Source organism: Bos grunniens, chromosome 14, assembly GCF_055505025.1.
Source record: "Bos grunniens cultivar Pamir isolate PY7600 chromosome 14, Bosgru_T2T1.0, whole genome shotgun sequence".
NCBI classification, from domain to species: domain Eukaryota; kingdom Metazoa; phylum Chordata; class Mammalia; order Artiodactyla; family Bovidae; genus Bos; species Bos grunniens.
The window spans coordinates 82,593,395-82,722,557 of NC_141178.1; the positions used below are offsets into that span (position 1 = coordinate 82,593,395).

General features: G+C 49.7%; 3 protein-coding genes and 2 long non-coding RNA genes across 9 annotated transcripts; 3 read left to right on the forward strand and 2 right to left on the reverse strand.

The window, feature by feature from the left end:
• Positions 1-1,332: 1,332 nt before the first annotated feature.
• On the reverse strand, positions 1,333-54,714 carry LOC147359793 (uncharacterized). The gene is made up of 2 exons (XR_015141220.1): positions 54,602-54,714; positions 1,333-1,857 (listed from the first exon to the last, which is right to left on the reverse strand). It is a non-coding gene; the product is annotated as an uncharacterized LOC147359793 (long non-coding RNA).
• Positions 53,283-57,825, forward strand: LY6E (lymphocyte antigen 6 family member E). 3 transcript variants are annotated; one of them, XM_086337591.1, is made up of 5 exons: positions 53,951-54,042; positions 55,638-55,739; positions 56,342-56,510; positions 56,786-56,905; positions 56,990-57,825. In XM_086337591.1, exons 3-5 carry the CDS (start codon positions 56,459-56,461, stop codon positions 57,208-57,210), a joined length of 393 nt encoding a protein of 130 aa, XP_086193717.1. In that variant the 5' UTR covers positions 53,951-54,042; positions 55,638-55,739; positions 56,342-56,458; the 3' UTR covers positions 57,211-57,825. The 3 variants fall into 3 exon arrangements, 2 of the variants coding, with proteins under 2 accessions (XP_086193717.1, XP_086193716.1); XR_015141219.1 differs by lacking the exon at positions 55,638-55,739 and having other exon boundaries at positions 53,283-54,042; XM_086337590.1 differs by lacking the exon at positions 55,638-55,739.
• A 3,317-nt stretch (positions 57,826-61,142) lies between these two features.
• On the forward strand, positions 61,143-70,848 carry LOC147359795 (uncharacterized). 2 transcript variants are annotated; one of them, XR_015140389.1, is made up of 5 exons: positions 61,143-61,232; positions 62,470-62,571; positions 62,727-65,212; positions 65,490-68,660; positions 69,329-70,848. It is a non-coding gene; the product is annotated as an uncharacterized LOC147359795 (long non-coding RNA). The 2 variants fall into 2 exon arrangements; XR_015140390.1 differs by having other exon boundaries at positions 62,727-64,196.
• A 10,669-nt stretch (positions 70,849-81,517) lies between these two features.
• On the forward strand, positions 81,518-89,324 carry LY6L (lymphocyte antigen 6 family member L). The gene is made up of 4 exons (XM_086335643.1): positions 81,518-83,893; positions 85,782-87,398; positions 87,519-87,635; positions 88,680-89,324. Exons 2-4 carry the CDS (start codon positions 87,326-87,328, stop codon positions 88,904-88,906), a joined length of 417 nt encoding a protein of 138 aa, XP_086191769.1. The 5' UTR covers positions 81,518-83,893; positions 85,782-87,325; the 3' UTR covers positions 88,907-89,324.
• Positions 89,325-116,059: 26,735 nt separating this feature from the next.
• Positions 116,060-119,911, reverse strand: LY6H (lymphocyte antigen 6 family member H). 2 transcript variants are annotated; one of them, XM_086337592.1, is made up of 4 exons: positions 119,545-119,911; positions 118,937-119,064; positions 118,091-118,210; positions 116,060-117,794 (listed from the first exon to the last, which is right to left on the reverse strand). In XM_086337592.1, the coding sequence occupies exons 2-4, from the start codon at positions 119,001-119,003 to the stop codon at positions 117,559-117,561; spliced, it is 423 nt and encodes a 140-aa protein (XP_086193718.1). In that variant the 5' UTR covers positions 119,004-119,064; positions 119,545-119,911; the 3' UTR covers positions 116,060-117,558. The 2 variants fall into 2 exon arrangements, with proteins under 2 accessions (XP_086193718.1, XP_086193719.1); XM_086337593.1 differs by having other exon boundaries at positions 119,593-119,895.
• Between the last annotated feature and the right edge of the window lie 9,252 nt (positions 119,912-129,163).

The following is a 129,163-nucleotide window of genomic DNA, read 5'->3' on the forward strand; positions in this document are numbered from 1 at the left end:
AAATAAACCCATCCATCCTTATTAGCCAGCTTTGACTATGCAACGTAAGATTTCTTTTGTTCTACACAGATAACTGTGCATAGCATTCTGTTTTGTAGCAGTCGGTTCAAATTTACTTACGGTTAAAAGAAAAATTAAATCTATCTAGATAGCATATTCAAAAGCAGAGACATTACTTTGCCAACAAAGGTCCGTCTAGTCAAGGCTATGGTTTTTCCTGTGGTCATGTATGGATGTGAGAGTTGGACTGTGAAGAAGGCTGAGCACCAAATAATTGATGCTTCTGAACTGTGGTGTTGGAGAAAACTCTTGAGAGTCCCTTGGACTGCAAGATCCAACCAGTCCATTCTGAAGGAGATCAGCCCTGGGATTTCTTTGGAAGGAATGATGCTAAAGCTGAAACTCCAGTACTTTGGCCACCTCATGCGAAGAGTTGACTCATTGGAAAAGACTCTGATGCTGGGAGGGATTGGGGGCAGGCAGAGAAGGGGACAACAGAGGATGAGATGGCTGGATGGCATCACTGACTCGATGGACGTGAGTCTGCATGAACTCCGGGAGTTGGTGATGGACAGGGAGGCCTGGCGTGCTGTGATTCATGGGGTCGCAAAGAGTCAGACGCGACTGAGTGACTGAACTGACTGATATTTACGTCTATACAATTCCTTTTCTACAAACCTGACATGTTCGGCACTCATCCAGGTTTTGTCTTACATTTTCCTCCTCTGTCTGGAACAATTAGACTTTTACTGTGGAGCAAGTTGCTTTTTACTTCTCTTAAAGCATCTTACTTTCCTTGTATACTTTTCCTTCTCAAAGTCCATCCTACTTTCCATGCATACATTGTATAAGAAATTAATTCCTTTCATCCTTATTGTTTCTAATAGTTTCATTTATATATATTGACCATTATTTTTAACCTCATAACTTTTATTGTACAGAGAAAATTAGGGAGTAGACAATTGTGAACTGGCCATCATACACTAGCCTTCTGTAGCCGGCTAGCAAATTTCATGACCATACATACTATCTCACAAATTTTATAGGTCTATGCTTCTTCACAGTGCAATTAATTATTCAATGAAGCAAAAATTATTTATTAACAATAATATATATATATAACTTCTGTAGTATTTAAAAGCAAGAAGTCAAAGTATAGCAAACATATGCTTAGACCTTAATATTTCAGCAGTTTCTACTTAAAAATAATCTGAGTATGTAATGAATATCTATTACTTAATTCAGCATGAGTCTAAAATTCCAAAGTGCCAAAAAGATTTTGGAAACTTTTTAAAGCAGACATTCTATAAAACATAATAATTGTTGAAAAAGTTAATTCATAAAATTTTATTTTATTTACATCAACTTAATACATGTGGTATTGACAAATATAATTGGATTAATCATGAAAATATCATAAGATATTAAACTAAGCTCACCATCAATTCAATTTATTTTTCTGTTAACCATTTTTTACAGCATATACCTGTTAGACAAGTACCTCCAAAGTCTCCAAAACAGAAAAAAGTTAAATGTAAAATATATATTTTTTGTTTTACTGCTTCATTTGATATACATGAACTAATGGACATCAAGAAATTCATTTTTAAAAACTAATTTTATTTAGTTTTGGCCGTGCTGGGTCTTTGTTGCTGCGTGGGCTTTTCCCTAGTGGGCGCTCCTCTAGTTGCAGTGTGCAGGCTTCTCAGGCCGGTGGCTTCTTTCGTGTGGAGCAGAGGCTCTAGGCATATGGACTGCAGTAGTTTTTGCTCCAATGGGCTCAATAGGTGCGGCTCACAGGCTTAGTTGCTCCATGGTGTGTGGGATCTCCCCAGACCAGGAATCGAACCCATGTTCCTGCATTGGCGAGCAGAGTCTTTACCACTGAGCCACCAGGGAAGCCCAAGTAATTCATTTTTAGTACATCTTTACTTTGTACATTTGTTGAATTTATAATTTTTATAATCTTAAACATCTAGTAGGTACAACACTGGCTTGTGCTGTGCTGTGCTTAGTCGCTCAATTGTGTCCAGCTTTTTGCAACCCCATGGACTTTAGCCGGCCAGGCTCCTCTGTCCGTGGGGATTCTCCAGGCAAGACTACTGGAATGTGTTGCCATGCCTTCCTCAACATTAGCTTATTTGACTAGTAAATCTAAATAGAATAAAAATGTATGCTCATGTGAACCTTAATTCTGATAACTCAGATGACACAGCTATTTTTTCTTTTTCAGCTAAACCAACAATATCAAACTTGTCTTATTTACCAAAGATTTATTCAAATTACATGAATTCAAACGGCATTTGGGTTAGTTTCTATATTTATGAGATTTAGGAATATTTCATTTATGTAAGTATTGACTGGATCTTCCCTGTATCTCAGACGGTAAAGAATCTGCCTGCAATGCAGGAGACCCGGGTTCAATTCCTGGGTCGGAAAGATCCTCTGGAGAAGGGAATGGCAATCCATTCCAGTATTCTTGCCTGGAGAATCCCATGGACAGAGGAGCCTGGCGGGCCACAGTCCATGGGGTTGCAAAGAGTCGGACACAATTGAGCAACTAACACACTACTACTACTACTGAATATTGATATTTATTTATGTCTAAGTCAATTGTACTAAAGCAAGCTTCTTTGTGGAGTTTTGTAAATTAATTAATAAAGTAATTTAATAAATAATATCATCTGGAAGTAGGGAAATAACATGTATACCCAGGGATCAAACCGCGGTCTCCTGCACTGCAGGCAGGTTCTTTACTGTCTGAGCCACCAGGGAAGTCTCTATACGTAGCATACTATGTACCAAAGCATACAGGAAGATATAAATAGAATCTCTGTGCTTTTATTCTGAAGTCCTAGCTATGAATCAGGCATAAACACAGGGATGCAGACTTCACTGGCTATAAAAAGCATTGGCTCTTGTCACCACTTTCTATTTTTTACATGAATTGTGTTTGTGGCAGATGAGACCATCTGAGGTGAGATCACCTGCTTCCCATGAGGGTTAGAGCTTCCCACCAATGCTTGTGGAAGAGACTTTCAAGATTTTCTTCTGCGTGACATGTAGTCTTAAGGGGCTATGGGCCACATTTTGGTCAGGTTGCTGAGGGAGATCCCAGGCAGCTTCCAGATGTCCCCAGAGCCCCTCCGAGGGGATAAAGCACTCAGTCTGTTTCACCTCCTCAGCTGCAGGGGGTTGCTTTTAGGGCCCCTGGTTTCTTGAGAGCCCCCACTGGAGACAGGCAGCCTAAAATTTGAGCGACTGTAAGGAACTAAGGGCTGGAGTGGGAAGGGAAAGATCCAACAGGCAAAGAAACGGATAAAGGGCGTTAGGGTTTGAAGAGGGATGTATCAGAGGTTTCAAGGAGCCTGAGGGAAGGGAAAGGAGGTAATGGGAAGGGAGAAGACTTGGAGGAGCTCCGTGGGAGACCTTGTGTTTCCCGATGAGAACACTGAGGTTTCAAACCATTCTTAGTAAAAGTTAAGGTTTTTACTAATGAAGGATTTGCTAACAGGAGTGCAGTAGGCTGATTTGGCACCGTAGGGGCCAACCATGTAGCCAGTGCGAGTCTGCAGAGGAAGACAAAAGAGTGAGAATTTCCATGGAGAATGGAGGTATCAAAGTACAGCACCAGGGAAGACAATTCCAGCAACTTGTCTACAAACAAAGAACAACCTAAATAACAAAGAACTGAATCAAACCAAATGAGACCCCAGTGAGGATTTCCCATGGTCCAACCAATGGTGCCCTCAATTCATATGTGGAAACCCTAACCTCCAGTACCTCATAATGTGACTATGTGGACAGAGGGTTCTTAAAGAAGTATTCAAGGTTAAATGAGGTCATATGGATGGGTCCTAATCGAATCAGAATAATGTCCTCCTAAGAAGGGGCAGTGTGGAAGGACATAGAGACACCAGAGGTGGTTGGGCACAGAAGTATGACCACATGAACAGCATGGCCATCTGCTGGCCAAGGAGAGAAGCATCAGCAGAAAATAACCTGCTAATGCCTTGATCTTGGACTTCTAGGCTCCAGGACGATAAGAAAATAAATTTCTGTTATTTAAGCCACCCAGCCCGGGTGTGGTATTTTATTATGGTGTCCCTAGGAAATAATGCCATACCTTTCAAAGAAAACCTTGGGATCTATCCCAGCCTCAAGAGAATCCTGAGAATCAGACTTTGTCTCCACCCAGTTTTGATAGCCCCTCATCCAGAACACCAACTCTCCATCTATATGGACTCACTGTTGGCCCCCTCCCACCCCCATCAGCCAGCCAGGAGTGAGGCAAAGGCTCCCCAGGGGCATGGGGTCCAATGATGCAGTGGATTCTTTCAAGTCATGGCACCAGACTGTTACAGACAAAGTAGTCTGACAGCTGTTTAACTGACAAGATAGACTATTCAAGAGCTAGACCTCAACTCCTAATATAGTAGAGATGGATGGGGATTTATATCCAACTATAGGGTGAGGGGTCAGAGGATGGAAGCTTCCTGAGTGGAAACATCAAGGGTGGGGATGTTCTTGCCAATGGCAGACTGAGGACTTAGACGTGGAAAGTGGAACTTGATCAGATGTCAAGAGTGGGAGGAGTCTCACTAAACTGATGCTGTGGATTCTTTGCTAAAATGAGGTGACAGAGACTGAAGACAGGACTGGGGTCAATGTCAAGGCCCAGTTGAGAAGCGGCTCAGAGGAGCCTGGTTTGAGTTTGGGCCAGGAGGGAGTCTTTGTCAGGTGTAAACTGAAAAGAAGGGGATTGAGGCTGGCACATTACCAGAGTACTGCTCAGTTACGGAGTGATTAAATTTGTTTTTGGAACTGTCCCTGGGAAAAGATGGGTGTGGCTACCTCCAGATTTTTTTTTTTTTCTTTTTTCAATTAGGCCAACAGCTTTATTGAAAGACAAGAGCAGACGCCTCCAACCCCCAGGGTCCTGGCAGCACTGGCTTCAGGCTCTGAGCATTAAGGTGTCCTGTAGCCTGAGAGCTGCCTCCAGTTTTCACATGTGAAAACCAGCTCACCAACAGCACAAGAGGGCTCCCTTTTCTCCATACCCTCTCCAGCATTTATCGTTTGTGGATTTTTGGATGATGATCATTCTGACCAGTGTGAGGTGATATCATTATAGTTTTGATTTGTATTTCTCTAATAATGAGCAACGCTGAGCATCTTTTCATATGTGTATTAGCCACCTGTATGTCTTTAGAGAAATGTCTGTTTCGGTCTTTTTCTCACTTTTTTATTGGGTTGTTCTTCTGGTATTCAGTTTTATGAGCTGCTTGTATATTTTGCAATGTTGGTGGGAATGTTAATTGATATAGCCACTGTGGAAGACAGTATGGAGATTCCTCAAAAAACTGGGAGGTAGAATTATCATATGACCCAGCAATTCCACTACTTGTCATAGACCCTGAGGAAACCAAGATTGTAAAAGGCGCATGTACCCCAAAGTTCACCACAGCACTATTTACAATAGCTAGGCCATGGAAGCAACCTAGATGTTCATCATCAGATGAACAGATAAAGACACTGGTACACATATATAATGGAATAGTACTCGCCATGAAAAGGAACACATTGGAGTCAGTTCTAATGAGAAGGATGAACCTGGAGCCTATTATACTGTGTAAAGTAAGCCAGAAAGAGAAAAACAAATATCGTATATTAACATATATGGAATCTAGAAAGATAGTACTGAAGTGCCTATTTACAAGGCAACAATGGAGACACAGTCATGGAACAGACTTGTGGACGCAAGGCGGGCAGGGACCAATGGAGAGACTAACAGGGAAGCATAGACAGTCCCAGGTGTAAATAGGTAACCAATGGGAATTTGCCATATGACTCAGAAAACTCAAACTGGGGCTCTGTAACAACTCAGTGGGGTGGGAATGGCTGGGAGGTGGGAGGAAGGTAAGAAAGGGAGGGGACACATGTATACCTATGGCTAACTCACTTTGATGTATGGTAGAGGCCAGCACAATATTGTGAAGCAATTTTCCTTCAGTTAAAAATAAACAGGTTTGAAACAAAAACAGCTCAGAGGGTTGAAGCCACTACCCTTCTGCGTCTGTGACCCCGCAAAGACCAGCATTTCCTCTGCTCGGAGTTTGAGGGCAGAGTCCCTTGAAGACCGGGTTCGGAGGCAGCTGGACCTGCTGGGGGCGGCTGGCGGTCCTTTCGGCTCCTACCCCGTGTTGGAGGAGGCTAGTACTCTTGCCTGGAAAATTCCATGGATGGAGGGGCCTGGTGGGCTGCAATCCATGGGGTCGCTAGGAGTCGGACACGACTAAGCGACTTCACTTTATTTTTTCACTTTCATGCATTGGAGAGCGAAATGGCACCCCACTCCAGTGTTCTTTCCTGGAGAATCCTAGGGACGGCGGAGCCTGGTGGGCTGCCGTCTATGGGGTCGCACAGAGTCGGACACAACTGAAGCGACTTAGCAGCAGCAGCAGCAGCAGGAGGCCCAAACTCTGCAGGAGCGGAGGGAGGCTGCGTGGGGCTGGGCGGGGGAGGGGCGGGAGGAGGAGCCCAGGGCTCTGAGTTTCCATTTCCCGAGAGAAGGCAGGTGGGGAGGGGAGGGGCAGGGGAGCCCCAGGAGCGGAAGGGGAGGGGAGGGGAAAGGGGGGGCATCTCTCGGGCTCTGCTCAGAACTAACCGCCCCCCCCCCACCCCGCATCTGCCCAGGCACAGCGCTGTCCAGTCCAGGCACACTCTGTACGGGGATCCAGACTCCCCAGTCTCAGCGCCCAGGAACCCGTGTGACGCCTGCGTTTCCCTGCAGCCAAACTCAGCTCGGTCCGGTCCGGCCCCGCCCCCTCGCCTGCCCCTCCCAGGGAGCCCTGAACCCGCTAGGTGCAGGGATGCGGACAGTCCTACCCAGCGTCTGGCCTCCTCTTGTTACAGGACAAGGGGACACAAGAGGATGGTTATATGCCAGGTCTTAGGTGGGTCCCTGGCTCGGGGCCCTGAGTGAGGGCCCTTGGCTTCACACAGGAAAGAATTTAAGAGTGAGCTGAAGTGGACTGGAAGCAGATTTACTCACAGAGAACACGGAGTGTGGGCTATCTCAGAAAGTGAGAGTGGGCCCACGGTTGTGGGGGTGGTTAGTTCTTAAGGGGCTGGGTAATTTCATAGGCTAGTTAGTGGGAGGAGTATCCCTGCTACTTTGGGGAAGGGGTGAGTATTTCCAATATCTGGGCCGCCACCCACTTTTTGGCCTTAATGGTCAGCCTTGAAACTGTCTGGCGCCTGTAGGTGTGTCAACTAGCTGATGTACGACGACGGAGCTTTAAATGAGGCTCAAGTCCACTGGAGGCTGAATCTTCCACCATCTTGGGCCTAGTAGGTTCTGACCAGTTTTTGTTGTATCCTCAAGGGTTCTGTCGTTTTTTTTAGCGGTTGTGACCTGCCCCCTTCCTTCCCATCTTACTCCCAGGGCACTTCTGAGTGCCTGCGGCCCAGGCTAGGGGGCTCTGTGCCCCCTTCTTCTCAGCTCTCAGCGTCACCCACGTTGCTGGAAGAGGGGCCCCTTCTAGGGCCCAAGAACAAGCTCTTGTCAAACACTCAGAAATGAATCGTCTAAAGAGTCACGTGCTGACAGAGCAGGAGAGTTTACTGGAAAGGGACGCCAGGGAGGGAGGGCAGCAGTCTCAGGGAACCCAGGGGTGCTGCTCTGCCACATGGCTCGCTGTCCAATGGAGTTAGTTCCTGAGCTGTTTCTGGCCCGCAGCCTGCTTGGCCCATACTTGGTGTGACCAGGACCCTTCCTGGTGGCACGTGTGTCTCTCAGCCAAGGTGGACTCCAGGACGAAGAACTCTGGGAGGTTGGCCGTCTCCCCTGTTTTGGCCCCTCCTGAATTCTCCTGGTTAGTGTTTGGTGACAGCACCTTGCTCCTCATCAGGACCTCTCATTGTGGCACAGCTCGTGTAAGTGGCTGTCCTAGTGCCTGAGACAAGGTGAGCAGTTTTTGTCCGTAGTTCCCTATCTGCCCTCCTGTGACTCCAGGCCCCCAGCCTGCTGGCCCAGGCCTGCATGGGATGGAGGACACCTCTTGATAAGTGGTGAGGAGAGGGCAGAGCTGGGATGGGGGCAAGGAAGAGCCAGGAACACGACACGGCAGCTTCTTCATGGCTCAGCCCTGCAAAAACCTAACTGCTCTGCTAATCACTGGTGGCATAGCACAGGGCCATGGACCCTGAGGGGTCAGGCCAGCAGGTCAGCTATGAGTGGAGTGGCTCTGCTTACAGCTGCAGTGTTCAGATGGCTCATGTGGAAAGAGCCTGTCCAACATCCTAGTGATGGCTAAAACAAATGTAACAGGATCAAATAAAAGGGGTGTTAAATGGGATCTTGCCAGGGATAGAGAGACAGGTGGCATAATATTTTTCAATCTTTAAAAATAATTTCTACCCTGACCCAGAATAAAAAGACTATATTTTGCATGGCAACCCAGAGCACTCATGTACACAGACTGTGAATACATCTCTATGTAACTGAAACGAGGACTCCACAAAGCAGTAATTCCCCTTATTCATGAAATGAGCTGTGATGTTTTCTTTTCTATTGTATCTGAGGAAGTGTAGGCTATGTCTCACTTGTTTGAATTTGCAACCTTGTTTTTTTTTTTTGGCCATGTATGGTGGCATTTGGAATCTTAGTTCCCTGACCAGGGATCCAACCCATGCCTCCAACATTGGAAGCATGGAGTCTTAACTGCCGGACTGCCAGGGAAGTCCTGGAATTCACAAGCTTCTAATGCACGCAGTCTGCAGTCTAAGAATGTACAAGTGGGTCATTTCCTATTGTGTCTTTGCCTGCCAGAAAGTATTTCTCCTCCCGAATGCTTGGAATGCTTGGACATCCGTTTGGGAGAATCAGCCTTCCTTGCTGGTGCAATTCAGCCGCCTGCCCTCCTGAGTAGGAAGCAGAGGGGTCTGTAAAAATCTGTTGTAACTTCTCTGTTCGGCACCCCAGCTGAGCCTCCACAATAGAAAGAGTGAAAAATGTGGAAAAGAGGGTGAGAAATATGCCAAGCAGCAAAGCAGATACCCAGATACTTGTGAGACGCCCAGTATTTGTGAGCACAAATACTGAATTGATAATAGTTTGGACATCTTCAGGACTGATAAAATATATCCTATCCAAGATCAAGCAGCCCCATAGATTACAAGCAGGATAAATAAATGAATCTCCACACAGACTCATGAGAATGTAGAAAACTGCAGACAAAAAGGAATTCTTGTCATTGGCTAGAGAAAGACAGGCCACCTTCTAAGGAGTGACTCTGGGAATGACACCTGACCTGACTTCTTGACAGCAGCTGTGGAAGCCAGAAGGAAAAAAATGACACAACCTTAGAATCTACATGCAGCAAAAATATCATTTAGGAATGAAGGTGAAAGGAAGACAAGGGAAAGCAAGAGTTGATCATCAGCAACTTGCACAAAAAGATGTCGAGGAAGTATTCTTCAGCCAGAAGGAAAGGGATCCCACGTGGAAGGTCAGTTATCTCAGAACATGCCAGCGCCACCATTTCCTGAACGTATGTCCCATGAAGAAGCCTGGAATGTAGTTGCTTCTGGGTCGAATGATCTCACCTTTGTCTTATTGTCATTCACCTTCCCCTGAGTTCTGCAAACCTCTGTAGTAAAGAATATGCCTGTTAATGCAGGAGACCCAATTTTAATCCCTGGAATAGGAAGATCCTCTGGAGAGGGGAACTGCAAACCACTGCCACATTGCTGCCTGGTGAAGGTAAAGAGTCCTCTCAAGGTGGGACTTTCAGCAGTTTTTATATCCTTCCTTAAACCACATTATTTCTAACCAATTAATTTAAAGGTCAAGATACTTAACATCTTTATGGCTTCTCTTGATCCTTGGAATAAGTCACCACCCTTTTTCATGCCCTCTGGCCATTTTACCATGGACCAGATTGCATGGGCTTAAGATTAAAGATCACTACTTGTTTTTCCTTCAAGCATATGGAACAGACTAATTACTGCCCTTCCCTGGATCTGAGTGCTGAGAATTTATCAGACTAAAGGGCAATGGTTTCTGCTGCTTAACCTGGCAAATGGCAGAGTAGAAGGATGTGCACTCATGTTCTCCTGTGAGAACTCCAAAACTACAACTTGCTGCTGAACAACCGTCGAGTAGAGAATGTTGGATCCCACCAAAAAAAGGTACCCCACATCCTAGGGCAAAGGACAAGCCCCAGCAAGATGGTAGGAGAGGTGAAATCTCATTTAGAATCAAACCCCTTACCAGCCAGAGATGCTCAGAGCGCTCAAACAAACCTTGTGAGCAGCAGGACCCAGAGACCCCCACAGACACAGAGACAGAGCTGTACTTGACTGTCTCTTGCAAAGGTACAGGTCAGTGGTGGCCTGCCACAGGGGCAGGGACTCTGGGTGCAGCAGACCCAGGTATGGCATAAGCCCTCTAGTAGGAGGTCGCCATTAACCCCACCAGAGAGCTGCCAGAACTTACACTGGACTGGGGAAACAGACTCTTGGAAGGCACAAACAGACCCTTGGGCACACCAGGACCCAAGAGAAAGGAGCAGTGACCCCACAAGAGACTGATCCAAACTGCCCGTGAGTGTCCAGGAGGCTCTGGCAGAGGCATGGGTCAGTGGTGGCCTGCTGCAGGGTCGGGGGCACTGAGTGCTGCAGTGCATCATGGGAGCTTTTGAAGGAGGTCCCATTGTCTTCATTACTTCCACTATAGTTTGGCCTCAGGTTAAACAACAGGAAGGGAACACAGCCCCACCAATGAACAGAAAATTGGATTAAAGATTTACTGAGCATGGCTCCACCCATCAGAACAAGACCCAGTTTTCCCCTCAGTCAGTCTCTCCCATCAGAAAGCTTCCATAAGCCTCTTATCCTTATCCATCAGAAGGCAGACAGAATGAAAACCAATCTCAGAAAACTAACCAAACTGATCACATGGATCACAGCCTTGTCTAACTCAATAAAACTATGAGCCATGCTATGTAGGGCCACCCAAGATGGACAGATCATGGTGGAAAGTTCTGACAAAACATGGCCCACCGGAGAAGGGAATGGCAAAACACTTCAGTTTTCTTACCTTGAGAACCCCATGAACAACATGTAAAGGCAAAAAGATATGATACTGAAAGATGAACCCCCCAGGTTGGTAGGTGCCCAATATGCTACTGGAGATCAGTGGAGAAATAACTGCAGAAAGAATGAAGAGACGGAGCCAAAGCAAAAACAACACCCAGTTGTGGATGTGACTGGTGATGGAAGTAATGTCTGATGCTGTAAAGAACAATATTGCATAGGAACCTGGAATGTTAGGTCCATGAATCAATGCAAATTGGAAGTGGTCAAACAGGAGACAGCAAGAGTGAACATCAACATCTTAGGAATCAGTGAACTAAAATGGACTGGAATGGGTGAATTTAACTCAGATGACCATTATATCTACTACTGTGGGCAAGAAGCCCTTAGAAGAAATGGAGTAGCCATCATAGTGAAAAAAAAAAAAAAAGAGTCCGAAAGGCAGTACTTCGATGTAATCTCAAAAACCACAGAATGTTCTCTGTTTGTTTCCAAGGCAAACCATTCAATATCATCACAGTAATCCAAGTCTATGCCCCAACCACTAATGCTGAAGAAGCTGAAGTTGAATAGTTCTATGAAGGTCTACAGGACCTTCTAGAACTAACACCTCAAAAAGATGTCCTTTTCATTATAAGGGACAGGAATGCAAACGTAGGAAGTCAAGAGATACTTGGAGTAACAGACAAATTTGGCCTTGGAGTACAAAAAGAAGCAGGTCAAAGGCTAATAGAGTTTTGCCAAGAGAACGCACTGGTCATAAAAAATACCCTCTTCCAACAACACAAGAGAAGACTCTACACATGGACATCACCAGATGGTCAATACCAAAATCAGATTGATTATATTCTTTGCAGCCAAAGAAGAAGAAGCTCTATATAGTCAGCAAAAAACAAGACCAGGAGCTGACTGTGGCTCAGATCATGAACTCCTTATTGCCAAATTCAGACTTAAATTGAAGAAGGTGGGGAAAACCACTAGACCATTCAGGTATGACCTAAATCAAATCCTTTATGATTATACCACGGACATGACAAATAGATTCAAGGGATTAGATCTGATAGACAGAGTGCCTGAAGAGCTATGCATGGAGGTTCATGACATTGTACAGGAGGAGGTGATTAAAACCATCCCCAAGAGAAAGACTTGTAAAAAGGCAAAATGGTTGTGTGAGGAGACCTTACAAATAGCTGTGAAAAGAAGAGAAATGAAAGGCAAGGGAGAAAAGGAAAGATATACCCATCGAATGCACAATTCCAAAGAATAGCAAGGAGAGATAAGAAAGCCTTCCTCAGTGATCAATGCGAAGAAATAGAGGAAAACAATAGAATGGGAAAGACTAGAGGTCTCTTCAAGAAAATTAGAGATACCAAGGGAATATTTCATGCAAAGATGGGCTTGATAAAGGACAGAAATGGTATGGACCTAACAGAAGCAGAAGATATTAAGAAGAGGTGGCAAGAATACACAGAAGAACTGTACAAAAAAGATATTCATAACCCAGATAACCACAGTGGTGTGATCACTCACTAGAGTCACATCCTGGAATATGAAGTCAAGTGGGCCTTAGGAAGCATCACTATGAACAAAGCTAGTGGAGGTGATGAAATTCCAGTGGAGCTATTTCAAATCCTAAAAGATGATGCTGTGAAAGTGCTGCACTAAATATGCCAGCAAATTTGGAAAACTCAGCAGTGGCCACAGGACTGGAAAAAGTCAGTTTTCATTCCAATCCCAAAGGAAGGCAATGCCAAAGAATGCTCAAACTACTGCACAATTTCACTCATCTCACATGCTAGCAAAGAATACTCAAAGTTCTCCAAGCCAGGCTTCAACAGTACGTGAACCCTGAACTTCCAGAGGTTCAAGCTGGATTTAGAAAAGGCAGAGGAATCAGAGATCAAATTGCCAACATCTGTTGGATCATGGCAAAAGCAAGAGAGTTCCAGAAAAACATCTACTTCTGCTTTATTGACCGTGCCAAAGCCTTTAACTGTGTGGATCACAACAAACTGTGGAAAATTCTGAAAGAGATGGGAATACCAGACCATCTGACCTGCCTCCTGAGAAATCTGTATGCAGATCAAGAAGCAACAGTTAGAACTGGACATGGAACAACAGACTGGTTCCAAATCGGGAAAGGAGTATGTGAAGGGTGTATATTGTCACCCTGCTTATTTAACTTCTATGCAGAGTACATCAAGCGAAATGCCAGGCTGGATGAAGCACAAGCTGGAATCAAGATTGCCAGGAGAAATATCAATAACCCCAGATGTACAGATGATATGACCCTTATGGCAGAAAGTGAAAAAGAACTAAAGAGCCTCTTGATGAGAGTGAAAGAGGAGAGTGAAAAAGCTGGCTTAAAACTCAACATTCAAAAAATGAAGATCATGGCATCCAGTCCCATCACTTCATGGCAAATAGATGGGGAAACAATGGAAACAGTGAGAGACTTTATTTGGGGGTGGGCGGGGGGCTCCAAAATCACTGCAGGTGGTGACTGCAGCCATGAAATTAAAAAATGCTTGCTCCTTGGAAGAAAAGCTATGACCAACCTAGACAGCATATTCATATTAAAAAGCAGAGATATTACTTTGCCAACCAAGGTCCATCTAGTCAAAGTTATGGTTTTTCCAGTAGTCGTGTATGGATGTGAGAGTTGGACTATAAGGAAAGCTGAGCGCCAAAGAATTGATACTTTTTATCTGTGGTGTTGAAGACTCTTGACAGTCCCTTGGACTGTAAGGAGATCTAACCAGTCAATCCTAAAGGAAATCAGTCCTGACTATTCATTGGAAGGACTGATGCTGAAGCTAAAGCTCCAATACTTTGGCACCTGATGCGAAGAACTGACTCACTGGAAAAGATCCTGATGCTGGCAAAGATAGAAGGCAGGAGGAGAAGGGGGTGACACAGGAAGAGATGGTTCAATCACTGACTGAATGGACGTGAGTTAGAGAAAACTCCGAGAGTTGGTGATGGACAGGGAGGCCTGGCGTGCTGCAGTCCATGGTGTCACAAAGAGTCGAACACAAATGAGCAACTGAACTGAACTGATCTATCTCCTCCTGTTGGCTGTTCCTGAGTTGTATCCTTGTAATAAAACAGTAGTCTAAGTACAGAGCTTTTGGTGATTTCTTTCACTTGTTCTATGAAATCATTAAAACTAAAATGGGGATGGGGGTCAGGGGACATCCCAAATTTGTAGCCAAGTAGGATAGAGATCCAATACTCCACTTGTAATAAGGCTGTCTTGCTGGGGACTTTACCTTTAAGCTGTGGGACCTGTGCCAGCTCCAGACAGTTAGTTCAGGAATTGAAATGTAGGACACCCGGCTGAGTGCTGAGAACTGAGCAGAGAATGGCAGAGAACTGAAATGCAGTAATAAATAGATTGAAAATAAATGAATGAGAAAAGATATAAATGCAAACTATAAGCATAAGGAAGCTGTCACTGTACTTATACTCCAAAGCAAAGAGTATAACTAAAGTCAGATATTTCATAATGATAAGGTAGCAATTTATCAGTAAGACACAGCAGCCCTTAGCATGTATGTCCTGTCAACTAAAACACATAAACAGCTTAAAGCTGAGAATAATGTTTTATTTATTTCACTTTCTGAGGACTTCAGAAAAGTTGAAAAGACAGCTTCACAGCGAGCTGTGAGAGACTGCTCTGAAGAGAAGCCAGGATATACAGGAGTCTTTGCAACAAAGATCAGGTAGTCAGAGTATCAAGATATTATTGTTCATTAAGGAAAACTTGATATCAGGAAAACCTGATAAATTAATGAATTTAGCTCTTTTCTCTATACCAAAAGATACAAAAGTCTGGGCTCACTGAAATCATTCCTTTGAATATGCACCTCAAATTCTAGGGCCAGTATCCTGTGCTTTCTCGTTCTGAGTCTCCTCAGGGTGCACCTTTGTGGGAAAGGAACTGCATCAGCTGAGGGCTGGGCAACTGGCAGCCCATTTGCCTCCATCCTGAGTTTCCTCGTGGCTCACCTTCCAGAGTGGCTACAGTGGTTGAGGGTGGCAACATCCTTTGTTTACTGATATGGCAGGCAGCATTTTTTATTCACAGCGTCTAATAACAAAATTTCAAAATACCAGAAACAAAAATAAATAGACATAAAGGGAGACACATACAAATACACAAGACCTCTTTCTCAAAGACTGATAGAAAAAGAGGATTTTTAAACAGATTTCAGTAAGAATATGAAAGATGTGAACAATACTATTAGCCAACTTGACCTGATTGACATTTACAAGACATGATGTCAAATAACCACAAAACAAGCAATCTCTTCAGGTACATATCAAATATATTCAAGACAGACATATCCTGGTCCATAAGAAACCTGTCAATCTCAAAAGATGAGCTTCTTACAGAGCAAGATCAAAGTCAATAACACAAAGATATTTAGAACTGTCTAATAAAAATAGAATGGAAGTCACAAATGCAGTTTTAAACTTCCTGGTAGGTGCACTGAAAGGTTAAAAGAAATTTGAAATTAACCTTAGTAATAGGGACTTCCCTGGTGGTCCAGTGGCTAAGACCCTGACCAATTAATGCAGGATCCCGGGTTCAATCCCTGGTTAGTGAAATAGAGCCCACATGCTGCAACTAAGACAAGTACAGCCAAATAAATAATATATTTGTTAAATATATCAGTACTTTATTTAAGCCAATATATCCAAAATACAACATTAATGATATTTCCAAATGTGAGATATTTCATGTTCCTTTTTTAAAAAAAATTGTCTTTAAAAAATCTAGGGAGGGGGGAGCTGTCCTAAGATGGCAGAGGAATAGGACTGGGAAACCACCTTCTCCCCCACAAATTCATCAAAAGACGGTTTGAACGCTGAGCAAATTCCACAAAACAACTTCCGAATGCTGGCAGAGGACACCAGGCACCCAGAAAGTCAGCCCATTGTCTTCGAAAGGAGGTAGGACAAAATATAAAAGATAAAAAGAGAGACAAAAGAGTTAGGCACGGGAGACCCGTCACGGGGAGGGAGTCGTGAAAGAGGAGAAGTTTCCAAGCACCCTCTCACTGGCAGGTCTGTGGGGAGTTTTGGAATCTCAGGGGACAACATAACCAGGAAGAAAAATAAACAAATAAATAAATAAAACCCACAGATTACGTGCCTAATGGCAACTCCCGGAGGAGAAGTAGCCCAGACGCTGCAATCTGCCACCAACAAGCAGGGGGGTGAACAGGGAGGTGCGGGCTGCATTGCTTAGAGTAGCATCTGGGCCTGAATGCCCTGAGTACAATCTTAGGGAGCTAATGCAAGATAGCAGCCCAAACTGTGGGGTAGCCAGAGAGAGAAAGAAGAGAGAGAGAGAGAGAACTTTCCCGCGAAAAGCTCTAACCTAAGGCACTGCCAGGCCGCTCACAGGATAAAGGAGTGAGCGAATACTGGAGGAGAGCTAGCCAGCAGCGGATCGGCCCATCCCCCACCGGAGGCAGAGAGCCAGGCAGGCGACAGCCCGAGCTGGAAAGGGGCAATCTCTGCCCCAGAGAGGCATTCTCTACCAAACTGCGAGCAGGCTCCCAGTTGCTAACCAAGTCTTCCTGGGATCCTGGACAGTTGACATCTGCCAGGAGGGTCGCGGCCAGAGATCAGCTCCCCAGAGGAGACACACGGCACACCTGAGACGGCGCTCCTGCTGCGCACCCAGGAAAATGAGCAGCTAGGACCGGGGAAGTGATAAGGCGCACCACCCCACCTGGGGAGAGTGCGCTCACTAAGCACCCGGTCGCCTGAGCTGCTCAGACCTGGGAAGCGCACAAAACGCTGGCCCAACCGAGTCTGTGCCTTTGTGGGGGTACCCAAGAACCTGAACCTGAGCAGCTTAGACCTGGGAAGTGCACGCAACCCAGGGCCTGCTTTAGACAGTTCCCCTGCAGAGCAACCTGGAGCCTAAGCAGTGTAGACCTGGAAAACACACATGCCGTGAGCAGGGACAAACCCAGTGTGGCCCAGACACCGCGCACTCCCCACACTCGCCAGTGGTATTTGTTCGCAATGTTCCTCCCTCCGCACAGCACGACTGAACAAGTGTGCCTAAATAAGTGACCACCTTCGCCCCCTTGTGTCAGGGCAGAAATTAGACACTGAAGAGACTTGTAAACAGAAGAAGCCAAAAGAAACAGAGGGAACCGCTTTGAAAGTGACAGGTGCAACTGATTAAAACCCTGTAGTTAGCACCAACTACATTGGAAAGGGCCTATAGACCTTGAGACATGTAAGCTGGAACAAGGAACTATCTGAAACTGAACAGACCCCCCACTGCCCAAAACAGCTCCGAGAAATTCCTAGATATATTTTTACTATTAGCATTTAAACAATTAAAAAAATTTTTTTTATTTTTAAGTCCTTTATTACCCTCTTTAAGTTTCATTTTTATAACCTACTATTACCATGTTTTTTAAAAAAGACCCTATTTTTAAAGCAAATTTCATATATATATTTTTTATAATTTTTGTGATTTTGTTTTGTTTTGTTTTTAATATTGTATTTTTGAGAGTCTAACCTCTATTCTAGATTTTTAATCTTTGCTTTTTGGTATTTGTTATCAATTTTGTACCTTTAAGAATCCAGTCTTCAGTACCCATTTTTACTTAAGAGTGTTATTACAGGCTTGATTGCCCTCTCCCCATTTTGACTCTCCTTTTTCTCCCTAGGTCACCTCTATCTTCTCCCTCCACCTTCTCTTCTCTACCAAACTCTGTAAATCTTTTTGGGTGTTCAGGACTGTGGAGAACACTTAGGGAACTGATTACTGGCTAAATCTGTCTCTCTCTTTTTTACTCCCCCTCTTCTCCTCCTGGTCACCTCTACCTCCTTCCTCCCTCTTCTCTTCTCTGTGTAATTCCATGAACCTCACTGGGTGTTCCAGGCTGTGGAGAGCACATAGGGATTTGATTACTGGCTAGATTGCTCTCTCCCCTTTTGAATCCCTCTCTTCTCCTCCTGATCACCTTTATCTCCCTCCTCCCTCTTCTCTTCTCCATGTAACTCAGCAAAACTTTCTGGGTCTCCCGCACTGTAGAGAATCTTTTCTCCATTAACCTAGATGTTTTATCATTGCTGCTGTATGGATAGAGAAGTCTTGAGACGACTGTAAGAATAAGACTGAAAACCGGAGGCAGGAGGCTTAAATCCAAAACCTGAGAACATCAGAAAACTCCTGACTCCAGGGAACATTAATCGATAAGAGCTCATCCAAAAGCCTCCATACCTACACTGAAACCAAGCTCCACCCAAGAGCCAACAAGTTCCAGAGCAAGACATACCATGCAAATTTTCCAGCAACATAGGAACATAGCCCTGAACTTTAATATACAGGCTACCCAAAGTCACACCAAACCCACAGACACCTCAAAACTCACTAGATACTTCATTGCAACCCAGAGAGAAGAAATCCAGCTCCACCCACCAGAACACCAAAGCAAGCTTCCCTAACCAGGAAACCTTGAGAACCACTCGTCCAACCTCACCCACAGCGAGGAACCTCCACAATAAAGAAGAACCACAAACTACCAGAATACAGAAAGGCCACCCCAAACACAGCAATCTAAACAAGATGAAAAGGCAGAGAAATACTCAGCAGGTAAAGGGACGTGATAAATGCACACCACACCAAACAAAACAGGAGATAGGGAATCTACCTGAAAAAGAATTCAGAATAATGATAGTAAAAATGATCCAAAATCTTGAAAATAAAATGGAGTTACAGATAAATAGCCTGGAGACAAGGATTAAGAAGATACAAGAAATGTTTAACAAGGACCTAGAAGAAATAAATTCAATCAACAATGAATAATGCAATAACTGAGATCAAAAACATGCTGGAGGGAACCAACAATAGAATAACTGAGGCAGAAGATAGGATAAGTGAGGTGAAAGATAGAATGGTGGAAATAAATGAAGCAGAGAGGAAAAAAGAAAAAAGAATTAAAAGAAATGAAGACAACCTCAGAGACCTCTGGGACAATGTCAAATGCCCCAATATTCGAATCATAGGAGTCACAGATGCTATGCTATGCTAAGTTGCTTCAGTCGTGTCCGACTCTGTGCGACCCCATATACGGCAGCCCATCAGGCTCCGCCATCCCTGGGATTCTCCAGGCAAGAATACTGGAGTGGGTTGCCATTTCCTTCTCCAATGCATGAAAGAGAAAAGTGAAAGTGAAGTCGCTCAGTCGTGTCCGACTTTTAGCGACCCCGTGGACTGCAGCCTACCAGGCTCCTCCGTCCATGGGATTTTCCAGGCAAGAGTACTGGAGTGGGGTGCCATTGCCTTCTCCAAGGAGTCCCAGAAGAAGAAGACAAAAAGAAAGGCCATGAAAAAATACTTGAGGAGATAACAGTTGAAAAGTTCCCTAAAATGGGGAAAGAAATAGCCAGCCAAGTCCAAGAAACTCAGAGAGTCCCAAACAGGAGAAACCCAAGACAAAACACCCCAAGACACATATTAATTAAATTAACAAAGATCAAACCAAAGAACAAATATTAAAAGCAGCAAGGGAAAACAACAAATAACACACAAGGGGATTCCCATAAGGATAACAGCTGATCTTTCAATAGAAACTCTTCAGGCCAGAAGGAAATGGCAGGACATACTTAAAGTGATGAAAGAGAAAAACCTACAACCCAGATTACCGTACCCAGCAAGGATCCCATTCAAATATGAAAGAGAAATCAAAAGCTTTACAGACAAGCAAAAGCTGAGAGAGTTAGGCGCCACCAAACCAGCTCTTCAACAAATGATAAAGGATCTTCTCTAGACAGGAAACACAGAAAGGGTGTATAAACTTGAACCCAAAACAATAAAGTAAATGGCAATGGGATCATACTTATCAATAATTACCTTAAATGTTAATGGGTTGAATGCCCCAACCAAAAGACAAAGACTGGCTGAATGGGTACAAAAACAAGACCCCTATATATGTTGTCTACAAGAGACCCACCTCAAAACAGGGGACACATACAGACTGAAAGTGAAGGGCTGGAAAAAGATATTCCATGCAAATAGAGACCAAAGGAAAGCAGGAGTAGCAATACTCATATCAGATAAAATAGACTTTGAAATAAAGGTTGTGAAAAGAGACAAAGAAGGACACTACATAATGATCAAAGGATCAATCCAAGAAGAAGAGATAACAATTATAAATATATATGCACCCAACATAGGAGCACTGCAATATGTAAGGCAAATGCTAACAAGTATGAAAGGGGAAATTAACAATAACACAATAATAGAGGGAGACTTTAATACCCCACTCATACCTAGGGATAGATCAACTAAACAGAAAATTAACAAGGAAACACAAACTTTAAATGATACAATGGACCAGTTAGACCTAATTGACACCTATAGGACATTTCACCCCAAAACAATGAATTTTATCTTTTTCTCAAGTGCACACAGAACCTTCTCCAGGATAGATCACATCCTGGGCCATAAATCTAGCCTTGGTAAATTTTTAAAAATTGAAATCATTCCAAGCATCTTTTCTGATCACAATGCAGTAAGAATAGATGTCAACTACAGGAAAAAAACTATTAAAAATACCAACATATGGAGGCTAAACAACACACTTCTGAATAACCAACAAATCACAGAAGAAATCAAAATATGCAAAGAAATGAATGAAAATGAAAACACAACAACCCAAAACCTATGGGACTCAGTAAAAGCAGTGCTAAGGGGAAGGCTCATAGCAATACAAGCTTACCTCAAGAAATAAGAGAAAAGTCAAATAAATAACCTAACTCTACACCTAAAACAACTAGAAAAGGAAGAAATGAAGAACCCCAGGGTTAGTAGAAGGAAGTCTGTTCAGTTCAGTTAGTCAGCCAGTTCAGTCACTCAGTCGTGTCCGACTCTTTGGGACCCCATGAATCGCAGCACGCCAGGCCTCCCTGTCCATCAACAACTCCCGAACCCTACCCAAACTCATGTGCATCGAGTCGGTGATGCCATCCAGCCATCTCATCCTCTGTTGTCCCCTTCTCCTCCTGCCCCCAATCTCTCCCAGCATCAGGGTCTTTTCCAATGAGTCAACTCTTCGCATGAGGTGGCCAAAGTATTGGAGTTTCAGCTTCAGTATCAGTCCTTCCAATGAACACCCAAGACTGATCTCCTTTAGGAGGGACTGGTTGGATTTCCTTGCAGTCCAAGGGACTCTCAAGAGTCTTCTCCAACACCACAGTTCAAAAGCATCAATTCTTCGATGCTCAGCTTTCTTCACAGTCCAACTCTCACATCCATACATGACCACTGGAAAAACCACAGCATTGACTAGATGGACCTTTGTTGGCAAAGAAATGTCTCTGCTGTTTTAATATGCTATCTAGGTTGGTCATAACATTCCTTCCAAGGAGTAAGCGTCTTTTAATTTTATGGAGGCAGTCACCATCTACAGTGATTTTGGAGCCCAAAAAAATAAAGTCTGACACTGTTTCGACTGTTTCCCCATCTATTTCCCATGAAGTGATGGGAACAGATGCCATGATCTTAGTTTTCTGAATGTTGAGCTTTAACTCAACTTTTTCACTCTCCTCTTTCACTTTCATCAAGAGGCTTTTTAGTTCCTCTTCACTTTCTGCCATAAGGGTGGTGTCATCTACGTATCTGAGGTTATTGAAATTTCTCCCGGCAATCTTGATTCCAGCTTGTGTTTCTTCCAGTCCAGCGTTTCTCATGATGTACTCTGCATATAAGTTAAATAAGCAGGGTGACAATATACAGCCTTGACGTACTCCTTTTCCTATTTGGAACCAGTCTGTTGTTCCATGTCCAGTTCTAACTGCTGCTTCCTGACCTGCATATAGGTTTCTCAAGAGGCAGGTCAGGTGGTCTGGTATTCACATCTCTGTCAGAATTTTCCACAGTTTATTGTGATCCACACAGTCAAAGGCTTTGGCATAGTCAATAAAGCAGAAATAGATGTTTTTCTGGAACTCTTTTGCTTTTTCCATGATCCAGTGGATATATTGGCAATTTGATCTCTGATTCCTCTGCCTTTTGTAAAACCAGCCTGAACATCTGGAAGCTCACAGTTCATGTATTACTGAAGCCTGGCTTGGAAAATTTTGAGCATTACTTTACTAGTGTGTGAGATGAGTGCCATTGTGTGGTAGTGTGAGCATTCTTTGGCATTGCCTTCCTTTGGGATTGGAATGAAAACTGACCTTTTCCAGTCCTGTGACCACTGCTGAGTTTTCCAAATTTGCTGGCATATTGAGTGCAGCACTTTCACAGCATCATCTTTCAGGATTTGAAATAGCTCCACTGGAATTCCATCACCTCCACTAGCTTTGTTCATAGTGATGCTTCCTAAGGCCCACTTGACTTCACATTCCAAGATGTCTGGTTCTAGGTGAGTGATCACATCATCATGATTATCTGGGTCGTGAAGTTCTTTTTTGTACAGTTCTTCTGTGTATTCTTGCCACCTCTTCTTAATATCTTCTGCTTCTGTTAGGTCCATACCATTTTTGTCCTTTATCGAGCCCATCTTTGCATGAAAATCTCTGATTTTCTTGAAGAGATCTCTAGTCTTTCCCATTCTATTGTTTTCCTCTATTTCTTTGCATTGATCACTGAGGAAGGTTTTCTTATCTCTCCTTGCTATTCTTTGGAACTCTGCATTCAGATGCTTATATCTTTTCTTTTGTCCTTTGCTTTTCTCTTCTCTTCTTTTCACAGCTATTTGTAAGGCCTCCTCAGACAGCCATTTTGCTTTTTTGATGGAAAAAAATGCTAAAAATTAGGGCAGAAATAAATGCAAAATAAACAAATGAGACCATAGCAAAAATCAACAAAGCTAAAAGCTGGTTCTTTGAGAAGATAAATAAAATAGATAAACCATTAGCCAGACACATCAAGAGACAAAGGGAGAAGAATGAAATCAACAAATTTAGAAATGAAAATGGAGAAACCACAACAGACAACATAGTAATACAAAGGATCATAAGAGACTACTATGCAACTATATGCCAATATAATGGACAACTTGGAAGAAACGGACAAATTCTTATAAAAGTATAACTTTCCAAAACTGAACCAAGAAGAAATAGAAAATCTTAACAGACCCATCACTAGCATGGAAATCGAAACTGTAATCAGAAATCTTCCAGCAAACAAAAGCCCAGGACCAGATGGCTTCACAGCTGAATTCTACCAAAAATCTAGAGAAGAGCTAACATCTATCCTACTCAAACTCTTCCAGAAAATTGCAGAGAAAGGTAAACTTCCAGACTCATTCTATGAGGCCACCATCACCCTAATACCAAAACCTGACTAAGATGCCACAAAAAAAGAAAACTACAGGCCAATATCACTGATGAACATAGAAGCAAATATCCTTAACAAAATTCTAGCAAACAAAATCCAGCAACATAATAAACAGATCATACATCATGACCAAGTGGGCTTTATCCCAGGATGCAAGGATTCTTTAATATCTGCAAATCAATCAATGTGATACACCACATTACCAAATTGAAAGATATAAACCGTATGATTATCTTAATGGATGCAGAGAAAGCCTTTGACAAAATTCAACATCCAGTTATGATAAAAACCCTCCAGAAAACATGAATAGAAGCAACATATCTCAACATAAGAAAAGCTATATATGATAAACCCACAGCAAACATTATTCTCAATGGTGAGAAATTGAAAGCATTTCCCCTAAAGTCAGGAACAGGACAAGGGTGCCCGCTCTCACCACTACTATTCAACATAGTTTTGGCCACAGAAGTAAGAGCAGAAAAAGAAATAAAAGGAATCCAGATTGGAAAAGAAGTAAAACTCTCACTGTTTGCAGATGACATGATCCTCTACATAGAAAACCCTAAAGACTCCACCAGAAAATTACTAGAGCTAATCAATGAATACAGTAAAGTTGCAGGATATAAAATCAACACACAGAAATCCCTTACATTCCTATATACTAACAATGAGAAAACAGAAAGAGAAATTAAGGAAACAATTCCATCCATCACTGCAACGAAAAGAAAAAAATACTTAGGAATAAATCTACCTAAAGAAACAAAAGACCTATATATAGAAAACTATAAAACACTGATGAAAGAAATAAAAGATGACTCAAATAGATGGAGAAATATACCATGTTCATGGATTGGGAAGAATCAATATAGTGATTCTTATTGAATCAATCTATAGATTCAATGCAATCCCTATCAAGCTACCAATAGTATTTTTCAGAGAATTAGAACAAATAATTTCACAATTTGTATGGAAATACAAAAAGCCTCGAATAGCCAAAGCAATCTTGAGAAAGAAGAATGAAACTGGAGAAATCAACCTGCCTGACTTCAGGCTTCACTACAAGGCTACAGTCATCAAGACAGTATGGCACTGGCACAAAGACAGAAATATAGATCAATGGAACAAAATAGGAAGCCCAGAGATAAATCCACGCATCTATGGACACCTTATCTTTGACAAGGGACACAAGAATATACAATGGAGAAAAGACAATCTCTTTAACAAGTGGTGCTGGGAAAACTGGTCAACCACTCGTAAAAGAATGAAACTAGAACACTTTCTAACACCATACACAAAAATAAACTCAAAATGGATTAAAGATCTAAACGTAAGACCAGAAACTATAAAACTCCTAGAGGAAAACATGGCCAAAACACTTCCTGACATAAATCACAGCAAGATCCTCTATGACCCACCTCCCAGAGTAATGGAAATAAAAGCAAAAATAAACAAATGGGACCTAATTAAACTTAAAAGCTTAAAGAAGGAAGCTATAAGCAAGGTGAAAAGACAGCTTTCAGAATGGGAGAAAATAATAGCAGATGAAGCAATGGACAAAAAATTAATCTCAAAAATATACAAGCACTCATGCAGCTCAATTCCAGAAAAATAAATGACCCAATCAAAAAATGGGCCAAAGAACTAAACAAACATTTCTCCAAAGAAGACATACAGATGGCTAACAAACACATGAAAAGATGCTCAACATCAGTCATTATCAGAGAAATGCAAATCAAAACCACAGTGAAGTACCATCTCACACCAGTCAGAATGGTTGCTATCAAAAAATCTATAAACAATACATGCTGGAGAAGGTGAGGAGAAAAGGGAACCCTCTTACACTGTTGGTGGGAATGCAGACTAGTACAGCCACTATGGAGAACAGTGTGGTGATTCCTTTAAAAACTGGAAATAGAACTGCCATACGACCCAGCAATCCCACTGCTGGGCATACACACCAAGGAAACCAGAGTTGAAAGAGACACATGTACCCCAATGTCCATTGCAGCACTGTTTACAATAGCCAGGACATGGAAGCAACCTAGATGTCCATTGGCAGACAAATGGATAAGAAAACAGTGGTACATATACACAGTAGAATATTACTCAGCCATTTTAAAAAATGCATTTGAATCAGTTCTAATGAGGTGGATGAAACTGGAGCCTATTATACAGGGTGAAGTAAGCCAGAAAGAAAAATACCAATACAGTATACTAATGCAGAGTTGGTGGTGGACAGGGAGGCCTGGTGTGCTGCAATTCATGGGGTCGCAAAGAGTCAGACACGACTGAGCGACTGAACTGAACTGAATGCATATATATGGAATTTAGAAAGATGGTAACGATGACCCTATATTCGAGACAGCAAAAGAGACACAGATGTATAGAACAGTCTTTTGGACTCTGTGGGAGAAGGCAAGGGTGGGATGATTTGAAAGAATAGCATTGAAACGTGTATATAATCATATGTGAAACAGATCGCCAGCACAGGTTCGATGCCTGAGACAGGGTGCTCAGGGCTGGTGCACTGGGATGACCCTGAGAGATGGGATGGGGAGGGAGGCGGGAGGGGGTTCAGGATGGGGAACACATGTACACCCATGGCTGATTCATGTCAGTGTATGGCAGAAACCACTACAATATTGTAATTAGCTTCCAATTAAAAGAAATTATTATTTTTTTAAATCCTGAAGGTGTTTTACACTTTAAAAGCACCTGAATTTCCGTTAGCTACGTGTTGTGTGCTCAGTAGCAACGAATGGCTAGAGGCTCCCATTTTAGACATTTCAGATCTCGAAAATCCCCAAGTATTTTTAAACTAAATATCACACTCCTAACATTCCAGTGGTTCAAAAATAGACAAGGAAAAGTAGAAAATATTTTAAACTGAGTGGTAATGAAATCACAATGTATCAAAATGTATGGGAAGTATCAAAAGCAGACCTTAGAGGGAAATAAACAGTTTCGGGTCACTCAGTCATGTCAGTGGACAATTCCATGAGCAAAAATGGAGCACAGGGCAGTCAGCACCTTCTCTGGTTTAGCACCTTTCTGATTAAAGATGTCAATGTTGCTATCACGTTTGGCCTGTTGTTTAAGTCTCCTGCTCCAAATCAGAGCATCTCAGGCATCTCTTCAGCTGAGCTGAGCGCCTGACACTCTTAAACAACCTGATGTCATGGTTCCAACAACTTAAATGGAATGAATATTTTAAAAAAACACAATTTATGAAAACAGAAAGAAAGAAAATCTGAATAACTATCTTAAAGAAAAATAAAAATGGCTGTCAAAACATCAGGCTCAGGTAATTTTATTGATGGGTTTTATCACATGTTTCATGAAGAAATTACACCAGATTTAAGCAAGATTTTCATCAAGTAAAAGAGAAGAGCTTTATCTGCTTTTAAAGCCTGATAAAAGCTTTAAAAATACAGGATATTATCTGGTGTTCTGTGACAACCTAGAGGGGTAGCATGCGGTCAAAGGTGGGAGGGAGGTTCAAGAGGGAGGGGACATATGTATACCTATTACTGATTCATGTTGATGTGTGGCAGAAATCAGCATAATGGTTGTTTAGTCGCTAAGTCGTGTCCAACTCTTGCGATCCCACGGACTGTAGCCTGCCAGGCTCCTCTGTCCATGGAATTATTCAGGCAGGAATACTGGAGCTGGTTGCCATTTCCTTCTCCAGGGGCTCTTCCTGACACAGAAAGGGAACCCAGTTCTCCTGCATTGCAAGCAGATTCTTTACCAACTGAGCTACAAGGGAAGCCCAATCAATACAATATTGTAAAGTAATTATTCTCCTATTAAAAATTATAAAAAATACAGGATTTGAACAATGCTAATCAACCCTGAATATTCATTGGAAGGACCAATGTTGAAGCTGAAGCTCCAATACTTTGGCCACCGGATGCAAAGACCCAACTCATTGAAAAAGATCCTGATGCTGGGAAAGATGAAGGCAGGAGGAGAAGGGGACAACAGAGGGTGAGATGGTTGGATGGCATCACCAACCCAATGGACAAGAGTTTGAGCAAACTCCAGGAGATGGTGAAGGACAGGGAAGCCGGGCATGCTTCATTCCATGGGGTCGCAAAGAGTCAGACTGAGCAGCTGAACAACAACAATCAGGTCACTGGGATCTAACAGATGTAGAAAATTTGCTTCAGCCAACAATAAAAAACATATATTCTTATCAAGAGGACATGAATATCCTCCAGGATAAACTATATGTGAGGTTACAAAACAAGTCTCCACAAATATTAAAAGGTTGAAATCATAAAATATCTTTTTGATCACAATGGAATGAAACTAGAAATCATAATCAGAGGGACAGCTGGAGAATCTACAAATATGTGGCAATTAAACAATGCACTGTTAGATAACCAATGGGTCAAAGAAGAAATCAGGAGGGAAAGTTGAAAATACATTGAGAAAAGGACCCCAAATAGCCGAAACAATTTTGAAAAAGAAAAACAAAGTTGGAGGTCTCACACTTCCTGTCTGCAAAACTTATTACAAAGGTACAGAAATCAAACCAATGTGGCACTAGCATAAAGACAGAATATAGAGCAATGGAGTAAAACAGAGAGTCAAAAAATAAACCCTTACGTAAGTGGTCAAATGATTTTAAACAAAGATGCCAAGATCATTCAATGGAGAAAAGTGGTCTCTTTAATAAGTTGTGTTGGGTAAACTGGGCATCCACATACGATATAATGAAGCTGTACTCTTACCTTACACCATAAACAAAAAATAACTCAATATGGATCACAGGCCGAAAACCAAAACTGTTAGAAAATACAGGGGAACCAATTAATAACACTGCATTTGGCAATGATTTCTTGGCTGACACCAAAATCAAAAGCACCAAAAGGAAAAATAGATAAACTGGACTCCATCAAAATTTTAAAACTTTTATACAGGAAAGGGCACAATTAGCATAGTGAAAAGGCAGCTTATGGAATAGAGAAAATATTTGCAAATCATAAATCTGATAAGGTGCTAAAATCCAGAATACATTAAAAAAAAAAACACTCTTGCAGTTCAACATCAGCAGCAGCAGCATCAAAGGACTTGGCATAAACTGTTCTTCAAAGGAGAAATGCAAATGACCAAAAGCACTTGAAGAGATGCTCAACATCAGTAATCATTGAGGAAATGCAAATACAGCCCCAGGGAGATGTCACTTTGCATTGATTGGGATGACTGCTATCTAAAATAACACTAGAATTAATAAAAATGTGGAGAAATTAGAACTGTTATGCCCTGCTTGTGAGAATGTAAACCGAGTCTACTGCTATGAAAAACACTATGGTGGTTTCACAAAAAAATTAAACATAGAATTACCATATGATCCAGCAATTCCACTTTTAGGTATCAGAACCCAAAGAAAAACAGGTTCTCAAACAGACATTTGTAGCTGTTCATAATGATATTATTCACAGTAACTAAAATATGGAAACACCTCAAATGCCTGTTGAGTTTTTGATAGGGATTGCAATGAGTCTGTAGATTGCTTTGGGTAGTATAATGATGCCATAACAATACTGTCTCCCAGTCCATGAAAAAATAAACACCATGTGGTCCATCTATTCACAAAATATTATTCAACCTTAAAAGGAATAGAATGCTGACACATGATGCAACGCAGATGAGTTGATCTTGAAGACATGTTAATGGAAATAAACCAGTCACAAAAGGAGAGACGTTGTATGGTTCTATATATGATATCCCTAGAGTAGTTAAATTCAGAAACAGAAAATAGAATGATGGTTTCCAGAGACTGAGGGGAGAGGATAGGGAGTTAGCATTTAGTGGATGTAGAGTTTCAGTTTGGGAAGCTGAAAAGATTCTGGGGATGGATCTTAGTGATGGCTGCACAGTAATATGTATATACTTAATTCTACAGAACTTTATACTTAAAATGGCTAAAATAGCAAATTTTATATAATGTGCATTTTATCACAATAAAGATTTATGAAACACACATATAAATCCACTCCAGTGTTTCTGTTCCAACACTGGGTTACATGGGGTACACTGTGCCAAGCTGGTGAAAAAACTTCAGAACACTGTACACGTTCTGATCTGCAATGTGGCTCAAAGCTGTTATAGGTGCCTGCCATGATGCACAGAAACCAGCATCTAGCTTCTGTGGCCTCAGCCTGGCTCCAGGCTGGCCTTGGTCATGGCTTCATCCTCAACTGTTACTTGTTGGTGCTGCCCTTCATTTGTGGCCGAGCCATGAATGTACTTGTCTTTGGGTTTCACTTGTTGCTACTGTTAAGTTGCTAAGTTGTGCCTGACACTTTTGTGACCCCACAGACTGGAGCCCACAAGGCTCCTCTGTCCATGGGATTTCCGAGGCAAGAGTGATGAAGTGGGTTGTCATTTCCTTCTCCAGGGAATTTTCCCAACCCAGTGATCAAGCCCAAGTCTCCTGCATTGGCAGGCAGGTTCTTTACCACCAAGCTACCAGGGAAGTTGAGTTTCACTTGACTCTCCATCTTCTTCTTGGCACTCAGACTACTTTTTACTCCAGTATAGGTTACTGGTGGCCTTGGACTCTATCCTTCCCCTGGCCTTAGAGAGGAGGGAGATGGAGAGAAAGAGGGAATATGGGAAAGACGAAAGGAAGGAAGAAGAGACAGAGTCAGAGATAGAGAAGGAGCAGTGTGTTAAAAAAAAATCCTCTATTTTGCTAAAGAAATCAATTCAAGAAGAAGATAACACAATTGTAAGTACGTATGCACCCAATATAGAAGCACCTAAATATATAAAGCAGACATTAACATACATAAAAGGAGAAACTGCCATTAACACAATAACAGTAGGGGACTCTAACACCCACTTACATCAATGAACTGATGATCCAGACAGAAAATCAATAAGGAAACATTAGCCGTAAATGGTACGTTGGATCAGAAGTATTTAATAGATATATAGAGACCATTGCATCCAAAAGCAGTAGAATATATATTCTAATCAAGCACACAGGGGGCATCCTCCGGGGTAGATCACAGGCTAAACCACAACACAAGCGTTGCTAAACTTAAGAAGACTGAAGTCATAGCAAGCATCATTTCCAATCATAATGCTACGAGACTAAAAACCCACTACCAAAAAAAAAAAAGAACACACACACACAAATAAAAACATGTAGATGCTAAACAATATACTATAAAAACAACCAACGGGTCGCTGAAGAAATCAAAAGCAAATCAAAAACACCTGGAGATGAAAGAAAACAAAACCACAATAATCCAAAATCTGTGGGATGCAGCAAAAGCAGCTATAAAAGGGACATTTATACCATACAAACCTACCTTAGAAAATAAGAAAAATCTAATATAAACAACTTAAAAAAAGAGAAAAAGAAAAAACAAAACCAGACTTAGTAGAAATTAAGAAATCCTAAAGGTCAGAGCAGAAATAAATGAAACAGAGACTAAAACAATAGAAAAGATCAGTGAAACTAAGAGCTAGTCCTTTGAAAGTTAAAAAAAAGAGAGATAAATCTTTAAGTAAACTCACTAAGAAAAAAAAGAGAGAGGGCCCAAAACAATACAATCAGAAGTGAAAAGGAACTTACAACTGACACCAGAGAAATACAAAGGATCACAAGAGGTTACTATGAACAAGTATAAGTCAATAAAATGGATAATCTAGAAGAAATGGACACATTGCTAGAGTGTACAATTCCCTAAGACTCAGTCAGAAAGAAATAGAAAACATAAACAGACCAATCACCAGTAATGAAATTGAATCAGTAATTTGAAAATTCCCAACAAAAAAGCCCCAAGACCAGGTGGCTTCGCATGTGACTTCTACCAAACATTTAAGGAAGAGGTGACATCTATCCTTCTCAAACTATTCCCAAACATTGCAGAGGAAAGAACATTTCTGAACTCATTCCCCAAGGTTAGCATGACCCTTATACCAAACCAGACGAAGATATCACACAAAAAAAGAAAATTATAGGTCAATATCGCTGATGAACATAGGTGCAAAAATCCTCAAGAAAATATTAGCAAACTGAATACAACAATACATTAAAGGATCATAAACCACAATCAAGGGGGATTTTTCCCAGGGATTCAAGGACGGTTCAATATCCACAAATCAATCAATGCAGTATACCACATTAGTGACCTGAAGAATAAAAAACATATAATCTCTCAATAGATGCAGAAATAATGCTGACGAAGTCAACATATTTTATGATAAAAATAAACTCTCAACAATGTGGGTATACCTCAGCATGATAAAAGTCATGTGTGACAAGCTCAGCTGGCTTCCCAGATGGCTCAGTGGTAAAGAATTTGCTTGCCAGTGCAGGAGACATGGATTCGATTCCTGGATCAGGAAGATCCCTTAGAGGAGGAAATGGAAACCCACTCCAGTATGCTAGCCTGGGAAATTCCATAGGTAGAGGAGCCTGGTGGGCTACAGTCCATGGGTTGCATAGAGTCAGACACAACTGACTGACTGAGCATGCACCCATGACAAGCTCACAGTTCACATCAGACTCAACAGTGAAAAGCTGAAAGCATTTCCTCTAAGATCAGGAATAAGACAAGGACGCCCACATTCAACACTTTTATTCAACATAGCATTGGAAGTCCTAGCCACAACAAGTAGACAAGAAAAAAATTTTTAAGGACTCCAAGCTGGAAAGGAAGAAGCAAAACTGTCACTATTTGCAGATGGCATGATACTACATACAGCAATTCCCAAGTTCAGTTCAGTTCAGTTGCTCAGTCGTGTCCGAGTCTTTGCGACCCCATGAATCGCAGCACACCAGGCCTCCCTGTCCATCACCAACTCCCGGAGTTCACTCAGACTCAGGTCCATCGAGTCAGTGATGCCATCCAGCCATCTCCTCTGTCGTCCCCTTCTCCTCCTGCCCCCAATCCTTCCCAGCATCAGAGTCTTTTCCAATGAGTCAACTCTTCACAAGAGGTGGCCAAATTACTAAAGCTCATAAATGAATTTCATAAAGTTGCAGGATATAAAAATAGTATACATAAATCTTTTATATTTCTATGCATTAAAAATAAACTATCCAGAGATAAATTAAGAATACATTTACACTCACATCAAAAAGAATAAAATACCTGGGAATAAATCTAACAGGAGGGAAAAGACCTATACTTGGAAAACTAGAAGATATTGATGAAAGAAACTGAAGAAGACACAAACAGATGGAAAGATACTGTACTCATGGATTGAAGAATTAATATCGCTAAAATAATCATACTCCCCAAGGCTATCTACTGATTCAGTGCAATCCCTATCAAAACACCAATGGCATTTTCACAGAATTAGAATAAATAATTATAAAATCATTATGAAAACACAGAAGACCTTGGATAGTCAAAACAATCTTGAGAGAGAGAAAAAAAATAGCATTTCCTGATTTCATCCTATACTACAAAGCTGCAGCAATCAAAACAGTATAGTACTGTCACAAAAATAGACGAATAGATCAACGTAGCAGAATAGAAAGCATAGAAATGAATCCACACTTCTATGGGTCAAAATCTATAATAAAGAAGGCAAAAATATTCACGGAGGAAAAGACAGTCTCTTCTATAAATGGTGTTGGAAAAACTGCACAGCTACAGAGAATTATTTGTAGTAATATCAACTTTCTCAATATCATTTATCAAAATAATCAAGATGGACTATTTCTCAAAGACTATTTCTCAATGGACTATTTCAAACGAAGGCTCTTGAGAGTCCCTTGGACTGCAAGGAGATCCAACCAGTTAATCCTCAAGGAAATCAGTCCTGAATATTCATTGGAAGGACTGATGCTGAAGCTGAAACTCCAAAACTTTGGCCACCTGATGCAGAGAACTGACTCACTGGAAAACATCCTGATGCTGGGAAAGATTGAAGGCGGGGGGAAAAGGGGACGACAGTGGATGAGATGGTTGGATGGCATCACCGACTCAATGGACATGAGTCTGAGTAAGCTTCAGGAGCTGGTAATGGACAGGAAGCCTGGCGTGCTGCAGTCCGTGGGGTCACAAAGAGTCGGACAGGACTGAGCGACTGAACTAACTAATACAAAAATTAGTTCAAAATGGATTAAATACTTAGATATAAGACTTGGAACCATAAAACTCCTAGAAGAAAACATAGATTACTCTTTGATCTTGGTCTTAACAATATTAATTTGGATCTGTCTCCTCAAACAAGGGAAACAGAAGCAAAAATAAAGGAGAACAAATCAAACTTAAAGGCTTTCACATGGCAGAGGAAACCATCAACAAAATGAAAAGGGCACTTACTGAATAATAGAGGATATTTGTAAAGATATATCTAACAAGGGGTTAATATCCAAAATATGCAAAGAACTCATACAAATAAACATCAAAAAATAAACAACAAGATTAAAAATGGACATAGGGCCTTAATATACATTTTTTCAAAGGATACATACAGATGGCCAACAGTCACATGAAAAGATGCTTATCACCATTCATCAGGGAAATGCAAATCAAAACCACAGTGAGATAACAGCTCACACCTGTCACAAAGGCTATCCTCGAAAAGACAACAAATAACAAGTGTTGGTGAGGGTGTGGAGAAAGGGGAATCCTCATGCACTATTCATGAGAATGTTAATTGGTGTAACCAGTATGGAAAACAGCATGAAGATTCATCAAAATACTAAAAATAGGACTGCCATATGATCCAGGAATTACACTCCGGGATATCTACCCAAAGAAAAGGAAAACACTGATTAGATGTTCGTTGCAGCATTAATCACAATAAGCAAGTTATAGAAGCAACCTTAATCATTCATCAATAGATGAGTGGAGAAGGAAGATGTTAGTCATAAAAAAGAATGAAATCTTGCCATTTGTAGCAATATGAATGGACCTAGAGGGTATTCTGCTAAGTGAAATGTCACTCAAAGACAAATAGTGTATGATTCACTTGTATGTGGAATCTGAAAAACAAAACAAATGAACAAACATGCACAGGTGACTGTCAGGGAGTAGGAGGAAAGAAATAGATGAGGGAGATTAAGATGGACAAACTGCCAGTCATACAATGAATAAGTCACGTGGATGGAATGTACACCGTGGAGAATGGAGTCAGTAACTATGCAGCTTCTCTGTGTGGTGACAGATGGTGACTGGAGGTGCTATGCCGATCATTTTGAAACCTACGGCGATATCAAATCACTGTGTCATACAATGGGGACTGACATAGTACTGTACGTAAATTACACTTCACAAACAAATAAACTCATGGAAAAAGAGAACAGGTTTGTGGCTACTAGAGACATGTGGGGAGGGGAGATTGGATGAAGGTTATCAAATGGTACAAACTTCCAGTTGAAAGATAAAGAAGTACTAGGAGTGTAATGTATGACACGATTAACATAATTACCACCATCGCATGTTATCTATGAAAGTTAAGAAAGCAAAGTCGTTCATCACAAGAAAAAAAATTTCTCTCTCTTAATTTGTTACCTGTGTGACTGAATGTCACTAAATGTCTTGTGCATCATTGCACGATGCACGTAAGTTAAATCATACTGCACACCGCAAACTTATCCAGTGTATCCAGTATTGTCATAACAGAGCTGAAAGGGAAGGCATCTTCCATTTTGAGTTCTTGCTCCAGCACTCAACTAGCATCTTCCTGTCCTAATCTGAACTCACACTCAAAACCAGCTGAAACTGGATGACCAGGTCAGCCCCTGGGCTTGGAACAAAGTAACCCCTGAGCCCTGGAAAGACTCTGCTCTCAGGTCCTGTCTCTCTCTACCTGTATCGTGGGGGACCTTTCTGGCTGTGCTCCTCTGTGGTCCACACGCACACCATAACCCCCTCTCTGAGACCGCAGTATGAAACACTTCTTCCTCCCAAGTCTTTCTTCGCCCAGCCAACATCTCTCTTAGACAGCACCAGGATGGACAGGCAGGCTCGGCCCCACAGAGATCTCTGGAAGTGGAGCCTGAGAGGGCACAGCTAACTCAGGAGGGGGGTGGACACACACTGCCTCCCACGTGTGCCTGGAGCAGCCCTCGACAGCATCCTCTTTGTCCCACAGAAGGGCAGGATCCTCCTGGTCCATGTCCCTCATCAGGTGAGCACAACAGTGGGCTTTCTGACAGCAGAGCTGCCATGAAGGGGCTCACTGGGCAGACAGCGAGTGCTCAGGGAACTTGAGGACAAGGGTACCCAGGGGGGGCTCCCCACAGCCATGTGGGGAATGTACAGAGGACAGCGGGCAGCCTGGGGACTGGGGGCTTGGGCCCCAGAGGAGGAAGGGGCCGGGAGATGGACAGTCCTGAGAGGTCTCAGTTTTGCAGCTCTGAGGACTGGGGAGCTGCCCAGGTTCCCTCCTCCTAGGATCTCCCCAAACGAGGGCTGGTAAGGTAGAGAGAAGCTGGACGTCTGCCCACAGGACACCCCTCCTGCTGGTCTGGGCCTAGGTGTGGTCTGACAGGTGGATGAGGGCGGAGACAGGGGAGCCCCACCCCGCATTCCTATGGGTGGGGCTCACGGGTTCTGGGGGTTATAGCAGTGGGCCACCAGGGAAGGGGCACCAGATGCTGGCTCGCCAGAAGGAGTCTGAAGCCACTGGTGAGTAGACGTGGGAGGGAGGTGGGCTGGGGGCCAGCCAGGGAGGGCTAGTCTTGCGGAGGGGAGGCAAGAGCCTGAAACAGAGGCGCCCCAATGGGCCCATGGGCCTGTGTCGTCTCTACGAATCATGAAAGGCCCCGTTTTTGTCCTTCTGATCCTCGTGCTGTGCGCAGAGCTCAGTGAGTGCCAGGGCAGCTGAAAGACCTGGCCCACACAGCATGGGTGGCAATGCCCTGCAAGAGGCTGTGGTGGTGAGCATGGGAGGGGTCTGCCCTTTGGGAGCCAAGAGGGTGGGAAGGGGCCCCAGTTCCTACAGAGGGCGTGGAGGCAGTCACCCAGAGGGACGCTCCCACACAGCTCTGTCCTGCTATGTGGGAGTCTGCAGCTGGCTTTGGGCCCGTGTCCCTGCCTGACCCCAGCTCAGAGCCTGTGTTGCTACTCCTGTGGCAACCTCGGCAAATTTAGCAATCTCAACCATTGCCCAACAAGCAAATGCAGCTCAAATTCCACTGTCTGCTACACGGGCAACCTGACCAAGACCATAGAAAACGGTGAGTCCCTGGCATCCGGAGTGGGAGGATTGACGGAGGGGGTTTCTCAGAGAAGCAAGGGGCCAATGGCAGTGTCCCCTGGGCCAGAGCCCTGCCCTGCACCAGCCTTCCTCCACGTCTCTATCAGTACAGAGACGGGCTAGCTCCAGCAGCCACCTGTGTTGGGGGGAGGTGGTGCTTGGGATGGGAATTTCAGCAGGGAAACAGGGGGCCCAGCACATCAGGGGAGAGAGTTAGGATGGTCAACCCCAGGAGGGTCAGAGGGGACGCCACCGCAGACGCCTCATTTTATGCCCACAGACACGATTGAATTGGATATCAGGGGCTGTGTCTCTTCCTGCCAGACACCTACAGAGTTCATTGAGAGATTGATAGCCACATCTAAACCTCAATCTGAAGAGTGAAAAGTGACCTGCTGTGAAAAGGACCTGTGTAACGGGTGGTCCGAGTGAAGCCCAGCCCCTGAGCCTTGACCAGAGGGCCCCTTCCCAGTCTGGGCCCCACCCTCCTCTGGCCCTGTGAGGAGCCCCGGGGCTCAGACTCAGAAGGGAAGGGGCGTCATTCACCAGCACGGCGCCAACCCAGCATGACCTCACGCACCCACACACACACACACGCACTCAAAGGCTGTCCTGGGATGTGTGCCCACCACAGGGCCCGGTCCTGGGACCACCCGCTGCCCACTCCACTGGCCAGCACAGCCCCAGGCGGCCTGTGGTCCACCTCAGCAAAAATAAACACCTTCCACATCATCCTGTCGTCCGCATCTATGCCTGTGGCCCTAGGAGCTCAACTTGCCCAGGATTGAAACAGATCCTCCCTTCAAGCAGGCGACAGGGACCCCCACCACTTCTGACTGGACTGAACAGATACAAACGACATTCAGTCCAGCAGGGGTCAGCTCTCACAGCAGTCAGGGGTACCCACTCCTCCACCTGAAGCATTTCCTCTTCCGCAGCAGAGTGGGAGCGGACCAAACTTCTCTGCCTTCTTCACCCCTTCAGCTGAGAAGAAGGGAGACTCAACCACAACCTGTGAACACAAGCGGCCCTCACAGACCTGTGGGGCAGAGGAGGGAGCCTTCCCACACTGGGAGGGGCCGGGAGCAGGGAAGAGCAGGGTCTCGGAGGCCTGGAAGTCCAGAAGTGTCTCCCTCAGCACCTGGCCTTCCAGCGTCTCCCCAGCCCCAACTGGACCCCAAGCTTGAGGGGCCGGGACACCACATAGGGCAGCAGGATTGGGGGGGAGGTGTCCAGGGGTGGGATGGTGGAGTAGGAGCTGCTTCTCTCAGTGTGGGGTCCCCATACGTGCTGGCCTCCGCAAGCCTGCCCCAGCGCCCAGCCTGGTGGGCCAGTCTCCCTCCCCTGACCTCACCCTGCTGTCCCCTGTGGCCTCCCTGGATACCCCAGTGCTGGGGTTCCCAGGGCCCTCCAGTGTAAGGGTGTTGGAGGAGGGGCTTCAGAGAGTGGTGTGATAATGTGGACAGTCCCACCTGTGGAGGAAGTACCTGGGCTGTGGAGATCTTGCTGGGCTCCTGCGAGCCCTGAGCAGAGGCAGCTGAGTCTGGAGGACATCCCAAGCAGGAAACGCCTTCTCCACAGGGAGCTTCCGGTCAGCCCCTGACACTTTTAAGAAAGATGTTTCCAAAAATCTCCCACGGGCCAAGTAGTGGGTCCCCAGAACCCCAGCAGCAGCCCTTGCTGAGAGACACACCTGTGAGACAGCTGGGCCTCGGAGGACCTCGCCCCATCCCCTCCAGAGCTGCACCTCATGAGAACGTGGGGCCGCTGAGAGCACCAGCCCCCGAGTCAGTCACACCTAAGGCACCAGAAACTTCTGCAGGCGCTCAGGGTGAGGCCCAGGGTCCTTCCGGTCACCGGCACCCTGTTGGCCGGGCACTTTGCTTTATGGGAACACTGCTGCTGCTGCTGCTAAGTCGCTTCAGTCGCGTCCAACTCTGTGCGACCCCATAGACGGCAGCCCACCAGGCTCCCCCGTCCCTGGGATTCTCCAGGCAAGAACACTGGAGTGGGTTGCCATTTCCTTCTCCAATGCATGAAAGTGAGAAGTGAAAGTGAAGTCGCACAGTTGTGTCCGACTCTTAGCGACCCCATGGACTGCAGCCCACCAGGCTCCTCCATCCATGGCATTCTCCAGGCAAGAGTACTGGAGTGGGATGCCATTGCCTTCTCCGTATGGGAATACAGTGCCCCATATTTGTGACTCTTCGAAAATTGATGCTGCAGGGGAAATCTTGGTCAGCATTTTTGCCATACGTAATGAAAACATTGGTAAACAGCTTTGATACCATTTGTGGGAATTAAAACCTGAATTGGCCATTTGCCCTCGATTTAGGACAGAAAGCAGACTGACACATGCTTCCAAACCCAAAGGTGACTTCTTAAAACAGTTTTCAAAAGGGACGAGCAGTTTTTTCAAATTATCAAGAGATTTTTTTCAGTGATTCAAAAGAGTGTAGTGATAGGTAAAGTCAGATAATCAAATCGTTAGCCGGAAATCCCACCAGGGGATCATAAATAGAGAAGGAAACTTAGGGGCTTTGAGACACAACAGTAAGTTAATGATCACTCGAGACAGAAGTGGGAGGGACTTCCCTGGTGATCCACTGGCTGCGACTCCATGTTCCCAATGCAGGGGGTCTGGGTGCGATCCTTGTTCAGGGAACTCGATCCCACATGCTGCAATCTTGAGTTCACCAAGTGCACCTAAAGACCCCACGTGCTGCAATGAAGATTAAAGATCCCGTGTGCTGTACTAAGACCTGATGCAGCCAGATATACGAGTGATTTAAAAAAAGAAAAAAGCAATGGGGAAATCCTGGAATAATGCGGGCCTGCTTGGCTCATAAAGCAGAGCAAGGCCCTTACCATCAAATCAAACAGGCTTGCCGACAACAAATCCACCTGCTTGCTCAGCAACGGAAGCCTGCAATGGAGGCACAAGCCACGCCTCAAGGACATTCACAGCAGTGGGAAAGTAAGGCCTGCATCCTGCCCAGTGATGGCAACGGGCTAATGGCCCCTAGCACCCAATTTCTGTGCCCACGAAAACAGTAGTTTAGGGAAAGGTGGCAGTTCAAAATGAAAGACCCTCATTGTACTGAGACCGGAAATAATTTTTCCACAGTGACTCAACAGTTCCGGGTGCACAATTTGAGTCAAAAACTCCCCTGCCTGACATGTGGGAGGAGTGGATGATGGAAGACTTGAGGAAGCAGGAAGAGGTCTTCCCCCCTCCCCTCTTTCCTTCCGTTCAGTTCAGTCGCTCAGTCGTGTCTGACTCTTTGCAACCCCATGAATCGCAGCACGCCAGGCCTCCCTGTCCATCACCAACTCCCGGAGTTCACTCAGACTCACGTCCATTGAGTCAGTGATGCCATCCAGCCATCTCATCCTCTGTCGTCCCCTTCTCTGCCTGCCCCCAATCCCTCCCAGCATCAGAGTCTTTTCCAATGAGTCAACTCTTCGCATGAGGTGGCCAAAGTACTGGAGTTTCAGCTTTAGCATCATTCCTTCCAAAGAAATCCCAGGGCTGATCTCCTTCAGAATGGACTGGTTGGATCTCCTTGCAGTCCAAGGGACTCTCAAGAGTCTTCTCCAACACCACAGTTCAAAGGCATCAATTCTTCAGCACTCAGCTTTCTTCACAGTCCAACTCTCACATCCATACATGATCACTGGAAAAACCATAGCCTTACACAACCCATAAATGTTCAGGGCAGTGCAATGCTCGCTGCCTGCTTGAAAGTGTGACAAGCATCCTATTCTGATAGCTCACTTCTCGGTCACTTTGCCTCTCGCTGAATTCTTTGTGCACTGAGACTTAAAGAACTGGAGCTCTCAGAGCCTCCTGAGACACTGTCTAGCAGTTTCTGTAGGTCTGTAATTTCAAGACTAAGAATGTCCATCATAGACCCTGTACCACAGTGAGTGGTTTTCTCTGTTATATTTCTGTGTTGTCAGTTATCTTTCTTAGAGGACCTGGGTTCTGTCTGATCAACCACCAGATACAAAATTGTTCTTCTACACGGAATGAGACACACCAGTAGAAACCAGCCGTGTGCTTCCCAGGTCAGAGCACTACCCCCCATGCATGAAGGTTGGGCAAGTTACATACAGAGGTGTCCTTTGTAGATCACCATGACAACAGATGTGGCGTCTAGTTTTTCCAGATTAGGCTCCTATGGTGTGTGTTTCTAGGACCATCAATAGGAGGTAGGCCACTAGTCTGAGAGGTCTCAGGCACACAGAGGACAGGCAGTGATGGGTGTCCCCCAGGACCACCCCCCCAGCATATCTACCTGTTGTTTTTCAGGGTGTGACAAGCTCAGGCACCGAATTTCACCTCCCTGCTCCTGGTGCACCCAGATCTGGTCCGAAGGGGTAGAATTGGGCATGATTGAGTAAATCATAAACAGAAGGAGGTCCTAAGACCCCTCCTCAGGAAGCCTCTGGGAGTCACCTCCTCTCTGGACACTGAATACTTTACAGGAGGGTGGGGGAGTCCAGGCACCAGCTGTTGGCCACCCAGGGAGGTAGAGGCACCTGTCACCTGAGGACCCAGGTCTCCAGTGCCAAGCTCTGCCCACCAGAGCAGGAGGGATTGAGCCTTCCTCTGAGCCCTGCCTTGGAAACGGGCTTTTAAGCACTTCTTCCCCTATACACACACACAGACACACACGCACACACCTGTAAGCAGCTTTTGACAGGAAGGTGTTCTCTGCAGGAAGTCCCTTTGGTCTTGTCATTAACCTTAAACCCCCTCTACTCATCTCTGGTATGAGACTATCTTTCAGATTTATTGATCACACAGCACCTTGTCTAACCTACTGATTCTTTCTGTAATCAAAAGTATTGTTGTAGCCACGCGTTCTGGGAAACAAACTCACTCAGAAGGACAATGCAGATAGTGGAGGGCAGTTTATTACACCAGCGGGCCCAAGGCAGAGTCTCCTCTTAGCCAAGGACCCTGACCAGTTTTTCTGAAAACCTTATATACCCTAAGTGTATGTGCCCAAACCCACCTCCCCGAATTTCCTGAAACTAGTCTGAACAAAGGAAAAGAGAGATACAATCAAAGTTAATCTGTGATTCATATGCCTTAAGCCTAGGTAGTTAACAGTGGACAATTATCAATATCCCTATAAGCATAATAGAATTTATGATTCTATTCAGTTACACAGATAATTAGAGTATTCTTTTAGGCAACAGAGAATCTAGGTACGCGCCCTGGGGCTCTTCCATCCAGGGGGCCTGGTTTTCCAGTTGGTATGTTGTTTCCGTAGAAACTGGGCATAGGGCTCAAAGTCCACAGTCCAGCTCACGATGGAGTCCTGCTTTCAAGATGGAGCCTGTTCTGTCTGTTTCCTCCTTCAGTATCAGTAAAATGAAGAAAGTAACTGATGACCAGATCTCTTCCCTGGCTTCCCATCAGTAATCTCTGGGACAAACTGAACAAGATGACATCTAAAGAGAGACGACAAGAAGTGGACAGGTCTACAGCAGCGGGGGATAGCCACAACCTGACCCCCAGCGCGAGGATTCACTGAGATTACCTCCCTTCTTTGCCGGGAGCCAGCATATTGCATATTGAGTGCATATTGCATATTGAGTGCAGCACTTTCCACAGCATCATCTTTCAGGATCTGGAATAGCTCAACTGGAATTCTATCACTGCCAGGAGCCAGCGTGAGGAACTCCGCCCATGACAAAGGTCACGAGGAAGGAGGCTTGGCATACGCAAAGGCGGGATCGAGCTTCAGGAGTCCCCCCTGGAAATTCTCGAGCATATACCCCCAAAACCAGAGTCTGCCTACTTTCTGCTTTGTGCTTTCACCTACACCTCTGACTTTACGGGGGGCTGTCCCCCACTACCTCTCTCTGAAAAAAGAGTTAGCTTACAGCTCCAGTTAATAATTCCTGGGTGTGACAGTGTTTAACCTACAAACTCCTTTGGAAATCCTCTAGCCTGCCTGAATAGGTTTTTCTGGCCACATGTGATTGTTCAGAGCCTCCCAACTGTGAGAGGCACGAGATGTTCTAAACTGTCTAAACACATATTCTTTTGAGTAGTTAAAAGATTGATTAGAAATTGTATTGGTGAAGGGATTTTCACTTGTTGGGCCAATGTTTGCTGCTAAGTTTCCATATCCCTTACCTGCTGTGTCCCTGGCAGTGTATTGATTGATATAATTGGTGTAAGTAGTAGCTTCAATGTTTGTAACCTGGGACCCTTGAGTTAATTCTTTTTCTTGTTATAGCCCACCACACCTTTGCTCTGTAGGAATGCAACTTTATCTAATGCTTTTGGAGGGTGGCTCCTGACCAATCACCTTTAGAGAAAAATAAGTTTTCTGAAGAAAGGGTCTTAAAATGTTAACAGGCCTCCGGGCCAGAAGATGATGCAAATCACCTAAGCTTTTGCAGGAAGAAAGCCTGGCTTGCTGCATGACTACCCCTTCCCCCATTATCCTCTATGCATAACTTAAGGTATAAAAACTACTTTGGAAAATAAAGTGCGGGCCTTGTTCACCGAAACTTGGTCTCACCATGTCGTTCTTTCTCTTACCTTCTGGCTGAATTATTCAGCCTCTTTTCTCCACTGAATTTCCTCACTGAGCTATCCTCATTCTATTACTCTTCATATCTTTGATAAATATTTAAATAAATAGGTCGCCTATGCCGTCTCTCCTTCGAATACCCTGGATCAGCCGGGGCTGGACCCCGGCACTTCTTCCCTTTAAAAACCTCGTGGTGGAGCAGTATCTTTGGAGGTGGTTTGTGGGGAATGTGGAGTCCACCATCATCCAACTTGCCAGCATTCTGAGCACGAGCAACTTTCCTTTCCATTAACAACTGCTTGTTGGGCATTGATTCTGGAGCAGCAAGCAGCCGGACCTGAGTTTGGTAACACACATGCGCACACACAGCACACACACATCTCTCCAGATGCCCATATACAAACACATGCACACATACACACACTCAGAGATTCACACATTTACCCACACACAGACACACCACACAAGGTGCACCTACGAGCAATCACTGACCCCTGCTGGCGTTGGTCTCCTGGGATGTTTATAAGCCTTGCTTTCTGAGTACAGGGCTACCCCTCCCTCCTAGCCACCTCCTGACAGCACACTGCCCGGACAGCAGATGGCAGCTGGGGCTGTTTCAGCTATGTAAAATGTTTTTAACTTTTCATCTTTAAATCAGTTCGTATTGACAACGACATTTCAAAAATAATAGTTTCTAGAATCATTTCCCTCATCTTCCACAAATGTTAACTTCTTCTGTTAACATAACCACAGCACCATGACCAAAACAGGAACTCCACACCGGTGCCAGACCCTCAGGCCCGGCTGGAATCCCCCGCTGTCCCTCAGTCCTTCCCTTGGGTCTTGCACGGCACCCCCATCCTGTCCCCTGGTCTTCTCACCTGAGACACCCTCCCCCCAGCCCACTGCCATCCCAGAGGTTCCCGCTACTCCCAGCCTCCCAATGCCCATAGCTTACACTCCAGAGCTGTCTCTCCACCTTGTGCTGAGACCCTCAGATAATCACAACCTTCCCTGTTTGCCCTCCAGGTACCACCCACACTGAGGTCCCAGGTCCCACCCCTTCACCCCCCACTGGACAGCACACCCTGGGAATGTCCGATTCTGCTGGGCCCTGGGACTCAGGCCTGCATGGTGGCCACCTTGGGGCAGCTGGCTGACTCGAGTCTGTCTATCCTGATGGACCCGCTGCCCAGACAGGAACAAGAGCCCACAGCCCTCTGCGCCCATTCTGTCTGGGGCTGACTTCATCACATCTCTCCATGGCCTGGATTCTGGTCACCCATGGAGAGAGCCTCCCAGCATACAGGGCACTACAGGGAGCTGCGTGCATGTGCTGTGTGTGCCTGTGTGTGCTGTGTGTGTCTCTGTGCCTGTGTGTGCTGTGTGCCTGTGCGTGCCTGTGTGTGCTGTGTGCCTGTGTGTGCTGTGTGTGTCTCTGTGCCTGTGTGTGCTGTGTGCCTGTGTGTGCTGTGTGTGTCTCTGTGCCTATGTGTGCTGTGTGCCTGTGTGTGCCTGTGTGTGCTGTGTGCCTGTGTGTGCTGTGTGTGTGCTGTATGTGCCTGTGTGTGCTGTGTGTGCTGTGTGCCTGTATGTGCCTGTGTGTGCTGTGTGCCTGTGTGTGCTGTGTGCCTGTGTGTGCCTGTGTGTGCTGTGTGCCTGTGTGTGCTGTGTGTGCCTGTGTGCCTGTGTGTGCTGTGTGCCTGTGTGTGCTGTGTGTGCTGTGTGCCTGTGTGTGCTGTGTGCCTGTGTGTGCTGTGTGTGCCTGTGTGCCTGTGTGTGCTGTGTGTGCTGTGTGCCTGTGTGTGCCTGTGTGTGCCTGTGTGTGCTGTGTGCCTGTGTGTGCCTGTGTGTGCCTGTGTGTGCTGTGTGTGCTGTGTGCCTGTGTGTGCCTGTGTGTGCCTGTGTGTGCTGTGTGCCTGTGTGTGCTGTGTGTGCCTGTGTGTGCTGTGTGTGCTGTGTGCCTGTGTGTGCCTGTGTGTGCTGTGTGCCTGTGTGTGCCTGTGTGTGCTGTGTGCCTGTGTGTGCCTGTGTGTGCTGTGTGTGCTGTGTGCTGTGTGCCTGTGTGTGCTGTGTGTGCCTGTGTCCTGTGTGTGCCTGTGTGCTGTGTGTGCTGTGTGTGCCTGTGTCCTGTGTGTGCCTGTGTGCTGTGTGTGCTGTGTGGACACGTGTACTCTGTGTGTGGTGTTGGTGTCCTGTGCACAGGGTTGCTGGCCTCATGTGTGCATGCTGTGTGCTCAGTGGAGCCATAGCACCGGCATGCATGAGGGCATGGCCAGAGCAGCCCTCCAGCTTCCTTTTCCCCCGTATGTTGCCCCACCCTGGGCCTGGCCCAGCCTGGGCAACAGTGGAGAGGGAGGGCCACCAAGACGTGTGGGCGGCTCCTTTGGCCCCAAGGAAGCGAGCTATGGGCTGGGGACCCCGTGGGGGAGGAGCCACCCCTGCCCACCCGAAACAGGAAGATCTGGGCAGATTCCCCACCCACCTTCCTAGCCCCTCCTTCAGGCGGGGGCGGGGGCGTCCTCCAAGGGAGGAGGAGGCAACACCGGTGCCGTGCAGGGAGAGCCAATTCCTAGGGCTGCCCTCAGGGTCCCAGGGCCTGGTCTCTGCTGGCCCCTCCACAGCCTGCCCTCCCTTGGAGGGTGGTGGCAGACATGAAAACCCACTGGGAGCCGGCAACACTCACCTAGGATCCCTCGATCTCTGGTGAAGGGAGGGGAACCAGGGACTCCGCTGTGACTGCAGTGAGGCTGAGCGGCCAGCCTCCCCCAGAAAGGGGCTGCCAAGCTCAGCCAGGACAGGGTTGTAGGGGAGGGAACTGGGCAGTGTAGAGGTGGGACACATTTGAAGGCCGGGACCCCCAGGAACTGAAGTTGGTGCCCTAACCACGCTGGTGATAACAGCTGAGTTGGGAAGTAGAATTAAAAGCACAGTCTCCTGCAAACTCAGAACACCTCCGTGTGTGGATCGTGTTGTTGAATCAGCATTCACCAGAGTGCAGTGTACACCACAGGCTGTCTGCTAAGCTGAGAGACAGCAAAACTAGACAGGTCCTCTGCTCACACGGCTTCTTCAGATCCACCGTACCTGGCCTCGCACTTGACCTGAAGCGCTGACACTAGGTGACCCCAAATTCACCTTGTAAAGGATTCAACGCCATCCCAAGTTAGCTCAGTTCTCAAGAGAGAATTCACCATGACCAGTTTTCTAAAGTGATTGTTTCAAGAAATGAGAGACAAGAAAGTTCTTTCCTTTCTTGCTCCAGGAAGAACAGGTTTTTGCCTTGTTTTAATGTGTGCCCCTTACGTGCAGGGAGCAAGGACTCTCTGCCTTCCTCTGTGCTTGCCCTACTGCTCAGGGCCGCTCAAAGAAGGCAGGGTCACTCTCCCAACTAATCAAATCAAGCACATTTCCACTTGACATGCTATTCCTTTTTGCAACTCAGTGCTTTCATTACCTAAATAACTCTCCTTCCTATAGAGAGTTCTATTAATAATAAACCATCTGAAAAATAAATGCCATGAACTGGGTGAGGCTTTGGCCCTAAAGCGGAAACGGATAGAATCAAAAATATCAAATACCTGCCACACAGCAAGAATTTATATGTGTTGGTCATAATGAAACCAACTGATGTCATTCTGCTGCTGCTGCTGCTGCTGCTAAGTCGCTTCAGTCGTGTCCGACTCTGTGCGACCCCAGAGACAGCAGCCCACGAGGCTCCCCCGTCCCTGGGATTCTCCAGGCAAGAACACAGGAGTGGGTTGCCATTTCCTTCTCCAATGCATGAAAGTGAAAAGTGAAGGTGAAGTCGCGCAGTCGTGTCCGACTCAGGGCTCCAAAGCACTCCAGCACCATAGTCCTTGATGTCTCAGCACAGAAAAGAACTCAGCAAGAGGCCAAGTAATAGATATAAAGTGATTTATTAGAACAGGACACTTGTGAGGTTTATAAGGGGGTGGATGAGAGAAGCAGCACCCTGAGAACTTACTGAGCTACAGTTCTATAATCAAAAGAAAAATATGGATGGGGTGGGGATGGCAGTGGGGGAGGGGAGATGGGAAGACCCCATTTCTCTTGAGCAGACATGCGTCCATCATCAGCTCCTCCTCCTGGTTAGGCAGGACAGTTTTCTTGTCCCTACATGGTCAAGCTAGGTCCACAAATTCGTTTTTTCTGTGTGCAGAGAGCATGGCCTAGAGGTCATTAATGTGCTGACGTCACAGGGCAGGACGTGAGACTCATGCCACCATTATTTCCTTGTTTGGGGGGCATGTCTTGTGCTTCTTTCTGTTGCATGGTTTTGTCGTTAAGCAAGCCTGCTTGGTTAAGCAAACCTGCTTTCTTGAGTAATCATTACTTACAGGGGCCTCCTATCGAGAAAATAATCCCCTAGTAGGATTAACTATGTAATCATCTACTTATGGCACCCCACTCTGGTACTCTTGCTTGGAAAATCCCATGGACGGAGGAGCCTGTTAGGCTGCAATCCATGGGGTTGCTAAGAGTCGGACACGACTGAGCGACTTCACTTTCACTTTTCACTTTCATGCATTGGAGAAGGAAATGGAAACCCACTCCACTGTTCTTGCCTGGAGAATCCCAGGGACGGGGGAGCCTGGTGGGCTGCCGTCTATGGGGTCGCACAGAGTCGGACACGACTAAAGTGACTTAGCATAGCATAGCATAGCATCTACTTATCCCTTTACTGTAGCCCTAAGAAACTGCCCCCTGGACTTGAAGTCCTAACATTCCCACCAAATAAAATAACTCTCTACTTTCATGTTGTGACTATTTTTTAGTCAACAGTTTTGGTGACAACAAAGGGACCCAGAGCAGACTCCTCTCCTCCGCCTGAACTCCAAGAGGAGCTGGAGCCTTGGGGGCAGCAGAGGCCCCCTGTGCCCATCGGCCTCCTCAAGGTCCAGACAGATGGACAGAGTCTCTCCTGGTTCTCAGACCTCCCGTACTGATTGATGATCCTGAGTTTTGTTTGGTGGGCTACAGCAATTACCTGCCCTGCTCTGTTGAGTTTACCGAGGAATATAAAGGGCTCTGTTGAAAGAAACCGAGTTTGCTCCATTGTAGGAGGCTGAACAGTCTATGCTGAGTAGTTGGGCCTGATCTGATGCTTTTCCTCAATTCATCTGCCTTAACAGAATTTGTTGGGATAAAAGTAAAGATATTCCATGACAGCTTTGCTCTGAAGAAAAGGGACAACACTCTTCCCCTGCCGGTTGAGGTTTTCCCAGGTGACTGAGAAATTTATGGGGGTGAAGACTGAGCCCTCAAAACATGCAGTGGTCACACAGGCAAAGCCACTCATTAATTCGCCCTGGGGCTGCAAATAAGAACTGTCCATTCATTCAGCAATTTGAGCAACCATGGCAGTCTTAGACTGCCAGAGATAGACTCTGAGACACGTAAGATGAGCTACAAGGCCTCTGGGGTGACTCCTGGAAGAATCAAGCTCACAAGCAGCACACAGGCCCATAATCTCACAAGTAATTTTATCCCTGACAAATTCAACATGAAATGTGAAACAGAGTCTCTCAAAAACAAAACAAGAGGCAGCAGAAAATCAACCTCTGACTAATCAACATCTCAGCCAGAGTAATGTACAATATATATGGAGCTCATACTTGCAAGTACCTAGTTGGTGGTGGTGGTGGTGTTCAGTCGCTAAGTCACATCTGACTCTTTGCAACCCCATGAACTACAGCACGTCAAGCTTCCCTGTCCTTCACTAACTCCCAGACTTTTAAACTCATGTCTATTGAGTCAGTGATACCACCCAACCATCTCATCCTCTGTTGTTCCCTTCTCCTGCCCTCAATCTTTCCCAGCACCAGGGTCTTTTCCAATGAGTCGGCTCTTGGCATAGGTGGCCAAAGTATTGGAGCTTCAGCTTCAGCATCAGACCTTCCAGTGAAATTTCAGGGTTGATTTCCTTTAGGATTGACTGGTTTGATCTCCTTGCAGTCCAAGGGACTCTCAAGAGTCTTCTCCAGTATCAAAGTTCAAAAGCATCAATTCTTCAGCTAAGCCTTCTTTATGGTCCAACTCTCACATCCATAGATGACTACTGGAAAAACTAGCTTGACCGTATGGCCCTTTGTTGGCAAAGTGATGTCTCTGCTTTTTAATACGCTGTCTAGGTATTTAATATGCTGTGCTGTCAAAGCTTTCCTTCCAAGGAGCAAGCATTTTTAAATGTCATGGCGTCACCATCTGCAGTGATTTTGGAGCCCAAGAAAATAAAGTCTGTCATTACTTCTACTTTTTCCATGAAGTGATGGAACTAGATACCAAGATTTTAGTTTTTTAATTTTGAGTTTTAAGCCAGCTTTCTCACTCTCCTCTTTCCCCTTCATCAACAGGCTCTTTAGTTCTTCTTACTTTCTGCCATTAGGTTGATATCATCTGCATATCTGGCTCAGTCTCTTGTGGGGGTCAGTGCTTCATTTCCTGGGTCCTGGTGCACACAAGGTTTTGTTTGTGCCCTCCAAGAGTTTCTGGTGGGCAAAAAAGGTCTTAATGACCCAGATAACCATGATGATGTGGTCACTCGTTAGAGCCAGACATACTGGAGTGGGAAGTCAAGTGGGCCTTAGGAACCATTACTACAAACAAAGCTAGTGGAAGTAATGGAATTCCAACTGAGCTATTTAAAATCCTAAAAGATGATGCTGTGGAAGTGCTGCACTTAATATGCCAGCGAATTTAGAAAACTCAACAGAGGCCACAGGACTGGAAAAGGTCAGTTTTCATTCCAATCCCAAAGAAGGGTAATGCCAAAGAATGTTCAAACTACGAAACAATTGCACTCATTTCACACGCCAGCAAGATAATGCTCAAAATCCTTCAAACTAGGCTTCAGCAGTACCTGAACTGAGAAATTCCAGATATACAAGCTGGATTTAGAAAAGGCAGAAGAACCAGATATCAAATTGCCAACATCCACTGGATCATAGAGAAAGCAAGAAAATTACAGAAAAATATTTACTTCTGCTTCACTGACTGTGCTAAAGCCTGTGATTGTGTGGATGACAACAAACTGTGGGAAATTCTTCAAGAGATGGGAATACCAGACCACCTTACCTACCTCCTGAGAAACGTGTATGCAGGTCAAGAAGCAACAATCAGAACCAAATATGGAACAATGGACTGGTTCAAAATTGGGAAGAGTACATCATGGCACATAAGCAGGGTACATATTGTCACCCTGCTTATTTAATTCCTATGCAGATTATATCATGCAAAATGCTGGGCTGGATGAATCACAAGCTGGAATCAAAACTTCCAGGAGAAATATCAACAACCTTAGATATGCAGATAACACCACCCAAAGGGTAGAAAGTGAAGAAGAACTAAAGAACCTCTTGAGGAGGGTGAAAAAGGAGAATGAAAAAGCTGGCTTAAAACTGAACATTAGAAAACTAGGATCATGGCATCCAGTCCCATCATTTCATGGTAAATTTTGTTGCTCAGTCACTCAGTCGTGTTTGACTCTTTGCAACCCCATGGACTGCAGCATGTCAGGCTTCATTCACCTTCACCATCTCACAGAACCTGCTCAAACTCATGTCCACTGAGTCTGTGATGCCATCCAACCATCTCATCCTCTGTCATCCGTTTCTCCTCCTGCCTTCAATCTTTCCCAGGATTAGGGTCTTTTCTAATGAGTCGGCTCTTCGAACCAGGTGGCCCAAGTACTGGAGCTTCAGCTTCAGCATCAGTCCTTCCAATGAAAATTCAGGACTGATTTCTTTTAGAATTGACTAGTTTGATCTCTTTGCAGTCCAAAGGACTCTCAAGAGTCTTCTCCAACACCACAGTTCAAAAGCATCAATTCTTCAGTGCTCAGACTTCTTTATGGTCCAATTCTCACATCCATACATGACTACTAGAAAAACCAGAGCTTTGACTAGACGTACCTTTGTCAGCAAACAATGTCTCTGCTTATTAATACGCTGTCTAGGTTTGTCATAGCTTTTTTTCTAAGGAGCAAGTTCTTTTAATTTCATGGCTGCAGTCACCATCTGGCAAATAGAAGGGGGGAAAATGGAAAACACTGGCTGATTTTATTTTCTTGGACTCCAAAATCACTGTGGACAGTGACTGCAGCCATGAAATTAAAAGACGCTTGCTCCTTGCAGGGAAAACTATGACAAACAGACACCATATTAAAAAGCAGAGACATCCACTTTGCCGACAAAGGTCTGTATAGTCAAAGCTATGGTTTTCCCAGTAGTCATGCACAGATGTGAGAGCTGGACCATAAAGAAGGCTGAGCACCTAGAACTGATGGTTTCAAGCTGCGACGCTGAAGAAGACTCTTGAGAGTCCCTTGGACTGAAAGGAGATCAAACCAGTCAATTCTACAGGAAATCAACCCTGAATATTCATTGGAAGGACTGATACTGAAGCTGAAGCTCTAGTACTTTGGCCACCTGATGCGAAGAGCCAACTCATTGGAAAAGACCCTGATGCTGGGAAAGATTGAAGGCAGGAGGAGAAGGGGATGACAAAGGATGAGATGGTTGGATGGCATCACCGACTCAATGGACGTGAGTCTGAGCAAACTCCGGGAGACAGTGAAGGACAGGAAAGTCTGGCATACTGCAGTCCATGGGGTCACAGAGTCAGACACACCTAGCAACTGAACAATAACAACTACATACATAGAAAAGAGCTAAATTCCTTAACTTGGAATATCTGCTTTTCTTTAATTAAAAATAATCTTTTGAAGTTCAGACTACCTGCCCTTTGTTGCAAATTTCTATATAACATGGCACACACCCCTCGCCACCTTGGTGGAGTTCTCTCAGGGTTACTTGAGATGCAGACACCCAGGCTTCCTGCCAAATAAAACAGAATTCTCAACTTTCAGGTTGTGAATATCCTTTAAGTCCACAGGAGGGAGGGGAGAGGGGAAGCAGAGAGAAAGGAGGATGTATCCTCAGAATGTCTAGAAGCAGAAGCGGGAAACACACACCCGGCCACTCCAGCAGGTGTCAGGTGGGCAAGCAGCAAGTCCCCAGAGCAAGAGGTTGAAAGAGGGAGCCTGAGTCACCCCCACCCACCCTCCCAGGGGTGGGTGAGCCTTTAGGAAAGCCCCCTGGCATAAGTTTGGTTGATGAGCCTGGCTATACCAAGCCTATGGATACCGGGCCTGGATATAGACCCAGAACTGCCATGGGTTCAAGGGCATGGCCTTCTGAGTGCAGCAGGCTAATTAGGCCACCCCACCCCCACCCTATCAGACAAGTCCGACTGGAGTGTAGGCTGAAACCAAGCGTCAAGCTCAAGGGAACCAGCTGGCCTCTTGGCCTCAGTTTTCAGGTTATGTTGAGTGTGGCCAGAGCTGGTGCAGTCCCTGCTCCCCAGACCTGAGGCCCAGAAGGAAACTAACCAAGAGCCACGGCCTACAGCATGTCCCTGGGCCCCAGCACTGTGTAGTTCCCAAGGATGGCATCACACCTGAACTGTGACATCTCAGGACACACAGCGCCTCACCTTCAGCGTCTAAGGAAAAAGCCCCAGAAGCCTCTCCAAGTTGATCCGTCCCACTCTCCTGTCACCTGGACATCACAGAAGACCACAGAAGAAGCGGATCCCCGGCAGAACTCTGCACACAGAGCCCACTCACCAGACAATCACATACACTCACATCCACGCATAATCACATGGTGCCCAGGGTACCCCGGCCCTGCCCAGAGGACTGGGCTGCTCTTACAGGGTCCCTCTTCCCACCCTGCCCCATCCTGACCACCCTGCCATCCTGCCTCAGCCCCTCCCTCTTGCCATCTCTCTCCGCGGGTGTATGGTTAAGAAGACACTTCTCCTGTGCCCTACCCCCACCCCCCAACCCCGTCACCACAAACGTCACCCAGAAAGGGTGCAAGGAAAAAAAAAAAAAACAGCTCCAACAGGAAATGTGCTGCGAAAGTAAGAAGTATGACTCCTGGGGGGGCTCCACCTGGCAGCCCCAGTGCAGGCAGGCAGGCGGTTCGGGTCTCCATCCCCACCAGGGACAAGCAGGAGCAGGGCGGGGGCAACGGCAGAAGCTGGCCTGGCTCACAGGCCCGGGAGGCGTCAGGCCAGGCCAGAGCCGCACACCGGGGATGCTCCATGAACGGTTGTTGAAGGAAAGGCAGTTAATGGCACCGGAGACCGAACACCAGAAAGGCAGTGACGCCAAACCCAGGAGAGCCCGCTTCACTAAGGATGGCCGGGGGCCTCTGGGCTCCGCTGGGAGGGTCAGGTTTGGCTGGCTTTGGGACCCAACCCACCCCAGCCGGCTGCAGCGGAGCACCCAGGAGGCTCATGAGTCCTCCTGGGCGGAGGGTTTAGACGCCGGTGCGGCCGGGATCTCCAGCCGGTCCGCACTGTGGTGCACAACCACCGCCCCGAAACCCCCTCCTCCACCCCTGGATCCTCATCCTGTCACCTCCCCCCACCATGGGACGGCTGACGGCCGGCGCGGGGAAGGCCTCCTATCAGCCTCCTGGCCGCCCGCACCCGACTCTGAAAAAGGGGTTCTGGGCACCGCCGCCGCGGCCTCCTTGGCCGCCTCCCCTCCCCCGTGTTCCACCGGAAAAGTGTCGGGCCACCTGTGGGCCTCCCCCACCCCTGCCCGGGCTGCCGGGAGTGCGCGCAACGCCCCCGCCCCCTCCCCGGGGGACCAGACTGAACCGCGGCGGCTGGCGCTGCGCTGGGGAGCGGGGCCGGCGGGCGGGGCCTGGGCCGCAAGCCGCGCCTCTCGCGCTCGAGCGCCGCCTCTCCGGCCGGGACTGAGGGCTGCTGCGGGCTCCCGCTCCGGGGCAGTTTGGGCTGCGCCGCCAGGCCGGGGACCTGCGTCCGCTGGCGGTAAGTCAGGGCCCGGCCGACCCCGGCGGGCGTGGGCGCGGGTATGGGGCCCTCCCCGGCGCGGAGGGGGAGCGGGCGAGTGGGGCGCTGGGCAGGCGGGAGGAACCTGCGGGAGGGAGGCTGGGGGTCGGGGTTGCGAGCAGCCCGGCCCCAGGGCTCGCCTGCCCGCCTGGCCTCCCCGCTCCCCGGCCCTCCCCAATATTTCCGACGGACGAAGGCGGGAGAGCACGGAGACTGCAGCGGGCGCCCTCCGGGGCTGGGTAGTCCAGGGTTGCGCAGGCGCCGGGGGCCCATCGCCCAACTCTAGGTTCCCCCACGACCCCTCACGTGGAAACTGGGGAGAGTCAGCCTTCCAGACTTGAGAGAGCTGGGATCTTGGCGGCTGGCAGAAAGGAGAGAGTTAATAGCCCCGGAGGGTGACCACGGGACGGGAGCCTGCCACTGGAAGAGGTGAAAGCACCTTGCTTGGCATAAATTATGCAAGCACTGGAGATGCCTAGGAGCCCACTCCCTGCGCTGGGCCGCCCTTCCTTCCCTGGGGCCCAGGACCAGCTCCTACCTCTCTTGCCGGCTCAGAGTGCCAGGCTTCGCCAGAGGTCAGCCCGGTCCGTGCGCCTGGCAGAGAAGTGCACAGTCCGCGATTGGCCGAACCCCACCCCCCCCAAACCCACTGGCTCCTCTCAGGGCTCCCTTCCGCTTGACCCCACTAGTGTGGATGCGTTAGTGTCCAATGCCTGGACTCAGCCTGCTTGCGGGGAGGAGGAACCTGGCAGCAGTCAGTGATGATGCTGGCCGTGCCAGCCGGGGCCGGCGGCTGTGGGCACCAGAACTTCCTTCAGGACCGCTCGGAGCTCCTCCGGCGGGATTCTCACTTTATGGAGGAGGAGACCGAGACTCCTTCCTCCCTGAACTGCCTGCATCCGGGCACAGGCCCCAGGGGGGCTTGGCGCTGTTCTTGGACATCTGCGGCTCTTTCTCTGTGCCCCAGGACGTCAGGCCTTGCCCAGAGCTGGGCATGAGAGACCTGAAGCCCATTCTCCGGGTGTTCGCCAGCCCCTCCCAAAATCTGTCTTCTCCTTGGCATTCTCCTTCCTCCCAGTGCCTAGGAACTAGTGCCCTCCCCCACCCACAGCTCTCCCCTGCAGAAAGCACCAGACTGCTCCTCCCACACCATGCCTGAAACAGAAGTCCAGAACCCCAGCTGGTCGCATTCTGAGAGCTTTCTCCACCCCCTGCTAAGGATCTTTGCCCAAAGGAGTGTTCTGGCCAGCCCCCAGGGGCTCACCCCCGTCCGCCTGAGCCTGGGCCTATTCCCACTGGGGTGACTGGTGGCACACTGCTGGGTCCCCCTGAGCCCCCCTCCAGCCACCAAGAGCAGCAGATGCTTCTGGGGTCCTTGTCTTCAGTGCTGCCCCTGGACAAATGGGAGAGCCCTGAACAGGCTCCCCCAGCACAGAAGCTGCCTGGGCGGATGCTCAGCTAGATAAGCCCTGTGCTCCCAGCTCAGCTCTGGGACTCCATGGCAGGCATGGCGCTGGTCCCATGGAAAGTTCTGGATGCAGGTCAACTAATATTACCACCCACCGTCCCTCCAGGGCCCTTGAACTCGAGAAATTGATAAGAGACCAGACGAAAATTCCAAACAAGCCTTTATAGGTGCTGAAACTGCAGCACAAGGAAGCAAAAGCAAGAAGCAGGTACCCTCACCCACTCCCGGAGAGGAGCTGCTTCCATCCTGAAATGGAGAGACAACAGGGGCGGGTCTTTGGAGGGAAGCTGGAGGCGTAGTTTAGGTGGTCGGTCCCACTGCTCGGTGGTGCTGTGGGGGGGTCCTGAGCACCGCCCTGCTTGTTCTCCCAGCACCTCAAAAATGTAGTTTGTTTGTGACTTCTTGTATCCTTTTGCCCAAGGTGTGCATAGGCATTGTTATTTTTAGTCACTTACAGTTTCTTTGTATTGTGTTGCTCACTGGGACGTTTGTCCAGGTGCAAGCATTCTGGTAGAGGATCCCAGGTCCTAGCCTGTCTCACCCACGCTGCCAGGACCACAGGCAGGGCCCACTCCCTTGGCCTGCCTTTCTGGGAGATTCTGAAAACCCTAATGAGTTCCCTTATCTGACCTCTAGCCCTCCTCCCCCAGCAACAAGTGCCACAGACTTGGGGAAGGGTCTCAGCCAGGAGTCTGCGCTGAGTGAGGGGTGGGTTCAGAATGGAGCAGAAAGACCATCTGCACTCTGGCCTTGTTTCTGGCACCTCCCACCCCCCCATCTACAAAGTGGGGTCGCCACCTGTTCCCCCAGGGCCAACAGCTCGGACCCCATTGGGAGAAGCAAGGCCCGCCCCCCAGCACGCCATCTCATTGGAACAAGGCTGACTGCAGCTTCCTGAGAGCCCAGCCAGACGCCTGTCCCTCCAGAATGAAGGTCTTTCTGCCGTTGCTGCTGGCTGCCCTCCTGGGCGTGGAGCGAGGTGAGGTGCCCCGGGCCCCGGGCCTCCAAGCTGGCCATGGCCGTGTCACTGGTGCCACTCACTGCCTCCCCTGCCCCGACACTTGGACATTGCTGGAACCCCTCCAGGGCCAGGGTCTGGTGTCCTTGTCCTTCCAGGTCTCCAGCCTGGGCCCCACGTACCATAGGGGCCCCATCAGTGCCTGCGCAAGAGGGGGTGTCCTCAAGCCTCTGGGTCGGGGCTGGGAGGGGGCACCGGAGGACTCCCCGGCATGAGACTGCATCCCTCCCCTGCAGCCCACTCCCTGGTGTGCTTCACCTGCCAGAATGTGCAAAGCAACTGGTATTGCCTGAAGCCGACCATCTGCTCCAACACTGACAGTTACTGTGTGACGGTCTCTGCATCCGCTGGCCTCAGTGAGTGCGGGTGCTGGGTGGCCAGGCTCACCCCCAAGCCCCCCGACCCCTCCTCCACTCACAGTCTCGTTTCTGGTGGCACAGAGAACGTGGTGGACTTGGGCTACTCCCTGTACAAGTTCTGCTCCCCGATCTGCGGCTCCACAAGCCTCAACTTCGGCGTGGCGTCCATGGATACGTCCTGCTGCCAGAGCTTCCTGTGCAACATCAGCGCGGCGGGCCGCGGGCCGCGGGCCAGCACCCTGGTGCTGGGCCTGGGGCTCCTGCTCAGCCTGCTGGTGGCTCTGCTGCGGTTTGGACCCTGACTGCCCAGCCCCGGCTCCCAAAACTCAGGAAGGAAGGAAAGCCCAGACCCAAGAGGATCTCAAAGCCGCCGCCTCTGACTCCTCACCCTGCTAGTCCCACCTTCTCAGCCCTGGGTCCCCACAGGCAGGCCTGGCCCCCTGTACCCACACCTGTCAGCTCCCCCTACCTCCAGGTCAACCTTGCCACGGGGACCTGGGAACGGAGCCTGAGGATTCGGGAGTCAGAACTGAGTCCCAGGGACATGCTGAGAGGGGGCTCCTAATCCCAGGCCCTCCCTGCCCCCAAGTGCAGAAGATGTGCCGTGTAGACAGGTGTGTGGTCCATGTGCCCAGCTGGGCGTGTGTGAGTGTGTTTGGGGGAGGGGTGGGGGTCAGAAGCGTGTCTGGAGCCCCAAGCACCAGCACAGAGCCCCAGTCCCTGGTATCTCTGCACATGTCCTTGTATTTCACTCACTTAGAGGGTGGCCTTTGGGGAGACAGGGCTTCCCCTGTTCCCAGGTCTAGGCTACTGACCCAGGAATCTGTTCCTGCCCCAGATCCCACAGCTGCCCACCCCCTCCCTCTACCCCACACTCCTGCTGCTTCGCTGCCTCAAATAAACATGTTTCCACCTTTTCTGGCTCTGCTGTGGCCCTCAGCCTGAGACCACCCCTCCCGTCGGGGTCCTAGTGAGGGGGGCAGCAGAGCTCCAGAGCCTCAGGTGTAGAGGGGTCTGACGGTTCCCTGTGATGGGGCCCCACCCTGAAGCCCACTTGGAGGCCCTGGGGGAGCCGGGTCACCCAAGTTCACAGCTAGCTGCCCTCAGCTGGGTGGGATCATTTGATCCTCAGGACAGGACTGGAGTGGACAGGGAGACTGGGGCAAGGCAAGGGAGGTGGTAGCCCAGTTCTAGGTAGGAGGCAGGACCCTGCAAAGGGAGGGATGGGATTAGAAGGGAGGAGACAGCCCCGCACTTTCTGGGACTTGGGCAGGGCTATCTGGGCCAGTCGGGCTGCAAAGGACACACAGCATGGACGGGTGGGGGGAGGCACACAGGAGCTGAGTAAGGGGGAGCAAGGCCCCTGTCCCAAGGGCGTGTGGGAGGGACTCCCCTGCAGAAGGGTTGAGGTGCTGCTCCCTGGGCGGCAGCCCTCCCTGCTCATGCCTACTCCCCGGCAAGCCCCACTGTGGTCTTTGGCCAGCCTTGGACCTCCAGGGTCTGCAGTGGGGCCTGAGTTCTAAGCCAAGGGGATTCTTTGATTAGGCTGGTGGCCCAGGAGCAGTGGATCCAGGACTGCAGGGTGGCGGGAGTGAGCGCAGCAGAGCTTGGCCTGGGCCGGCCAGAAGCTCCTATGTGCTTGGGTCCAAAGTCCAAGGACCACTGTGCAGCAGGGCAGGGCAGTGGTCACTGCAGGGCTCGGATTCTGGCCCATGTCCTGGGCCCTGGTCACAGGGGCAGGTGAGCAGCTCAGCACAGACGGGCCCTATGACACCCACGAGGGCAGTGTCCTCGTTGCCACCAAGGAAGACTCCAGCCAACACTTGAGGTTGAGCACCAAGGCGATGATAGAGCTCCAGGGAAGGGCAGGAGGAGTCTGCCCTGAGAAATCGGGGTGGTCCAGCAGGATGGGGAGGGGAAGGAGATCCAGGCCCAGCCTATGTATTGTGGAAGGATCTAGAAGCACGTTACAGCAGTCTGGTCGAGACTGGGGGATAAAAATATTGAGATTCATTTAGGGGTCAGACCAGCATTAAAAACCAAAACAAGAAACAAAGGAGAAAAAATCAGAGCGTCCTCCAGGAATGCTGGTTACCCCTGGAGTCCTGAGCCCTAAAAGCAGAAGCTCAAGGACTTCCCTGGTGGTTCAGTGGTGGAGACTGCACATGACTGCAAGGGGCATGGGTTTGATCCTTGGTTGGGGAACCAAGATTCCACATGCTACGCGGTGCGGCAAAAAAAAAAGCAAAACCAGAATACTGCTCCCCACGAGTCCAGTTCCACAAGGATTAAATTGCAGCCCATTGCAGCCATCCAATGGGGAGAACAGGAAGAAGCCTTCTGTGTTTTGGACGTGCGCCCCTAGATAGCTGAGATGTGGGTCTAAAGAAAAATTTCAATGACCCCCAATTCTTGCATCTTCCCATACATCAGTTCAGTTCAGTCGCTCAGTAGTGTCCGAGTCTTTGCGACCCCATGAATCACAGCACACCAGGCCTGCCTGTCCATCACCAACTCCTGGAGTTCACCCAGACTCAAGTCCATCAAGTCAGTGATGCCATCCAGCCATCTTATCCTCTGTCGTCCCCTTCTCCTCCTGCCCCCAATCCCTCCCAGCATCAGAGTCTTCCAATGAGTCAACTCTTCACATGAGGTGGCCAAAGTACTGGAGTTTCAGCTTTAGCATCATTCCTTCCAAAGAAATCCCAGGGCTGATCTCCTTCAGAATGGACTGGTTGGATCTCCTTGCAGTCCAAGGGACTCTCAAGAGTCTTCTCCAACACCACAGTTCAAAAGCATCAATTCTTCGGGCTCAGCCTTCTTCACAGTCCAACTCTCACATCCATACATGACCACTGGAAAAACCATAGCCTTGACTAGACGGACCTTTGTTGGCAAAGTAATGTCTCTGCTTTTGAATACGCTATCTAGGTTGGTCATAACTTTCCTTCCAAGGAGTAAGCGTCTTTTAATTTCATGGCTGCAGTCACCATCTGCAGTGATTTTGGAGCCCAAAAAAATAAAGTCTGACACTGTTTCCACTGTTTCCCCATCTATTTCCCATGAAGTGATGGGACCGGATGCCATGATCTTCGTTTTCTGAATGTTGAGTTTTAAGCCAACTTTTTCACTCTCCACTTTCACTTTCATCAAGAGGCTTTTTAGTTCCTCTTTACTTTCTGCCATAAGGGTAGTGTCATCTGCATACCTGAGGTTATTGATATTTCTCCCGGCAATCTTGATTCCAGCTTGTGCTACTTCCCATACATAGAAAGCACTAAAATCATTAACATGAGATGTCTGTCTTTTGTGGTTAGCTGTAAGCTACCTGGTGCGAAGAGCCGACTCGTTGGGGAGGCCCCTAATGCTGGGAAAGATTGAGGGCAGGAAAAGGGGATGACAGAGGACGAGATGGTTGGATGGCATCACCGACTCATTGGATGAGCTCCAGGAGATAGTGAAGGACGGGTGTGAGTGTCACAGGCAGGAAGTCCGGGGGCCTGGAGGAAATAGGCCCCAAGTGTCAGACATTTTCATCTCTCTCTTAAGCAGCAGGAGGAAACAAACCACAAGTGTCAATTTTTCCCTTCTCTGTACAAAATTAAAAGGGGGTTTATTTTTAAATTCTGTGTTGCCATGATGATACCTGGTTCCAACTGAACTGAACTTTTCTCAAACCTTGAGCTAACCAATGCTTTTTCTTATGGAAATGTTTTCCTTAAGCTATGTTAAGCTATGTTAATAAACTATGTATTTACCCTAGACTCTCTTCGAGTCAGTTCCACCTAAGACTCAGAACCAATAATGACTCAACAAACCAGTATGTTTTACTCATACAAATGTTCTCCTAATCTATGTTAATGAAACCATATATTTGTATGGAAATCTGCCTTTCTTCAAGATTCGTATCAGTCGTTTAATGGCCCGGGATGACTCACCTGGTGGCAATGTTATCTCAATGCACGTTGTGGGTGAGGGGCCTGGTGCCACTCTCCGAGTTTTGAGACATTTCCTTTCTCTAATTAGCAGCCTGCTAGTAGGTATATGTAAAAGGCAATGGCAGCCCACTCCACTGTGCTTGCCTGGAGCATCCGATGGACAGAGGAGCCTGGCGGTCTATAGTCCGTGGGTTGCAAACAGTCAGACACGACTGAGTGACTGAACAACAACACTTGACTACCTGTATTTACCAATCAAAAAAATTCATGTAGATCCTACTTCTCCTCTACCTTTTCAGAACATTTCCTCAGAGCTACTGAGAGGCCATCTCCCAGGATAGAGTCCTCAGCAAAGTCCCAGAAGAAGACTGAAACTGTGTAAGCAGGTAGGTTAGGGAGTCCCTGGAGAAAGAGTCAGGAATGGCTTTCTTGACATAAGAAAAGCCATTTTGTGATCTAAGCCTGGCCACAGCGCTTGCCCTTGAACATGGTCAGTAATCAGTGATCTTCAGGGGACAAAGGGATGCTGGGACAGAGGAAAAGCAGGCAAACAAGAGTGCAGTGATAATACAAAGCAGGGCCCTGGTTCCTCCTCGGGGGAAATACATGATAATATGTCTTTGAGTTCTGTAGGGCTTCCCAGGTGCCACTAGTGGTAAACAACCCACTTGCCAATGCAGGAGATGTAAGAGACTCAGGTTCTATCCTTGGGTTGGGAGGATCCCCTGGAGAAGGGTATGGCAACCCACTCCTGCATTCTTGCCTGGAGAATCCCATGGGCAGAGGAGTCTGGTGGGCTACAGTCCACAGGGTCCCAAAGAGTCAGACACGACTGAGCGACTAACACTTTCACTTTGGGCTATATCATCCTTTTAAAGCTTGTGCCTTGCCCACTTCCCTCCTGTTTTGAGACCAGCAAGGCTGGGCAGTGGTGGTGACAGGGACAGAGTGAAGAAATGAAGCAGGTGATTAAATAGTTACTCCCACTAAGGGATCATAAGTAAAGGAAAAAGTATGGGAGACCTCTGTAAGTTAATGATCACTCAAGAAAGCAGGCTTGCTTAGCAAAAAACCACACAACAGAAACACAAGGCATGTCCCCAAACAATGGTGAAATGAGACTCACATCCTGTTAAATCGACTTTAAAACAATGCGCAACGTGAGAGTTTCAAGTGAAGTTTTATTTGGGGCAAAATGAGGACTGCACCCCAGGAGACAGCACCTCAGAGAGCTCTGAGAGACTGCTCCAAAGAGGCAGGTGGGGAAAGATCAATATATATGTGATTTTGGTGAAAGGGAGTTCCTGCAATCAAGCACATATTTTTGCAGGTTTCGCTAGTCATGAGAAGCAGATGTCACCATAAGGGAATTTAGTGCTTTTCCAGATATGAGGAGATGCAAGAATTGGGTTGATAATATCAGCTCCTGAAAACATCTTGCTGAAGAAGTGCCAATTTCCCGAGGGTACAGAATGCCTCATTCTTGATCTCCAATGTAAACTCCTTCAGGGAGTGTTGGAGGTCAGCAGCCGCAGCAGCACATGCTTCAATCCTTGGAGACGGCAAGTGCCAATTTGTAGTTGACAGTGACCGCCTTTTTGGCCTTTTTGCACATTTCCATAGCACCAGGACAATCCCAGTTCAACGATGTAGAAACAAGAAGACTTCCCTGCCAGACGTGGAGGAGGAGCTGATGAGGAAAGTTTGACATCTACTCAAGAATGAGTAAGAAGATGGTCTTTTTTCCCTTCCCAACTTCTACATTATAAACAATGTAGCCCACCCAGCTCTGATGGCAGTGCCCCGCCCAGTGGCCCACACTAACAAGCCTTTGCCCTTCCTGTCCCTCTGCCTCCCACTGGATTCTTTCTGCACTGAAGACCCCACACTCGACTGAGTCCTGAAACACAGGCCAGGCCAGAGGAAGATGCCCAGCTGGACATGACCATCACAGTCAGGGGACACCGGGAGCCCAGGGGCAGACGGCAGTGGAAGGACAGCTGTGTAACCAATGCTCTATTCCCACGCATGCTAACCTCAGCTTTCATCTCTGTGCAGACTATTTTGCAGGTGATAATAGTCTGTTATTACTGTACCCACAACTACACAGCGAGATGAAAAGCAGGGCTCAGAGCCTCGAAGCCTCCTGGTGACTGTGACCCTTGGAGACCTCCTGGGAGCAGCTGACGGTTCTCTCGATTCCTGCTGCCCCTCCCCTGTGTTGGGGGAGGCTAGGTAGCCCAGACTCTGCAGGAGCAGAGGGAGGCTGCGTGGGGCTGGGCGGGGCAGGGGCGGGAGGAGGTGCACAGGGCTTTGAGTTTCCATTTCCCACAGCCCGAGAGAGGGCAGGTGGGAAGGGGAGGGGCAAGGGAGCCCCAGGAGCGGAAGGGGAGGGGAGGGGAAAGGGGGGCATCTCTCGTGCTCTGCTCAGGACTCTCTCTCCGCCACCCCACCCCCACCGGCATCTGCCCAGGCGCAGCGCTGTCCAGTCCAGGCACACTCTGGTCGGGTGTCCAGATTCCCCAGTCTCAGCGCCCAGGAACCCGTGTGATGCCTGCGTTTCCCTGCGGCCAAACTCAGCTCCGTCCGGTCCGGCCCCGCCCCCTCGCCTGCCCCTCCCAGGGAGTCCTGAACCCGCTGGCCCAGGGAGGCGGACAGTCCTGCCCAGCATCTGGCTTCCTCCCATTATGCCTGTTTGGTGCCCACGGCCCAAGCCAGGGAGGACTCGGCGCCCCCTCCTCCCCAATCTTAGCATCACCTGCATTGCCTTGCTGCTGCTCACCTGTGACTTCCAAGGGCCCAACCCGCTGGCTAGGGCCTCTCACTCGCGGGCTGTCTCATGACCCTGGATGTCCAGCAGCTATGGCTGGACCTACCTTTGCTCTGCCCTAGCTTTCAGAGTTTCTCTGGTCCCTGCCTGGCTCCCCTCGGTCTGGTGCAGGCAGGGTGGGACACACCAGACCGTCCCCTGGGCTGGTGACTGAGCCACAGCATAGTGGGACTCCCCTCTCTGAGCCCTGACCACGGGCACTTTCTAGGACCCCTGAACAAAAAGGAAATAACCTCAGCAGAAAAGACCCTGATGCTTGGAAGGACTGAAGGCAGGAGGAGAAGGAGACGACAGAGGATGAGATGGTTGGATGGCATCACCAACTCAGTGCACATGAGCTCGAGCCGGCCCCAGGAGTTGGTGATGGACAAGGAAGCCTGCGGTGCTGCAGTCCATGGGGTCTCAAAGAGTCGCACACGACTGAGGGACTGAACAACAAGAAACCTGAGCAGAGGGTGCACTGTGGGAGGACAGCCCCCTGGAGAAACCTGTGACAGTCCTGGGGAGGAACGCATTTAAGGTCTGGGTGCCAAGTGCGGATGAGGGGTGCGCTAGGTATGGGAGCTGCTGGGACATGGGTTAGCCCGAAGGTCCATCGAAGTAATGTCGCTGCTTTTTAATATGCTGTCTAGGTTGGCCATAGTGAAGGAGGAAACAGACAGATCTGGACTCCATCTTAGGCCAGGCTGCGAACATTAGGCTACACGCATGGTCACCCTCCCAATGGACTCTGAACTTTGTGCCCGGTGTCTATAGAAATGGCATGCCAGGGACTCGCCTGGTGGTCCGGGGGCTAGGCGTCTGGGCTTCCAGTGCAGGCGGCACAGGTTTGATCCCAGGTCCGGGAGCTAAGATCCCACATGTTGCGCAGTGTGGCCAATAAATAAATAAAATTTTAAAAAAGAAAAAAAGAAATGGCATACCAATGGAAAACCAGCCCCCCGGATAAAAGAGCCTCAGGACTTGTACTTGGACTCTCTGTTGCCTAAAAGAATATCCTAATTATCTCTGTAACAGAACAAAGTGGTAAATTCCATTATGTTTATTGGGATATGACCACAGGCCTATTGGTAAATGTCCACTCTTTATCTAGTCTTGTGACACATGAATCATGGGTTAACTTTGATCGTATCTCTCTTTAACCTTGTCCAGACTAGTTTCAAGGAATTTGGGGAGGTGGGTTTGGGCATGTACACTTAGGGTATATAAGATTTTCACAAAAACTGGTCGGGGTCCTTGGCTAAGAGGAGATTCTGCCTTGGGCCCGCTGGTGTGATAAACTGCACTCCACCATTTGCATTGTCCTTCTGAGTGAGTTTGTTTCCCGGAACGCATGGCTACAACATTTGGTGCATTGGCCGGGAAACTCCTCACTTTGAGGAGACAAGTCCCATTTGAGACTATTCTGAGGCCTTGCAGCTTGAATCTTCTAGACCGGGGAAGACGCCTCGCCCTTCTGGAAGGATTCTGGGTCTCAACGGCCGGACCTTTCACGTTAGCAGGTAGTGGATGGCAGCAGGGAAACTGAGCACTCAGGTGAGGAGGAACCCACCCGGCAGGGTGGAAGAGGGGGCCTGATCACCCCCCTGGGAGGGACTAGAAGGAGCACGGACCCACAGGGACCTGGAATAGGCAGAGGGCGATTGCTTGGTACACAGGGCCATGAGTGTGCTAGGGCTTAGGAAGGGAATTTGCAAAGGTAATTTAGGAGGTGTGTCCACGCCATCTCAGGGAAAATTATTACCAGCGATAGCCAGGGGATTTTTAGAATAGGAAACTTTTCCTTGTATGCTCATATTCTGCCCTCCCGCAGGACGTGTCCCGTCTGCTGTGAAATTCTTGACCCCCTCGGAATTCTCAGGCTAGAAGGAGGGGGATACATAAGTGAGCATGAATTGGCTTTTCCGGAGACGGCCTGGGACATGGGATATTTAACCCATCTATGTTTTCATCCGCACCTGATCAAGACCACCAAGGCAGAACGGACTTTAAGGGAGAAATAGTCGTGGACCACATGGTGTTCTGGTTCGGCCTTGCTGACTGGCAGGTGAAGACACGCCGATCCCCCTTCTCCCTCTGGGATCTGGCAGGATTTGGACAAGGATGACCTGCCTCTCCCCCGTACTGGACGCACCCACGGGCCCTGTGCTCCACCAGGACCGGAGGCCACCTTAATGCCCAATCCAGGGCCAGGTGAAGTTCCTGCAGCAGCCGCGGCTCCTCCGCCAGCTCTCCTAGAGGTCGTAGAGCCTCCACCTCGGCGGACTCCGATCCTGGTGGCAGAAGCCTCTGACCAACACTTCCAGGATCCGGCTCCAGCCGAGCCGCCCAAGTTATACCCTCCTCTCCCGGTGAGTACTGACAGGCAGGGGAGGGAGACCTTGAAATTAAGCAGAGCCTGCGCTCTGCCAGAGAGCCAGAGGGAACAAAAGAGAACACACAAGAGATTTGCAATGCTAGCTGCTGCTCTGGGAAAGTCAATCTCGGGCCCTCTGGAAAACCTCCTCTGCCCCAGGGACAGGACAGTCCTTCAACCGGTCCCAACGGAGGCCCTGGGCCCCGTTACAGCCAAACCAGTGTGCCTGGTGCTGAGGTTTTGCCCACTGGAAGAATGAATGCCCTAAGGCAAGGAAGGAAGCTCCCGCAGCTGTGGGGCTTGCTGACTTGGAAAGTAAATAGGGCTGCCGTCCCGGAGAGCCCATGGTAACCTTAAAAGTGGGGGACCAAAACATTGACTTCATGGTGGATACAGGAGCAGAACTGTCGGTAGTAACAAAACCCGTGGCACCACTGTCCGCAAAGACTACTGCTGTAACTGGGGTATCGGGAGAAGAGATGATTAAATCGGTTTGCCAGCCCAGAAAATGTCATATGGCAGGGGCGGGAGGGGCACCAAGTGATTCATGAATTCCTCTACATTCCTGGGTGCCCAGTACGCCTGTTGGGAAGAGACTTGCTCTCCAAACTAGGAGCACAAGTGACTTTCTCCCCTGAGGAGAGGCCCACCTTCTGGATGAACACTGTGACTTATTTGCTCTCTCAGTACCACCCCAAGATGAGTGGAGGTTGCATGAGCTTCCAAGGGAAGAACTGGGTGGGCCGGAAGAGCATGATAGAGAACTAACTCAATTATTCCTTGAGGTCTGGGCGGAAGACACCCCCCCCCTCCCCCGAGGCTGGCTAAACATCAAGCCCCAGTGAAAGTAGAACTCAAACAAGGCACCATCCCGGTTAGAAAGCGCCAGTACCCGCTACCGATAGAGGCCTGGGCCAGCATACTACCCCACATCAATAGATTGAAACAAGTGGGCATTCTAGTAGAGTGCCAGTCAGCTTGGAATACTCCGATCCTGCCAGTCAGAAAGGAAGGAGGACAGGATTATAGGCCTGTACAGGATCTCAGGCGAGTCAACCAGGCTACTGTGACTTTACACCCCACCGTTCCAAACCCCTACACCTTACTTAGCCTCCTCCCACCAAGGACTAAAGTTTATACTCGCCTAGACCTCAAGGATGCCTTCTTCTGCTTACACCTTGCCCCAGCCCATCTTTGCCTTTGAATGGGAAGATCCAGTCGGGGGCACCAAACAATAGCTCACCTGGACTCCCCCACAAGGGTTTAAGAACTCCCCAGCCATCTTTGGGGAAGCCTTGGCTTCTGACCTGAACTCATTCCATCCAAAAGAGTATGGATCTTGGCTCCTACAATACGTGGATGACCTGCTGCTGGCTGCCAAGACCAAGGAAAAATGTTGGGAAGGGACAAAAACACTGCTCCAGCTGCTGATGGAAGCAGGTTGCTGCTGCTGCTAAGTCACTTCAGTTGTATCCGACTCTGTGCGACCCCATAGACGGCAGCCCACCAGGCTCACCCGTCCTTGGGATTCTCCAGGTAATAACACTGGAGTGGGTTACTGGGTGTCAAAGAAGAAGGCACAGATCTACAAGGAGGAGGTAAGGTATCTGGGGTTTGTTTTAAAGAAGAACACAAGGGTCCAGACCCTAGTTGGGTCCTGTATACTGATGGCACTAGCCTGATAAAACAAGGACAGTGGCTGTCAGGTTAGCCAAAGCGGAAGGGGCCATCCAGACTGAAAAGGGATGGTAGGAATTGCCAAGTGGCAAATTATTGGTCCCGGAGGAGCTGGCACACACTCTGGTAAGCCAAACACACCAAGCGACCCACCTAGGCCATGCCGCCTGCCCACAGGTCAATGCTGCCTCTCGGCACAGACAAAAACCTCCGGGTATTCAGCTGAAAGGCACGCTGCCCTTTGAACACCTGGGAGTGGACTTCACCGAAATGAAACCTCACCGACACGAAACCTCACCGACACTACCATTGCCTGCTGGTCGTGGTATGTACATTCTTGGGATGGGTAGGAGCTTTTGGTATTTGGACTGAAAGAACATCAGAAGTAGCCCAGTGCCTGCTTAGCGAAATAGTTCCCAGATTTGGATTTCCTACCAGTATTGGATCAGACGATGGCCTGGCTTTTGTAGCTGACTCCATGGGGTCACTGAGGGTCGGACATGACTGAGCGACTTCACTTTCACTTTTCATTTTCATGCATTGGAGAAGGAAATGGCAACCCACTCCAGTGTTCTTGCCTGGAGAATCCCAGGGTCGGGGGAGCCTGGTGGACTGCCGTCTATGGGGTCGCACAGAGTCGGACACGACTGAAGCGACTTAGCAGCAGCAGCAGCAGCAGTAGTACAACAAGTAAACAAAAGTTTAAACATAAAATGGAAACTGCACACTGCATATAGGCCCAGAGTTCTGAGACGGTGGAATGAACCAACCGGACACTTAAAGAGACTCTCCAAGTGGATCATAGAAACTGATTGCTCCTGGGTGGACTTGCTTCCAAGGGCTCTGCTCAGACTCAGGATGACCCCACGGTCCCAAGGCTATTCTCCATACGAAACTGTGTATGGGAGGCCCCCTCCCATAATAAAAGAGGTGTCAACAAATTTGCCTCAGGTAAGGGGGAATAGGATTTCACAGAAGTGAAATAATAATAAAATTATTATTTTATTTTTTATATTTTATTATAAAAATTTTTTATATATTTTTTATTTTTTATAAAAAATATTTTTTTATTTTTATAAAAATAATTTATGAAAATTATATATATATAATTATATATATTTATATATAATATATTATATATAATATATATAATATATATATTTATGTATAAATTTATAAAATTTATAAAATTTTATAAAAATAATTTATAAAAATATGTTTTTTATATTTTATTTATATTTTATTATAAAAATTTTATATATTTTATTTTTATAAAAAATATTTTTTTATTTTTATAAAAATAATTTATAAAAATTTTATATATATAATTTTATATATAATATAAAATATATATATAATATATATTATATAATATATATATATTTATAAAATTTTATAAAAATAATTTATAAAAATATATTTTTTATATTTTATTATAAAAAAATAAAATAATAAATTAGGTAACTAAGTTTGTACAAGAAAGGGTGCCATTCCCCCTTGGGGAACAGATTCATGAGATTAGTGGCTTGGTGACCAAGTATGGGTCAAAGATTGGAAACATGATTTACTAGCCCCTTGGTGAAAGGGCCTTTATGTTATTCTAACTACCCCTACTGCAGTTAAAGTTGCAGGTATTGCCCCGTGGATCCATCACACGAGGCTGAAGAGAACATACCATGCAGACCCAAAAACGCTGAGTGGACTGCACAGAGGGACCCCGCTGACCCTCGAAAGACGAAGACCATCCTTCTTAATAAGAAGGAAAAAAAAGATCCTGGACGAGCCCCTTCAGGATGAAGCCACACAATCAACTCCTGCTGCTTGGCCTCATCAACGAGCACATTCCTACGCCAACTTCCACAATACCTCCACTGTTGTGTGGGGTTATGCCTCTGTCTGTGATGGATGGACTTCCCTGGTGGCTGTCACCGCTCCGCCAAGGAGATTTTAAACCACTCTGCTCTTCTCTGGGACACAATCATAACCTCTCCTTGCTCTCTGGGTGTAAGCCAGACCTACAGTCAATAGACTCGGGTCATAGGGTTACATTTGATATAAATGCCAGTGTAACAAAAGCCTAACCTACAACAACCCCTGGTAAATCTACCTTATTTACATGCTAGGTGGACAAGATCTGTGTTTCAGTGGTATGAGTATATTGCTGCCTTATTCATACCCTCTATTAGGACAACAGATATTATGATTAAAGTAGAGGCCTTGACTAATTTCACAAAACAGGCCCTCCTAGATAGAACAAAAGCCATCCAAGCCTTAAATGAAGAGCAAATCCAAATAAGAAAAGCAGTAATTCAAAATAGAATGGCTTTGGACATACTCACAGCTCCTCAAGGAGGGACCTGGGCTATAATTAAGGTTGAATGTTGCGTATGCATTCCTGACTTATCTGACAATGTATCAACTGCTTTAGATGACATGAAAAACCAGGTAAAAGCAATGTCAAATGAAAACATTCCTGGACTTCGGTCCTATCTTGGGTGAAGGGCGATTGGTGGAAAACTATATTTACCATTGTTATAGTTGCCTTGATAGTTCTGCTTTGTGGATCCTGGATTTTACAATGTATTCAATATATCCTTATGAATGATGCTCATAATATGAGTTAAGAGCATCAAGAGAGGGGAATGAAGAAGGAAACAGACATAGCTGGACTCCATCTTAGGCCAGGCTGTGAACATTAGGCTACATGCATGGTCACCCTCTCAATGGACTCTGGACTTTGTGCCCGGTGTCTATAGAAATGGCATACCAATGGAAAACCAGACCCCCGGATAAAAGAGCCTCAGGACTTGTACTTGGACTCTCCATTGTCTAAAAGAATATGCTAATTATCTCTATATCAGAACAAAGTGGTAAATTCCATTATGTTAATTGGGATATGACCACAGGCCTATTGATAATTGTCCACTGTTAACTACCTAGGCTTTAGGCAAATGAATCACGGGTTAACATTGATTGTATCTTTCTTTTCCTTTGTTCAGACTAGTTTCAGGGAATTTGGAGAGGTGGGTTTGGGCACGTACACTTAGGGTATATAAGGTTTTCACAAAAAACTGGTCGGGGTCCTTGGCTAAGAGGAGACTGCCTTGGACCCACCGGTGTAATAAACTGCACTCCACTATCTGCATTGTCCTTCTGAGTGAGTTTGTTTCCCGGAACGCGTGGCTACAGCCAGCATCTTCTAATTTCATGGCTGCAGTCACCATCTGCAGTGAATTTGGAGCCTGAGAAAATAATGTCTGTCACTATTTCCATTGTTTCCCCATCTATGTGCTGTGAAGTGATGGGGCTGTCATGCGAGTATATGCTCCTCGGTTCTGTCTTGTCACAACAAAGATTTGGAGTGATGGACATTAAAGCCCTCCTCGGCATGTCATAGCTCTCAGGTCTTAGACAGACCGTGTTATAGCTCTCAGGTCTTGAATGGACCGTGTTATAGCTCTTAGACAAATCAGTGTTACAGCTCAGTGTTACAGCTCTATTTTATTTAGATAATAGCAGGAAAATCCATCTTCGAGGCGTGAGGGCATGTCGACCTAGAGATGCAAACAGAAGAGCAGCCCAGAGCGCGGGGGCGGCATGGGGGGTGGTGGTGGAAAGCTTTGGCTCCTCTTTCTCTCCCCTGGGCCTGTCCTATGTAAATTGGGCCAGCCAGGAGTGTTTGTTTTACCTGAGGTCCTTACTCCAGTCCTCGGACCTTCCTTTGTTCTATTTTCGCGGGCTTTTCTCTTCCTTATCTTTTAGCCACCACCATTCTGGACTCTTTTTCCCTATTCTAACTGGTTCCAATTGGAGAAGGCAATGGCACCCACTTCAGTACTTTTGCCTGGAAAATCCCATGGACGGAGGAGCCTGGTAGGCTGCAGTCCATGGGATCGCTAGAGTCGGACACGACTGAGCGACTTCACTTTCACTTTTCACTTTCATGCACTGGAGGAGGAAATGGCAACCCACTCCAGTGTTCTTGCCTGGAGAATCCCAGGGACGGGGGAGCCTGGTGGGCTGCCGTCTATGGAGTCGCACAGAGTCGGACATGACTGAAATGACTTAGCAGCAACTGGTTCCAAATAGGAAAAGGAGTACGTCAAGGCTGTATATTATCACCCTGCTTATTTAACTTATATGCAGAGTACATTATGAGAAACGCTGGGCTGGAAGAAGCACAAGCTGGAATCAAGATTGCTGGGAGAAATATCAATAACCTCAGATATGCAGATGACTCTGTTGCAGGAAGGCAGACCCCTTCCAGGGCCTGAAACTGGGCTCTTGTCTAACACTCGGAAATGAATTGTCCAAGGAGACACATCTGCTGACAAAGCAAGAGATTTTATTGGGAAAGGGCACCCGGGGGGAGAGCAGTAGGGTAAGGGAACCCAGGAGAAGTGCTCTGACGCGTGGCTCGCAGTCTCGGGTTTTATGGTGATGGGATTAGTTTCCGGGTGGTCTTTGGCCAATCATTCTAATTCAGAGTCTTTCCTGGTGGCGCACGCATCGCTCAGCCAAGATGGATGCTAGTGAAAGGGATTCTGGGAAATGGACGGACACGCGGTGTCTCCTTCTGACCTTTCCCGAACTCTTCCGGTTGGTGGTAGCTTATTAGTTCTGTATTCCTTATCAGGATCTCTTGTCCTAAAACAACTCATGCAAATGGTTACTATGGTGCCTGGCCAGGGTGGGCAGTTTCAATCAGTGTGCTTCCGCTAACAACACCACCCTTATGGCAGAAAGTGAAGAGGAACTAAAAAGCCTCTTGATGAAACTGAAAGAGGAGAGTGGAAAAAGTTGGCTTAAACTCAGCATTCATAAAACTAAGATCATGGCATCTGGTCCCATCACTTCATGGGAAATAGATGGGGAAACAGTGGAAACAGTGTCAGAATTTATTTTTTGGGGCTCCAAAATCACTGCAGATGGTGACTGCAGCCATGAAATTAAAAGACGCTTACTCCTTGGAAGGAAAGTTATGACCAACCTAGATAGCATATTCAAAAGCAGAGACATTACTTTGCCAACAAAGGTCTGTCTAGTCAAGGCTATGGTTTTTCCAGTGGTCATGTATGGATGTGAGAGTTGGACTGTGAAGAAGGCTGAGCCCGAAGAATTGATGCTTTTGAACTGTGGTGTTGGAGAAGACTCTTGAGAGTCCCTTGGACTGCAAGGAGATCCAACCAGTCCATTCTGAAGGAGATCAGCCCTGGGATTTCTTTGTAAGGAATGATGCTGAAGCTGAAATTCCAGTACTTTGGCCACCTCATGCGAAGAGTTGACTCATTGGAAAAGACTGATGCTGGGAGGGATTGGGGCAGGAGGAGAAGAGGACGACAGAGGATGAGATGGCTGGATGGCATCACTGACTCGATGGATATGAGTCTGAGTGAACTCCAGGAGTTGGTGATGGACAGGGAGGCCTGGCGTGCTGCGATTCATGGGGTCGCAAAGAGTCGGACACGACTGAGCGACTGAACTGAACTACCTAACAGGACCGGATGCCTTGAGCTTCCTTTATTTGAATGTTGGGTTTTAAGCCGGCTTTTTCACTCTTCTCTTTCACTTTCATCAAGAGGCTGTTTAGTTCTCCCTCACTTTCTGCTTTAAGGGTGGTGTCATCTGCATATCTGAGGTTATTGACATTTCTCCTGGCAATCTGGATTCTGTTGCTGAAAGTGAAGTGAAAGTGAGAGTGAAGTCACTCAATCGTGTCCGGCTGTTTGCGACCCATGGACTGTAGCCCACCAAGCTCCTCCGTCTATGGGATTCTCCAGGCAAGAAAACTGGAGTGGGTTGCCATTCTGACTCCACGTTGGAAACTGTTTCTTTGACCTGATTTTGTTGCTTTTGTTATTATAATGATACTTAATGGCTTGCCTGGAGGACCCTGACCCCCTGCCCAACTGTAAACTGAAGTACCTTTGTTCAGCTTGAGAAGGAAATGGCAACCCACTCCAGTATTCTTGCCTGGAGAATCCCAGGGACAGCGGAGTCTGGTGGGCTGCCGTCTATGGGGTCGCACAGAGTCAGACACGACTGAAGCGACTTAGCAGCAGCAGCAGCAGCAGGAGAGAGAATGTGACCCTGCTCATCTGTGAATAACAGAGATTAACACACCCCTTCCAAAGGCAGGCCATTCCCTTGGAGCTGTTTCACAGGGCTGAAGACCCTTTCCCTTTACTTCCCCACTGCCTCTCCCTCTCTGCTCTGCCTTTTGACTTTAGTTCATTATTGCGTCTTTCCCTCTGATCTATAAAAGAACCTGGCATCCAGACCCCAATAATATGGTTATCTTGAGGTGCTAGCCTGCCATTTTTCCTGTCAGCTGGCTTTTCGAGTAAAGTCGTTTTCCTTGCCTCAACACCTCGGATTCATTGGCCTGTTGTGCAGTGAGCAGAGGGAGCTTGGACCTGGTAACACTTCTAATAGCTGGCTTCCTCCTGAGGGCTGGAGGGGTCGTCCCCCCAGGACCACCCCCTTTGCCTCTCCCTCAACCCTCAGGTCCTCTGCTGACAGCTCCCCCACCTCGGGCCCGCATAGGGAGCCGAAGAAGCCACTGGGGACACAGGTGGCCAGAGGAGCAGGCACTTGAGCCTGGGATTGGCTCTCCCTGGGAAAATGGCCCTGAGCTCTGCCAGCCCCCAGGCCCGGTTTTCATTTGGGGTCCCCTCCCCACCACCCCCTAACACACACACACACACACTAGGTCCCAGGGTCAGGACTTGGAACGTGGATAGCCCCCCAGGCCTGGGCTGGGGGTGGGCAGGAGAGGGGCTCAGAGGCTGGAAGTGAAACCTATATATGGTGGTGTTGGGGCCCGTGTGAGGAAAGCAGGAGAGACTGCATCTTGAAGCCTGTCATCCATCTTAAAGACAGGATGTGACCTGGGCCTGAACCCTGCCCAAGAGTGAGGACACCGTTGCTAGTGAAAACCAGGTCTCCTGGAGGCCTCCCTCCCTACACGTGACAAAGGGAGACTAGTGGAGGCCAGGCTGCCTGTTAGGTTAACCGCGGAGACACCCCCTGATGTATAGTCATTGTCCCCCCTTTAACCTTAATCGTTTGTTCTCCCAGCACCTACTTGCTGTAAAACTCAATCACACGCAACAAAGAGGTTGCTAACATGTAACCAGTCACATAGTAGGGGGTATGAAACGGGGCCTCTCAGAAACATCAGGATCCTTGTTGGGAACTGATCCCCGTTGGACCTGCTGGCGTAGTAAACTGTACTCCACTGCCCTGAGTGTCCTCCGAGGCGTGTTTTGTGGCTCTGGATTCCACAACAGTGTCATTTCAGGGGGACTCCGAAGAGCTCCAGTACCACAGTCTCTTATGTCTCAGTAAAGAGATTCAGTGAGAGTAAAGTGGTAGATACGTGATTTATTAGAATAGGACATTTGTGAGGCTTACAAGGAGGCAGGCAAGAAATGCCATACCCCAAGAACTTAGTGGGCTACAGTTTTATAACCAAAGGGAAAGTGGGGTGGGGGAGAAAATCTTCTTTCTTTTGAGTAGACTTCCTGCTTCTATCATCAGCTCCTCCTCCAGCTTGAGCAGGGGCGTTTTCTTGCCCCTGTGGTCAAGCTAGGTCCACGAATTCTTGTTTTTTATGTGTTCAGAGACCATGTCCTGGGATCATAACGTACTGAGCTCACTGGGCTGGACGTGGGTCTCATGCTGCCATCGTTTTATCGTATGGGGGCAGGTCTCGTCCTTCTGTGGCATGGTTTTGTTGTTAAGCAAGCCTGCTTGGTTTTGCGGTTAAGCAAACCTACTTTCTCGAGTGATCATTAACCTATAGGGGTCTGCCATATTTTTCTGGGCTTCCCTCATAGCTCAGACAGTGAAGAATCTGCCTGCAATGCAGGGGACCCCAGTTCGATTCCTGGGTCAGGAAGATCCCCTGGAGAAGGAAATAGCAACCCACTCTAGTCTTCTTGCCTGGAGAACCCCATGGACAGAGGAGGCTTGTGAGCTACAGTCCATGGGGTCACAAGAGTCGGACACGACTTAGCAACTAAACCACCACCACATTTTTCTACTTACAATCCCCTAGTGGGATTAACTATTTAATCACCTATTTTGTCCCTACCAGTAGGGTGGGTCTCGGTGGCTCTCATCCTACTGAACCCAGAGAGGGTCTGACCCCTCCTCTCATTAATCCCTGGAGTGGGGTAGGAGGAAGGAGGCAGCTCTTGGCAGCTCATTGGCATCCTTGGCTGCTTCTCCCCAGAGGAATGGGCAGAGTCCCGCCCTGCCCCCCCCCACCCCGAGGGTGTCACAGGCGCCTAGAAGAGAAGGGGTGCAGGGGCTTCCTCTGGCGAGTCCCTGCACCACCACCATATCTGCCGGGAGCCAGCACAGGAGTCCCCACCCATAACAAGGTTATGTGGGAGAGTTCTGGTGGGTAAGGCAAGCCAGAACTCAAGGGGTGCCCCTCTGGGCCTGCCTGAGCGTCTACCCCAAAACCAGAGTCTGCCTACTTTACTGCTTTGTGCTCTCACCTACACCTCTGACTTTACAGGGGGCTGTCCCCCACCACCATCTCTCTCTCTGAAAAAGAGTTAACTTACAGCTCCAGTTAATAAAGTTCCTGGGCGTGACAAGAGTATTTTATTTCACAAATCCCTCAGATGGCTCTCTAACTTGCCTGACAGGTTTACCCGGACTCCTACAGCTATGCATATGATTGTTTAGTCTCCCAGCCGCTAGAGGCACGGGAAGCTTATGATATTCAAATAGTATAGAGCCTCTTGGAGAGTTAGAAATTGTCAGAATAGAACTAGTAGATTTCATTGTTGAGCCAATGCTTGCTGCCAAGTTTCCACATCCCCTGTATTGTATCCTTGGAAGTGTATAATTAATATAGTTGGTATGTAGAAAAAATAAGTAGTGGCCTTGGTGTTAACAACTTTAGACCCTTAAGGTAATAAATTCTTTCCTTTGTTGTAAACCCACTGCACCTCTGCCCTGTAGGAATGCAACTTTATCTAACACCTTCAGAGGATGGCGCCAAAGTTTAAAATAATTACTCTTAGAGAAAATAAGTCTTATGGTTGACAAACCTTTATCAGAGTCATAAAATGTTAACAGGCCTTCTGGCCAGAAGATGATGTAAATCACCTAAACCCTCTGTATACAATAAGTTTGCAGAAAAGAAACCTTGGTTTCGATAAGGATCAAAGACTGCTGACTTTGCATGATTTCACACCCCCTATTATCCTCTGTGTGCAACTTAGGGTATAAAAGCCCCTGTAGAAAATAAAGCTACAGGCCTTGCTCACCGAAGCTTGGCCTCCCCGTGTCGTTCTTTCTTGTTTCCTTTTCCTCCTTTTCTCTTCTGTTCTTCCTTCATGCCAAAATAATTTGGAGCGCGGGGGTCCTCTGCGACGACTTATTTGCCTGGGCTTCTAAGACCCAATCGAGAAGGTGCCTAAGGTGGGGCACCTTCCGCTATTTGAGAGGGCGCCTGCGGCCTCCGTGGTTAGAGCAGGTTTGCTGTCACGAACTTTATTGATTTCCCGCGTAAACCAGTTATTATTGAGCATCTAATAAATCTCTCAGCCTTTGCTATCTCTTAATCGCCAACGCCGTCATCCTGAGGGAATCCCTGGATCCAACCGGGGCTGGACCCGACACATATCCTGCTGCACCCAAGCTCTCCTTGCAAAGCCCCCACCCCCCACCCCCGACCGGGAGCAGACCTCCCAGCTCGCTTCACTGGCTGGCACCTGAGTAACCCTGGGAAGGTGGCCTCACTCTTTCTCCAGTGGGGTCTCAGATCTGTGACTCGGGTTCCTCCATGGTCCACTTGCCCTCAACTGGACCGGCCCTCCTCCCTGGAGCCTGCTAAGAGCTGTGGTCCCTGTAGGAGGAACCCTTGGGTCCACAGGAGGGGAGACAGGTCAGGGGAGGGCAGGGATGACCTGGGCCACGCTGTGAGGGTGAGCCCCCAGCCCTACCTCCCAGGGTCCTCTTGTCCACGGAAAATCAATCAACAGTCTTTCTAAGACAAGAGAAGTTTAGTGGAGCTGACCTGAGGATTACAATCGGGGTGACAGTCTTTCAGAAAGCGCTGAGGGCTCTTCCACCTGTTAAAAGTCAAGGCAGGGTTATACGTTCCTGAGACAAAGGGCTACACACTGCCAAATGATGTATTACTAGCAGCTCACACAATCCAGGTCTACACACAAAAAGTGAGTAGTGAGTTGTGGTGTCAGAACAGGCAGTTAGCTGAATGTGAGCAGAAGAAGTGGGGCACAGGGACACACGGCAGGAAACCATGCATTCTGTAAACAGTGGGTGTTGACAAGAAAACAAAGCAGATGAAGAAAGATGGGAAGAGGGTGGAATCTCCAGAGTCCTGGAAAATGTTTTGTTCTTCATATTCTCAGTAAGATCAGCCTCGCAGATAAGATGTACCCATCAGGCATGAAGGCCTCCCCCCTTGGGAAGGCGGAGCTGGGAAGAAATCAGGGAAATGTGACCCCAAGCCCTCACCTCCCCAGTGAGTATTCTGCCCTTATTTTCTCCACCCCACATAATCAGCTTGCCAAAGAAACTCAGCGTAGCTATTCACCCAGGTCTGCATTGCAGGTGGATTCTTTACCAGCTGAGCCACCAGGGAAGCCCAAGAATACTGGAGTGGGTAGACTTTCCCTTCTCCAGGGTATCTTCCCTACCAGGGATCAAACCCAGGTCTCCCGCTTTTCAGGCGAATTCTTTACCAGCTGAGCCACCAGGGAAGCCCAAGAATACTGGAGTGGGTAGCCTATCCTTCTCCAGCAGATCTTCCCGACCAAGGGATCGAACCTGGGTCTCCTGCATTGCAGGTGGATTCTTTACGAACTGAGCTACCAGGGAAGCCAAAGTAACAAGTAAAAAGCATCCCACCAAACCCTAGGGGACCCTAGGTCCTCACCCTCGACCCCATAAAAGCAGAACCCCAGGCCAGTGCCCACTGCCTCCCCTCAAAACCCCACACTGTGCTTTCAGGGGCTCCTGGTAAGTCCAGGACTTGTGAGTAGTACAATTGGTCCTTTCAAAGCTCCCTGCGGGTCATCGCTGCTGCTGGGCTTCCCTGGGGCTCAGCTGGTAAAGAATCTGCCTGCAGTGCGGGAGACCTGGGTTCAATTTCTGGGTTGGGAAGATCTCCTGGAGGAGGGCATGGCAACCCAGTCCACTATTCTGGTCCGGAAAATCCCCATAGACAGAGGAGCCTGGCAGGCTACAGTCCATGGGATCGCAGAGAGTCAGACACGACTGGGCAGTCAGGCACAGCGCACACTGCTGCTGGTTACTGCCACCCTAATAGGACCCACAGGGCTGGTCTGGCCACAACACTGGGTGTTGATAGGCTGGGCCAAAACCTAACAGGTCAAGGCTACCACTTTTCCCTTTGCTTTTATTTCTCCCAACTGTTTTTTCTCTTTCCACATTCTTTCAGAATTATGGAACATTTTTCATATTTCCTTTTCTCCTTTATAGGTATATTTCTTATACGATTATCACAATATGCACTTGTTATGCTGCTGCTGCTGCTAAGTCACTTCAGTCATGTCCAACTCTGTGCGACCCCATAGATGGTGGCCCACCAGGCTCCCCCGTCCCTGGGATTCTCCAGGCAAGAACACTGGAGTGGGTTGCAATTTCCTTCTCCAATGCATGAAAGGGAAAAGTGAAAGTGAAGTCGCTCTGTCATGTCCGAATTGCTACTATCACCATATCCTGAACAGCTCAAGAACCCTGCAGACCATAACTTCATTTCCTTCCTCCTGTGAATGAAAAATGTTGCTGCTGTATCAGTAAACAAAGGCTGTTACAGCCCTCAGCCACTGCCACCGCCCCCGAAGGTGAGCCCTGAAGGAACTCAGGATAGAGACAAACTCATGCCCACTGCCAAGCCCTTAGCTACTGCAACTGCCCCAGCGGTGCACCCTGAGGGGACTCGCAACAGAAAAGAACAGGATATTGGCCCTGGAAGATGAGATGCCTATGAAAGGAATGATTGCAGTGAGCCCAGACTCGCATCTTCCCGTACAGAGAAAAGCACCAAATTCCTTGAGATAACTGGTCCTCTTTAATTAACAATAATTTTTTCAAGTTCTGACTACCTTGTCTTTGTCACAAAAAAGTCCTACATATCCTGGCTCCTCTGAGAAGCTGTTCTCTGGCCTTGAAATCCTCAGAAATTCCAACAAACAAAACATCATTCTCAACTTTTCAGTTCAGTTCATTTCAGTTCAGTCACTCAGTCATGTCCCACTCTTTGCAACCCCAGGAACTGCAGCATGCCAGGCCTCCCTGTCCATCACCAACTCCTGGAGCCTACCCAAACTCCTGTCCATTGAGTCAGTGATGCCATACAACTATTTCATCCTCTGTTGTCCCCTTCTCCTCCTGCCCTCAATCTTTCCCAGCATCAGAGTCTTTTCAAATGAGTCAGCTCTTTGCATCAGGTGGCCAAAGTATTGGAGTTTCAGCTTCAACATCAGTCCTTCCAAAGAACACCCAGGACTGTTCTCCTTTAGGATGGACTGGTTGGATCTTCTTGCAGTCCAAGGGACTCTCAACACTTCTCCAACACCACAGTTCAAAAGCATCAATTCTTGGGCGCTCAGCTTTCTTTATAGTCCAACTCTCACATCCATACATGACCACTGGAAAAACCATAGCCTTGACTAGACGAACCTTTGTTGGCAAAGTAATGTCTCTGTTTTTTTAATATGCTGTCTAGGTTGGTCATACCTTTCCTTCCAAGGAGTAAGCATCTTTTAATTTCATGGCTGCAATCACCATCTGCAGTGATTTTGGAGGCCCCCCCCAACAAATAAAGTCTGCTACTGTTTCCACTGTTTCCCCATCTATTTGCCATGAAGTGATGGGACCGGATGCCATGATCTTAGTTTCATGAATGTTGAGCTTTAAGCCAGCTTTTTCACTTTCTTCTTTCCCTTTCTCAAATTTTAGGTCACACATTTTTTTTTTTTCAGTTGACACTCCCCAGCGCACTTCTGTTATCTTAGTTCTTATTTATAGGCATATGTTATAAACCCCACAAGACGCTGCTGCTGTTGTTTTACACTGTAAATATTCTTCCATATTTACCCCAATGTTACCAAAGGCAAGCCCACATACCCAGCACACCTGGAGGCCAAGCAAACCTAAACGTCAGAGTTTGAAACAAACAGTTTTATAGCAGGGCCAAGAAGGGCAAACAGGCGGATCCTCCTCAAAAACTGAACTCCCTAAAGGGTTTCAGCAAAGCATTTTAAAACATTTATTTTGTTGAAGTACAGTTGATTTACAATGTGATGATTCAGATATATATATATATATATATTCAAATATTCAGATATATACATAAACACACACATATATTTGATATTGAATATAGTTCCCTGTGCTCTACAGTAGGACCTTGTTATTTATCTATTCTATATATAATAGTTTGCATGTGCTAATCCCAAACTCCCAATCCTTCCCTCTCCCAACCCCCTCTCCCTTGGCAGCCACAAATCTGATCTCTACAACAAAGCACTTTTAAAGTCGGGCGAGGGAGGGGGTCTCAGGGTCTGCGCCCAGCTTGGGCACAGTTCTCTGTTAGGTTGATGCATGGGAGACGATGCGGTGGCGGGGGGTGGGGTGGGAGCAAGGACCATACTGTCCTGCTCCGTCTCACTAAGACCATCGTTTCGGCTTTCAGCATCTCAATTGCATTATCACCAGCTGGGATGACATTCTTTGCACTTATCCTGCTAAGGATTTTCTGCGATCCATGGATCTGTGGGTTATCATTTATGAATTTTGAAAAATATTACATCTTCAAGTATTTATTTAACCCCTCTTTCTTCCCTATGGCACTCCAATCTCATGTAAAGTTAGACCATTTGACTGAATCTCACAGGCCCTGATGCTCTGATTAATTTTTTTCTATTGTTTTTATTCTAAGTTTCCTTTGGGCTATTTTATACTGTCCTGTCTCTACCTATGCTCATAGTGTCTTTTGCTCCTAATTCATCCAAATGAGTTCTTAATTTTGGATATTTTATTTTTTACTTTCTGAATACAATGGCTAACTGGGTGTATTAACTTGACTGAGCCACAGTACTCCAATATGTGGTCAGATACTATTCTGGATGTTTCCATGTGGATATTTTTGGATGAGATTGACGTTTTTTAATATTTATTTATTTATTTGGGGTTGCACCAGCACCAGGGCTGTTTGTTGCAGTGCACAGACTCTCTGGTTGTGGCTCAGTTGCTCTGTGGCATGTGGGCTCTTAGTTCCCCCTCCAAGGAATAGAGCCTAAATCCCCTACGTTGCAAGGTGGATTCTTAACCACTGGACCACCAGGGAAGTCCCAGGACTGGCATTTAAATTGGTGAAATTGGAGTGAAGCAGGCTGCTCTCCATAATGTGGGTGGGTCTCATCTAATCAGTTGAAGGTCTGAATAGACCAAAAGACTGATTTCCTCCAAACAAGAGGGAATTCTGCAGCAGTCTTTGGACTTTAACTGTAGCATCAGCTTTTCCTGGGTCTCTAGCCTTCTGGCTGTAGGGGAGCAGAATTTGCCACCCTAAAATATGTCTCTTTGGCATATTAGTTGTTTCAAGCTGGTTATTTTCTGAGAAACAGCATACATGGGAAGGGCTCTGAAAACCAAGTAAGGAGTTGACCTTTTGTAAGAAACATTTACATGTATAAAGGCAATCTCCATTTGGGATGACCAAATATCTAGAAACTCATGCTGGTGGAGAACTCAGTGACTTAAATCTGCATTACTGATCACTCCCCCTTAACTGACTGTCCCTGCCTTCAACAACCTGTTTTTCTCTTTGGCTGAGGATGGTATTTAAGGTGAGGGCTTCAGCCACTTCAATGAGTTACTCAGCTCTCCTGGGTCTCTCCCATGTAGACATGGTATCACACTTCTGTTTGATTTTCTCCTGTTAATCTGTCTCATGTCAATTTAATTCTTAGGCTAGCCAAAAGGGTAGAGGAAAATTTCTTCCTCCCCAACACAGCCCACCCTGGAGTTTTTGAACTTGCAGCCTCCCTGAGGTCATGAGCCCCATCCTTAAAATAAACTTTTTGTTTACATACACATTCTATTGGTTCTGCTTCTCTGGAAAATCCTGGCCAATACACAGTATATTTATTCGATTTGTTTTATAAAGTCCTATTCTCTGTTAGCGACTTAGCAGTAGCATTCTCTGTTAAAACTCTCAGTTTCAAGTCTACTATTGAACACACTTAACATAAAGTCCTTTCCTACTGACTCCATTATCTGGATTATCCCTGGGTCTTTCCCCCCAGTTGTTACTGTCACCTTCCGGCGTTGTATAAATAAGAGCCAGAGGCCACGACTACTAGAAGGTCTCTAGTTCCCTCTTTTACCAGATCAAGTGCACGAGGTGTTCTCCAGGTCAACTCCATCAGAGTCGAGCTAGGTTGGGCTGGACCCCAGAGTTAGGAAGGCGCATCCGACCTCCCATCCCTCTCCTCCCAGGCTTCCAGCGAAGGCTCAGCAGGCCCTCTCCTCATCCCGGAAAGCGTGGCAGATGCATTTCCGCACCTTCGTGCCCTTAAGCCTCCCACTGCCAACTCCTGCTGCCTTGCTGCAGACTCTGTTGAGTCTCTTCAGAGCAAGATCAGCTATGTGTTCGGAGCAGACCTCTTTCCTCCGGTGGGAACTTGGTCCTGAGAGCTGTGGGACTGCCGCAGGTGCCTGTCTTCCTTATACGAGGCCCGCCCTGGGTACCACCGCCAGCATGCGGGACCCTGCGCGTGTGCCGCGTCGCTTTCCAGAACGGAGCATGCGTAGCCGATTCCGCCGCTCCGCCGGGTGTTTGGGTACAGTCGGGATGGTGGCTGGCGAGGCCCCCCCAAGACGGGGCTGGGGGCCGCGGAGGCTCAGTTCCCCACTTCTGGAAGCCAATCCACTTGGTGCTTGGTCCTCTCAGCTCCCCAGCACATTTAAATATGACAGTTGCAACCCGCCTGGTATTTTCTTCTTGGTCCCGCGGGAGAAGACTGCCGGCCTCCTTCGTCCTGACGCACACCGGACGCCCTCTGACGGCTACTGAGTTTTATATGCTTACCTTGCATCCTGACTCATTACTGATTATTTTCGAAATTTGTTATTTGTATTCTTTATTCTCCAGGATTTCCCAGGTATACTACCACCTCATCTACAGATGGACCTGATTTTAATTCGTTCTCCATTCTAAAGCCTCTAATTAATATTTTATATCAGTGAATACTGGCTGAATTTCAAGTAGTGATGGGAATGCTTTACTTATAATGTAAGGTGATGACTTTAAGAGATTATATTTTCTTGAATATTTTTAATTGAAGGATAATTAATCTATTCCAAGATATTTCAAAGTCCATAGATTTATTCCTATGACATTTATTTTCATATCTATTAAAAAGATGAATCGCATTAACAAATTCCATGATATTTAACTATCTGAATCCTAGGAATATATCCTACTTTTTCTTCGTTTATTTTCTTGATGTGCTGTTGGATTCTATTTGTTAATATTTCTTTAAGATTTTTGCAATGATAAAAGATGTTGATTTGTAATTGTCTTTCTTTTTACAGTTTTTATTAGGTTGTTTATCAGTATTATATTGGCTTTGTTAAAATACTTTGGAAGTCTCTTTTATGTTCTCAAACAGTCTGTGTCATTAGGAATATCTGGTCTTTGAAGATTTTGTAGAATTTGTGAATTTTGTAGAATTATTTCAGATTGTGAAATAATCTAATCAGGGCTATTTCTTCTGGGATGCTTTCTTATATTTATTTATACTGAAACTGATCTCTTAAAGCTTTTCTCTCAACTGGGATAAATTTTGCTTACGTGTATTTTCCTAGGTAGTTATCCACCTCGTTTGAGGTCCCATATTTAAGGGTATATGAAATAGTCTGTTATCGTTTAAAATTTTGTCTTTCAGTAATTGCTTCACTCAGTATTTATTATTTGTATATTTGTACTGCCCCTCTTTTATTGATTAGGTTAGTCGTTTGCTTATCTAGTTCTTTTAATTTCTCAGAGAACCAAGTTTTTGCTTTATTACTCATGTCTGGGTTTTGTTCTCTGCACCATTTACTTCAGCTTCTAGCCTTATGATTTTCTTCTCCATACTTTCTTCTGTTGGCTTTGGTTCCTCCCCACCCCACCTCTCCAGTATTTTTGAATTCGTGTATTGTCATTTTTTCCCCTTTTACTAAAAAGTCAAACTTCAAGTTTTAAAAAACTTTCTTATAGTATTGATGCTTGATTATATTTTTGACTATATTTAAAATATTTGGTTCAAATTTTATTTTCTTGAGTTTTTCTTTTTTAATTTCTGCATCTTGAGAAGTCTGATATCAACCTTTTCTCTCTCTCTCTCTCTCTTTACATATATGCTGTGGAAGGTTTTGCATTAAAGGGTGCTTCTGTGTCTTTTACATTTTTTACTAGCGTAGTCTTAGCGCTCACTTTTCTGGGTCATTTTTCCAGAACAGGTGAGCGCTTTTAGTTTGGAGTTAGGTCGTTTTGTCCTCTTGTTTGCCCGCCCTCATGCTACAGCTTCCAACTTAGGGTCTCAGGTGCCTGCCCCCTTGGAACTCGTAAGTGTGAGCTCACTTCTAAGCTGGTCTACTTACGGAGACCATAAATGGAGATTTTCCTCCAGTCGTTCCTCACGTTCGTCATTTTTTATCTCTTCTTCTTTTTATTGCCTAGTGTTGTTCTGATTCAAGGTGCTCCTTCACACTTTCAAATGTTTTAATTCGGGCAGGAGAGTTTTATTCTGCTCCCTAGCTGGATGTCCGGGACATTTTCCAGGAGCGAGGCTTTATCTTCTTTACTTCTCCCCGCAGATTCGTGCGCTGGGTCGCGGCCTGCGGGCGCGGGGTCGCCCTCTTCCGGCTGCGCGGTGAAGTGCAGCTGCCCCTGCGTCCGCGCTCTGGTGGTGGGAGGGGTGGGTGTCCTCCAACATCAAGAGTCTCTCTGGCTGCTGCAGCTCTGAACTTCCCCTTCTCCCTCCCTTCTTTCCATGTGCCACCAAGCCTGCCAAGGGTGCTTGCTTCCGAAGAAAGGATGCGTCTCCCACTGCTCTCAGCCTGCAGTACCAGGGAGCCGTCCAGGGAGGCTGCCACCGGGCTGCGGGGACAGCAGAGGAAGGCAGAAACATCGCTGGCGGGCAGATAGCTCTCAGCCCCCAGGACCTGCGTCCCCGGCCCAGAAGAAGGGACCTTGCCGAAACATGAGCTCACAGGTGGTGACTCACCCTTTGCCAATGGGACCAAGGCTTTAACTCGAGACTGTACCCTGAGGCGTGGGGTCCTGCAAAGCTGTCCAGGCGCCCACCTGGCGCCCACCCAGCCTGCTTCATCACACCCACATCCAACACCACCATGCGGTTTGAGGTCCCAGATTCACATTCAACTGGATTACTGCATGAAATGACAAACGAATAAACACACAATGTAAACCAAGATCCGCCCCGAGGCGGGCGCAGCTCCACCCCTTCTGGGCCCACCTCCAAGCCCGGCCGACACCCCGCCAAAGGCCGGACAGCTAGAGGGGTTGGAGCGGACCGGAGGCTCCGGGTGCTCCACCACCCCCGAGGTGGAGGCTGGGACCTGCCAGGAAAGACGGGCAGGGGACAGTCCTTCTGGCTGGACCACTGGGAGGGGAAATGACCCCAACCAGCTGCACACCCTCGAAACTGGGCCTGAAAGGGGTGCCGAGGCCTGGTGGTCGCAGCCGTCACCTGGGGGCCAGAGGCAACCCCTCTCAACCCCCTTTGCCTAGTAGTCACCCCCTTTGTCCTTCTACCCACTATCCTGCTGGACCCCTGGGGGCAGGCATTCCCTGCTGCAAATCTAGATCTGGGACCCACACCCTGCCAGCCTGCTCCTCACAAGTGCTCAGTGGGGCATGATCAAAGAAATAAAGGCAAGAAGGAAAAAAGAAAAGGCCTGGGGGAACATGCAGGCAGGAAGTGGTGTGAAACCCACCTAGCTACCAGACACCCAGGTGAGAGCCTCTGGGCTTTGGCTGTGTGTTCAGGGTGCAGCCTCGGGAGACTGGGTCCCTGGGGGTCAGAGAAGAGGGCAGCTTTCCTGCCACACCCGGACACAGGCAGGACCCCGAGAGCCGCCGGTCTCCAAGTGAGGTTGAAGAGTTTGTTACAGGAAGAGAAGGAAGTACCCGCGGGGTGGAGCCTGACGGAGGGGGTGAGCCACAGGGGAGACGCCTTCTCCACACCCCTTCTCCCCTTTCTGCTCCAGCAGGAAACGGCCATCCTCACAGACCCCAGGAGACCCTCCCCAGAGCAGGGGCTGACAGGCCCCTGCACCCAGCCCCTCCCTGGGCTGACTTTGCTGGAAGGGCAGTTCCCTGCAGTTGGGAAGGGAAGGGGCAGGAGGAGGGGTCAGGGTGGGAGAGAGTGTCCCACGAGAACTAGGGTCTGATTGACCTTAAATGAGGGGTCCAGGGCGGAGAGACCCGGGGGATGGGCAGGTGCAACTTGGGGAGCTCTGGGCAAAGCCTCCTTCTCTGCCCCACCTCCCTCCCCCACTCCCCCGCAGGCTAAGCTAGTGGTGTCATGGGGGCGCTGGTTCTAGCCCTGTGGGCTCTGCTGGTGTCTTTGAACCCTGCTGGCGGAGCCAGAGAGCCAGGTAAGGATGGCCCTCTCGGCTGTGGGGGCTCCTGGGGGCGGTGGGCACATCCCGCGGCGACGGCTCTTAGCTGGGTGGGTGCGCAGCGCACTCCTCCGCGGGGCCGGTGCTGCCCCACAGGGAAGAACCTGAGCTGCTACCAGTGCTTCAAAGTCAGGAGCCCGGAGTTTTGCTTGCCTGCGATGTGCTCCTCCACTGACCAGGTCTGCGTCTCCCACTCGTTGATCATCACCCTGAGTGAGTACTTGGCCCGCGTGGAGGGGGACTCCGGGAACTCAGCCCTGGATCCTTTGGGGTCTCAGTGGGGAACTGATGGAGGCTCCCCTCAGGGGACCCCGGCCTGCGCCCACCTTTGCCTGATCCCCATCCTGAGCACAGGGGAGGGGCCAGCTGCTCAAGGTTGAGCCTGAGGGCTTCTGGAGGGGGGCTGGCCGGTCTCTTTCCTTCTCTGGGGTGCCATTTGGCAGCCCATGATATGATGTAAAGCAATGCATACAGTCATATGTGTGCGTGCTCAGTCGCTCAGTTGTGTCCGACTCTTTGCAACCCCATGGATTGCAACCCACCAGGCTCCTCTGTCTTGAATTTTCTAGGCAGGAATACGGGAGCGGGTTGGCATTTCCTCCTCCAGGGGGATCTTCCAGACTCAAGGATGGAACCCGAGTCTTGCATCTCCTGCATTGGCAGATGGGTTCTTTACCACTAGCACCACCTGGGAGGCCCCGTGTGATTGTCATATATACCATACAGTAAGGTTCAACATAGTGAATACCATGCGTGCAGCAGATACAGCATGCATGCACACACAGCACAGCAGCTCAGCGTGAGGAGGAGAGCGGAGAGCTCCTCCAAGACGACCTTTTCTTCTGCAACTGGGTTATTCTGAGTGCCCTGCTTCCCTCCGGAGCTTCCTTCCAAGGTCTCTGCACGTCTCTGAGTGAAGAGGGGACGGGAGCCCCAGCTGGGATCAACTGGCCCTCTGGTTGCCCTCCCTTTTCTCTCTGCTCAGCTTCCCCCATCTCCCCGGGACTCCCAGGCCCCTGGCTGCCTGGGTGTCCAGGCTGTGCATGGTTTCAGGGAAGAGCCCAGACCAGGGCCAGCAGCCCTGAACCTTGCCTTTGCTGTGACCTTGAAGGTGACCTTGGGCAGCTGTGCTCCCAGCGCTTCGCAGAGCCTGGCCTGTGAAAGGGTCGGGAGAAGGTGTCAGTGCCCACTTGGGGACTGGCCTTCGCCGCCCACCCGGGCTTTTCCTTCTCCCGGATGCTGTCCTCTTCCCCGCAGGACTACAGGTGAAGACCCTGCTCAGCAAGCGCTGTGCCCCCAGGTGCCCCAACACCAACATAGAGTTCAAATGGCCGTCGAACTCGGGGGTGCCCAGCAAGATCGTCCGGCACTGCTGCTCCAAATCTCTCTGCAACAGGGCACCCGCCCGGCAGGAGGGCCCCAGGGCCCTCTCACGGGGGCTCCTGCTTCGGGTGAGCCTCGGCCTCCTCTGGGTCCTGCTGTGAGCACCTTCCCTCGACCCAAAGCGCACCCTGCCCCCGTCGCTCTCGAGACCCTGGGTGGCACATGCCCCCGAGGTGGTCGGAGGTGCCATCACCTCGCCGTGGGCCTGGCCACCTCTCCTGTCCCCAGCAGGGGCCCTTCACTCACACAGCCTGGGATTGTAGCCCCCCGCTGTGGTGGGGAATGCACATTTCTCAGCTTGGAGTAACAGCCCCTGCCCTGAATGGATGGTCCAGGCCCCGGTGTTGTGGGAGAAGAGGCGGGGAAAGCCAGAGGCTGGCTCTGGCTCTGGCTCTGACCCGCTCTGCATTCTCCACGCCCACCATCCTGGCCACCTCTGTCCCTGGCTTAGGCAGAGTCCTGCAGGGGGACCGTGACCGTCACTCCTTCCAGAGACAATAAAGTCACTGCTTGCCCACACCCCCTCCTGCCTCCTCCTCATCTCTACCCGCTGTGCCCAGGCTCCAGCTCTTCAGCCAGCGCTCAGCAGACCTCTGTGGTTGGGCGCTGTCCAGCGTGGGAGTACTGCGCAAAGCTGTCCACCTAGGCTGCAGCCCACCGAATGGGGGACAGGACCAGCGCTGGGCAAGCAGGCACCACGGGCTCAAGTCCAGGTCCTCAGGAGGGCCGGCTAGGCAGTGGTGGAGAGGGAGGGTCAGCGTCTGGGGCAGCGGCCGGGCTCAGTGGTGCCTGCCTAGGGCAGTAGGGTGGAGGGGACGTTTGAGTGGTGGGGTGGACGGGACCCATGTTTGGTGCTCAGCTGGGTTGGACAGGGTAGGTGCTGATGGAAGGCCTGGAGGTGCCCAGGATGGCCCAGGCTTGGCTTGGTGGGGGCTCACCCAGGACAGGGCACAGAGAGGGAGCAGGTTGGGACTAGCAGAACTGATGAGAAGTTCACGGCTGTCCAGGCTGCACCAGGCCCCACGGGCCATCCAGGGGGACGTCTTGGAGGACCAGGCAGCAGAGGACAGGAACCAAGAATCAGCGGGTGGGGGCAGCGTCGCCAGGCCGCAGGCCTCCAGAGCCAGAAGAACACTGGGTCCACACACCTGTTCGCCATGCCTGGTTTCTCAGGCTTACCCTGCCCGCAAGTCTGCACGCTTCCCCCAGACCCAGGGTCTGCACACTGGCCCAGCCCCAGGTTCTTACATCTGCCTCTCACCATTGCACACCTGACCCCAATCTCCAACTCCTCGCCATCTTCCCATAGACCAAGATGGGCCGGCTGGCCCTTGGTTCTCTGGGGCCTTTGTGGGTTCACAGTCTGGGCGTGGCTCCCCTCTGTTTAGGGAGACTGCCGGGGTGACCCGGAAGTCTTTGGATGAGAGTCCCAGAATGCCCACCTTAAAGCGGGGCCTCTCTCCCGCTCACTCAGGGTGTGGATTTTCATGCTGAATTTAAACCCCACCCCAGGTCCCCTGGACTGGCCAAGCAGACTGGTCACCATCTACTGCTCCCGTCTCCCGACGTGAGGTTCCTGGCCCATTGAGGCATAAGGAATCTCACTTCTTGAGTTTAGGCCAGTCCACAAGGCCAGTCCAGAAGGGAAATGGTCACCCGGTAGAGTTGGGGTCTTCCCTCCAAGCTAGGAATCTGTGTGTGTGATCTGGGTCAGAGGCCACCATGACCCGCTGTGCCAGCCAGTCTCTGCTTCCCTCTCCATGAAGATGGGCACCTTGAGGGCTGAGCATCCTGGTCTCTGTTCTGGACAGGGGGCCCGGGACTGTAGGCCTTCTGGGCATACTTTCAGATAGAAATCAGAAACTTTCCTGAATAAATGGATAAATGAGTAAAGACTGAGTGAAGGAAAGACGAAGATGATTGACAACCGCATGAGAAAGGTATTCTTGAGCAGTGAGTAGCTGCTTCCTGGTGGCTGAGCATGTGGTTTGAGAAGAAGCTGGAGCCGTCCTCAACCTCTCGGCTTCCCCCGGTCCCTCTGACCTGAGATAATGCCGGATCACAGCCTCCTGACACCACACCTTCCCGCTTTTCCCGGGGGCCTGAGCAACACGTGGCCACCCAACCCAAAGCTGGTCTGCACCAACAGCAGGACCGCTGATGTGCAGGCAGCACCGCAGCCATCCTCAGCTTCAGGACTTTTGCCGCAGAGTCTTTGGCCACTGGAGTCTTTTTTCACAGTCTCTGCTGGGAAACTCAAAGCCAGCTACACCCTCCATTCCAGCAGGTGTCCAGCTTCATGCCGACACTCAGACGTGCCCAGTGCAGTCTCCATCTGATCACGCCTTGCCTTTCTCTTCTGCCCCACATCCTTCATAATTGAGTTTCTGGTTCTCTTAGTTTGTACTACCTTAACTTTAACTATAAAATGGATTTGGTGAGCCAGCGTTCATAGATTCCCCATCCCCTGACCTCTGTTCACCGGTTCTGCCTGCAGAGTGCTCTCTGTCCTCGTCCTGTCGTGGGGCCTGATCCCACTGATGGAACCTGAGTGTCCCCCAGATGGCCCGCAAGAGGTCGGGGCTCTAAGAAGGCACTGCAGGACAGCCCGACGGCAGTGTGTGTGGGGAGGCGGGGAAGGGACTCTGAAGACCTAGGAGGGAAAGCCGGCAGTGGGGTCATCCCACTGCTGCTTCCACTCCCCTTGCCCTAAAAAGAGAGACCCAAGCACTGCACGTTCCCATCCGCCATGTCCGTGGTCCAGCCACGGGTCAGGCTGCGTGTGAACGCCACACGCCGCAGAGCCCAAAGGACTATGCTTTCCTTCACGACCTGTCCCCCCTCCACCCCGCCAAGGTCTTCTGCTCAACCTTGAACAGAGCAGTCTCGTACTCTCACATTGTTCCAAATGTCCAGATTTTTATCATTTAACAATAAATTACCCCACAGGCCATGTTCTCTGACCATATCCACTTAAATTAAACATCTAAAACAAAAAAGATAAACTTTTAAATCCCAACTATTTCTGAATTATTACATTTCGATTAGTTCATCTGTTGAACAAGGAATTATAATATGATTTTTTTAATTCCTTCAACTGAAGGGTGATAAAATCAAGACAAAGCTCTATTTTAAAAAGAAAATGGGCAATGCAAGGAAAATGGATAGATTACAGGCTTATGTAATGAAAGAAGAGGTGCTGAAACATCAAGAAACCATGTGATTAAATCTAGAACCTGGAAAAAGAAAAATTAGACCAAAAGAAATCAAAATTAGGTCAAGAGTGTGATTTAGTGAAATAGGAAACCAAAATGAAATAAAGAAGATCCACAAAACCGAGAAACTAACAACCTATCTGACTGTGATGGTGGTTCTATCGGTGTTTACATTTGTCAAGCTCAACAAAGTGTCCATTTCAAAGCGGTGCTTTTTCTTGGATATAAGTCACTTTAGCAGAGTTGACTGAATTATCACCGAAGAGTCATTGCATGGAATAGGTATAAATATTTAGATGCAATGAAGTGTTCCCTAGTGAAAAATACAGATTACCAAATTTGACCCAAAAAGTAAAATTTCCAAGTTCCTTTTACAAAGCAAGCATAATACTGATAGCTAAACCTGATAGCTGATGATGATACTAAAGAGGAAATTAGAGCATTTTGTGGATCAGTGCAACAATCTTAAATAAAGTAAAATATTAACAAACCAAACTCAGCAGCATATGATACAATATCATGACTCTGTGTGTATCAGCCCTGGAGGCAGGAGCTTGACTGTATAGGAAGGTGCTGGATACAGTCACACAAAGGTGCTGGACAGGACTGGCACTCCCTAACGTTGTATTTGAGACACGAGCAAACGAAAGTAAACAAGCAAAACAAGTAGAGGCAAGAGAATTCGGGAATTACAATCCCTATTGCAACTAAATAGTATGTCTCAAAAACCCTGAAAAGTCAATGGTAAAACTAGAAAAATCAATAAAAGTCATTCAGTAAGTTAGTACAACATGAAACTGAAGTGAAAATCAGTAGCCATTTTATACATAGGCGATAGCCAACCAGAGGCTGTAACAGGAGAGAATTTTTTATTTACTATTGGAGAAGAGGGACCTAATATTTAAAAATAAATCTGACTAAAAACATGCACAATCTAAAGGAGGAAAATTCAACAAACTCCCAAAAGATGCAGCAGTAGCTTTGAACAATTGTAAAAACACTCCTTACATTAAATATCATTAAAATGTCAGTTCTTTCTAATTTATAAGATTTTTAATTAATGTGATTACCATAAAAATAACAGTGTTCTTTTTTTCAATTGGACAAGTTGAAAGACAGGTAAAACAAAAGCATTCAAGATCAGTTAGGAAAAGAATTAAGTTGTGGGAGTAATTAGTACTACTAGAGGTTAAAATATAACTTCTAAGAAAAAAAAAATTTAAACAATGTGTTACTGTTCTGTGACTGGACAATCAAATGAAGTAGAATAAAAAAACCAGAAATATACCCAAGAACATACGGAAATTTAGTGTACGATAAAGGAGGAATCTCTAATCACTGGAGCAAAGATGAACCTTTAAAAAATAATTGGTTTGTGAACAAATAAGTGACTACATAGAAAAAGTCAAAATTGGATCCATACCCATGAATCCATACATCATACCTGAGAATAAACTAAATATTAAACAACTAAAACTATACAAATACCCAGAGAAACGATATGTGAGTATCTTCATAACCTGGGTGTGGAAACAGGCTTCCTATGTATAATTCAAAATCCAAATGCAAGCGAAGATAGACTGATTTGTTTACATACAAATGTAAAGATTTTTCATGACATACACACCACCCCCCAGAGGATATAAAGAAATTAAAAAATTTAGGGTGAGGGAAGGGGGCTGAATCAAACATGAACGATACATGAAAAAAATTAACGAAGATATATGACATAACACATAAATACAAAAAAATATGCTTGCCTCAGTCATGAAGTAAATTCAGAGAAGATGGTGCCATATCTGCTACAGAGGGTGTTGTGCAGAGCATGGGGCTACAGGGTCAGAGGCAGCCCTGGCTTGGAGGGGACACTCTCCTCACCCACTGGACGCAGCTATAAAACCAAAATGAAATACATGGGGAAGCCACATGAGGACTCTGAACAGAAAGTAGTAGAAAGATTGGGAAATAAGACTTTGAAGTCCCCCTTTTCATCTCCTCTGGTTTTCTCTAGACTTGACCTATGACAAGACAGCCCATAGCCTTTTTTTTTTTATGCTTTTGAACTGTGGTGTTGGAGAAGACTCTTGAGAGTTCCTTGGACTGCAAAGAGATCCAACCAGTCCATTCTAAAGGAGATCAGCCCTGGATGTTCTTTGGAAGGAATGACGCTAAAGCTGAAACTCCAGTACTTTGGCCACCTCATGCGAAGAGTTGACTCATTGGAAAAGACTCTGATGCTGGGAGGGATTGGGGGCAGGAGGAGAAGGGGACGACAGAGGATGAGATGGCTGGATGGCATCACCGACTTGATGGACACAAGTTTGAGTGGACTCCGGGAGATGGTGATGGACAGGGAGGCCTGGCGTGCTGCGATTCATGGGGTCACAAAGAGTTGGACACGACTGAGCGACTGAACTGAACTGAATGAACACAGCTTGCAGGATCTAGTTCTCTGACCAGGGACTGAACCAGGAGCCAGCAGTGAAAGCACTGAGCCCTAACCACGAGACGGCCAGGGAATTCCCGAGACAGCCCGCATCCCGAAAGTGAACACGGACAGAAGACGTGGCTCCCTCTTGGTCTAACTCATTGAGTGGGGAAAATCGCGACTTCAGCAGCCCACAACTCACCCGAAGCTCTTAGAGAAGGGAGCTGGCCTCTCCAGTCAGAGGATCTGTGACCCCAAGTCTCTGGGGTAAAACCCACTGACATTTTTCTCTCGATCTTCCCCCCTCATGACCCCAAGTGTGGCTGCAGTGGTGGGAAGTAAGCAGCACTGTGGAATAATTAAGCTCCAGCTTTCTGACTGAAAATGACGGAAAAGCGGAACCGCACAGAACTAGAAAATGCCAGAGGGACTGCAGGGGGTGAGCAGCCTGGGAGAGAATCCCGTAAAGATGTTTACGAAAAGATGGGCTTTCCAGGTGGCACTAGTGGTAAAGAACCCACCTGCCAATGCAGGAGATGCGGGTTCCATCCCTGGGCTGGGAAGATCCCCTACAGGAGGAAAGGGCAACCCACTCCAGTATTCTTGCTGGGAAATTCCATGGACAGAGGAGCCTAGCAGGTGCAGTCCGTAGGGTGGCAAAGAGTCAGACACAACCAAAATGTCTTTGCACTTAGTAGGCTCACTCCTGAGCAGAGCAGTCGGTGACAGAGGCTGCAGCTGCAGACACCCCTCCCAAGCTCTGAGCTCCCGTCAGGAGCCCACAGTGTGGACACGACCCTGAGGGAAGGTCTTGAGTGGTCCTTCCTTCCCACAGCCTGGGCATGGCTGTGGGGGTCCTGGGGTGTGTTTTAGGCACCAGACGGGGCTCTGTGTGTAAAAGAGTGAACGCGTGTGTCAGAGAGCATGTGCGTGACTGTGACGGTGTGAGTGTGTATAACTACAGTGCAAGCGTCTGGCAGGTACCACCTTGGTTACAAGGGACCGAAGCCGACACCACCATGAACACAACCACACCTCCTCCACATAAACAAGCCCAAACGAACACACTTTCCACGAGACAGTTGGCCGTCACTCTTCCAAAGTGTCGAGGCCCTGAAAGAAATCAAGACTGAGGCCTGTTCCAAATCAAAGGGACCTCAGGAGGCCAGACAAGCGGGTGGGACCTGAGGCTGGGTGTGTGGTGGGTGGGAGAAGGGCAAGGGGGGCTCGGGCAGACTCAGGAAGGGTCTGTAAACCGGATCATTGCTGCGTGTCAGTGTTAACTTTGCCATTTTGATCACTGTACTATGGTTATATGCAATGTTAAAATTTGGAATATCTGTGTAAAGGGTTGTATAGAATACTTCTATACTTGTTTGCAACTTTTTATAAGCTTGAAATTATATTCAAATGAAAAGTTTAAGCTATGAGCCTCTCTTAACAGAATCCTAGTCTTGTACTGCTCTTTCATATAACTAGAGAAGGATATAGATTTTGCCCAAACTACCACCCTTCACTTTATCCAAAACATTTGATAAGTAGTATTTTCCTCATCTATTCTGGGTCTTTCAAAAAATATTTAAGGACTTCTCTGGTGATCCAGTGGTTAAGAATCTGCCTGCCAACGCAGCGGACACCGGTCTGATCCCTGCTCTGGGAAGATTCCACATGCCCTAGGGCGACTAAGCCCGTGCACTCTAGAGTCTGTGCTCCACAAGACAAGCCACCGCCATGAAAAAAACCCTTGCACCACAACAGGAGAGCAGGCCCCGCCCACCTCAGACAGAAAGCCTGAGCGCAACGACAAAGAGCAAAGAAATACACTTTAAAACCCAGTCAATGTTAAAAATGTTAAAAAATATTTCAGATGTACTCTTCTAAAAAAAAAAAACTATGCTACTTTGAAATGCTTCTTTTTCATTTCTACATGTGAAAAAAATATTGTACTTATCTTTTTTGTTGTTGATTTCTCACTTAATTGCATCTAAGTCAGAGACTATAGTCCCGAGGTATGACGTAAAGAGGTTTGAGAAATGATAAAATCTGAACACTTTGAACAGATTCAAAGCACTGGAAGGTCTTGTTCAAGTCTTGGTTACAGCACCTGAGTGCCAGGGGCAAGGGTGTTTAATTACTGCCACAGAAGGAGGGCCTGACGGAGCCGTGGGGCCATCTGTTCTATGGAGCGTGAATTTGATACAATGATCTGTCCTTTCTCACCCTGTCCCTTGGCCCGCACTCTCTTGGGCACCTGGGGTTCTCTGTGGACCTCCCCCACCTCTCTAGGGTGTGGAGCTCCCTCCCCGCTCCAAGGGGTCAGTCACATCAGAGCTGACAGCTGAGTCTGCTGCTGGCCTGGGTGGGTGGACCCGCAGGCGGGAGACCCTGCCCCTCCCCGCACCCAGCTATGAGTCAGTGCCCCCACCGGGCCTCAGAGGCTGCATGTTTCAGGCCCCCAGGAAGCCTTCAGAGAACAGCTGGGGTGCTGAGAACAGGGCTGCTTCTCACTTGCATCAGGGTGAGGCTCAGGTGGGGTTCAGGTGAGGGCGCCTGGGGCGAGAACCCATGTCATCAGGACAGAGGATTAGAGAAGGCAGGAGGAGAGATGTATCTGGGCATCAAGGGTGTGCTGGGTTCGGGGCTGAGGGAGACGGGGGCGGGGAGAGCAGGAACAGGAGGGGCCTGAGGCCAGGGGTCTGGGGGCAGCTCCTCTGCCTCCCCCCTCACAGGCCTGGCTGACCGCGGGGTCCTCCTGAGCCTGTGGTGGGTCCCGGTATATGCACAGAGAGCTGACCAGCAGAAGTGGAGGGGGGCCTGCTGGGCCTCCTCAGGGTGGGTTCAGGGCTGTGTGGGCAGGAACCATGGAGAGGGGGGTAGTGACGCCAGCCTGCAGGTGTTGAGTGCTGAGTGTCTGACCCTGGTCCCAGGAGGCACTTGTGCTCAGAGCTGGGGGTCAGCTGGGGTGCCGGGAGCCTGTGGGCACCAAGGGTCTTCAGCGGGCAGTGGTGGGGTGGTCGGTCCCTGGGTGCACCTGAGTGGACAATGCCCCACTCCCACTCCTGTGGGCTCCCGTCAGGCCCTCTCCCCACCTCTGCTCTGAAAGGAGTGGCCCCAGGGAGCCCGTGCGCTTGGAGAAGCTGGTCCTTGCTTCTGTCCTTCTGTCCTTGCCCTCATGTCTCACCTGTCCTTCCACTTCTACTCTCCTGGGGGGTGGGTGGGGGGTGACAGACCTCTGAGGTGAGCCCCGGAGCGGGCCCAGGCTGCCAGGAGCTGTGAGCCTTCAGGCTCCGGGAAGCCTGCCCTCACCTGCCCCATTTCTGGAAGAGGGGCCTGCGGGCCTCCTGTGGGTGTTCCAAGTTGTGCTCCAGCTGGAAAGCCTCTTTCTGAGGTTGAGTCTCTCCTACCCCACCCAGTAGGAACAGGGGCAGGGGTTGGGAGGTGCTGTTTGGTGATTTTCTCTCCATCTGTGGATTGTCAGAGGTACCCCTGCAAGCAGGCCCTGGCAAAGATATCTAAACATCCCTGTCTGGTACTGATGAAAACTGGGCTGAGCCCGCCCGGCCCCCTGCGGGTGCTGGGCAATCCCCTGCTCCCCTAAATTCTGCACCCCACCCCATGGCATGCTGGAGAACGGGGCTGTGGGGCCGCAAGGCTCACTCTCTGGGACTTGCTGAACCGGCGCGTCATCAGGAATGCCCTGTCTTCCGAGGCCCAGAGGCCTGGCTGGGGGCAGCCCTGTTCTCTGTCTCAGGTTCCGAAGAAGAGACAGTGATCTCCAGAGGCACGTGGGCTCTTGGGCCAAGAGCGACTCTCGGAGCAGGAGCAGACCCCCAGAGAAACTTCAGCACGCCCGGGCCACCCACTGCCCCGTGAGCCTGGGCAACTGCGGGCCTCTGCCCTGCGGGTGGGCTCCTGCTCAGCTGGGGGCCCGGCCTCCTCCAGGCCTGGCTTTGAGCGCCCTGCTTGCCTGCACCCCGCTCCCAGCTCTGAGCGCCCTGCCCGGCCCCCGGCTCCACAGTTGCGCAGGCTGAGCTGCCGCCCATGGAAGGTGCGGGGTGGGAGGCGGGAGGGGAGGCGGCTGGCGCCGGTTGGAGCACAGGAAACGGACCGCTGCACTTCCTTGTGCAGGAGCCAACACAGAGCTAGCGCCCTAGACGCCACATCACAGCCTGCATCCCTCACAGCAGAGGGGCGGGCTCCCTGTAACTCCACGTGGGCTGGTGAGGAGCCGGGGCTGGGTGTGGGCCGGGCCTCTAGACAGCATACTGGAGTCAGTTCGGTGAAGCCGCGCCCGCTGCTGGCTATGCTGCTGCTGCTGCTGCTGCTGCTAAGTCACTTCAGTCGTGTCCGACTCTGCAACCCCATAGACGGCAGCCCACCAGGCTCCCCTGTCCCTGGGATTCTCTACGCAAGAACACTGGAGTGGGTTGCCATTTCCTTCTCCAATGCATGAAAGTGAGAAGTGAAAGTGAAGTCGCTCAGTCAGGTCCGACTCTTAGCGACCCCATGGACTGCAGCCTACCAGGCTCCTCCGTCCATGGGATTTTCCAGGCAAGAGTACTGGAGTGGGGTGCCATTGCCTTCTCTGCTGGCTGGCTATGCTGGGGGCTGGCTATGTGCCTGGCTATGCTGGGGGCTGGCTCTGGGCAACAGTGGGGTCCTGGGACGCCCCCTCCTGTGATCTGGACTAAACTAGAAGTAACTCAGGAAGTACCTGGAGTTCAGTCCTTTGAGCCAGTGACCATGGACCTTTTCTGACCATGACATCTCCAGAAACATGGCATGTGAACACACACACATGTGCACACACGTAGACTCACAGTCACATGAATACACACATATACACACACCTATACACATCCACACATATCCACGTTCACATAAACACACACACATACATAAATATACACTCACACGTATGTGCACATACACACATAAGCAAGATCATAGCACACACACACATACATGGAAAGGAAGGGTTAACAACCGATCCACCTTCCTCCCTCCCCTGGGGATGCCTTGGAGAAGGAGAAAAATTAGAAGAGAGGAAAAGGAAAACGCCAGGCAAACATCCTCATGAACTTGCTACTCAGAGCCTCAGAGCAAACAGACCACAGGGTGTCCTTACCTTGGCCTGGTCGACTTATAATAAATACATCTGGGTCTGAAGGGTCTGGCCCTGGGAAGCAGCAGATTCTCCCCTGAGATGACTGGCATCTGAGGGCAACGTTTGTTTCAGAGGAAACACCCAGTGTTGGTGGTGGCCTCGCACACCGCCGAGCGCTCCTCAACCTGGACCCCAGTGAGGGAGGCGTCGGGGGAGGCGCTCAGTCCCCCCGCTGCCCTGCCTCCCACAGGAGCTGGACAGTCCAACTCCTGAACTGCCTCCAGTCAGGGCTGTGATAGGATCGCTTTTGTCATGATGACTAGAAAGTGAAGAGCAAAAGGGTTAGTCGCTCAGTCGTGTCCAACTCTTTGCAATCCCATGGAATGTAGCCCACCAGGCTCCTCTGTCCATGGCATTCTCCAAGCAAGAATCCTGGAGTGGGTTGCCATGCCCTCCTCCAGGGGATCTTCGTGACCCAAGGATGGAACCCGCATCTTCTGTGTCTCCTGCATTGCAAGTGGATTCTTTACCACTGAGCCACCAGGAAAGCCCCTTGTTGACAAGAGAAGGGAGTGGGAAACCGAGGCCCTGGGAGCCAAGATGCCTGAACACACATCCTTGATAGAGAACAGCGGAGTCCTGAGGTAGCCATGGGGACCAGGTCCTACCAGAGTGGGAGACAGACCTGGACCCACGGAGCTGCCAGAGGACAGACAGAGGGACATTAGGAAGCAGAGTTTATTCTCTGGCTGCTGTTAGTAGGTAAAATTAGCCCTTTAGACGAGCTGGGATAATGAGAAAGAGGTCCAACCAGTTTTCTACTCAACGGAAAGTCTTTTCTCTTGTGACCCATTAAACAGATGCCACTCTCTGGTAACTCAGTTAAGAACTGATTACTCAAAAACCCATGCTGTGGTGGACGGCCTTGCCAGGTAACCATGGAGTCCCACAGCTGTGTCATGTAAGAGCAGGCTGCTTTGGGGAGAAGTGGCGGCAGAAGAAGACCCCTTACCGCTTTAACAGCGGGAGGGTGGAAGGGCTACGTCAGTCCTCAGCTCCCTGCCATCCACTCGCCGCGGCCCAAAGCAGCAGCTGCCTTTTTGTGCTGCTTCTGGAGCCTGCTGGGTCCACTTCTGCCCTCTGAGTGGTCAAATACCTCGATTTGTTAGAGTTCCCTGACATTAAACTCCCCCTGTTGAGATAACCTGGGTGATTTCTGTCTCCCCACTGGCACCGGCCCAGCCACTAAACAGACGACTCATTGGGGTGTTTGAATTTAGGGGGAAAATCACTTTCCTCATCCAGGAATCATGTGATTTCTGGTTACAAAGCAGCCGGGGGAAAAATCTGAATGTGAAACTGGCCCTGAGCAGAACCAAACCTCAGGACTCTCAGGGGACACAGCCCGGCAGTGTTCTCAACAGACCACACCGCGCTCAGGCGATATTAGAGCGGCTGCGTCTAAGGCGGAAGAGGCCTTTGCTGAAACCATAACTGGGACTGGGACTCCAAGGCTGCCTGAAGCGCTGGTTTGGAGCCCCTGGGAGAGCCCTCCAGCTAGATTCCTCCCCCCGGCAGAACCCTCGAGCTGGACCCCCCAGAGAGAGCCCTCCAGCTGAACCCTGGGGACCCTGACATCATCCCTCACTACTTTGCCAGCAGCCACAGCTCAGTTGCTCAGTCACCCCACAGTTCGTGCGCCAGGGGTCTCCTGCATCAGAGGTTGGGTAGATTGGACTGGGTGCTCTGCTCAATCCTCAGGGACTGAAATCAAGATGTGGGCCAAGCTGGTCTATTCTCTGATGCCCAGGGGCCTCATCAGGTTGGGGACAGAACTCTTTATCTTGCGGGGCTTAGGCCCACCTTCCCTTGTTGGGCCACTTGAGACCCATTCCTTTTGGGTGCATCTGTCTCCCTGACACCCCTTCTGCAGGGCTCATGAGGTTCAATGGACTCCTGCACACCTGTGCACCTTGGGGTGAGCGCCATGTCTGCAAATCCCTTCAGGGCATGGAGCCCAGTGCTTGCTTGGGTCACTGGGACAGGAATCCAACTCAGACTCCTGCTGACTTATGCACTCTGCCTCACAGCATCACATGGACCATCTGAGTGTGAAGGAAGCAGCGTGCCTTGGTCCCTTGATTCCTAGACCAGCTGGAGCTGTTCAGCGCACCATCCATGACTGCAGCTGCCATCTGCTTTCCCCCCGATGACCTGCGGAGATAGCACCAGCAATGCTGGGGGCCAGCACTGAGCAGCCTGGCCCGGTTCTTTTTGGCCGGGCCTGCTGAGCCCCTGCCTGTTGTGGGGGGGCAGTGGCTGCCCCCCTGCAGTGTCAGAGCTTGGTTTCTCCCCTGGACATGCCCAGTGTGGATGGGAGGGCACTCGAAGCCTGGGCAAGCCCCCCATCCCCACTCTCCCCGACACCTCAGGTGCACTGGGAGATCCACTGCAGCCTCCCACATGGCCAGGCTGCATGGGAGTCTGCAAAAAGTGCCCTGGGAGTCCACCCTCAGGGACACGCCACATGGACTCCCACACTCAGTGACGGAAACATGTGCACTAGCCTGGATGGGACTGGCCCCTCCCTGCCGCAAGTTCAGGGCTGTTAGGATTCGGTCTTGGGTTACTGAGTCAGGCAGAAGTAATGTTCCTGGAAGCTCAGCATCATGAAGAAAAGGACCTGCTGTCCATAGTAGGGACACCAGAGGGCAAGCCCTTGCAGGAGACTGGCCTCTGGCTGGAAACTGGCTTGGGAGGCCAGTAAGGGCCAGGGAACGAGCTAGTCAAGAGGTCACGCTGCCAACAAACAAGAGGTCATGCTGCCAACAACCGGGGGGTAGGGGGCACCTCCCCCCACCCAGGAGGGCTCTATGCATTCCCATCGCTGTATCACTGTGGCATCTGGTGCCTTTAGACGGCAATGGCGAGCAGCAGTGGAGATGCAGACATGGAGAACAGGCTTATGGACAAGGGTCGGGGGGAGGAAGGAGAGGAGGGGATGAATGGAGAGAGTAGCATGGAAGCATAGACACTACCATCTGCAAGACAGACAGCCAGTGCGGATTTGCTGTGTGACTCAGGGAACTCGAACTGGGGGTCCTTAACAACTTAGAGGGGTGGGAAAGGGTGAGAGGTGGGAGGGAGGGTCAAAGACAAAGGGGACATGGACACCTATGGCTAATTCATGTTGATGTATGGCAAAAATCAAACTAATATTTTAAAACAATTATCTTTCAATTAACAATAAATAAAAAAAATTTTAAAGGTCAGTGGCCAGGCAGGGTTGGGTAGGGGTATTTACTGGACATCACTGGTCAGTGTGGGCTCTGTTATTCTCTGATGACCTGAGAAGAATATATAAAGGAAAGCCTACTCTACCACTGCTGAACCAGCTGGGCTGAACATTCCTGCCTGCCGTGGGGAATCAAGTGAAGGGCCCAGGCTAGAAGGACCCTGTGCACACACAGCATCAGTGTGGAGCTGGGACCCTGTGCACACACACACCAATAGTGTGGAGCTGGGACCCTGTGCACACAGCATGGGTGTGGACCTGGGACCCTGTGCACACACAGCATCATGAAGAGCTGGGACACTGTCCACACACACACCATTAGTGCAGAGCTGGGACCCTGTGCACACACAGAGCATCAGTGTGGAGCTGGGACCCTGTGCGCACACACAGCATTAGTGTGGAGCTGAGACTCTATACACACACACAGCATCAGTGCAGAGCTGGGACCCTGTGCACACACACACAGCATCAATGTGGAACTGGGACCCTGTGCACAAACAGAGCATCAGTGCAGAGCGGGACCCTATGCACACACTGAGTATCAGGGAGGAGCTGGGACCCTGTGCACACACACAGCATCAGTGCAGAGCTGGGACCCTGTACACACACACAGCATCAGTGTAGAGCTGGGACCCTGTGCACACACAGCATCAGTGTGAAGCATGGACTCTGTGCACACACAGCATCAGTGCAGAGCTGGAACCCTGTGCACACATACAGCATCAATGCAGAGCTGGAATCCTGTGCACACACATCATCAGAGCATAGCTGAGACCCCGTACACACACAGTATCAGTGCAGAGCTGTGACCCTGTGCACACAGAGCATCAGTGCTGAGCTAGGGCTCTTCTCCACTAAACACGCTGTTTCTGTCTGGACATTTTGATCATCTTTGGGCTACTTTTAGGGCTTCCCGGATTGCTCTGTATTAAAGAATCCTCCTGCAATGCAGGAGACACAGGAGACAGGTTCGGTCCCTGGGTCAAGAAGATCCCCGGTGGAGGAAATGGCAACCCGCCCCAGTATTCTTGCCTGGAAAAAATCCCATGGACAGAGGAGCCTGGCGGCTATAGTCCATGGAGTCTCAGAGTTTGCAACTAATAAGAAAACCAAGCAGTCGGAAAGAAACTATCATTCAGCTGCTCAAAGTCCCAACCCAGGGGAGGCTCCAAGGACTAACAGAACCCTCCGCCCCAGTTCTTAAACCCAACATTTGAAGCAAATATTTCAAGGGACCCTCCTAGGCTCCAAGCATGGTGATGCCCATTAATCACAGAGGTCCTGTTCTATGGAGTCAGTGAGAACACAGAGTTGGCAAGTACACAGCCACTGTTTCCAGGGAAACACAGGGCCACCTTTCCACCAGCCCATCAACACATGAATATCTACAAAATACATACCTGATTAGCGGTTAATTTTCAAAATAGATACAGAACTCATACAGCTGAAAGACAAAAAACAAGTAATCCAGTTTTAAAATGGACAGAGGACAGATGGCTAACAGATCTGTGAAAAGACGCTCAGCATCACTAACCGTCAGGGAAATGCAAATCAAAACCACAATGAGATATCGCCTCTCACCTGTCAGAATCAGTTCAGTTACTCAGTCATGTCTGACTCTTTGCGACCCCATGGACTGCAGCACGCCAGGCCTCCCTGTCCATCACCAACTCCTGGAGTTTACTCAAACTCATTTCCATTGAGTTGGTGATGCCATCCAACCATCTCATCCTCTGTTGTCCCCTTCTCCTCCTGCCTTCAATCTTTCCCAGCATCAGGGTCTTTTCAAATGAGTCAGTTCTTCACATCAGGTGGCCAAAGTATTGGAGTTTCAGCTTCAACATCAGTCCTTCCAATGAACACTCAGGACTGATCTCCTTTAGAATGGACTGGTTGGATCTCCTTGCAGTCCAAGGGACTCTCAAGAGTCTTCTCCAACACCACAGTTAAAGAGCATCAGTTCTTCGGCACTCAGCTTTCTTTATAGTCCAACTGTCACATCCATACGTAACTACTGGAAAAACCCTAGCCTTAACTCTTCGGACCTTTGTTGGCAAAGTAACGTCTCTGCTTTTTAACATGCTCTCTAGGTTGGCCATGATGTTCCTTCCAAGGAGTAAGTGTCTTTTAATTTCATGACTGCAGTCACCATCTGCAGTGATTTTGGAGCCCAAGAAAATAAAGTCTGTCACTGTTTCCCCATCTATGTGCCTTGAAGTGATGGGACAAGATGCCATGATCTTAGTTTCCTGAATGTTGAGCTTTAAGTCAACTTTTTCACTCTCCTCTTTCACTTTCATCAAGAGGCTCTTTAGTTCTTCTTCACTTTCTGCCATAAGGGTGGTGTCATCTGTATATCTGAGGTTATTGATATTTCTCCCTGCAATCTTGATTCCAGCTTGTGCTTCATCCAGCCCAGTGTTTCTCATGATGTACTTTGCATATAAATTAAATAAGCAAAATAGCTATTGTCAAAAAGAGCAAATAACAAGTGTTGACTGAGATGCAGAGAAAATGGAACCCCTGTGCATTCTTGGTGGGAAATAACTTGGTGCAGCCACTGGGGAAAACAGTATGGAGTTTCCTCAAAAAATTAAAAATAGAACTACCGTATGATACAGAAATTTCAAAGGAAACAAATATCTCTATATCAAAGAGATATCTGCACCCCACGTCCATAGCAGCGAGATTTACAATAGCCAAGTCATGGAAGCAACCTAGCATCTGTCAACAGACAAATAAATAGAAAAGATATGACAACATGGATGGACGCTGAGGGCTTCGTGCAAAGGGAAATGTCAGGCAGAGAAAGACAAATACTGTATGATCCCACTCACATGTGGAGCCGAAAGCACCGAACTCATAGATACAGGGAACAGACTGGTGGCTGCCAGAGGCAAGTCATGGAAGGTGGAGGAATGGATGAAGGTAGCCCAAAGGTAGAAGCTTCCGGTTATAAGATAAGGAATTCCTGGGTTACGACACGCAGCACAATGTCTGGAGTTAACATTGCATCGTGTATTTGAAAGTTGCCAAGAAAGTACAGCTTAACATTTCTCAACATTAGGAAAAAATAATTTGTAACTATGTGAGGTGATGGATATTAACTAAACTTACCATGGTCACCAGTTCACAATGTATAGACATATCAAATCATTGTGTTATACACCATAAATTCAATGCTATCTGTCTGTCATATCTCAGTGAAACTGGGAAAAAAACATAGCCTTGATTTATGTGTGTTCCTGTTTAAAGACACCATATTTAATATATAATGTTGATTCATGAGCCCTGAACTCATGGTCATCAGCACTGGGGCTCACACCTGAACAGCACACGTGTTCTCTGTGCGGCACACCCTTGCTTCTTATGCTCAGGACACTAGACGGCGCTTCAGTTCCATGCCTGGGGGCCGCTTTAAACGGCATGATCACCAACAAAAAGCACAAAAATCCCAAAGCAACCTGCCACCAGACAGACCAGGAAACAAGGAAGCAGAGCCTCCTCTTTTCAGATGCAGTCAGAGACAGGCGTGTTGGTGACTCAAGTCTTCTACTGCTCTCCGTACATCTTCAAACATCTGAGGAAGCATGGCGGCTGTTGATTGGAGCTACAAACAGATGTTAGCTAGTAGGCAAATTCACAAATACAGGATCTGAGTAAGAGGATCAACTGTAAGTAAATCTCAATGGGCACGAACGGTGGTCTCTTGGTACCCAGAGAGCTTTTCATGAACACCAAGCACCAGGCACCAAAGGAGCTAAGAGGATTGCTGTTTGGAATAACCAAAATCTAACAAAAGGTTAGATTTATTGGAAGGACTGATGCTGAAGCTCAAACTCCAATTCTTTGGCCACCTGATGCGAAGAACTGACTCACTGGAAAAGACCCTGATGCTGGGAAAGATTGAAGGCAGGAGAAGAAGGGGATGACAGAGGATGAGACGGTTGGATGGCATCACCAGTTTGAACTCGATGGGCACGAGTTTGAGCAAGCTCCAGGAATTGGTGATGGACAGGGAGGCCTGGTATGCTGCAGTCCATGGGGGTCACAAAGAGTTGGACATGACTGAACGACTGAACAGAACAAAAGGTTAGGAAGAAGTACCAAAATTAAAATCCTAATTTCTGATCATTTAATTTGCGGCCCTTCTTTCTGGTCTAGTCATAAGCCCGCGGTCTCATCAGCTGTCCCCAGCTGAGACTTATCCTGAATCAAGACATCCACCCATCGTTTTCATGTCCAGCTCCAAAGCACTTCTCCCTTCCTCCCCCAAGTCACCCCTGCCACCCCTGACCCCTGGTCAGCACCTGCTCTCATGGGCTCCCTGGGGCTCCCTCCACCGTGTTTGCCCCTCCACTGCACCCTTCCCTCCAGAGTCTGAGTGGGTTGGTCCAGGAGGGAGGCAGTGGGCTCTGTGTGAAGGCTGCTCTGTTGCATCACAGAAACATAAGGCAGCATAAAGCTCACTTAGCAGTTTCAACACCAGGGTGTCTCAAGGACACATTCCCTTCAGCCACCAAGTGCTTCAAGCCACAGAAACCTGAACTGTCTGCAGACCCCCGGAGCCCACGGCTGCTCCCAACAGCCACCTGCCACCCTGATGCCGGTCCTCCCGGTCCCCACAGGCAGGTGCACAGCCCCCGGGTTAGCAGGAGCAGCTTGATCCTAGGTGAGAAGCTGAGGGCTGCCTGGGAGTGCAAGGGACACAGCACAGAACGGGTGCACTGGGTCCCCAAAGGAACCTCAGAGTGCGCCCTCATTTGGAAACTAGGTCTTTGCAGGGGCAATTAGGATAAGAATGGAGGTGAGAACACGCTGGCTGATAGAGAGAAGATGTGCATGCTAAGTCACTTCATTCATGTCCGACTCTTTTCAACCCCATGGACTATATAGCCCGACAGGCTCCTCTGTCTGTGGGATTCTCCAGGCAAGAAAACTGGAGTGGATTGCCATGCCCTCCTCCAGGGGATCTTCCAACCCAAAGATCGAACCCATGTCTCCTGTGCCTCCTGCACTGCAGGCAGATTCTTTACCCACTGAGCCACCTGGGAAGCCCAGATAGATGATAGGTGATTGATAGATAATAGATAGATAAGTGACAGATAGATGATGATGATGGTAAATAGATAGAAAATAATGATGATAAAGATGGCTAGATATTTGATAGATGATATAAAGTGTTATTGTCTATAAAACAATGTTTTCTATCACATCTGAATAAAATAATGGTACAAAGGAATGTATGTGCGAGCATCAGCTTTCTGTGATATAGTGCCAACATGCATCCATGTTGGTTTGTGACACTCACTCATTCATAGCAGCTGCTGTATCATATCCCTTCCTGTGACCTGTGACCCCATCACACCTCGTCCACCCACTCTCCTGTGGGTGGGCATTTGGGCTGCTCCAGGATTTCTGCTCCTGTGAATGGTATGACCATACACATCCTCCTGGTACACACACTGACACTTCACTGCGTGATGTGCCAGAAGGAAATGGCTTGGCTATGGTAGGCAGAATATTCAGCTCCAAGAATACAACAGGCTGCGTTCCGCAGTGGCCATTCCAGAGTGTCTCCAACCTGCGAGGTATGAGAGGCCCAGGTGGTGTACGTGGGCTTCCTTGGGGCATTGTCAGACTGAGAGTCTGTTAATCCGAGGCTAGGACTCTGCATCTGAGACTCAAATCTGCCTGGCAACGGTGGAAGCAGGACCTCTGCCTGTATGCAGGTGCCTTGACACCCATGCATGTCTTTGAAGGTCTCAGGACTCTCCTTGGCCTAGTAAACCTCCACAAAGTAGAAACGGAACACTCGACTTGAGCAGGAGGGCTCTGCCAAAAGACTCCAGGGATTTGAGGCATGGTAACCATGGCGACTACTGCAGGGAACACTGGGGGACATTCACCAAACAGCCACTTGATTTCTGATTAGCTAATCTCAGTCTCCTTCCCAGCTGTGCTCCCTCAGATGGACCAGCCCTCCCCCTGGGGCCTCCCCTGGATCAAGACCCCATGTCACCTCAGGAAGGCAATGTCTTTCTGTCCATCTTGAAGTCTGTCTGTCTTGTTGCCTAGCTGGGCCACATGCTGCCCAGGGCCCTGTGCTCTGTGGGGAGGGAGCAGCGAGCCCTGGGCTTTCCTCTCAGCCCAGGGAGATCCAGGCAGTGGGTTGGTGGGCATGCTGACCCTGGGCTGCAGCCCAAGGAGGACTCGCTCCACCAGGTACAGCTGCTCCCCAGCGTGTTCAAGAAGCCCTCTTCTCATCATGTGTGATTCTTAACATATCTGACTACTACTCTTCATCCCTCACTCACTCATTTTTATTTTACTCATTCATTCAGCAAAATCGTGCGTGCTTGCCTGCTAAGTTGCTTCAGTCGTGCCCAACTCTTTGCAACCCTATGGACTGTAGCCCACCATGCTCCTCTGTCCATGGCTGGCTTTCAAAGTCAGTCCCAGCTGGTGGTGAGGAAGATCCAGACCCGCTCTAGGGCCCTCATCGCCCCCCTCCTCCCTTGGTCAGTTCATTGTGGCAGATCCTCTGCATGTCTTAGGGACAAATGCATAAACCAACAGAGAGAATGGATGAGTGAAGGGCTCTCGGAATGTATGAACTCTGCCATTGACTGCAGAGTTCGGCTGGTGGGAGTTGGGCTGGCTCCATCCTTCAGGCAGGAGAGACGACCACACTTGTCAGTGACAAAGGTCCAGGAAGGCCAGCCCTGGTGCTGGTTCCCCAGAGACGCTTGCTGGTGACATATCAAGGCATTGAGACAGGAGCGCACGGAGGGACAGCCTCCGCCTGCGTGAGCTGAGGCGCAGGGCAAGCTAGGGGCTAGGCTCAGTTCACCACAGGGGGTTAGGCGCAGTGCTCCATGGGAAGGAGCAGAAGCCCCTCCCGACTGGGGGCTAGGCGCAGTGCTCCATGGGAAGGAGCAGAGACCCCTCCCCACTGGAAAGACCGGCGGGCTCCTCCTCAGGGCAACAGAGAGGTGTGAAAAGGCAGGGAGAAAAGGGCCCTGGTTTTGCATAAAGACACCCTGGGGACTTCCCTGGTGGCCCAATGGTCGAGGATCTGCACTTTCAATGCAGGGGACATGGAATCAATCCCTGGTGGAGGAACTAAGATCCCACATGTCTCGGGGCAGCTGAGCCCTCACAGGCCAAGTACGGAGCCTGCGCTCTAGCGCCCACGTGCCCATGCACCACAGCAAGCCCACACGCCTGAACGAAGACCCAACACAGCCCAAAAAAGGCACCTTGGGTGGACCCAGAGGAGCACAGGGCAGACAATTCTCGCCTGTGTCACTGACTGAATATATTAGCTATGGAGGAGACCCTCACCTAATTCTCAGGACTTCGGGCCCAGTGCCCCATGCTGCCCCTCCGGGAAGGGTAAGAAAGCCCCTGGCACCCTCCGCAGGGGCAGGGCCCAGACTGTCTCACCTGTCTTACTCCCAGCTCTATCCCCGAGGCCTACAGCGTAGCACCTGGGTCCAAAAAAGTAGTGTAATGAATAAAAAAGCACATGAAACCTCAACTCGCCCTCCAAGCTCCTCTGGTGGGCACCCACAGCTTATCATGGGGTGAGGGTGGTGCAGATTCCTGGGGCACTTGACATCAGGATTTCTGGGCACAGGGCCTGAGCTTCTGTGTTGGAACCCTCACCTGAAGGAATCCTGCTGGAGTTTGAAAACTGGTGCACGGAGCACCAGGGGAGGCTTCTCGCATCCACCTTGCTTCCTTACCTGCCTGGGTGGTGGGGCTGGAGGCGAGGGGGCAGGCACTACTGTCCTCCCACCAGGAGAAGCAGGAAGAGCTGGGGGCTCTGCCCAGCTCAGCTCTATTCACCGATGCTTGCCAACACCTGATGCATGCAGAGCTGCATCGCCAGCTGTCCCGTGGGGCCCCGGGAGGGAGGAGGAGACAGGGGCACCCAGGTGGAGGTGTTGGAGGGCTTGGGGAGAAACAAGATCCCAACGGGATCAGAGGCTCCTCAGGGGGCTGGGAGCATAGGCGGGAAGGTGTACCAGGAAGTACACTGCCTAAGAGCCTGAAGTCTGGAAGGGGCTTCGACGGAAGAGAGGAGGGATCAGGCAAGCCTTGAGCCCTGAGGGAACTGAGGGGGCCGTTCACTGTCCCACACCCCCACACTTCCACCACCAGCATTCTGCCAGCAGGGACAGGAGGGCCGGAAGCCTGACTTCTAGGCTCAGCCCCTCCTCCACTTACAACTCTCCAGCGAGCTGAGTGTGTCCGCACCTCACAGACACAGAAGCCGGCTCAGAAGGGAAACAGAACTTGGCCAAAATCACACAGCAAGAAGGTGTCAGAAGAGACACCTGGGTCCAGGCATTTCCTGCAGATTCAGTGACATCAGCATCTTACCTCTTCCAGGTCTGCTTCCTAGGTGTCAAGTGGGCATAGGAAGACCTATACTTGGGCCGCTATCAAGTGCACGTGGGGAGGAGATGGACAGATGCTCTGAGGGACAGACCCAGCGGGCAGGGAGTGGGAGGGTGGCTCAGAGCACCAGCCACCCTGCAGCTCCCCTGGGCCAGCGCCAAAGACACCCCCCAGCCCCATCGAGAGGGCACTGGGAAAATGGACCCCCAGGAGCAGACTGCTCCGGAGCACGGGTGGTGGGAAATTGCCCGTCTGTTCCACGAGGCTGCCAAAATCCTGAGCTCACCTCCAACAAAGGTATCCCAAGGCAAAGTAGTCACCAGTCTCAATCATGACTCTGGTTCAACCATCACACAACACAACTGCTGGTGATTTGAAGCCAGCAGAGGTTTAAAAGGACACTATGCCATGACCACTGGGGTTTGTTTGTGCCACAAGGACCATCAGGACATGGAACGAGAGAACCCACTGTATTAACTACCAATTAAATGAGGGAACGCAAGGTGATAACAACAGATGGTGAAGGGTATTTCTTTTCAACTCATCAGACATTCCTAATAAAGAAATCTATTGAAATATGAGTAAATAAAGGTCTAAACTGAATAAAGACAGATTATCAAATCCAAAAGCAAACATCAACTCAGGGTGCAACAGGGAAGATCTTCCATTAACACAGAGGCCCTGGATCACTGCCACTATTCAACTATGCTTTGCAGTCCCCAGCTAATGCAATAGAAACCAAAATTAGATAAGCAAGGAAAATATTGGGAAAACACAGCCAAATAGTCTTCATTTGTAGATTATCTGATTGCATGTATGTATCATGCCTTGGAAGTTTAAGAGATTCTGATAATAGAATTTAGGGAGATATGCATTGGAAAGTAAGTCTCTTTCACTTCCCCTGGTTGCCTGACACCCTCTGCACCAACTTGATAGTCCCTGTGTTGTGAACCCCACTTGTCTGTGGTCCAGAAGCCTCATTCTGCAGCCCCCAGCCCCTCAGGAGTCGCTGCATGACCTCGGTTCTTTTGGGGGATGCCTCCAGACAACACCCACAGACAGCTCCACCGGGGCGAGGGGCAATTCCCAGCCCGCCCACTCTGCTGCCGAGAGAGGTTCCCCGCATCCCCCCAGCAGAGTCCCTGCTGAGGCCCTTCCAACCCAGGGGGACTCTGGCCGATACACTAGAGGGTGTGAGCACAGGCCAGCCTCAGGAGAATGAGGGGCAAACTTGAATCTGTAACAATTACTCTCTCAAGACCCGTCTTACCAGGTGGTGGAAACCTACCTGTCTTGGCCCACCTTTCCCTGGGCTGTGCCCAGCGGGGATGGCAGACATGTTGGCTGCAGTGCCCCTCAGCTCGACCCGGCCTCACACAGCCACCAAGGCTCGCACCTCTAGTCTGTGGGCCTCGCCTCTAGCACTCGCCCAGCTGGCAGGCGGGAGCTTGCGTGTGGCCACCTGCTGCCCCCTCACCCGCCCATCTTGCTCCAAGGCCCCGCTCTCAGGAGCTTCTCTCTGTGACCCAGACCACCCTCCACTCCTTCCAAGCCCTTCCACTCAGGGGCACCACTGCCTCACCTTCGAGAGTTTCCCCCAGCGCCGAGCCTGGAAGTGTTTTGAGGGGCTTCTCCCTAAACTCGCTCGGTTTTGACATCTCTCTCTGAGAGGCCCGTGGCGCGGTGGGTGGAGGATTTGGGAAACATGGAGGCCAGCCTTCTGAGGGCTCCTGCGGATCCCTCAACCCCTTCCCTCGTCATCCTGCTGGAGTGGGGGACTAGTGGGGGCTGAGTACTTCTGGAATAAACACCACAAATAAAATGGAAAACATCACCTCACTACATGAAAAATTACCTTAAAGGAAAATGGAGGGGATCAAATCCCACTTCCAACACCCCCAAAACTACAGATTACTCAGCAGTAAATATATCAAGGAAAATACAAGAGCCACATGAAGAAAACGATGCACTTGTATGGAAGGACTGAATACACGGTGAGATACATGGAGTTTCTCAGCGGCAGGACTTCCAACAGTGAAGAATGCTCCCTTCCCCAGCTTCGAACCAAAATGAGCGAAAGTCCAGTCAAAACCCCCAGGAGGGTGTGGGACTAGACTCATCTGTAAGAACAAACTGTAAGAAGTGGCAAGAGTCTTTTAAAAGAAGAGAAGGCAGGCTCTTGCCTCACCAATTGTTGAAACTGGGCTGCAGTCAAGCAGCTTGATGGGACCCAAAGCGGGAGGAGGCCCCCAGGTGGGGAGGGGGTCCCCTGCCATTTGGGTGCAGTCCCGAAACACACACACATGTAGAAATGCACTCTGTTATCCACGCGGTGCTTAAGTCACCAGGGAAAGACGGCTTATTCAAAAAATGGCATTGAGCAAAATGACATGTGTTTGGGGGAAGTCCCTGCCTCCTGCCACACTCTAAACTCCAGAACTAGATATCCGAATGTGGACGCCACATCTGTAACAATATTACAAGAAAACACGGAGATTATTTTCCTCAGGAAAGGGTAGAAGATGTGTTCATAAAACCCGAAACCCAGAAACCATAAAACAGCAATTAGATCCGGCCACACGAAACTCGAGATACATACGTACAATGAAGACATCAAAAACAAAGATGCAAGGAAATATTTGCAAAACACACACCATGGCAAAGACTGTTTCCTTGACACACACACGAGTCTGACAAGTCACAGGAAAAGACAAAGTCTCAATAGTAGGAGGGGTTATTGCACAATCACAGAAGAAACACAGGGGTTGACAAACGCTTAGGACATCCAGCCTCACTCGTAACTTCTTTTCAATATTTACTTACTTGGCTGAACCCAGTCTTAGCTGTGGTAGGTGGAATCTTTTTAGTTGTGGCATGCCAGCTCTTAATGTGGGATCTAACTCCCTGACCAAGGGTCAAAACCAGGCAGTGGCAGCGTGGAGTCTTAGCCACTGGGCCACCAGGGAAGTCCCACTAATGCCTTCTTAAGTGGTGCTCAGAGTAAGGTTCATAAAAGTCCTAAAGTTGAATAACACCTCTGTGAGGGATGCGGATGGAGTTGGTGTGACTATGACTTAACATGGCCCTTTCTGAGGCACGTATTTCATTGTTAGGTCGTTGTCCTCTCCAGCTCAGCTGTCCTCGTCTCGGAATCAATGTGACAGAAATAATCGCCTGACCCCGTAAGGATACGGGGACTAGCACAGTCATGGCAGTGCGTGCATGCTCAGTCACTTCAGTCGTGTCTAACTCTTTGCAACCCTTTGGACAGTAGCCCACCAGGCTCCTCTGTCCTTGGGATTCTCCAGGCAAGAATCCTGGAGTGGGTTGCCACGCCCTCCTCCAGGGGATCTTCCCAACCCAGGTATCAAACCAGCATCTCCTGCACTGAAAGTGGATTCTTTACCCACTGAGCCACCAGAGAACCCTGGTCACTGCAGTACTACTGGTGAAAACCACTGAGGGGACGGACCCCTGTGCCCTCCACAAGGGGAGGCCGAATGGGTCCTGGCTCGTTGGTCTAGGGGATACTCAGCCGCTGACACTGAAAGAGAAAGGTCCATCTAGACCTCCTGACCCAGGAAGGTGTCCTTGATGAACTGTCCAGAAGAGGAGTCCGTGGCACCCTGGCGAGAGACTCAATTCCTAGATAGGTTGATAAGAAGGCCAGGGTCCCCGAGAAGGAGAAGGGGATCTGGAGCCCTCGAGGAGAAAAGGGTCTGGGGCTCTCAAGGAGGAAGGGAGAACTTTTTTTTTGCTTTGTTTAGTCATATAACAAAGTATCTTGCTCAAGGACATGTTTCTCCTTAACAAGAACCTTCTGACTAACCTTGCAATCTTAAGACTTATATTGTGGGAGTGGGTCTGGTAAGACCTTTCTATTGTTAGTTCTAATCTTGTTAATTTAAGATGTTTGTTGTGGGAGTGGATCTGGTGAAAGTATATAGTGTGTTAGTCACTCAGTTGTGTGACCCCATGGACTGTAGCCTGCGAGGCTCCTTGGTCCATGGAATTCTCCAGGCAAGAGTACTGGAGTGGGTTGCTATTTCCTTCTCCAAAAGTATATGAGGCCTTGATAAGACTAGTGAGTTTGGGCACTCTCCGTCCCCCTTCTGATGTCTATGTCAGAAGCTTTGTCTGTCCCTTTTTAAACTTTAATAAAACTCTGCTACACAAAAGCTCTTGAGTGATCAAGCCTGGTCTCTGGTCCTGAAGCTAAATCTTCTACTTCGGAAATCACAAATTCGACATCATTCACCATAAGCTATCACTGGCTGATCAACACGTGTGTGCGCGTGCCCCAGGGCCAAGCTGGCACACTGGCTGCAGGCTTCGATCCTTCCGAGATCCTTCCCCACAAAGGTGGGGGCTACTGAGAAGCCCTCAGAGGTCGGGGCACAAGCTCAGGTTCGGTTGCGTGGAAACAGGAGCTGAGATGTCGAGGCCAGGTTGTCTGGGCCGCAGTGCCCTCCTTCTAAGCCCCCTGTCTACTCGGAATTGCGCATCTTCAATAAAAGACTTGGGAGAACTTTACGCCTTTTTGTGTTTTAAACACTTGCCTCAAATAACAAATCCAGCAAAGACTAGGTAGAGGTTGGTTTGAACCCATGCCCCTGGGGTGGTCAGTCCACATCCTCCCAGCAACTCCAGGCGTCCCATTGCTCCAGATCGCCTGGCTCCAGCTCCCAGCCTCCCCTAAATCCCCAAGGTTCTCTGCCTGCTTCCCCTGAGCCAGCCACGTCTGCCAGGTCACCCGCCAGCAGCACCCAGTCCCGAGGGTCCCAAAAGCAGCAGACGCACTCAGTGGGTAGCACACTTTACTAAGGTTTGGGGGAGGGGTACATCGCAGAGCAGCAGAGCAAACTTAAAACGGAGTGGGAGACATCCTCCGACAAGCCCCTCGGCCCTCTCCACCAGCGGGAAGTTGACACCGACCAGTATCCACCGACCCTACTCGCCCCCCGTTCACTCCCCCGGGACCTCCAGACCCCTCTCCGTCATGCTTGCAGAGAAGCCCAGGGAGGAAGGCCAGGGCCAGCCCTGGGGAGAGACCATTCATTCATCACTATCATTTATTCCAGGTGGTGCAGGACCCAGGAGTGGTCACGGCTGGGTCAGCCACAGAAGGATGAGGAGGAACTGGCCAAGGACCAAACCCCAGAGAGCCTGGAGGGGCTGCGGAGCCTCACGTGGTGAGCCTGGGCCACAAGATAACTCACGTGGCCAAGGGGTGCAGAGGCTGGCTGGACTCAGGGGTGCAGGGACGAACAGAGGGCCCACTGCTAGAGCAAAAAAGGCCGGGGAAAGCCGCACTCTCGGGTCAACCTCCAGGGGCCCTCCCTGCCTCCTCCCACCCGAAGCACCCTGTCCCTCTGTGCCATCCCGCAGACCCCGGTTCGGGGACTGGCCTTCCATACCCTACCTGCGATGGCACCCGACTCAGCGTGGGGATGTGAGTGTGCCTAGTTCTGTGGCAGACTCCTGGCACGTGAGCCTGAAACGGCCCGACGGCTCTTGGGGAGTGGACCACCCCCAGCGGGAAAGGGCACGTGGAGACCTGCACACGGGGCGGTGTCTGCATGTTCTCGTCTGCACACACACCTGGACCTGTGCGGTTTGCCTGAGCTGGGGCACACCGATTCAGGAGCTGCTGTGCCACCAATGTGTCAGCGTGGGTGCACGTGGGGAGCATGAGCGTGGTGTGGTGGGTAGTGTGCCCTCAGTGGGTATGGGTGTGGGTCTGGTGTGTCCATCTCCCTAGTGTGTGCATACACTGTTGCAAGGCCTCACCCTCAGGCCCACCCTGTGACCTTGCTCAGCCCAGCACTCACCGCCCCTCAGGCTGTTCCCAAACCTTTCCAGGCCTACAGTCCCCTGGCAACCCCCAGAGGACCCGCGCCACCCTCCCTGCGCCCGCTCACCTGCACTTTCTCTGCCAGGAACCCCTCCCTCCCCAAAATCCCCACCCAGGCTCAGACCCGGGTCTCCAGGCTCAGAAGTGATTTTATTTCTCCGCAGATATCCTCACAGCCAGGCTGTTGGGCTGGGCCCGGCTTCCCCTCAGGGACCCAGGGGCCCAGCCTCCTGCCGGATGCCTGATCCCTGGAGATGTCCTGTGGCTGCAACTTGGAGCTGGTGGGGAGACAGGGAGGTCTCACAGCTGGGGCGGGTGGGAGCCACAGGCTGCGGATCGGAGCCAAGGCTGCCCCCAGTGCCAGCCAGGCCAGGCTGGGGAGGGGGCAGCCACGGGCTCAGGTGTAGGGGGACAAGCTCGGAAGCCCTGCGGTGGGGAGGGGGCCTCAGGGTCCAGCCCAGAGGAGGGCGGGCCCCAGGCTGAGCAGGAGCCCCCCAGCCAGGGCCCAGGGGCTGCGCCCTGCCTGTGCCACCCCATTGCACAAATCCTTCTCACAGCAGTCCACGTCCACTTTCAAGATCCCAGAGTTAATGAAGCCCATCAGATAGTCTGAGAAAAAGTGCCGCTTCACAAAATCACAGGACGAGGCACACATCTTGTTCACGGAGTGATCCTTCCTGCCTGGGGATGAAGACAGGGAGCCTGGGATTGGAGCCCCACAAGCCTCTCGGCCTCGTGTCCAGGACCCAGCCCAGGGACCCTCCAGGTCAGCTCAGGTCCCCAGAACAACACAACTGAGGCTTCAACCCACCCATGCTGTCCCCCAGCTCCGCGGAAAGAGTCAGAGAGAGTCAGGTACCTGCTGACTGTCACACAGCAGGGTAGGGTCATGCCCCCAGACACACGCCATTGTCTGAGGCCAGAGGGACTCCGATGACACCACCGACCCCCACCCCCGAGCCTGGAGCCTGACTTACTGCTGCTGGGATCTGTGATCCAGACAGTGGCACACACCGTGTCTGATGGATGGCACTGCTTCGGGGTGCAGTGGCTGGAGTTGGTGGTCAGCGTGCAGTCCTGGCACCACAGGCCGTGAGCTGGGCAGGGCACGGGGACGAGAATGACTACAGGAACTGGGGTTCGAGCCAGCCAGCCCCCTGCATCCTCCCCACCTGCCTCGTTGCAGGTCTTAGGAGAGCCGCGTGGCTGTAGGAGGCCAGGCACCCCCTGACCAGGAGTGACCAGGCCTAACTGGCACCTGGAGGACAGGCTGGGAAAAACCTGTTTGCCTTTGGGCAGGTTGGGGTGAGGGTGCTGCCGCTGGGACTCCGGAAGCCCCTCTGCACCCCCAGGTCCCACACATACGCACAGTGCACATGCACAGAGTCACACGCATCACACCTGTGGTGCCCTCCTGCACACCCCTCCCCATGGCTCACATCCCCCAGAATCCAGTTGGTTCCATCGAGGAAGATCAGACAGGACTTGACGGGGAGCCAGAGGGGCTCTAAGAAGAGCGCATAGGGGAACTCCGGCGCCAAGCCAAGGCATCCGTGGGGGGCCAGCTGCAGGACCAAGGCCCAAGAGGTAGAGCACCCCTGCCCTGGGAGCCAGGAGAGACCCACGTGGCTGTAACCGGGGCAGCCCGAGCAGGGGGGTCACACTGCGAGGGCCGGGCTGGGGTCGCAGAGGTGTGGGAGGGGGTGTGGGCTTGATGGGCATCATAGGAGAATGGCCGCCCCACACTTGGTTCTCTCCGGAGCTGTTTCGCACAGACTCTCAGATGACCTGGACTCCCCCCCGCCAGCGGCCCCCAGACTTACCGGGGGACGAGCACAGCAGAGCGGCCAGCAGCACCAGGCCGAGGCCCTTCATGGCTGCAGGCAACATGCTCCAGGCGGGCCTCGGGAAGGCGCGGGGGCTGCGGGCGGGGGTCGTCTGGGACACCGGCCTGGCAGGGGGAAGCCTTGATCAGGAAGGAGACCAAGCCCCCGGCCCAGGTCGAAGGGCCCTCCCCTTTTCTGGCATCCTAAGGCAACCTCCCCCCAGGAATCCAGAGCCTGGGGTCGCCGGGGAGCTCCAAAGCCCCGCCCCCAGCCCATCAGCGAGAGCATCCACCATCGCTGCACCCCCTCCAGGGAGAAGAGGCCTGCCCTCTCGCTGGGGGACAGCCCGAAATGCCCCCTTCTGGCGCTCGCACCTGTGGGATGAGGGGTGGGGAGGTGGGGGTGGTCGGGAGGCGCGTCTTGTCCCTGGGGAGCCGTAGGTGTGTCCGGAGAGGAAAGGGCATGACGAGGTGCGAGTGGACAGTATCTGCCGGCGGGGCAGGGGCGCGCGCTACCCCCATCCCCACCTCTGGGCCGGGGCCCGGGGGCCAGGGAACCCGGCGCTGCCTCTTCCCCTGTCTCCTCACGCGAGCCTTGGCTCTCACCGCGGGTCTAGGCGTGGAGCGCGGGCCTCGGGTCGGGGGCGCACTCACATCCCTGGGGTGCCGCGACTCCGGGCCTCCGGGCGGCGGGGGCGGCGCGGGGAGCAGTGCCCTTCGGTCTCCCTGCGGACGGGAACCCGGGTGCAGCCGTGTCTTTCGGGGAACGCAGCCGCAGACACGGACCCCGCGCGAGGGGCGGGGCAGAGCCGGGGCGGGGGCCGCGCGGGGGGCGGGGGCGGCTGGAGTCTCGCGGATGGGGGCGCCTGGGACTCAGGGCCCCTCAGGGTCACCGTCCCGGGCCGTACTGGGCCCCCTGGCCAGCAGGCACCCCGCTGCCCCGCCCGCGCGAGCGCGCGCGCGCGCCCTCCCCGCTCCCGATCTCTTCACCCGTGCGCTGCCCCCCCTCCCCCTCCCCCAACCCAGGCGCTGGCAGGTCCCTTCCCCCTCAGCCTGAGATCCCCTTGGAATTTCTCGGAAGAACGTTTACTGCGAAAAGAAGCGAAAGGCACAAAGACTCAGAGAGGGAGGGAGGGAGGGAGCGAGTGCCGCAGGTACTAGCCCAGGCCCCTGTTCGCGGCCCTTGGGCCCTCCCTTCACCGACCCCATCACGATCCCGATCCCGATGGTTCAAGGTTATTCTCCGCGCCGTCCCCCTCCCCCACCGCCTCCACGACGACCTCACGAGCAGCCGCAGACCCAGGGACTGCTGCCTCCAACCACACCCACACTCAGAGGGCAAGTCCCAAACCCTGGTCTTGGCATTCAAGGCCCTCTGCCGCCTGCTCTGGTCAGTTTCTCAGCTTTGTCTCTTGCCTTCTGCTCCCATCACGCCTGTCGCGCTGTGCTTTGCACCTGCTGTCCCTCGTGCTTGAGACCAGTCTCTGCCGGGCACTGCCGTCCGCTGGGCGAGGAGCAAGTGCTAAAGTCGTTCCTTCAGTCCCGCCCTCATCTGTCAGACAAATGTTTATGCAGACAGCCTGGGACCACACTCAGATGTGTGACTGCAGGCACATCGCCTGCCCCCTGAGCCTCAGGTCCTTGTCTATAAAATGTAACCATGAAAGCGTGTGAGGGCTGCACCAAACCCACAGGGAGAGAGATCACTGGGCACCCAGCCCAGGGCAAGTGCTAGCGAGAGGGCAGGCAAGCAGGGGACACCTGGGCAGACTGACAGGGGCTACTGAGTACACTGGATAAGAAGTAAAGAGAGAGGCCTGGGGTGTGGACAAAGCCTCTCTGGCGGAGCCCGTGATCCCGCAGGAGGAGGGTTTGCAAGCTCCAAGATAGAGAGAGCAGGAGTGTTTGGGGGAGGGCTGGGGGGATGGCTCAGGCCACAATATGGAAAAGGGTTAGATTTTGTCCCAAAACCTATGCAGCTGGGCAAAGGCTTGAGTCCAGGACATCCTTGTGAGAATTAACCCATGCATTTCAGATTTAACACAAGGCCTTACCCAAGGGGTTGGGTGCAGGGCAGATATCCTGGGTGCCCTCCCACAAGTCCGGCCTCTACACCTTTGGGTCAGTTGGATACTGACTCTGTCCGGGTATGCGGTGACTGTGGGATGGCACTTGGTGGCAGTCCCTGCTGATCACAGCCAACCTGCTCCTGGCTTGGGAATCTCTGCCAAAGTTCTGTCAGAGACTTGGTAGATCCCTGCCAGACCTAAGGCAAGGCCACCCACCCCCAGCACCTGGGACTGGTAGTGTGGGGGGAAGGCTCTAAGAGCCCCCAGGGACCCTGGGGGATGCTTGCCCTGGTGTATCTCCTTCCTTTTTCTTTTTTCCTTGCCATCCTATTTAGCTTGTGGGATCTTAGCTTCCCAACCAGGAATCAAACCCAGGCCCTTGGCAGTCAGAGTGAGAGTCTTAACCACTGTACGTCCAGGGAGTCATTCCCTCCCCACTGAGCATGGCTGGACTCACTTCTAGCTAAGAGGGGGTGAGACCAGCGGGATGTCACTTCTGAAATCAGATTATTGAGACCGTAGCTTCTGATGTGGGCTCTGCCTCCCGTCATCTCTCAGATTACTCATCCTGCTGGCAGCCCTGTGCAGAGGCACCGAAGCCTGCCAACAATCACGCAAAGGACCACGGAAGTGGAACCCCCACAACCACTGGAGCACTGAGATGAGACCACAGCCCCAGCCAACAGCAGCTTCGTGAGAGAATGTGAGCCCGAGGTCCAGCACTTGAGTTCCTGCCCCTTGGACACTTCAAGAGCATGAATGGTGTTGTTTTAAGCGCCTACGTTTGGGGGTAGTTTGTTATGCAACAAAAGATAGCAGGTGAGTAGGTTCTGGATTGAGTATGATGGGGGCAGATGCCAGATACCCAAAGAGTAATGCCCAAGGAGTCTGGGCCCCCACCCCCACCCACCCAGGGAATGCAGATCCAGGCCTGTTTGTTCCTCCGAGAGCAAAGACCCTGCTCTCCCCATGCTGGGCTTGGTTGCCAGGGAGACAGATATTCCTAAGCCGGTTTCCAAGCTACTCTGCCTTCCTCCCAATACACATGGGATGGGGTCACCCTATCAGGATTTTTGCAAACAAGAATAAAAATCAGTCATGATGGGCAGAAGAAAGGGCAGAGTGTCCATGTGTGGCCCTGGCCCTTGCAGTCTGGACAGCCCCTGCATGGAGCTGTCCTTAACCTTCCTCCTCTGCACCTGACCTGGCCCAGATGCCTAGATGCTGGTGCTGGGACCTGGCCCTGGCTGGAGACACTCTGACAAGTACCCACAGCCTGTGGGGTGACCATGTGGCAGTTGCCCAAGCCTCATGCTCTACTGAGGGTCGGGATGATTGGTGGCCAGCTGCCCCCACAGCACAGCCGCCTCGGGTAGTCAGAACCATGGACAGCGTAAGAGGTGGGGGACGGGGGAGTTCAATGCCGGCTGCCTTGCCTCTAGAGTCTGGAAGCCAACAGAAGCAGAGCACTGGCCTCTGGGTCAGACCCTGGCAGGAGAGGCAAGGCTGGAGTCATGCTTGAGCTGTGCTGCAGGGCTTCCTGCCTTGTATTTTGGGCTGACACCATCAGAATCCCTCCCAGCTGTCCAAGGTTGTGGGTCTGACCGTGGCCCCACCACCCTGCCTCATGGAGAGGGCCTGTCAAGGGTAGACAGGGACATTTATTCACATACTGAAGACTTTAAGAAAGGCTGCTGAGCTCAAGGAGAAAGTCCTTGATCCTCAGGATCCCCAGAATAGTGGGGAACGGCCAAGAAGGTAAGTGCTGGGCTGAATGGTGGCCCCCCAAATGATTCCCAGAATCTGTGAAGTTGACCCTGATTGGCAAATGGGACTTTAAGGATGAGATCAAGTTAAGGCTCTCAAGATGAGGCCATCCTAGATTTGGCAGGCAGGGGCCAGATCCAGTGTCTGGTGTCCTTAAAAGGTAGAGACACAGAGAGAGGCCATGTAATGGAGGCTGAGACCTCAGGGACACAGCCACATCCAGGGATGCTCGGAGCCCCCAGAGACTGGAAGGGGCAGGAAGGGTCCTCCCCTGGAGCCTGTTGGTTGTTTTAAGCCACAAGTTAGAGATTTGTTGAAGCAGCAGCAGGAAAGAGTACAGAGTGCAAGAGGCGCTGGAGAGAGAAAGGTGCCCCTCACCCAGCCCCAGCCGGCCACCCACCTGGAGAAGCTGGAAGGGCCTCCTGTGCTCTGAGGCCCCGGGGACACCACAGGCCCCCACCCCGCACCCAAGCCCCTCAGGCAGTGCGCAGGGCCCTGAACCACGGCTGCACAGCCTGCCTCAATGCCACCCCCTCCCCCAAGCTGAGGACCTGGGCAGTCCTGCCACCCCAGAGTCTCGACTTCCTCATCTACACGTGGGGAGAGGCACACCCCTCCCCAGAGAAGTGAGAGAGCTGGCCCCTCCCTCTCACGTCCTAGACTCTGGGTCCCATGAGGACAACAGGGAGACGCCATCCAAGGTGGTCATTCCTTACCTGGGGTGATCACACTCACGTAGACTCTGGGCAGGCTTGGAGAAGAAGCAGAGCTGGGGCTTGGCCTAGGACCACCTGCCACACTCCATCCTGACACCATGGGCTCCCCCAGGCCCTCCTCCCCACTCCCCCAGAGGTCTAACCTCGCCCCTCTCCCACCACCTCCTTCCCCATCAAACTGCTGGCAAAAACCTTGTACCTAAAGTTCTGCCACACAGCTGCCGGGCGTGCAGGTGGGACGCCCCCGACGGGACATGGGCCCCACTGCCCCTGCTGTGTGCCAGAAGCAACCCCCGAAGACCCTCCCCCATGGCCCCGGGAGGGGCTCCTGCTCGGCCTGGGCCACTTCCAGGTTTCTCGCGGAGGCACGCCCCTGCCACCAAGTTTGACCCCTCATCCCAAGCTCATCAGCGTCTTCCCTTTCTTCCTGGAGCCTTAGGCCCAAGCTTGCGCGTCAGGCGGGGCGGCGCGGTCCTGTGCAGACGTGAGGTTTTGCACAGTGTCAAACCCCCTCCTAGCGCCCCCACCCAATCCCCCCTCTAGCACACAGCCCCTGCCTCGCTCACGTAACCTCTCCCCAGTTCAGGACACAAAGAGCTTCTTCATTCCTTTCTGCAGCTACAGAGAATCCCTGCATAATTACTTTCAGAGTTAACAAGTCTGCGAGGAAAACGGCTCCCTGCTGCGATGGAATTAAATGTCCTGCAGAAGGTGCCCCTCATGGGTGCATTATCCCAAGGGGGCGCCAGCAGCAAGGCTTGCAGCCTCAGGCCGGGTGGGCGTGGCCTGGCGGGGCGGGGCAGTGGGCGGAATTGGAGGTGGGCGGGACCAGCTTAGCCTCCGCCCAGGTCTGGGTGCGCCCTGGGAGTGCCCGCGTGCAGAGAACCAGGGATCAGCAGAGGTGTTAGAGGTCTCAGCTTCTAGCACGTGGAGCTGTCCCCACGGCGCCCTCCGAGAGCTGCACAAGGAAGGAGATGAGAGAAAATGTGGGTGGAAAATTAAGGCAAAGGGGTGTTTTCAGGGGCTTTTTATTTTCTTAATGAGAGACGCCTGAGTGTGTTTACCTGCAGGAAGAGAGGAACCAGTCCAAAAATTAAACGTGGTATCACCGTACAATCCAGCAATCACGCTTCTGGGCACAGACCCCAAGGAATTGGGAGCAGGGACTGAGAAAGATGTCAGCACACCTGTGGCCACTGCAGCATTATTCACAGTGCCTAAAACACGTTGGCACCCTAGGTGCCCTCGGAAGATAAAGGCTAATCATGATGCGGTGTATACATACACCAGAATATTATTCAGCCCTACAAGGCAGGGAAATTCTGACACATGCTACCACGTGGGTGAAACGTGAGCACATTAGGCAGGGGAGAGGGAAGGGGAGTGAGTGTTTAATGGAAGCAGAGTTTCGCTTTTGCAGAAGGAGGGTGGTGACAGCTATACAACGTGAATGTCCTTCATGGCACTGAGTTGTGCATTTAAAAATGGTTACATGGCAGTTTGTCTCAGTGTTTATTTTTATTTATTTATTCACTCATTTGACGGCATCAGGTCTTAGTTGTGGCAGGCTGGATCTCTGATCTTCATTGCGGCGTGCAGGATTGCCGGTTATGGGCATGCAGGATCTTTTTTTTTTTCCCCCGTTTTGGCACACAGGGTCTTAGTTGCAGCATGCAAACTCTCAGTTGCAGCATGTGACATCTAGTTTCCTGAACAAGCACCAAACCCAAGCCCCCTGCATGGGGAGCATGGAGTCAGTGGAAGTGGCTACCAGTGGATGTCCCAACATGGCAAATTTTACATTATGTGTATTTTACCAATTAAAAATATGAGGGATGATCCACCTCCCAGAGTAATGGAAATAAAAACAAAAATAAACAAATGGGACCTAATTAAACTTAAAAGCTTTTGCACAACGAAGGAAACTATAAGCAAGGTGAAAAGACAGCCTTCAGAATGGGAGAAAATAATAGCAAACGAAGCAACCGACAAAGAATTAATCTCAAAAATATATAAGCAGCTCATGCAGCTCAACCCCAGAAAAATAAACGACTCAATCAAAAAATGGGCCATAGAACTAAACAGACATTTCTCCAAAGAAGACATACAGATGGCTAACAAACCTATGAAAAGATGCTCAACATCACTCATTATCAGAGAAATGCAAATCAAAACCACAATGAGGTACCATCTCATGCCAGTCAGAATGGCTGCTATCAAAAAGTCTACAAATGCTGGAGAGGGTGAGGAGAAAAGGGAACCCTCTTACACTGTTGGTGGGAATGCAAACTAGTACAGCCACTATGGAGAACAGTGTGGAACTTCCTTAAAAAACTGGAAATAGAACTGCCATATGACCCAGCAATCCCACTGCTGGGCATAGACACCAAGGAAACAAGAATTGAAAGAGACATGTGTACCCCAGTGTTCATTGCAGCACTGTTTACAATAGCCAGGACATGGAAGCAACCTAGATGTCCATTGGCAGACGAATGGATAAGAAAGCTGTGGTACATATACACAATGGAATATTACTCAGCTATTAAAAAGAACTCTTTTGAATCAGTTCTAATGAGGTGGATGAAACTGGAGCCTATTATACAGAGTGAAGTAAGTCAGAAAGAAAAACACCAATACAGTATACTAACGCATATATATGGGATTTAGAAAGATGGTAACGATGACCCTATATGTGAGACAGCAAAAGAGACACAGATGTAAAGAACAGTCTTTTGGACTCTGTGGGAGAAGGCGAAGGTGGGATGATCTGAGAGAATAGCATTGAAACATGTATATTACTATCTGTGAAATAGATCACCAGTCCAGGTTCGATGCATGAGACAGGGTGCTCAGGGCCAGTGAACTGGGATGACCCTGAGAGATGGGATGGGGAGGGAGGTGGGAGGAGGGCTCAGGATGGGGAACACATATACACCCATGGCTGATTGACATCAACGTATGGCAGAAACCACTACGATATTGTAAAGTAATTAGCCTCCAGTTAAAATAAATAAATTAACTTACAAAAAAACATGAGGGAAAATAAAGGAAGAAACAAGAGACAGAAGAGAGGGGAGCTGGAAGCACAGGAGAGCAGAAGAATGCCTGGGGCGGGGAAGCTGGAGTGCCGGGGAGGCCACAGCAGAGGAAGGGGCATCCAGAGGGTGGGTGACACTGGGCAGAGGGTGGGCAGGGCGCCAGTCTGGATGTGGCAACCTCGTGGCCCTTGCCCTGAGAGGCCTGGCTTCTCATAGAAACGTGGGGCAGGGAATCTGAAGGTGCAGGGGCAGGGGGCTCCACCACAGGCAGCCCTGAAGCAGGTGCTGCACACTAGGGATCCCTGGTGGGGCTGGGGCGGGGCAATGGGAGGTGAGACTCTCCGGGCTCAGTGTGGATGGGCTGAATGTCCAAGGGTTAGAGAAAATTGACCTGGGGTGTGGACGTGTGGAGGCGGGAGGGGGCAGGATGAACAAATGGAGGGTGGGCGCCTGCAGTCAACAGGGGGCTCCTCCACCCCAGTGCGTCTCCTCACAGGGTCCTGAGGTATAGCAAGTGGGTCCCCTAAGACCGCCCGGAGCCTGCTCCCTCTGACCGGCCCACCCCTGCTCGCCTGTTTCTTGATAATGGATTTCAGGAGAGAGAGAGGCTTGGCCCCCATCAGAAACCCTGGGAGCTGCCTCATTGGCCAGTCACTGTGGGGCCATCGGAAGCAGAGAGAGAATCCATAAGAGACCTCTCGTGGCCCCTGCCTACCCAGGAGGAGGGTCTGGACTCTGATCTAGAAGGAAGGCAGTCTCTCTGCTCCCAGAGAGCGCAGGAAGGAGCCCAGAGCAGGGAGTGGGGCATGAGGGCCAGCGCATCTGCAGCCTAAAGGCCCCCCTCCCCCATGGCTGTGTGCTGCCAGCAGGGCAGATGCCTTTCCTGCCCCCAGGACCCCAGACCTCAGCCCCTCAGTTAGAAACACTGAACATCTTTTCCCTGGTCTGGGTCCGATTCACACTGGTGACCCCAGAGGCCTGGGGTAGGGGCTCATAGCCCAGGACAGGTCCACACAGCTCCCCAGAGAGAGCAGGGCCCATGCCCACCCCCTCTACCTGGGCAGGAGTGGTGTGGATGGCCAGTGTGCCCTGTCCATAACTGGCACCAAGGTCTGATTCACTCAGCCAGAGGGAGGCCAGGACTGGCTGGGAGGGGACCCAGACCAGCAGTGCCCACAGGGCCATTCTCGGGAGCCTGCCCGACTGAGCAGGGCAGAGCAGGCAAGGCCAGGCCCACATCAGGAATGGGTCTTTGGACTGGAAGCTGGGCCCCAGGCTGCCTGGGAAGAGCGCCTGTGCGTGTGGGCAAGGCTGAGGCAGAAAGCACTGACATCCAAGGGCAGAGGCTCTAAAGTGGGCCTCAGGCACCCACGGGGCCTCCAGCCCTCAGCCTTGGCCCTGGGAGTTTGAGGGAGGCATGACTCCACCCCAGGGGTCTTCAGGGAGGCCCTTGTCCCTGGAGCCTGGGGTCAGAGAGTGCCAGGAGGGGTCGATTTTGTGGCCAGAATGCTTGAAGACAGCTGGGTGGGGACGGAGCCAGCATATACTCACTCTGACCTGAGGACTAGGGGCCTCGACCACTCCTGTGGGGCCCCAGCCCTGGCCAGGCCTGGCCGTGACTGCGTCTGCGTAGGCAGGGTGAGCCCCCGTTGCCTCTCCTGGGATGGAAAGAGGGAGCAGGGCAGGGCTTGGGGGGGGGCACCCTAGGATGGGGGGTGGTGAGGAGAGGGCAGAGTTCAACCCTGGCAGTAATTCCTAGTCAGCAAAGTAGTGATGGTAACACTACACACCCCTAGAGTTGTTGACGACCAACAAAATGGTATTTAATTGTAACTGGTGAATTAAATGATGCTATTTATTATTTGCATCTGGGCCAAGGAGGAGCTGGGCCTGTCTGGGGGGTCAGGCGGTAGGTGGAGACCCCCTGCTCCCTAACACTGCTGGGAACCCCCATGGGGCCCTGCCTGGGAGCAGCTCTTGGGAGCCCAGGTCAGAGCACCTGCAGGAGGAAGGCAGTGTGCAGGGTCAGCACGCGGGGCGACCACGGACACAGGCCTGAGGAATGCAGAGGGCAGGTCCTGGGCCATGAGCACAGAGGATGACCCTAGCTGGAGAGAGATTTTGGTCTCCAGATGGGGCGGGCTGGGGACAGCTGACAATCAGAGACCAGAGGCCAGGCAGCTCCCCGCAGAAGCCGAGGCTGTTCAAGCAGCCCAGTGACCACGGGGAGAGGACGTGCACTGGTTCAGAGGAGCGGGTGGGAGGATGATGCTTGGTGGCTGAGACTGCAGAGGAATGCCATCCCAGCCGGCCCTGGGGGCACTCTGCCGGGCACTGTCCTACATGCCAGCAGGCACTGGCTCTTGATGGCCATGACCGCTTTGAGAGCGCGGAAGCCCACAGAGTCAGAGGAAAGAGGCCTGGGCTCAGGCTCAGGTGGTTTCGCCCAAGAGCCAGCTCTCAATCTCTGCTCCAAGTGCTCCTGAGGATGTCCCACCCACAGGGAGATTCAGGCTGGGCAAGTTCAGGGAGAAGCCCCGGTGAACAACGGGGGTGGGCTCGCAGCCCTGACTCTAGGCCTCAGTCTAGCCTCCTGCCCTGCCCCACCTTTCGTTGGCCTCCAGGAAGGGTCTCC

What these genes read in the sequence shown, in the direction of transcription:
- LY6E (XM_086337591.1), top strand. Translation starts at nt 56,459, where the DNA reads ATGAAGGTCTTTCTGCCGTTGCTGCTGGCTGCCCTCCTGGGCGTGGAG. An exon ending in CCTCCTGGGCGTGGAGCGAG is followed by an intron (nt 56,511 to 56,785) that starts GTGAGGTGCCCC and finishes CCTCCCCTGCAG; the next exon opens with CCCACTCCCTGGTGTGCTTC. An exon ending in CTCTGCATCCGCTGGCCTCA is followed by an intron (nt 56,906 to 56,989) that starts GTGAGTGCGGGT and finishes CTGGTGGCACAG; the next exon opens with AGAACGTGGTGGACTTGGGC.
- LY6L (XM_086335643.1), top strand. Translation starts at nt 87,326, where the DNA reads ATGGGGGCGCTGGTTCTAGCCCTGTGGGCTCTGCTGGTGTCTTTGAAC. An exon ending in TGGCGGAGCCAGAGAGCCAG is followed by an intron (nt 87,399 to 87,518) that starts GTAAGGATGGCC and finishes GCTGCCCCACAG; the next exon opens with GGAAGAACCTGAGCTGCTAC. An exon ending in CTCGTTGATCATCACCCTGA is followed by an intron (nt 87,636 to 88,679) that starts GTGAGTACTTGG and finishes TCTTCCCCGCAG; the next exon opens with GACTACAGGTGAAGACCCTG.
- LY6H (XM_086337593.1), bottom strand. An exon ending in TCTGCTGTGCTCGTCCCCCG is followed by an intron (nt 118,211 to 118,936) that starts GTAAGTCTGGGG and finishes TGCCCTGCCCAG; the next exon opens with CTCACGGCCTGTGGTGCCAG. An exon ending in GATCACAGATCCCAGCAGCA is followed by an intron (nt 117,795 to 118,090) that starts GTAAGTCAGGCT and finishes CTTCATCCCCAG; the next exon opens with GCAGGAAGGATCACTCCGTG.